The sequence below is a fragment of the Vanellus vanellus genome (genome assembly GCF_965231255.1).
Source record: "Vanellus vanellus genome assembly, chromosome: 6".
Classification (NCBI taxonomy): domain Eukaryota; kingdom Metazoa; phylum Chordata; class Aves; order Charadriiformes; family Charadriidae; genus Vanellus; species Vanellus vanellus.
Genome location: NC_138911.1, coordinates 66,861,511 through 67,005,689, shown reverse-complemented (window position 1 = coordinate 67,005,689; position 144,179 = coordinate 66,861,511). Strand labels below are relative to the sequence as shown.

At 42.2% G+C, this 144,179-nt stretch overlaps 2 protein-coding genes across 2 annotated transcripts; one reads left to right on the top strand and one right to left on the bottom strand.

Annotated features, from left to right (window-relative positions):
• Positions 1 to 791: 791 nt before the first annotated feature.
• On the top strand, positions 792 to 16,513 carry ACTR10 (actin related protein 10). The gene is made up of 13 exons (XM_082485843.1): positions 792 to 908; positions 3,107 to 3,179; positions 3,707 to 3,789; positions 4,800 to 4,908; positions 9,119 to 9,226; positions 9,594 to 9,661; positions 9,969 to 10,048; positions 10,450 to 10,485; positions 11,990 to 12,069; positions 12,161 to 12,234; positions 12,689 to 12,770; positions 14,279 to 14,480; positions 15,669 to 16,513. Exons 1-13 carry the CDS (start codon positions 832 to 834, stop codon positions 15,848 to 15,850), a joined length of 1,254 nt encoding a protein of 417 aa, XP_082341969.1. The 5' UTR covers positions 792 to 831; the 3' UTR covers positions 15,851 to 16,513.
• A 13,896-nt stretch (positions 16,514 to 30,409) lies between these two features.
• Positions 30,410 to 133,164, bottom strand: CCDC88C (coiled-coil domain containing 88C). Its single transcript, XM_082484801.1, has 31 exons — positions 133,020 to 133,164; positions 132,809 to 132,909; positions 124,396 to 124,504; positions 90,986 to 91,055; positions 80,527 to 80,585; positions 78,828 to 78,911; positions 77,331 to 77,471; positions 76,233 to 76,417; positions 75,577 to 75,658; positions 74,982 to 75,140; positions 69,076 to 69,222; positions 67,477 to 67,621; positions 64,542 to 64,723; positions 60,888 to 61,025; positions 58,367 to 59,437; positions 55,821 to 55,948; positions 54,791 to 54,932; positions 53,973 to 54,161; positions 53,433 to 53,594; positions 52,131 to 52,408; positions 46,166 to 46,309; positions 44,469 to 44,655; positions 44,084 to 44,229; positions 42,568 to 42,657; positions 41,512 to 41,753; positions 37,427 to 37,609; positions 36,965 to 37,033; positions 36,104 to 36,172; positions 35,037 to 35,338; positions 33,938 to 34,153; positions 30,410 to 32,716 (listed from the first exon to the last, which is right to left on the bottom strand). The coding sequence occupies exons 1-31, from the start codon at positions 133,077 to 133,079 to the stop codon at positions 31,703 to 31,705; spliced, it is 6,294 nt and encodes a 2,097-aa protein (XP_082340927.1). The 5' UTR covers positions 133,080 to 133,164; the 3' UTR covers positions 30,410 to 31,702.
• Between the last annotated feature and the right edge of the window lie 11,015 nt (positions 133,165 to 144,179).

The window sequence follows — 144,179 nt, the reverse complement described above, 5'->3', positions numbered from 1 at the left end:
CAGTTCCCATCCATTGCTGAATCCAGTCTGGGATATTCCCAGTGCCAGACAGTGATGTGAGCGTGATCCTGGGAACTTGATACTGGTTTTGTGTATATCTCATTATTTTTTATTATTTTATTAATATTGTCATTAAAGTGGTTTACTCATCTTTTAAACTTTTAAGTTTCTTTCTCTCTCTCCCTCCTCTCTCTGAAGAGAGATGCTCTCCAGAGGTCAGACAGCCCCTGTCGTTCGTTTCCATGCCCAGTCCAGCCCAAACCACAACATGGAGGACTTAAAGAGAGGGTTTGGCGCAGGGTCGGACAAGCGATGCCTGAGCCCCTCGGAAACCAGCCGTGCGGTACCAATGAACGCCATCCCTACAGCACGGCCCCTTCAGTGTGGCTCTACCCTTGACCAGCTCTCGGCGCCGAGTCTCCGCTGCCATTTCGCTCGGGCAGGGGAAGCCCCAGCGCCTGGTCTACTCGCAGGCGCCGGGCCACCCTCACACCCAGCCCCGCCACCCCCCGCCCCGCCTTCGCCTCAGGGGTCTCACCCCGCCCTTCTCCCTCATAGAGGCCCTGCCTGCCGCCGGGGTGCAGCTGAGGGAAAGCCGCGCCGCCCCGCGCACGCCGCCACCTCCGAGGCTCTCCCGACTCCTTCGAACCGGTGCAGAGCGGGCAGCGAGGCGTGGGGAGGGCGGCAAAGCGCGGCGGAAGCGGCGGAGTTTCGGACAGGCGCCGCGGGCAGCCCGCCGCGCCAGCGAGGAGGAAGGCCCCGCCGCGCCGGGTGGAAGGAAGGAAGGAAGGCCCCGCCGCTGCGCCGGCACTGAGGCGAAGGGAGGCCGCGATGCCGCTCTACGAAGGCCTGGGCAGCGGCGGGGAGAAGACCGCTGTGGTGATAGACCTGGGCGAGGCCTTCACCAAGTGAGTGGCGCTGCGCTCCCCGCCCCGCCTGCCCCCTTTCTGTCGCGACAGGCTTCTCCGTGGAGTCAGTGTCGTGGCTGCGGTGCTGGCCTGCCGTCGGGATAAATAGTTGTCGGGGTGGGGTGGGGGCGTGTTCCCCCCTCACTCCTTTTCTGTGGTGATCTGCACTGTACGAAGCCGACGATAACAGCCTTATTTTTTTAATCTCGTGCTTTGGGTAAAAGAATGGCGTAACTCGGGGTATTTAGTAATTTATGTCGTGGGCCAAAAATGTAGCAGTGCCTTAAGCCCGCCCCGTGTCAAAACACCCCCTTGTGTTGGAAGCCCCCAACGCCCCCCGTGTTCACGTCCCAAGTATGTGCAGCCCCCGCAGAAAAGGGGCTGTTCAAGCGCTCCGGCCCCGCGTCGGGGTTAAAATACTCTGGAAATGCTCCCTGAGCTTCAGTGGCCCGTTAGGGGAGGCAGCTTGCACAACAACAACAAAAAAGTAATCGCAGGAAAAGTACGTCTTCGGATGTATTCTGCTCTTTTTAGGCTAAGCCCACATCTGTGGTTGTGTCCCATGTGGATGCATTTACCTGTGTGAAGCCCTGAGGATGTCTCCGCTTGGCTAAAGAGGCGGGAGTTGTTCGTTTTGTATTTATATTTCCATGAAACTTGGGTTTGTATTACGTTGTACTTTTTTTTTTTTTTTTCAACTGATTGTGTAATTGCAGACCAGCAGGCAGGCTTTGTTACCTGGAAATTGCTACGGTGTAGTTATGGAGAGGATTTGACAAAGCCTTCACAGATGGAAACAAGTGATTCCATGAGTAGCTTCTTGTGGATTCATGTTGTGTTGCTGATCTCAAGCTTTTCCAAAGTTTGGGGCACTTGTGAGGTTTTATCCTATGGGCATTGTTTGTCTAATAAAATGCTCTCATGCAAAAGCATTTTCCCTGAATAGTGTGTTTTTAGAGTCTGTTAGAAACAGACCCTATGGTCTGCCGTAATTCTTGTAGAAGACATGGCAACTTAATTACACAAGAGACATCTGTCCATTTCCAAATAAGGCTGAAATTAACTAAAAGTTCAAAAGTTGTCAGGATGACAGGCAAGGACAATTTCATATATACACTGGGACTGCACAAATCTTTGGGAGACCAAAGAAAAAAAATAAATTCTGAACAGTGTCTGTTTTAAGATTTTTTGCTAAAATGGTCTGAAGAAGCACGTTGACAGTTGTCAAATACCAAAATGAAGTATTAATTCACGTTTTGCATTAAAAGTGCTCAAAGTCCAGTAGCTTTGTAGTTTTCTACTAGTGTTTTCTACCATAGTTTTCTTCTGATGCTTGTACTTAATGAGGGTGGCAGTGGTGAAAGAAACATCAATCAGCAAGTTTCTTAAAATCAAATCTTGAATTTCTTTTGTTTTTAAGTTGCCTTCTTCAGTCTATTGTTCTTGTGCCTTTTAAAGAGCAATCACTTTATGAAAACCCAATGGTTTTCCAAAAAGTTTGTTTGGGGTTTGCTACAATTTTTATTATGTTGCATCGAAGTTGGATGCAGAACTCTCATGTTTTGTCAGGAGCCCTGGAGTAGTAACCAGTCATCTTGAGGTAGTAATGCCTTAAATCACCCAGGACACTTGTGAAGGGAATGCATTTCAAAGTATTAAACAAGCTGGAAATAGGAAAACAGTGTCGATGGAATGGTGCTGGTCAGTAGTGAAATAGGCCACAGGACCTCCATGATTGTGGTCATTAACTCTTGTTTCTTCTAAATAAACGTCACAGAAAATGAGGATTTAAAGATGACACAATAACTTAATCTTGCCTGTGTTTAGTGAGAGCTTCAGTGAAAACTGGGACCATATGGAGGACACAGGAAGGTATTTGGAAATGTAATAGATAGTAAGGAAAGTTGCAGGTGTATGACTAAACAGAAAACTCTTCTCGGTGGAAAGCAGGAGGCATGTCGGAGTCAAGCATAACAGGGCTTACAAAAGTGAAAAAAAATTGTTTAATGCAGCTGAGAGGGAGTCAATAAAAAGATATAAAATCTTTCTCATCAAAAGTGGCTGGACAGAAAAGCTGTATGCAAAATACCTCTTTGCAGTCACAGAAATATCCCTAATTAATTACGCTTTGATGATTCCTAGGCCCAGTATGTTAAATAGTGACTCCAAATGATAAAGTTTTCAACATTGTCTTTTAGGTGTGGTTTTGCAGGAGAAACAGGACCAAGATGCATTATTCCTAGTGAAATAAAGAAACCCGATGTCTCAAAGGTAAACTGTTGTACCTGAACTGTTTTACCTTTAGTGTTTGGTATGTTATGGTATAGAAAGGATTTGCAGATACTTCGTGAGCTATTTTTCACTACCTTATAACTGCTGCTATTAAAAGACTGTAACTAGATACAAGTAAGTGTGATACCAATGCTGATGTTAATTGGTACTTGTCACCCATGCAGCTTATGTTTGGGACATTTATTGAGAAATTTCTATGCCTGGCTATGCTTGTTTTTGGTTTTTTTTTTTTTCTTTCTAGTAGAGGATGGCAGCTTTGGAGAACTAATGTTGAGATAAGTTACCAGTACAAAAAATTAGCATTCATAAACTCTAGAATTTAGTTATTGGGTGAGTTTGAGATGCATTATTAAGGACATAGAGCAAATCAGGCAAGAGTGAGTATTTCTTTATATATGTCTGATTATATGTTCAGATATACTATCATATATATATCGTATATGTATTTCTGTATATATAATCACTGCCTAGTATTTAAGCTGACTGTGGATATTTTTACCTTACAGCCGGTCAAAGTTGTTCAGTATAATATTAATACAGAAGAGCTATATTCGTATCTGAAGGAATTTATCCATATGCTGTATTTCAGGTAAGAGATATTTGGACATTAGTTATTCAAGCCTTCCGCAGCTCTTTTCCAAGTACATTGGGAGGTGTGAGGAGTGTGACTGGAGGCTGCTGTCTAGTTGAGTAAGAAAACAGAAACAAGATTTTGTAGGTGGCTGGCTGTGTTCTTGCAGGAGAAATTCAGTGGTCCTGAGATTCAGGTTATATTACGAAGAGTTAGTGTCCTGCAGCATCGGTTGCACTCTAGAAATAAAAAATATTTGATAAGTTGGCTTTTAACTGCAGAACTAATAAGGGTCTTGATAGGGGAAAGTCATTACAATAAGGAGTTGTATTGATTTTGGTAGGGCTGAAGCTCATCTTCTGTCAGTGCAGAACTCCCTCCACATGATGGTGGTTTGAAAGGAGGAATCTTAACCTGTAGAATATTTTTGCCTCAGTAATACATCTTTTTATTTTATTTTTAGTGCCATTAGTGAATGTTGGACTTAGACTTTTCTCTTTACTTCCAATACTTATTTTTACACAGTAAAAATCATTACTTGACACAGGGAAACAAGTACTTAATTTCTGTGCTTCAGATCTTCTGGTGTGGGTTTATTTTTTCCACTGTCCTTGATCATTGCTTTGTAATTGCAATCAGGACAATTCCATCCTCTTCCACTGAAATCAGGACATTTTTATCATCATTCTTCCTCTTTTTTTGTGGATATGCTGTATGACACTGGACAAGCCATTAATGGCTATTATGCATGCCTATTTTTGCATTTCTTTCTATTGATTTAGGAATGTGTAACAGATACTCAGAACTACAGCCTGCTGGCAGATAGCTCTATAATTTGTTTTCCGTAACTCATTTTCCTAACTTTCTCTTAGGAACGTGTTGGTTTCTTTAAAATTTGGGAAAAAGACTTTGGGATCTGCTGTAGAAAATGCTATCTAAGTGCAATCTTTTTAGGATTTTTGAGGAGAATGGAATAGGAAAATAAGGTAGGTCTCATAACGTTGTTTTACACGTCTTGCCTTTCTTAGACATCTGCTGGTGAATCCCAGAGATCGCCGTGTTGTAATCATAGAATCTGTCTTGTGCCCTTCCCACTTCAGGGACACACTCACAAGAGTCCTTTTCAAGCATTTTGAGGTACGTGTTTTACATAACTACTGTAGGTGCTCAGCATAGCACTTGCTGGTAGAAATTTTACTTACAATCACTACCGGATGTGGACAAAGAAATGAAGATAATGCCAGAAGAATGAGAAAGGCAAAAAGAAGATGAGAGCAAGCTGATGGTTGTCTGGGGAAGTAGAGCTTGGAGCTCGGACTAAATGCCATTTTTGTTCCATTCTGACTCTTCACGAGGCCACAAAACAAGAGCTATTAACAAGGATCTGAAGGGTTTTTCTGGCTTCTATGAAAATACAGCTCACATCGCACTGTTTCAGACAGATCCAATAATCCCCATTGAACACTGCCTGAAGCCAGAATTTATATTTAGACACTTGTTAGTGCTCTGTCAGCAAATCTCATGACTTTTACCAGAGTCAATATCTTTGCTTAGCACGTGATCTAACCTCTGGCTGTACTCATTTAGAGACAAGCTTACCTGAAACTTACTATCTTCTCAGCTTAATAAGTCTTTTTGAAGAAAAGTCTAAACCTAATTGTTGCTTAGTTCTAATGGAAAATGTTTTGGAAGGTGAATCCATACTTTAATTCAGATGGAACAAAGATTAAGGTTCTTCTATAAAATGCAGTGAGACTAGTTTGTCTGCAGTACTTCTTAATTGTGCTTCCACAACACAGTTTACCAACTGATCTTAAACTTCCACGTTCTTTCCTACTGTTGATAAAATTTTCTGATGAGTTGAAATTGCCAAGATATTTGAGTGACTTCGGTTTTTTTTCCTAATCCCCTTACAGAAGAAAAAGTATGTCTCAGATAAAGCATTCCTATGTAAAATTAGTTGTCGAAACTAATTCAACTAAGTCGACTAATTTCGACTAAGTTGTCGAAAGTTAGTTAGCCGATGAAGTATTCTACAAGCAGCTGGCAGAGGTCTCACAATCATCTGCCCTTGTTCTTGTGGGGGACTTCAACTTCCCAGACGTCTGCTGGAAATACAATGCAGCAGAGAGGGAACAGTCATGGAGGTTCCTGGAGTGTGTGGAAGACAACTTCCTAACACAGCTGGTGAAGGAACCAACTAGGGGAAGTGCCCTACTGGACCTACTGTTTGTTAACAGAGAAGATCTTGTGGAGGATGTAAAGGTTGGAGGTCGCCTTGGGCAGAGTGATCACGAAATGATAGAATTTTCAATTCTTGATCACGTAAGGCGGGGAGCCAGCAGAACTGCCACCTTGGATTTCCGAAGGGCAGACTTTAGCCTGTTTAGGAGCATGGTCGAGAGTGTCCCTTGGGAGGCAGTTTTGAAGAGCAAAGGTGCCCAGGAAGGCTGGGCATACTTCAAGCAGGTGCTCTTAAAAGCTCAGGAGAAGGCCATCCCCTTGTCTCGAAAAACGAGCAGACGGGGAAGACGACCAGCCTGGCTAAATAGAGAACTTTGGCTGGACCTCAGAAAAAAAAGGAAAGTTTACATTCTCTGGAAAAGGGGGTTGGCAACTTATGAGGATTATCAAGATATAACAAAGCTATGTAGGGGGAAAATGAGAAGGGCCAAAGCTCAATCAGAATTCAGCTTGGCCACTGCAGTTAAAGACAATAAGAAAAGGTTCTTTGAATATATCAATAGAAAAAGGAAGACTAGGGAAAATGTAGGCCCACTGGTGAATGAGACAGGTGCCCTAGTGGTGGAGGACGCAGAGAAGGCAGAGTTACTGAATGCCTTCTTTTCTTCGGTCTTCACTGCTAAAGCTGTCCCTCATGAATCCCACACTCTGAAGGCAAAGGGGGAGGTCTGGAGAGTGGAAGATTTTCCCTCAGTTGAGGAGGACTGGGTCAGAGACCACTTGGCCAAGCTGGACATTCACAAGTCCATGGGCCCTGATGGCATGCATCCGCGAGTGCTGAGAGAGCTGGCGGATGTTATTGCTAGACCACTCTCCATCGTCTTTGAACGGTCATGGAGAACAGGAGAGGTGCCTGAGGACTGGAGGAAGGCCGACATCACTCCAATCTTCAAAAAAGGCAAGAAGGAGGACCCAGGGAACTACAGACCGGTTAGTCTAACCTCTGTCCCTGGGAAGGTATTGGAGCGACTCATTCTGGATGTCATCTCCAAACACGTTGAGGAACAGGAAGTTATTGGAAGTGGTCAACATGGATTTACCAAGGGTAAATCGTGCTTGACCAATCTGATAGCTTTCTATGATGTTATAACTGGTTGGCTGGATGAGGGGAAAGTCGTGGATGTCATCTACCTTGACTTTAGCAAGGCTTTTGACACTGTCTCCCATGACATCCTCATTAGGAAGCTGAGGAAGTATGGGCTAGATGAGGTGACAGTGAGGTGGATTGAGAGTTGGCTGCGGGACAGAACTCAGAGGGTTGTGATCAGCGGCACAGAGTCTAGTTGGAGGCCTGTAACCGGTGGTGTCCCCCAGGGGTCAATACTTGGTCCTATTTTGTTTAATATATTCATTAATGACCTGGATGAGGGGACAGAGTGTATCCTCAGCAAGTTTGCTGATGATACCAAACTGGGTGGGGTGGCTGACACCCCAGAGGGCTGTGCTGCCATACAGCGTGACCTGGACAGGCTGGAGAGCTGGGCAGAGAAGAACCTAATGAGGTTCAACAAAACCAAGTGCAAGGTCCTGCACCTGGGGAGGAAGAATGCTAGGCACCAGTACAGGTTAGGGGCTGACCTGCTGGGAAGTAGCTTGGAGGAGAAGGATCTGGGGGTTGTGGTAGACAGTAAATTATCCATGGCCCAGCAATGTGCCCTTGTCGCCAAAAAGGCCAATGGAATCCTGGGCTGCATAGGGAAGAGGGTGGCCAGTAGGTCGAGGGAGGTCATTCTCCCCCTCTACTCGGCACTGGTGAGGCCACAACTGGAATACTGTGTCCAGTTTTGGGCTCCCCAGTTCAAGAGGGACAGGGAACTGCTGGAGCGAGTCCAGCGAAGGGCAACTAAGATGATTAAGGGCTTGGAGCATCTCCCTTATGAGGAAAGGCTGAGAGAGCTGGGACTCTTTAGCCTGGAGAAGAGAAGGCTGAGGGGAGATCTTATTATGGCGTACAAGTATCTAAAGGGTGGGTTGAAGGAGGATAGAGCCAGGCTCTTTTCATTGGTTCCAAGTGACAGGACGAGGGGCAATGGGCACAAGTTAGAACACAGGAAGTTCCGTTCAAATACACGGAAACACTTCTTTACGGTGAGGGTGACAGAGCACTGGCACAGGCTGCCCAGGGAGGGGGTGGAGTCCCCTTCCCTGGAGATTTTCAAGACCCGCCTGGATGCAGTCCTGAGTAATGTGCTCTGGGCAATCCTGCTTTGGCAGGAGAGTTGGACTAGATGATCTCTAGAGGTCCCTTCCAACTCTGATAATTCTGTGATTCTGTGATTCTGTGAAAATGACTTGTGACTTGGAAAGTTGTATTTTGATGGAGAGATTTTGTAAATTGTTAAGAAGCCAGCTGGTACGGATCTGAGGTTAATTCTCTCTGGCTAGTGTTTCCATTTGGTGCAAAGAATAAGCGTGGCATATTAATACAAGGCCACTATTAAAACTTGCATCTCTGGGCTAAGTATCAGTGGTGTTGCCCTTAAATGCAGGATTTATTGAAATTGCTCATTTAATTCACACTTCAAGGTGTTCCATTAAAGGAGCTGTCACTGTCTAGGAAGCTTGCTTTACAAAATGCTGGGAGAAGGAATTAATTCGCGTGTAACTTTGACTTGAGTTTCCACATTGCTTTGGGGAGAGTCTTTTAAATAGCCTCTGCTGCGAGGTTGTATGCAACAGTGTGTTGTCATAAGGCACGCTTTTATGGGTTATCTGGCACCTTTGTTCACACCTTCAAGTCTTTATACAACATTTCAAGTAGCTGTGCTTTAGTTTCTTTAATTACAGTAGCAACGACAATAAGGAACCTGATCTATGACTTAAGATGGGTTCTGTAGTTAACACCTGCTTTTCTTACAAGCCCATTACAAGATTCATTATTAGAGAAGTCACTGGTATGTACAACAAATATGATGAATGTAGAATTTAGAGTCCTGTTGAATTTTTATTCATTACTACACTATCCTAAAAAATAACTTAAAAATGGATACCACAAAATAAAATTGTTTGGGTTTTGCTTTTAATATGACATTTAGGGAAAGCATCAGTGCTTTTTGTTTGTTTTTTCCCTCTTCTGTCAATTGTCCTCTTGGTTTCCATGTAGGTACCTTCTGTTTTGTTTGCTCCAAGCCATCTAATGTCTCTGCTGACACTTGGGATCAATTCTGCCATGGTGCTAGACTGTGGATATGCAGAAAGCTTGGTGCTGCCTGTATCCTTTAATAATACGCAAACAAAAGTTTCAGCAATAAGGCTGTTGTGACAAGATGATATTTTTAAAGACTTCAAGAATGCTAAAAAGTAATAGGAACAGATCAGCCAGTCTGGCTTTTGACTATAAGGTATCATGACTTGGGGAATCTCTTCACAGCTGACATGTTAAATCTGTGTTCCCTCGAAACTTGGGAAGGGTGGTTCATAACTTCAGCCTTTATATACTAGAAATTAGTTTTGGAGAAAAGCAATTAAAAAGTGATTCCAATAGTTAACGCAAGAGAATGTTGGGAGGGAAAAGCATTTAGTTCCAGCAGACTGAAAATGCATAACAAAAAAAGGAGAATTTCCTGATCTTCGTGTAGATATATGAGGGAATTCCAATCCTGAGCTGCTGGGGTTCTCTTCCTTTGGGAGGAAAGGCCATCCACAAGTAAGTTCACAGTTACTCATTCCAAGTTACTGATGATTTATTTGTGAACATTCATCTTTGACTAATGACCAAAGATTCCTATTGAACATGACTTAACTCATAACTGTTGCTGTGAAAGCATCTGAGTTTTAAAGTTACCACTGTTTGGCGTTGTTTGATATAGTAAAAGCTGTGGAAATCAGACCTGCTTCACTTGATATTTAGAAGAATATAACTGAAGAGAATAAATACTGTCCCTTAAGCATAATATAGAGAATCAGCCCGAGTTAATAGCTATGTTTAACTAACTTCATGTGTGATATTTTAGGGAGCTGGAATACCAGTTATTGGAGCAGTGCACAGTTGATACAGGATTAGCCAAAGGACAAAGCCTTCCATCTGTGATGGGTAAGGACTGTTTGATGTAGCATATGTCCTGTGAACTTGCACTGGGGAAAGTGGATTAATACTAACAGTGAATAAAATGAATTTAGTGTTTACTACATCTTACGTGATCTACTTCCACGGTTTCTTTCTCAGCATTAAACAAGTATATTATTTTTATGGTAAGCCACTCATAACAGTAGGTTTGAATGAAGGCCAATATAAAATTTCTGTAGTAATTTTTCAGTTTGTTTTGAGAGAAGACAAACTTGTTTTTTATGTTCTTAATATTCTTTCTTCCTCAGAAATCTCCAAAAGCTGCTGTAAAAGTGAAACTTTTATGTACTAAATGTAATTCAAACGTAGTTTCTTTCTTAAATTCTCTTTCTACTTAAAAAGCTTTTGTTCTATTTTTTTTATTTCAGGCTCAGTTCCAGAAGACATAGTAGAGGATATAAAAGGTAAAATTTTACACTTCATGCAACTCTAGTTTATTAAATTGTGCAGTAGGGTATGTTAATAACAAATTTGCAATACTTTATGAATTTATTTTATTGTTTCTGTTTATCATATCTCTTACCTACTGGAAGAACTTCCAGTGTTCCTGCTCTTTGAAAGCCAAAACAAAACCATGTTGAATTCCTCTCTCACGTTTAGCCTTTGTGTCTTCAAGACGTAGCACATAGATACATTTGATAGACTAGCACAGAAAGGGTATTACACTATTGTATATATACAATACAATGATCAGCAGGTCTGGTTAACTTCATGTTGTGTTTTTTAACTACGTTTTGTTTGCTGCATATGAATGTGTATGGTGTGTACTCTATATGGGACTTAACAGGTTTTAAACATTAGATCTGCTATCATAGATATATTTTGATTGCAAATGCAGCATTTAAGCAGTCTGAATATCATGACATGAGAATATTTTAGGTTAATTTTGTTTATAAATTAACTAGGATGGCTCAGATTGCCCTAAAGTCAATTTTACAAAAAAAAAAAAAAAACAAAACTATGTATAAAAGACATTTTGGTGTATTAATCAGGTAGGCAAGATGAGTCAAGGACTACATTTACACTAGAAGAAAAAAAAAGAGTCTATCTTTAAGGCAGGACTTGAATGAATTCCTATGTAATGTTTCATATGCAACAGATACAAAAATATATATAGTTGTAGAAAACGGAAACTAGTATATATCTTGGGCCAAATTAGGAAGAAGCCCATCAGCAAAACAACTTAAATGCAGCTGGTGCTATGTCAAATGGAAGTTGCTTTTCTAATTCCTGGACTTGAACACAATTTCCTGATCAGTTCTGGTTTTTATGCAGTCTTTTGGAACTGGATATAAGATGCTAGGGTTGAAATTATGATTGAAGGGTTGTTTCTTTGTGACAGCCACTTATGAATAAGATACTCATTTGTGCCAGATATAAATAAGTATATAATATACTGACAACTGAGATGCAAATGAAATTGTGCTCTGTCAGTGTTGCCCGGAGGAAAAAAACCAAACCGCTGGACTTCTTAGAGTGCTGAAGAGTTGCACTAGGAAAAATATTGCATGGTTACAGCTTGTTTGAAAAATGAGCAGCGTCTTATTTGAAGCCATGGTGCAAGACCCACAGTGGTGTGTTTGACAGCAGAATATAACCCCTGGGACCTTGTGCAACCGAAGACACGATTAGTAATGTCCGTCTGTCTTTAAATCTTGTATAGCTTGTCTGAGAGAAATCTTGCCTATCCTAGCATAGTTTCAGTGTCGGCTTCATTTAAACTCATGGTCTAGATAGCATCTGAAATCTGTTGAAGTGTAGAGACTATATTTTTGCATTTATTTGATAATGTCTTGGACCAGCAAGGCCCTAAAGTGTGTGTTTAAATTAATCAAAATTATTGTCTGTATTGGTGATGAAAGGATCAAACAGAGTCTCTTTTCTGCCCCTTGCTTTTCTTTTATGAAGTCCGCACTTGTTTTGTGAGTGATCTCCAACGTGGACTGAAAATCCAAGCAGCCAAGTTCAACATTGATGGCAGTGCTGAGGTGGGTGGAGAATGAAGCTTATCCTAGTCTTTTGAAGTGGATGTAGCCTTTCTGGCCTCTAAAATAATGCACGTATGTTTTTTATTTCTAGCGTCCTTCACCGCCTCCAGACGTGGACTATCCTTTAGATGGAGAAAAGATTCTCCATGTAGTTGGCCCCATCAGGTGAGAAATACAAGAGCAGAGTATTTATCTTTAGGAGGATGTATTTTCAACTCTAAAAGCACATACATTTTTGTAAAATTGAATTGTAATGAAACACTTGCATATCCTTTTAATGTCTCAAATTAAGGCTTTGTGCTGGGCACAGTGCAAACCCATAAGAGGTGTCAGCTTCCCCAGAGAGCTCACAGTTCACAGTGTGAGCGAACAGATTGGAGGGATGGGGGAAAACAGAAATGGGGTATTAAAGCAGGATGGTGGGACAGGTTTAGTGAAGTGAACAGGGCATTGTCTTCTCCCCATTGGCACTGCCTGGTGCATGGACTGTGTGACAGAAGTAGTGATGATGTGTTGTCAGCAGAATGCCCGTAGTTATTTCCAGCCCTGCTGTTCGTGAGTGTTAGCTCATAGTGTAGTATTGTTTCTCATTAACGCTCTTTTCCTGTCTTTTCAACAGAGACTCTGTTGTTGAAATACTGTTTGAACAGGATAACGAAGAGACATCTGTTGCCACTTTGATCTTGGATTCACTCATTCAGGTATCTGTATAATATAAACAATTTATTGAATGTCGTCAGCCTTAGAGGACCCACTGTTATAAATTACTCTTTCTAGAGTGTATAAATTACTCTTACTAGAGTAACACCCTCTGACTACAGGTTGCGATTGGTTTTAAAAGCTTAGCACAGCGTGACTGCTAGGGTTCTGCCACATGGTGAATGTCTGTGGGGTAGCAAGTCACTGTCATCCACTCTGTGATAGTCATCTTACTCTTTTGCAGTGTGTCTAGGAGAGTTTTCTAAGAATCATAGTGCTCACCTCTCAGCAAAAGTAGTAAACTAGCTTGCGTTTATTTGGGGGTGAGGCTCTACATATGCAATGACAAAGGAGTAGCTAATACTTGGTGTTAAAGAAATTACACTGCTTAAACTGAAATGGCAGGTATTCTGTTTCTTCCTTTTTCAAGGTGTTTTGCCCAGAGTTAGACTTTATGCATCCTGCAGACTGCTGGTTTATCTAAGATAAATAAAATTAATTTGGACATCTCTGTTACAGGTGGTACATTAGATATATTATGGAAAATTTTCTTGGCATGTACACATGCTTCATTTCTTATTATATTTAGGAAAAAAATGCATTAGAAACCACTATAAATGGAAATTTTCATTATATGGTGGTGTATGAATGTTAATTAAAGTGGACTGCCTGTAGTTATTGATGCCATTTAAATTAGTTTGCTGAGACATAATTTATTGGAGAGCCATAGGCTTGGATAACATGACAAACATTTCAATTAGAATTCCTTAGGAAAACATATTGTTTAACAAGGTCTGTGCCTGGACCCTTCACCGCTGTACCTCTCGGCATTTCCCTTGCATCACTTTGGCCAGAGGAAAGACAAACGTTAAATTTACAAGTGTTAAATAGCATCCAGTTACTTCCACTCGACGAGAGGACCACAGAAGTCTGGATTTTTTTTCAAAGGCTTAGCACAGATCTGTTTGTGAGGGGCAAAACTGGCAAAGCTTGGTTTTCTCATGTATTTGTGTCTTCTACTTGTCTGATGCCTGAGGCAAGAAACCTTTTCTGCCACTAAGACTTTGCATCACCTTTCTGCTGCATGGAGCTAAAAAGAGTCAATCTTGTATGTAACTTTTCCCTCTCTGAGAGCACTGGTCGAGGCTTCACCTCTGTCTGGCACATCTTCTCCCAGAACTCACGGGAATTACTGTCACTGATACCTCTGTCGTCTTGGCCTGTCTCAGCTTAAGGGCTTTATGGGGAGACTCACAGCACGCTCATGTAAGCCTCCGCCGGGCAGTCCCTTAAGCCTGGTTTTCTTGGGAAGTCTGGGGAAAAAATTATGTTGGTTATGTTTCAGCTAAGTACAAGAAAACAGCAATGAAGTGCATGGAAAGACTGACTGAATTTCTAACAGACATGCAACTGTTCATGACAGAATGTTTCAGACAGTTCACGCAACTTCAGTTAAAGTTTTTTGTTGTGGGTTTTTTTTTTTTTTAATTATTATTCCTGTTTGCATTAGTGTCCCATAGACACCAGGAAGCAGTTGTCAGAGAACTTGGTAGTTATTGGTGGCACCGCTATGTTGCCAGGATTCCTTCACAGACTCATGGCTGAAATCAGATACCTGGTAGAGAAACCGAAATACAAAGAAGCGCTTGCTACTAAAACCTTCAGAATTCATACTCCACCTGCCAAACCCAACTGTGTGGCCTGGCTGGGAGGTAAGAATGAAAACAGCTGTTAAGCAAAGGTACGAAGTGAAAACCCAAATCTTTCAAGTAGGATTTGTAATGAATAAATAGCAGTAAAACTTAGGTGAACTATTGAAATCAAGCTGCATTGGAGCTCTGTGGGATTGTTATGCCCTCCTGCAAGAAGTCTTGCAGAGTAAAGCTCCCTCGGGGACATTAGGAGGGCAGAACGGCTCTGCAGGTTATGGGAGCTTTTAACAGGTGGTGTGCAATTTGCATCAGCGGTGGGGAAGGAGTTGTTGACTCAAGTGCAGTACAGGGCTACCGCCATATGGTGGCACCAGTAAAGTGATTAAGCAGCGCGAGGTCCTGCTGCGTGTGGGAAGATCTACCTATTGAAAAAAAAACAAGTTTAATTACTGACTGAGGAGCTGTGAGCTATGGAGAGGCCGGAGACTGCAAACTCCCTGTGCTGTTCCCAAGTGCCGATAACAAATACAGCAGCTCTGCTATGGATTTTGGCTGCTGTTGTGGGAAAAAGAAGGGCTTTCCACTGCGAGCAATTCTTTTAAGGTTCTGAGGTTGATAAGAATTCATGCTTTTCTAAATTTTTGGTTAATAAGCTGAGCCCATCTGGTATGAATGAGGAACTAATTTTAACTGTAAAGGTAGATTTTATTTCCATATGCTTTGAAATTTAAACGTTTATCAAATTTTGGTTTTAAAACATTTTGACTCCTAGTGTTAGCAAACAAGTATGATTTCTATGCACTAAGTTCTCTGATATTTTTCTTCACTGGCAGTGTTATTCAGCTGCTGTGGTCTGAATCTTCTCACAGCTCGCATAAACTTCTAACGGGTATTGCGTGACACCCTTTTTGGGGAGAGGAAGCTCCTTTGAACACAAGGTGGTTTGCTTAAAGGGCTTAAAATCAAAACTTCTGGGAAACTTTGTCACAAGAAGCAGGTCAGCTAGGCCAGTTTTTCTGTCAGCAGAGACTAGATTCTTTGCTTCCAGTTGCTTTCAAGGGACATAAATGGAACCAATTTGGGACTATCTGCGCTACTGAAAAGGAAAGCGGCTAGATCCTTTCATTCCTTTAATTTTTGGGACAGAGCTGAAAAAGAATAGTGGAGATTCTTGATGGGAAGAAGTAGAAAAAGAAATTCTGTACGTCAAATTGATGCAGCTTTTTTTATTTCCTCCCAATAATGTAGGAGCCATTTTTGGAGCACTTCAGGACATACTTGGGAGCCGGTCTGTGTCCAAAGAATATTATAGCCAGACAGGCCGTATACCTGACTGGTGCTGTCTTAATAATCCTCCACTGGAAATGATGTTTGATGTTGGAAAAGCACCCCCGCCATTGATGAAGAGGGCTTTTTCTACTGAGAAGTGAGCACCTAAATGCTACATAAGGATTCTCCTCATCTGTTTCAAGTAGATATATATGCATTGGCGCTTTTTTTGTATGAAGTAATTTGTGTGTAACACTATTAAATATGAATGATGTGGATGTTTGGGGGGAGTATGGTGGTAGGTACTAACACTATTTAAAATTACATCCACTTATAGTTTTAAAACTTAACTCTGGCAACTACTATGCTATTTTGTCCTCTTCTGAAGAAATTCTGTACTGTCATGAGTTGTAGCCTACTGAGTTGTTTGTTATTTATCTGTACAGTAAATGATATTGTTGAGAGAATTTCTTTTAAGATAATTTGATTTTAAGTACACTTAGAAGAATGAAGGGCAGTCTACTATGGGAAACATCTATGGAAGCTTTTCTGCCAAATTCTGTATTAAAATATTCCACCCTTGAATCACATGTGAGGAAATGGTTTGGGGCTGTTTAGCAAAGGTGCTGCAGCAGTAGTCCTGTTTTGAGAGTTTTAGCAGAGAGCTCTTCTGCCTGTAATTCTCAGATAGTGCTGACCTAACAACTGTCCCAGTATCTTTCCTCCAAGAAAGAATTCAACCATTAAGAGTTATAAACAAACACAAGGAAGTCTTGAGTCTCTTATTGAAATGTCAGCCCCAGAAGTCACTTCTTTGCCTTCCTTCCCACCATCAGAAATATTAAACTTCATTGTCCTGCAGTAATATGTATTAAATTAAAATGCTATACAAAGTTCATTGCTTAAGAGAAAAAAAAGTACACTTGGATATTACTGCTATCTTTAGGAACTGTTGGCTAATTAATAGGCTCTTAGCAATGCTGTAACTTTACATATTGAAGGAGAAGGAGCACTCCTGTGGGAAACAAACACATACGCTTCCCTTCTGCTGCTGATTTGGGTTTGTCATGGTTCTCACTGTCCTTCCATCATAATGCAGTGAATGAGCTTTGCATGCGGAGCCTTGGCTCCTGGCGGGCACTCCAGACAATGCCACTGCATCTCAGCAGCATCATGTCTTGGGAGAGGCATTTACCCAGTGTGAAATGCTGTTAAACTTGCTGCCAATGTGCTGAACTTGACTCACTGACTAAATGGTGACCCTGCTGGTACCTACTGATTACTGAGGTTCAGATCCTACTCTAAGGAGTAATTGTTTAGTTCAAATTCAGGGATACACATATATATAAAATTATTTGAAAGGGGTAGTGGGTCTTATGCCAAAACCATGTTTTTTGCAGCAGATTTTCCTGTGCAGACAGCTAACTATCTGCTGTGGTTCCTGAAGCATGTTTCTTGAAGCATATGCTCACTGGCCCAGACAAACAGCTCCGGTGCAGGCATGTCTGCAGCACAGCCCCTGAAAGATCATAGGGATCTCATCTCTTCATCCTGCAGGGCTGAAGGCACGGAAGGCAGCGGCCTACCAGAACACAGTGAATAGAGGCAAGTCTGTGCTAGGGGCAGCAAGCGAACCCCCTCCTTGCCTGCTTCCCCTCCCCAGGTGCCTTTGTACAACAGGTATGAGGCCCTGAGCATGGTGGACCAGCCTAAGGACAATGAGGCTGACGGTCCAAATACACCAGAGGAGTTGCTGGGACCAGAAAGGCCTACTCACCGTATTAAAACTACCTCTACAAGGAAGAAAAGGAGGGTTATAGTTGTGGGTGACAGCTCTGAGGGGGACAGAGGGTCCGATATGTAGGGCAGATGCCCGCTCTTAGGGAAGTCTGCTGCCTCCCTGGGGCACAGGTCAGGGACATCACAAAGACACTCCCTGGCCTGGTGCGGTCCTCGGACTACTACCCGCTGCTTCTGTTCCACATAGCGGGTAATGAAAGTGCATGTCGGAGTGCAAAGATGATTAAAAGAGATATCAGAGCCTTGGACAGCTAGTAGGGGAATCTGGAGCACAGGTTATTTTTTCTTCCCTACTTCCAGTTGGGGGCAACGACATTGAAAGAAACAGACGAGCTCAGTCTCTTAATACTTGACTCTCTGGCTGGTGTCACCACCACAATTTTGGTTTATTTGACAATGGAATGGCCTATGCAGCACCAGGCCTGCTGGCCGCAGATGGGGGTTGTCTCACTCAGAGGGGGAGAAGGGTCTTTGCTCAAGAATTAGCAGGGCTCATTAACAGGGCTTTAAACTAGATTCAATGGGGGAAGGGAATGTTATCAGGCTTGCCTGTGACAAGCCAAAGGACGATGCACCAAGGACGGAGGAACGGGATGCTAGTGAGGGCCTGCAGCCGTTTGCTCCAAGATGTGCTGACTACGCTGCTGCACACTTAAAGTCCTATGTAGATGAGCCAGGAGCTCCTGGGGTAACAGGAGCCAACGGAGAGGCACCGTTAATACATGGCAAAGGAATGCCGCCTGGAGAGCAGCGCAAAGGAATTACAACTGCTCCAGCCAAGTCAGCCTCAACGAGGACAGGGCTGAAGTGGCTCTATGCAAATGCATGGAGCATGGGGAACAAACAGGAGGAGCAGGAGACATGTGCATGCCTCCAAGGCTACAATCTCATTGGCATCATAGAAACATGGTGGGATGGCTCCTATGACTGGAAAGTTGGCATGGAAGGTTACAGGCTCTTCAGGAGAGACAGGCAAGGGAAATGAGGAGGCGGTGTTGCCCTATACATCAAAAACCAGCTGGAGTGCGTGGAGCTTGGCCTAGGGACAGATAAAGAGCTGACTGAGAGCCCATGGGTCAGAATTAAAGGGAAATCAGGAGCAGGGGACATGACAGTGGGGGTCTGCTGCAGACCACCTGACCAAGAAGACTGAGCAGGTGAGGCCCTCTTTAGACAGATAGGGGCGGCAGTGCGTTCACAGACCCTGGTCCTTATGGGCGTCTTCAAACACCCCAACATCTGTTGGATGGGTAACATAGCCAGGCATAGGCAATCCAGGAGGTTCTTGGATTTTATTGATGACAACTTCCTTCTCCAAGTGGTAAAGGAGCCAACAAGGAGAGGAGCTATACTGGACCTTGTCCTTGCCAACAAGGAGGGGCTGGTAGGCAGTGTAACGCTCAAGGGTAGCCTGGGCTGTAGTGACCATAAAATGGTTAAGTTCGAGATCCTCGAGGCAGCGAGGAAGGTGTGGAACCAGCTGCCAACCCTGGACTTCAGGAGAGCTGACTTTGGCCTCTTGAAGAATCTGCTTGGTATGGTGCCATGGGATGAAGTGCTGGAGGGAAGAAGGGCCCAAGAAAGTTGGTTAACATTCAAGGATCACCTCTTCTAAGTGCAGGCAAGGTAGCCAACGTCCACTGCTCTGTCCTCATCTACACAGCCAGTCATGCCATTGTAGAATGGTTCCCCCTTGGTGAATCCATGTTTACCATTCCCAATAACCTCCTTTTCCTCCACATGCCTACAGATGACATCCAGAATGAGCTGTTCCATCACCTTGTCAGGGATGGAGGTGAGGCCGACGGGACTGTAGTCTCCAGGCTCCTCTTTCTTGCCCTTTTTCAAGACCGGTGGGACATTGGCTTTCCTCCAGTCCTCAGGCACCTCTCCTCTTCTCCTTGACCTTTCAAAGATAGTGGAGAGCGGCTTCGCAATGACATCTGCCACCTCCCTCAGCGCTTGTGGGTGCATCCCATCAGGGCCATGGATTTGTGGGTGTCGAGTGTGCCTAAATGATCTCTGACCCAATCCTCCTTGGCCAAGGGCAAGTATTCCTATGTCCAGACTCTCCCTCTTACCTCCAGGGTCTGGGATTCACGAGGGCCGGCCTCAACAGTAAAGACTGACGCCAAGGCAGCATTCAGGAACACCTCTTCTGCAAAATGCTGCCTGACTCTGTGGCAGCTGAGCTGTCAGCACCCTGTGCCCATGTTGCCCAACAAAGTGATGCACAGACAATGAGACACAGCGTCTGTGTGTTAAACCAGTGGTTTATAGACACCTTTATACACGGTAAAATTCCCCGAGGGAACGGAGTCAGGAGGAGGGAGGGTGGGAGCTGTCCTGGGGGTAACGGGAGTCTCTGCTGCTGGTCCCGGTGGCCTCTGCCTGGTCGGTGCTCATGAAAGTGTAGGAGTCACCTTGCCTGGATGGCAGCACCATTAGATGGCAGATCTTGGACTGAGGTAACATGGCCCAGGCTCCTTTTACCACTACCTGCAACCAGTGGGCGGTTTTGATGATGTCAAGGTAGGGGCCGGTGCAGAGGGTATGTAGGAGGCTGGGACACTGTTTATTCCTCAGCTCCTCCTGGGGGTGGTGGAGGAAGCACAGCATGTCCTCCTCCAGCGGCTCCCTCATGCAGGTGCACTGCAGCTCAACACGGAGGCTGGAGTTCCTCGCCGGCATGTCCTCGGTGGCCGTGCCCAGCTCCACGTGGAAGGTGTGCCCACAGGGGGGCTTCAGGGGAACGAGCAGGCAGTAGATGACATCCTCCTCACCGGGACTCCAACATCCTAAGGTGCCGCTCACCCCAATGACTGGCTTCAGTTGCGGCATGAAACTATCCCTGGACAGCTCTCCACAGATGTGGAGAAGTTCATCCATCAGCTCCTCCACCATGCTGAAGGATTCGGAGAGGTCCAGGAGGCGGTGGGCCGAAACAGTGTGCGCATGCTGGGCAACCCGGGGTTTTTCTCCTTCCTGCCTCTTGCTCTCCTTGCTGCTGCTGGCTGGCCAGCGTCTCCTTTTCCTGAGCCACCAGCAGAGCGCGAAGAGCAGCAGCAGGAGTGCAGCGACTGCCCAGACCTGCCAGCGCTGCAAGGCAGCAAAGAGCGGGGCTCCCCAGGCAGAGTCGCTCTGCTCCACCTCCTGCAGCAGACAACTCATGATAGCTCAGGTACTCCACATACTGCCGCATGCGCCGGCACGTGGCCTTGTGCAGCTCACCACCGACGAGCTGTGCATTCTGCACAATGGTTTGTATAAGCATGCAGATGACCTCTATCACAGCCATGGTCTGCAAGAGGAGGGAGAGAAGGGGGTCAGTGCTGGCAGCGGGGGCAGCGGGGCCGCGAGCCGCAGGGATCTGGGGGCAGGTAGGAGAGGGGCCGAGGCAGCGGGGAGGCAGCAAGGCCTGCGCCCAGGCCCGGTGGCGGCGACGCACCGTGCCCGGCCCAAGGCGCTGCCGCGAGCGGCGGGGCCCTCGATGCCCAGTGAGAACCCACCCCCCGGGGCCGCGCCTTTCTGCCCCGGCCTCCCCAAGTCCACATCTCATACGGCTAAAACCCTCTTGGTTTAACGACCATCCCCGGGCACTGCCACAGCAACGGCGGGAGATTCAAACCTGGTGTAACGCCTCAACTGCCGCAGCGCACCCTCCCACTACCCCGGCACGCGGCGGGTTGGCAGGGGCGGCGGCAGCGGTTTCCTGAGGCAGCCTGGAGAGACCCGCAGCTCTCGCGAGAGGCGCTGAGGAGGCGCGCGCGACGTTGCCGGAGCAACGGCGGGAGATTTAAACACGGGGTAACGGAAACTAGCTGTCCGTCTCTGAGGGAAGCTCCTCTGGAGCCGGCCCGGCCCGGCCGAGCTCAGCGCTCAGGGGATTTTCTTGAGGTAAGGCCACGCCGGGGCAGCGGGGAGACCCGGCGGGAGGCGCTGAGGAGGGCTTGGCCTCGCCAGAGCAATGGTGGCCAACTCCACGGCTATGTAAGCAGCGCCGGGGAGGGTGTGGACCAGAGCGGGTAAACGAGCTGTGGGGCGGCAGTTTGCAGAGGGAGGGGGCCTCTTTGAAGGAAGGGCATTCCACGGGCCAAGTGGGAGACTTGAAGGATACATAACGCGGGAACTGGGCACCATCCTGTGACCTTCTGCGCAGGTCAAGGGCACTCATCCCACCCGACTCTCGAGGCAGAATAGCGGGCACTTGTCAGAGCAAAGGCTGCAGCTCTGGCTGGGCGCTTCGCACCGTCTACTCCAGCGGTGGCTGGTGCCTCCACCAAGACGGAGCTGCTGAAGGGAGAGGCTGCAGGAGGTGCCTTGATCTTTCTCCTGGGGCAGGGATAGGTGGCAGACCTGGCTGCCAAAGGTGTCCCCGGGTGGAGGACCTCCTACAGCAGGTGGCTGAACGGCAGGAGGCAGTGAGCAAGCTGCATAGCATCAGGGAGGCTGAGAAGGAGATTGATAGCTGGTTCCAAGCGCAGTCTTCAGTTGGACCCTCATGCAAATTGGAGGACCCACAGCCAAACAAGCAAAAACTCCGCCTGTGATTCTATGACATCCGCAGTACATCTGGCTGCTTTCATAATTGGCAAAATAGCTATAGACTTGGAGAAAAATCCCTCAAATCTAAAGACCCAAACCAAAAAGCTCCCAAACCAGAAAGAAATAAAACTCCCTAACTAGGCTAACCAACCTTTGAAAATAAACCGTGGAGAACTAATTCAGATATTACAAAACAGTATCCAAGTTTTCATTTGAATCCCAAATGGTCAAAAAGTAGAACCAAGTGCAAAAGGAGAATTGGCCATCAGAAGAGTTTGTTATGTGAGAATCACAGCTTTGACTCCTTCCCTCTGTTTTTTCACTCGTCTCTAACTAGATTTGATCACCTGATAGCAATAGAGCATGCTGGGATGGCTGCTGACGGCAATTATTACAATGCCAGGAAAGTTAACATTAAACACCTAGTGAAGGAGTTGATTTCAAAGTCATTTAACGACAAAAAAGCAAGCCCAGATGTGTGTATTAACTGTACATCAGTGTGCATACATATGCTTCTCTAAGTGTAGTTTTTGACACTGACTGTATTCTGTGTTTTGTGTGAAAGGCAGCATAGAAAGCAAAAGACTACTGAATGGAAACATTAAATATTAAAATACTACATTTATTTTTATGATTGTTACATCTGTGTTAAACCAGCAGTCTGGATAGAATCTTAGTTTATGTTACCTTTTAACAGTACATTCTCTTGAGCGGGGATTGCGTACTTTCAGCTATTATAATAGTGCCTTCTCTAAGACAATATACTTATACAATAATAATCTTCACAGGATTGCATTGTTTTTCTGCCAAAAGTACATTAGCTTTGACTAATATGTCTAATAAGATTGCTGTTGTCAACACGATGCTCCTCTCTTGTTGATAGTCTTTTTTTTCCTGAAAACTGACTCCTATCCAGTTTTGAAAGAATATGCCATAGATCAAGGATTTCCAGATACATAGAAAGTGTTGTACAACATCCTTGTACAATCAAATGTTTCATGCTACACTGTGTGGCCCAAAATGGAGTTAGGAGATACATAATCTCTATAAATATTAGAAACAAGTGTCACAAAACTAGAAATAAGTGTCCATGCCAGGCTGATTTCAGTCACATCAGAATACATCTGCTCATCTGGCTTTTTTTTTCTTCTTGTAGTGCTGTGGAATCATTCCTAAATATTACCAAAAGCACTGGAATTTTGACTTATCAATAGTGATGCTTTTCAAATGTTTCCACAAAATTTAGAGAGCTTCTGTAGGGATAATGCATAGTCTGATTTCACTGTATTGGAATAATTTAAAAGCTGTATAATGGAAGAGTTCACTGGTATGTTTTGTATTATTTTAAAACTTGTAATACATTTTACTTAAACTTAATTAAAATTTTTGTCCTATTCCTAAACAATAACTTTCAACATTGGAAAAAGTAGCACTGTAGGTGGCACTCTATTTGCAATCTCATTAGAGAAGCCAAAGATTGACTGAATAAGGATAGAAAAAGCTCTTTCATAAAGCTCTGAGGCATTTTGCTAAACATCTTTATCTATCTGCTACGGTTAATTTCAATTATTTTGTCCCTGATTTTAGACTGTTGATACAAGGACTTGGTCTCTCCAGCTACTTATGTAACATAACATCCTGATTCCCTTAATAAAAATACCTTAATCTCTTAAAATATCTCCCAGAGCAGCTCAAAGTATTCTAATGATTTGGAGGAGTTTGGCATGTTATGCACAGTGGGAATTTGAATCTGTTCAGCAGAATTTAGTTTGTTTTAAACATTCTCTGAATATTCAAGTATACTATGAAATGTCAATGTTTAAAACTACCATGAGCTTGTGAGTAAGAGAAGAAGCAGCTAGCCAGATTCACTGTGTCCTGTTGCCGTGAATTTTCTCTAAACAGGTGTCTGCATAGAAAATAATTTTAACAAGTCATAGGTGTCAGAAAACAAAGAAGGTATATCTGCTTTGCTCTGCCATGCAACTTGAGTACATGGATATTCTACACGGGAGAACTAGTTGAGTATGTATAGAAAAACAAAGTAATTTTTTCTTACATTGTCTGTTACCTAGTTAATATTTTCTTTATTTTGCTTATCAGACTAACTTTTTCTGTCTGTGCTTTAATTCGATTACAATTTCTTGGGATGGCTGTTGGCTTTTTCAATGTATTTCTGCAAAGCCTAGCTTAATAAGGCACAAATCTGAGCTGTGGCCTTTGCCTCTTGTCTGAGGCATATCTTGTCTGATAATAATGTATTGCTACTAATTATGATAAATTTTTCTGGTGGGTTTATCTGTCACTTTTTATTTCATGGTTAGTAGGAATTTGGAGGCATATGTTTACTTCCAAAATAAAATGCAAATATTGTACAGCACCCACTACGGTGGAATACTCAGATAACTTTATAGACTAGAAAAGGATACTAAAAAATAAAGTTTTCAGCCTTACAGAAGCCTTTACATAGTGTGCCCAGTGGCAAGAAGTACTGTGTTAGTAGGTGGAGAGAAAACATTTATTGCGTGCTGATTAATTGCTGTCAAGTTTTGCATTTAAAACAAGATCTGCAATTAAAAAAATTCTGATCTAGGAGTCTGACCACAGAGAAATCATGAACAATGGCTACAGTCGTATGGGTACTGATATTATAAAAAGTCGTGGAGTAAGCAGCAATGTTCAGGAGTATACAAAATAAGACTACATGTAATACTGAGGTTAGGACTCGCTTTCCACAAAAGTTTAAAATAAAGGATTAAGAGATGTTACCAAAACCATATGCTATTTTTTTTCAGCTGTCATACAATTGACATAGCTGTATCCTATTTATGTAGGAGCTAATGAAAATCTTTCTGAAGTACTGCATGAAAAAATGTGGTCACACTTTTCTTGTCAGTCTTCTGTGCTAAAAATCATTTGCATGGAGTTTCCTGCATTTTTCATGAATGTAATTTCAGAAAACAAGTAATCAGTGAAAACTTTCATGGAAGATCTGACAGAACTCTTCTTCCTCTGCCTGGAAAGCACTCTGGCCTTTAGAAGAAGGAGATTCATCTTGTTTATATTCAGATGTCTGTATTTGAGATGTGTGCCTTGGGGTGAGATGAGCTGAATGTTTGAAGTGTCTGCTTCTCTCTACTGACTTTAAAAGAAGTCTAGCTGACTAGCTCAGGTGAAGATGTCTGCGTTTTGTCAGGTGAATCTCACTCTGGAAACCTACAGTAAAATGTAGTCCTCTGCTGATGTGTAGAGCAAGAAGAAAACATGGTACAGGAAAAATTTTGGTGTGGTGGTCTTTTCCTCCCAGTGTAACGCTAATGGGATCCACCCACAGCAGCAGATCTACGAACTGCATAACCGTCCTGGTGACAGGACTTCCACCAAGACAAGAAAAAGCAAAGCAAGGCTGATACAAAACAAACAAACCAAATCCTGAGAAACAGATTAGTATCTTTCAGTTGAAGAAACTGTTGATGATCTTCAAAGGGCAGGAGTTCATTTTAGCCTTTTTAAAGTATATTAAGAGCAAAATTTTGGATTTTGAATATAAGAAAAATCAAAATGCTGTGTGGATTCTTACAAAACAGTAGTAACTACCATAATTTTATATGATGATAGACACACCATGACTATGTCATTACCTTTTTGAAAAGTACTACCAACAAACAGATTTTAGAAAGCACCATTAAATGCAAATACCAGAATAAATGTGAACAAATTATTAAAGCAGATAAGAAAAAAGATTAGCTCTTTCATGGCAAATCCTTTTATGTCAGTTGTGTCACTCAGTTATGCTCCCCTTGACTATTTAGACTTAAGGAGTTAAATAAAAAATTGCTACTGAGAAATAATTTCCTATTTCATATAAAGAAGAAATTTGCTACAGACTTATGTGAGGTATTTATGCAATTACTGAAACTATTCAATTTATCAATTTTCAGGGATTGAAGTGTAAATTATAAATACTATAATTTATCTTCTGTAACACATGCATTTGAATCCAGTCACATTTCAAATTTAAATACGTTACATTGCAGTGAGGAGTTGGAGCTCTTCACTGTTCCAGTTCACGGACATTAAGCAGGATTTTGCTCTAAAATTTTCAAACTTGAGAAGATGCCTTTTAGATCGACAGGTGAAAGAGAAATGTTGATTTCCTTTTAAATAGATTGCTTTTTTTATGCGTTGTTAACAGACTAAAGGTACTATCCATCTTTCATGTAAGCTGCTAGTTTGTGTGTTATCCTCATGTCCAGATCTCTGAACAATATCTAATATGCTTCTACTTGACCAACAAAAATCAAGGCCTGGCACCTTGAATATAAGACACTTAAACAAAACAACCCCAAAACCTAGCTCCTTTTTATTTTATAACTTACTAGAAAAAATGACAACAGTAATAGTGTACGGGGTTGGGCTCTTTGCACACTGTGGCACAATGAAAGCGAATTGTGTGAAACAGACTGCCAGTGCAGCAAGTCCTACTTCTGCTGAAGTCCTTATGTGTATTTTGGCTTATCTTTCTGCAATAATTGCTACATTTATTTTTTTTTTTAATTAAACCTTGTAACAAGCCAAAGTTTTATGCTTGCTTTACTATAGAATCATAGGCTAACTTCTTAGGTTTATTTTGGCTTCATTTTCTATCTTTCACTACTTGTGCTAAGGTACTTATGATAATGCATTATATAGAACACTCATTTAAGGCCTTCCATAAGCGAAGTTTACTACTTTAATTCTGTCTGCGATTTACGAGCACTTGATAATTTTGATTTCTTTTGCTTGCACCAGTACAGCACGTATGGCACATATATACACTTAATAGGTTAGCACATGATAGGTGATGCTTTCAGCTCTTTTATTCACGTCTTTTGTTTTTAGACACTTCTGGTGAAAAAGAAGAAATCATCTTGTATGGAGCTATGAGCTGGGTTCATACTCATTTGGTATGCTGGGTTCATACTAATTTTTTTTTTTCCTCATTTATTGGTGTTGGAGATATGGAGAAAATGAATTAAGAACAGGCAAAGTAAAAGATGCTGTGGAGAAGCACATACAAAATGGAGATGTTGCAGCTTGTGATGTTGAGGCTGATTTTACTCTTGTAGCTGGTAAGGGATTTTTGGGGGATGGGAGAGTTGCTGATGTTTGAGAATAGAACTGACAAGAAAACATCTGTCTTTACAACTAATTTGTATTGGCCCTTTCTTTGTATGTCCAAGTCATCATTAGCAAACAAGTCTGTCTCTGTATTCTGTCCATTTTCTGAATAGTTAAGCAACTACAGTTCCAGCAGGAACTGAAAATTGAGGATGTTCCATGAAGAAAGTGCATTTACTTGGAAATAGTTGGGCAAATGGTGAATCTTCTTGAAAAATCATACCTTAAATAAAACAACAGCAAGACTATAGAAGTGATCTATGCAGGAATTAAAATGTAATTAAAATTTTCAGTATAATTGCTTAGCTTCTGTGGTTGTGACCCTGTCAGGGTCATCAGTTATATTGCTCTTACATGAAGAGGTAAGTCCTTTCAACAGCCACTTGAGGACAGATGTACACTCTTAACGTACAACACAAGTTAAGTGCCATAGCTAAAATTCTCTTCTACTGTGATGTCTTAACCAGCATGAAATAAAACTCACAGCGAAAGAGACGTGTTCAGTAAGGACCAATTTATGAACTGAATGGTCTATATTGTACTTAGGCTCAGGTTTCTCAGTTTCTAACACTCTTGATACTAAACCAGCAATTCTGGGTGAGAAATCAGAATGTGGTGATAATTACATCTACTTCTTACAGCTATATTTATATAGTTTCTATGGTGGCTGTTTTGGCAATTCTGATTTTTACTTTGAAAGCAACTGTGACGCTCAGACCCTGCAAAGAGAAGTGAGGTGGAGGTTTGGACATTAAGTGTGGAAAACTACACACACTGAAACAACCTCCACCCTTCTTGAAAATTTTGCTATTCTTCATCTTCTTCATCTCTGGAAGAGGTATCGGGTGGCAGAGAACTCACAGTAAGTTTCAAATCTAATGGTCTCCAATACAGTCTTGACAAACAAGCTGTCAAACAAGACTGTGGACTGATTTGATAACAGCTGTCCTGGTTTGAGGTAAAACAGGACCAATTTTGTTCAGTAACTTTGCTTCTTTTACACTGCAAATACTTGCAGTGGTTTATATTTCCTGCCTCAAGGCTTGGCCATCACTTGTCACAAAGAGCAAAATGGAGCAATACAAATGAGCTAAAGAAGGATGTGGGGAAGACAGATGATGAGAAGACAGTGACTACTATGGAGGGATGCGATTTCTTGTTTTGAAGAAATTGTTGTGACTGGAAGAACACCATGCACTTTTGCAAAACTTGCTGTAGCTTCTCCCAGTCACCTTAAATTCCTTCCAGTACTCTTAAATCTTTTTTTTTTTTTTTTTTTTTTTTCCACTTTCCAGCTGATGCCATTCTCTCTAAGTTCTTATGGCAACTTCTAGTACCAGCTCTGAAGGCAGACCTTCAAGGCCCAGTCTATTTCTCAAGTCTAACAATTGTCCATAAGGATAATTTCATTTGTTATTTTTAGTAACTGAACTACTTCACCCTGCACTGTTAGGGCAGGTTAATTCTGCCTGGTACTGGCAATTTGTAAAACCATTCCCAAGTTTTCCACCTTGCCTTGAACATCTCCAGTGCTGCCAGGATCTGATATTCCACAACTCTGACAGGCAGAGAAGCAATTGTTAAGATAAAATTGTTTGGTGAAGCTTACCACAAATGATTATTTTTTTCCCCCTTTTGTCTAAAAATGCAAAACTACAATTTGAATTATCTCAGCACATCTGGGTTCACATTTAACAACAAAAAATAAATGTGTTAATCTCCACATCCATTTAACATCCAGTTTGTAGCCATTTCACATGAACTAATGATTTCTGAAGAACTTCTTCCATGTTCTGTCTTAAAGTCACTTACCTTTGGCTGATCTTCTAATATGACCCCAAACATCTAGATGGTCAGAAATGATTTCCAATCATGTGGTGTTCCTTAATGCATCATTTTTCTAAAGCTAAGTACTAGCCATTTTTACAACACACTTACACTTGGAGCTTCACTTGTTACAGAAAAAAGTAAATGCTATATTTTAATTCTTCATCTGGAGATTCTATGTTCTGACCTCAATTAACTGAAATCAGAAAAGGTCTGTTCCCTTCACAATCAGCTTCCAAGTTTGAGGAATAGCTGAAGAATATTGAATAGGAAAAAGGTTTCCATGACAAGGACCTGGGCTTCAGCTTTTCCCTCTGACCTTGTATCTTCCCTGATGGTGGCTCTTACCTGGGAGCCATCACATCTACCAGAATTTAAAATAATTAATGAGTTGAGCAGACTGCAAAATGACTGCACCAGCCTGTGGTGGGACAGGTGCCTATACCAAAATTTTACTTAATGTTCTCAGGAAGGCCCAAGTGCCACAGCATTGTGTGCTTAAACAGTTGTACCATGTTATAACATCTGTATTTAAAATTATCCCATACTTGAAAGGTACTATGTAAGTCTTAAGTACATTTTTATTCCAACTCACTAGAACTGAGAAAGTAAATAACTCAGAAAATGATAACTAAGGTGTCAGTGACTGCGCAGGTATTTATAGCAAAAGCCGATCTACAGGAACTGATAACTCGCAGATCAATTCCTCAGCAGTCCAGCCTGCTTGGCAATCGAGCACATGCCTCCAAAAAGGAGCTGAAACAAAGGAGAAACACCAGTCTTAAGTAATCTGGCCAAGAATCAGTGTTGTGAGGGAATTTCTGGAAGAAGAATTTCAGTTTACCAAAAACATTCAGTATGTTCTAAAATTGCTGTATACCACACAATTTTAAAGTTGTTGCAAAACTATGGTTTGCAATTAAAATAGCAGAACATTGGTTTTACCATTCTCTTCATGTTCAAAGATGAATAATTTCTCACTTTTGTAAGGAATCCTGAGAGAAAAGCACAAAACAGCTTGTATAAATTGCAAGCTTGGTCAAACTGACAGCGTGCTTGGCACTGTCTGAAGTGGTCAGAGTAGCAGAAAAATCTAATAGTTTGATTCTGCAGTGACCTGGAAGTCACTTAATTTGCATGATCAATCCTTCTAAAGTCTTCATTAAGAAGGTTACAATCAAACTGAAAGATTTCTGATATGTCTTTTGTGGCAATGTTATAAAAACAAATGTAACTCTGCCACACAGAGATGCAAATCAATACTGAGGCTTACACAAAGCTATTGCAGACAGATCTCCATCCAGCACCATGAATCATGGTTGGTTGTGTTTTGTTTGTTTTTTTTTTTTTTTCCCCAAGGAAAAAAAAGTACAACATCCATCTATTTTGTCTTGATCTTTATTATAAACAATTTTGTAGTTTCCAGAATGGGACTACGAGATAACAAAAACATCCTCAGCTGAATCAGTTTCAGCTTTTACTAGATTAAATCAGAACCAGCAAAACAAGTACTATTTTTTTTTAAGGATTTAGTCTATTGCAAGAAAAGCAGCTTTACAAACATGAAATAGAATTAAAGATATGCATTTGATCATACATATACATAAGCAGCTGATCACACTCTGGACAGAAACATACAAGGAACTTCTTTACACATAAATAGATTTTTAAAAGTATATTTCTTTCACATGTATACAAAATTATTTTGCTTTCTATACTGAGCAAAGCTCTTGCAGACATAAACAAGGATTTCTAAGAGACAAAATCCCACATATTGCTTAGGATGTGGGCTGTCACACACACAAGGATGTAATAATACAATTTACACAGCATTCCTATACAATACTTGAGCTTCTTATATACATACAAGACACTTTTGTACATGAGATGCCACCTTTCCAATTGAAATGGCATCTCCCCTGAAAGGCTGCGTTAGTTCCAGTGTTTGTATAAAAGATAAAACAAGCTTCAAAAGGCAGCACCACTTGGCTTGCAGAGTCAAGGACTTGCTGAGCTGTAACTACAGTGAAGGCAGTGGGGTAATTACGCCGGCCTCTCTGTGTTACACAGACCCAGCAGGGAAGATTCAGATGTGACCCTTGAAGTCTACATGTTACCTCTATAAAATGTGGCTGTGGCAAGAAGAAATTATTTTTAACAGATCCATGGCTAAAGCCACACACTTGCTCTTCAGCTTTCTCTTTGAACTACTTAAGCCAAGTGTCTGGTTCTGTCTTTGGGGGAGAAGTTTGGCTTTTATATGACCTTTTCAGTATGATCAAGTTATTTATCAATGGTAGGGCTGGGTTCAGCACACACATGTGACTTGTTAATTCTTCTTTAATGCAGGTAGGAGTGGGGCAGAATGCAGCAATGACAGAGGACCCTGCTGAGCTTCTCCTGGAGTGGGGAATGCTCAGCACCTTTAAGAACCAGGTGCCAAGCCTGCTGTGAGATTAGCTCAGGCTTCCACTTTATTTTAGGCACAACAGTGTCAAAAGAAGGGCTGGGGTTTTGCTTCTTGTTTCTCTTAATCGTACTTTGTCCAACTAAGAAACAGTACCCGGAGAATACTCAGAGCAGCATGCAGGTGATGACTTTTAAGACCTGGCACAGTGTCTCGACAAATGCTCCCCGGACTCCAGCAATGCCAAACACATACTACTAGGTGCGTCCATGGGTTACACACACCCGTACTCATACCAAACCGTCTGCTGATCCCCCTGGGGATCCGGAGGCCCCGGAGTGCTGTTGGAGCTGCCTCCTCTCATGGGCTCCTCTATAGTCCCAGCGCTGCCTTCTGGCAGTTTACCCTGGCACTTGGTAAGTAGGGCATCACCCTGGCCTTGCCCATGGGAAATATTTCCCTCGGTGCTGCTGGAAACAGCTCTGGCAGGGGCCACTGTGGCCACCTCCCCAGAACGAGGGGCTGGCTTGGGTTTGACTTTAGAGGGAGCATGTGATGCGGGTGAGTAGTGCTGCCCAGGGTTCACACGCTCCTGTTGTGACACGTTCAGATTGCTGCTGGATGCAGTGGGTGAGGCAGAGAACTGATGGAAGGAGAGCGGCCTCTCATCCTTTGGTGGGGCCAGGGAAAGGCGCCTCGCGTCAAGCTGCCGACAGCGGGAATCGACACCTTGCGTTGAACCTGGCACCTTTGCAGACTGTGGCCTCTCTCTTAAGGTTGCCTGGGAGCTCACGGGCACAGAAACCCTAGCAGTCTGACTGACAGCATCCTTGCCCCCACACAAGTCTGCTGCTGACCTCTGAGGGCTCTCCTGCCTGTATGTCTCCGGGCCGGTGGCTCTGAGGAGGTCTGCAGAGGCTAAGCTAAATGCCCTGCTCAGTGATGTACTCCTCCTGCTCGTGCTTCCAGGCTGCTGAGGCTGTGCCATCTGCCGTGTCCCATTGGTGGGCTGCTGCTGTGGTGTGTGAGGAAGCTTAAGGGACCCCTGGGAGTGTGCCACAGGCTCAGGTTCGACTTGTCTGAGGTTTGACTTCATGTAATTGCCAGGCTTAGCTGTTTTTCCTTCTTCGTTGGCAATGGTCATCTTTACAGTTGGAGCAACAAGACCAGTGGGCATCTTAGCAGCGTCCTTTCTGGATGGCTGAATCGGCAGGTTCCCAGTAGCTGAAGGCTCATTTGCTTTTCTAAAATAATCGCTGAGCAAGTCGTCTCTGTTACTGGAGGTGTCCTGATGTGAGAAAATATGCACAGACCACATTAATGACAACACTTTTTGTGTAAAGAATCATGCAGAGCTTTGTGTTCAGATTATCTTCCTTCCCACTTAATTCAACCCAACACAACCATAGATTTTCTATTTAAAGAGGGGGACAGAAGATACAAATGTCTACGACAGATATAAATCCAAATCAAGGAGTATCATACTCATCATAATTAGATCACGACAGCCTTGTTTGCCAGATTAATTGTCATAAATTTTAAAACTTTCATTTCACTTGCAACCTGGGCAGCAGCTCTTTTGCTTTCTTTCACATCAGCCACTGTCACTGTAACATCAATATCCTATTAATGACATTAGCCATTGGTATCAGCAGATGTCAATGATGGTCTGTCATCTTCCAGAATGCAGTTCATCTAGATAACACTCTACTGTATCTTCAGGGATGTAACAGGAGAGAATACCTTGGGGAGATGTGCCTAGCATTACAGGAGAGTTTCATTGCTCTCCATTCCCCTTACCTCTCCCAGTCAATATACTACGTATGTTAAAAGCTGTGTGTACAATATAATGAAACATACAAAACATCATTACAAATACGATTGCTTGCCCACAATTAACTTTCAAATTTCAAGTCAGACAATTAACCTGGCAGTAAAAGAAAATATACAATGACCATACCATGGGGATGGTCCATGCAAACAAAAATGGTGACGTTTGATCAGCTGCCATTGGACTATTAGTACGAAGCATGCTTGGAATAGTTAAGGGACATGCTGTCTTCACAAAAAACTTGCTGTAACAAGCTCATGAAATGTATTTCTTTATGCTTCTTTAGGAAGTATGTTAAAGCTTGATATATTCATTTCACTAGCGTTCCAAACATTTCTTCCAGTCACAAAACTCGTTTGCTAGGGGTGAACACTATCAATGGTAATAGTGCAGCAGGAAGATTTCTACACTCAACTAAATGGTAAAGTGTTAGGATTATTTTTAACTTCACTTTAAACTGCTGTTACGCACATTAACATTACAGAATGACTAGTCCTCCCAAACCACGCATGTTTATGAACAAGCACGGGAAATACTTTACGAGCAATTCATGCAAGTGATCTGGCAGCCTTTAAAATAACAGCTAAGAGTTACAGTATGCTTCTATAGGTATTAATATGCTAGCAAAAGCTGTGGTAAGTTGGGAGCTGTTGCCTTCATAGCAAGAACAACATATACCCTGGGGATATATAGTGAAGTAGATCTCCTATTGCCCCTGCCTGTTCTGTGTCTCACGCTGTCGGGACATGAATGACTGAGGACTGATTCGAGTGACTGCGAAGGTTCCTGATGGAGGGGAGGACATGGGGAGTAACAAGAGGGATACAGTGCATCAGCTTCTAACAGAAATTGGTGCAATGAAATCATTTCGCTTTCATTTAAACTGCGCCGACGCTGAAAAGGAACAAGGATGACAGAAAGAATGAAAATAGATATGCAGTCAGGTAGTTACACACACACAAAAAAAAAGAAAAATCAAATTTTAAACATCTGTAAAAGCTAACAATTGTATTTAGGATAATGAAAACAGGAACATCTGTTCACTTACACTATCAATGAATTGTTCTTAAGATATTAACATGCTCAATATTGCACCGCCTCACTACTGTACAGTGTGTCTGAGCAGTAAAAGACAATAATTTCATTTCTGACAAAGCACTTCAGCACGCAACATATATTTGCAGTTATTGAACCAACAGCATGGTGCCAGTCAGCACACACACATGCAGCATAGTGAAAGCATCAAGAACTTCCTTCAGCAAGAAAAATATTCTCTCTCAAATGCACTGATCGTATTTTCAGATTAAGAGATGGTTTTAACAACTGTGTATTTTGCACTTCAATTGAAAGCTACTGTTAGGTTTTATTTCTAATTCCAGAAAAATTACGCAGCTGAAAATTACACAGAAAACTGATCAGTTCACATAAAAATACCTGAAGCTGAGAACTGATGATATAATATGAAACCTTGACCACAAGTGTTTGATACTAAAAAGCCCCAGCAATCCAATACACAGTACATAGTGAATTATCTGCCTGACTTGCCATAGCTGATACACCAAAATAAATTGGCAGAGTGCTGTGCGAAAGTCAATCTTGCCTTAGTTGTTGGAACTGTTTCATTAATTTTGCAAGATTCAATAGTCCTCTGCAAGTTCCACGTGTATGAACAAGGATCTTCTTTTCTTTCCCTGTTTCCCTATGCCCTTGCCCCCCTGAATCAGCTTTGAGGATTTTTTTGACATCTGAGATGCGCTATCCAGCTCTATTTACTTACACTTGGTGGAGACAGCCTGTTGCTCTCTTCCAAGAACTCTTCCAAAGTTACCATCTCACTGCCAGGTGAGGCAGACCGTTGCCTGCCTGTGTAAGACTGGGATGGAGTACTCTTCTGAGGTATATCATAAGAGATCAAGCCATTCCTGTGGGAGGAGGACTCATGCCTCCTGCTAGGGCTTACGCCGGCAGAAGCAGAGTGAAATGGATAGGTGTCTCGGAGCAAGGCTGGTGCCTCTCTGCTTGGCACCATATCTTCACTGCTGAGGCTCTCAGTTCTACCATGGATATGATCTAAGGAACCTGAGGAGAAGCGTAAATATTACTAAAGACATTGTTCTTCCCTCATTTCAGTAGATTTTCCACTGAGGTAGAAACTTTATCATCTAGGGCTGTTTCCACACAGACTAGGTGGCATTTTTTGCCTTACTTTCTTCTCCTACAGAACTCAAGGCAGTCAGAACTTTGAAAAATCAGGACTAGTAAACGTCTTACGGTACATACTTTAAGCCCCTGTGTTAAACAAGCACAACTACTTGTCAAAAGAATAGGAATAACACAGACAGTAAGGAGGCCTCCCTATCACCTCTGTGCCACTAGAAGATTGCCCAGTCTTGGCTGCGTGTGATCTGAGAGCCAGAACCTGCCAGTGGGAAAGCAGATTTTTCCACAGTGTTAGGACTCCTGGCATCCTTCAAGGATGCACAATTTCAGCGAAAGCAAATCTCCAGAGCACACAGATTCCATACACAAGCTGTGTACAGAGTAAGAACAGCAGAGACCTGTTGTTGTAAAAGGAGTCTGAGAGTGGCCTGATACTTCCCACAATGTGATGCCAGTCAGACTGAAGGCTGCCTGCCTTAAAAGCCACCCCTTGCCAGAATCAGTCTTAGAAAAATACTTTTTCCAGCAGTTTTGATTTCCAAGACAGCCATATCCAGACTGCATAACCATTACAATTTCAAAACAAAAGTTTTCAAAATTAATTGGAAGGGAAATGGCATTTTTGCACATAGTTTCACAGAATTTCATCTCCTGTTTGTCAGAACTCAGCTGTAAAAGGTTTACCTTTCAAATTGAGAGGTGAACTACTGCTGGAAGCGTTTCTACTGCTCTCTAAACTGTTTGGCCTGGACACTGAAAAACACAAAACAAGCATTGAACAAAGAGATCTTAAGTTCCTCCAATTCTCTAAAAGACTTGGTTACAGTCTGCCTTCTGAAAATAGGGCCTGTGCCACTAAGTTACTTTGAAAATATCAACAATGTAATATACACAGGATGCCAAAGTCTGGACAGAGTAGAAACCATTTTCATTTTTCAGGTCAAGTTGTTCAGGATCCATCTTGTTTTTCTCACTTATTTTTTGCACAAAGAAGTACGTTCTGTGTCTTGCTTTTACAGCAACTATGAACAAAGTAATGTAAATACTGAAGAATTTCAACAATAAGTTGCTGTCTCTTTCTCAGTTTGGTTCTTTGAAAGGAGCTGGTAATGAGCCTGCAAATTAATCCACAAATCTCTACGCAGGTAGTGCTGCTGCTGCACCAGTGTTCCCACCGTGCATCCAGACTCCCCACCCTGAATCTTTTTTATTGCCGATTCACTCCCTTAATGAAGGAATTTAACAATGTCCAGAAAAATAAGCAACAAATCTGTAGGAAGTGCATTAAAGGGTCTGTTGCTGGGGTAAGGCAACTCGTCTCAACATCAGCATTGTTTTTGAAAATTTATTTTGGGAAAATGTGCATTAAAGGCCTCTCAATAGAAAAATAGAAGTACTTAGACCCACATTACCAAAATGGTGTCGTGTTACTACATCTCATTCTAGCATGTTAATTCGACTAATGCTCCAGGACAGTTCACGTGGATGCAATGAAATAAGTCTTAATGCAGATGTTTGGAGCATTCGTATACAGTACAAGCTTACCGTGCTGTCTAGTGCTTGCAAACTCCACCTCAGAGGACTGTTCACATAGGTTATCCTCTGAATTGTAGCCTGAAAAGAACACAAAACTTAAAAGGGAATATTAAACACAGGAAGGTTAATCCTTCAGGTCAGTCTCCGATGCATTCTAGCAGTGTAAAAGACTGAGGTGATCAAGAGGGTTTTATAGAGCCAACATTGGAAGCCATCTACTAACCACTGCTGTGAACCACTGGGCTGGGAACCACCGGAGAATTGACATCCACATGCTGTCTGTCCAGTTGATGACATTACAAGAGTAAAGAAACCCTGTATCTGATCAATTAAACCAGACAAAGTAAGAGTGAAACTACTAGTGCTCTGGTTTTGTACTTGAATGCCACCAGAAGCCATGTTTCACCCAAGCAGGAACTATGAAGTAGCCTGACTTGTACTAACAGCTGGTATACGGAATGCAGCGCGCACCTTTTGGTCTGCCCTGGAGCCTGGCGATGGGGGTGGAAGTGTGCAGATGAATAGCCGAGGTCGAGTAAGTCCTGAGACCCAGCTCCGTACAGCAGTGTTTTGTCGCAGAGTCTGCTGAGATTTCAACATTATCATTGCTGCCTCCGTGATGGGAATTCCTCTTTTGCTTTAAGTCCATTAGCACTGAGTGGGAGAGAGCTAAATAAATACAAGTCAATGAAAAATAGCATTAGGAGATTTGTATTTATCTGCCCGTACAAACATGACAAGCAGGCACAAAGAAACTGCACAACAGAGGCGCTAGTTTTGCAAGCTTTTCCATAAACATTTCAGTATTGGATAGGAAATCTCTGCTACCAGTTTGTCAATCATGTGCTCTCTGTAACGTGTGGACTGACAAGGGCTGCTTAGTGCCAGTGGGAGGGGTAGTATTATACGTGCAACAATTATCATGAAAGGAGGAAGAAAAGGAGCAAAGACATGAATGCAGAAAAGATAAGTGAGGTGTGAAATTCCCATAACATTATTCCTTGCAGGTACATTTTATAAGCACTTGCTTCAGTGATAAAATAAAATAAGGAAAGACTGACAGAAGTCACGCTTTTATTCAAAAAGAAATCATGCTGATTTGGAAATCATGTAGCATGATCTGCACACTAAGCTAATTGCTTTCAGGTTTAGATCTTTGCTGTGGTAAGAGCTCAGTTTCTACAAGGCTAAAACTCTGCTGCTCTCATGATGCTCTGGTGCAATGACTTTTAAGTGGAACTTGTGGGAGCTTGGCATAAGAACAACAAAAACTACCTGCTAGAATATTGTTTAGATTCAAAAGGCTGAAGCCATCTTTCCTAGTGATGGGGTAGGTTAATTCATTTCTTGTAATGTGAATGTAACGCTTTAAGGCATACATAAAATAGAAAAAAAATTAAAGAATTTAGTATAGGAAACACCCTTAATGAGATGCAAGATTATAGTTTTCTATATATTTCTATGGAGTACTTGCTTAACTAATAGTAACTAAATGCTGAAAACACAGCAGAGTGAACAAACAACTTGCAGAGACAACGGACAGACAGTTCAAAGCACAGAACAGCAGCAAGGCTGTATTAGAGAAATGGACCGAGTTACTGTCTTCTTAGATGACTCCTGGAAGCTGACTTCAGAAAAAATGTTTTCCCCCCCAAATCTGCGTGCAGTCCATAGCACAGGGCTGGCACTTTCTCTCAGAATTGAAGTTTATGGCATGCCTGTAGTGGCAATTACTGGCTAAAGCTTGCCATGCAAATCTGTATTTCTAATTGACTTTGTAGATGCACTTAACACCTTCCATAGATGCCAGAATTATTAATTGGAGACAAACATTCTCTACAAATCCCAAAATAGGCAGCAACAGACTTGTCCTTGGTTATGCCACAGAGGGACCATTTCTCAGAGTGAGAGGGGAGGTGAGATCTTCCGGCCTCTCTGCTGAGCTCCCTGGAGCGTATTGCCCGTGCTGCATACGTTTCTCTAACGCAGACTGCGGACTGGACCCACACATTCATCTCAGAAGCCACCAGGTTGTGACTATCAGACAATAAGAATTCTGGGCAATGGATCCATGTTAAGATCCCTAATCTTAAGAGAACAAATATACTTTCTTCTTCTTCAAAAAATCTGTCAAAACCGAAGCAGCAGAAACTGAAACTTTAGCTCAATTCAAGATGAATTTTCATAGCTGGAAGTGTGAAACCTTGCTAAACAGCAGGTTTGAATGCAAACGTCAAGACACTTTGCAGAGAATAATTTTCCCAGTAGCTTCCACTCTATATTCAAAGCTAGACTATTTAAAAGCACAGATGTTAAAAAAACCTCTCATTTTTAGCATTTAGCAGCACAGAATATTCGAAAAATCTCCAGGATTTGAGACTCCTTTACATTAGATTTGTATTTTAGTAGGACTACAACATTGTAGAAAGCAGAGCAACAGCAAATCAGTTCAACACTTTAACTGGACACAATGCAAGTATGTGATTGCAAGAAAATATGGAAGCGCATAGCAACTTCACTTACTTATAACATGCACCACAGCCAGTATACATACGCAAACTGTATGCCATGAGGTCCCCTAAAAATGTGCTGCATTGAAGAAATGATCCACAGTGTGCAATAGTGATTCGTCTTCTACAGGAAAACTTAAGTCCATGTTCACTAATCTGTGCTTGTATTTAGAGTATTGTAAAGACAATGCTGAGTGTTTCTATCAAGGTGTGTGTTCTTTTAAGGCATGTGTGTTGTTGGGTTTTTTTTTGGTTTAAAATATATGTCAGAAATAAATGAGGATAAATGCTAAAGAGAAGGTGTTAGAAATCTCCCAATTCCGGGAAAGAAAGAGGTTCATTAGGAGAGGATGGGATGTCGGAAGAAGACCAGAACCGGAGCCGATTAGAGAGAGACTGATGATTCGATGGAGACTTAGGAGACTTTTCTTTATCCTTGATTTTGCTTCTCAAAAAGGCAATCTTTTTGCGCTGCGCAGCTAAATTGTTATCACCCAGGTATCCCAAAAAGAAGAAGAAAAAAAAAGTAAAAAAACCCTTGTAAATAAAACTTAAAGTGTCTTAAAATAGATTAAAGACTACACAACCAGTAAAAACGAAAAAGGCTAAACAAAGAGTTAACACATGTATTTGGAGGACTGACTAATGCATAGTTAATCATAGTTAATCTGACTCAGATTAATGCATTGATTAACACATATACATAAAATATAAGCAAGACCATTAAGAAATTACTGTTAGATCACCCCAAACATTTTTACTTAATAAAGTCAAATAGGTGTGCATGGTACTTGGTGATAATATACTCAAATTTCCTAGATGTCTTCTAGGCTTTAATACTGATGCACATCATCTCAACATAAGCATGTTTCGTATAACATCAAAAAGAATGAAGCCCCAGAGATTTTCTGTTATCTCTGGTACTCCACAAGGGCCTTGTTCTGTGGAAACCCAAGCCCAAATTCCCAGGTTGAACTTTGGATGCATGTTAAACACTTAACATCTCCCGGAATCACACAGATGATCTGAGATACGCATTTTTATTTTACATGAATCAACGACCTCGAAGCATTAGAATGGAGAAAAGGAAACATAAAACCCAATGAAAACAAAGACTTCGTCGAGACAGACCCTTGCAGTAGTTTATAACCGCAGTTCTACCCTCCTCAGCTACTGCCATTCTGCTTCCCACAGTCCCCAGTGGGAAGACAGGAATTATTATTTAAAGACTAATTTCAAAACTGCTTCTTGGGAAGTATTCCTGGAGGACAACGCTCTATATATAGAAGCTAGGAGAAGTGATCTCAATACAATAAGTAAAGCTTGGGATATATTACCTTTAATAAAGATCACGGAGTATTTATTTTTATGAGCTTTCTTTTAAATTTCCCATAATTAAGAACACCTGATTTACTGTGTGAACTAACTAAACAGAAAAAGAAATCATTCCATTTTCCTTACGTTTGCCTTAGAGTTTTCAAAACAATCATTTAATCCATTTACATTAAGTAATTTTTAGTTTGATTCAAAGTCAAAACACAGTATCATCCTCCAAAATAATTAGATTACAATAAATTAGCATTTTCTATGTTATTTCTTCTCCATGTGCGCCATCTCCTGGCACTGGCTGTAAGACCATCTATTACCGTTGTGAAGAATGGTTGCTTATGAACCATATTATATGGTCTAAGTTTAAACTGCTTTGTTGTAAAACCCCAGTATATGAAGTATTTCCACCAACTTATTAAGTAACATGCAATACATTCAGGCAAACCAAGAAAATATATACAAAACCTGAAGGGAGAAGTAGGAGATAAAAGGAACAAACTAAACTAAAACTAAAACAAAACATAAAACCCCATACCTTTCAGTTTACTCAGCTTTTTAGTTTAGGGGTTTTTTGCTTACTAAAACTTTTAGTTTACTAAAAAAAGTGATATAAACCATAATGTGATAGAGTATCAATATATCATATATATTAGACCTTTTCAAAATCTTTTCAAAAGATACTGTTCAGCTCACAAATTGAGGCTGAGTATTGCTTACCTTTATTTGAAGAACCCCCAGGGTTCTCTCTTTCTTCCATAGAGTTTAATCCTTGAGAGGTATTATCCTGAGTCTCTTGTTGATGTTTAAGTTTTTGGGAAGCAGATGGAGAATTTACCATCTCTGGGGATTCAGAATGCCATGGAGGGCTTTCTGCTGCTGGTTTCAACCGCTCCCTTGTAGTGTCCTTCTTTGGCTTGATTAGTTTGACTAAGGCTCTGGCTCCAATCCAGTGGTTTTTCCTGATAAAGCAGGTTTTGTGAATGGAATTCATAAAACACGACAAGAAATACTCCCTGAATAAGTTTACAGCTGTGCTAAAGCCATCAAAGCCATCCTGCATTCTTACTTGTTTACTGTCACGAGTTGGTTAGAAAGATGCTGCATGAATTTCACAGATCTTGAGATCCATTTCTCTCCAAAAGTCAAAATTATTTTACAGAAATATTTCTGCAGCATCAAAAATGTGAGAAAGACAACCGTTCCCTCTGCTAGAAATCTAAACTACGCATATGGACGCACACAAGACATTTTAACAGTGTGAAAAGCTCTACTACAGGAACAGACTGAGAAGGAAAGAAATGAAAACGGCTTTAAAGATGAATCTCTCTTTGCTAAGGCTATCAGAACTATGTGTGGTGGAATTAGCTTGGCTCTTTGTTGCTCTTAATATAATTTTTTAAGTCGTTTCTCTCTGATGGACTGCTTATCCTCCTTGAAAGAACAGCTCTGGAAACTTCTACTGCTGCTTAGTCACCATATTGGGGGTCCCTATACCCCGCTAGGGACAAGATGGTATACATCAGGGCAAAGCAGCTCTCTGATTAATACTGTTTCAGATTCCAGTATTGAAACAGAGGGCCCCACATGAGGTATTGTGCTCTACATTAACACAACCTGCTGCTTCAGGGAATGGGTTGTGGAGTGAAAGTGAGGAGGGAACTGGAGATGACACTGTCCTTATTTCAGATGAAACTTCTATTATTTCCAGTTCTGGAGAGCCCTTTCTTGCCCTCAAAAATCTGTACAATAGAACTGAACCCATATGGGACTTACTTTTTTGGAGTAGGATCATAAAATTTGTACTGATCCATTATCTTCTCTTCAAGTTTTTCCTTGTGTCTCCTTAAGGCATTCAGTTTATCACTGTGAGGGGGAAAAGCACATTCTGAACCATCTGTACGAAATTAAATGTAATCAAAAAACTGAAGACCAAAAGCCACCAAGAGAGGAAAAAGACTGAAATATCTTCTTATCGCATAATCTTCAGAATCCTACCGAGCTCATTCATTGTCTGTTTAGAAAGGAAAAATGCAAAAGCCCACCAAACTTGCTGATGGGTGATTTTTGTGCAATAAGCATGAAAAGTGAAGGAACAACAGTAGACTGGTGCTAGATTACTCACTAACAACTCAGGCAGAGTTTGTTTGACAGGTGTTAAGATTAACCTTGTTTTGGTTTTTGAAAATTTTGTTTGCTGATTGTTCAGTCTCATTCACAGATCACTGACAATTACTCAAGGGTCAAGATCCTTACATAGTTTGAACTTCTTGTCTACACTATAACTGGGTATTTTGTTTTGCTTACTCTGTTGTAACTAGAGAAATAAATAACGTTCGATCTTTTAAAGACTACTTCGGTCTCCTGCAAGCAGTGTCAAAGCACTTTCAGCACTGCCATGTAATGTTACTGGTTTTTTACTCATTATTTTATTAACCTGCACAGTGCAAATCTTTTTTCATCCAAGTAGTAATAGGTCTAATGTACCTCCATCACAGAACTGTCAGACACCTGGATAAACATGCTTTGAGTACATTTGAACTGTATTCAGCCAATTTTAACAAACAATTTCTAACATTTCAACCATACAATCCAGTACTGAAATAAAACTCAGTAACTCCCACATCATCATGAGGTGCTTAGAGCAGAATTCGTGGGATTAGAACATTTTTCTTCCTTCTTTCATACCTATAAGAGAAATTCACTGTGGTGAACAGGATTCTTTGTAAATGTACAATATGTTTAAACAGGGTATCTCACTTAAGCATGTCACCCTGTGTATGGGGGACACAGCAATGTATGTTGACACTTGCATCCTTAAAAACAACATCAAAGGAAGTATTTCTCATAAGGCAAATGACAAAAACTAGAGGAGTATGAATATTTGCTATTCTTCAGGAATCTAAATATAAAATGACTTTCATAAGATTAAATTTTTATTGCAACTCAGCTGTTTTCCAAGCTCTTCAGAAACCTTTGAGAAGTACCACTGGGTTTAGCATTCCATCTTTTATAACTAAGTTTTCCACATGGGTTCATCTATATTATTTGAAAAGAGCTGTGCTTGTCCATGTGTCTCCTGAACATCCCTTTGTGGTAAGGCAATGCGAAGAAATTTTGAAGCTTCTTCCCATTACACGTATCTCCTAAACATTCCCTTTTCTAGCCAGATATCAAGTAGACCTATCATTCCCCTACCTGTCCTTCTACTCCCGATAGATGATTTGTATTCTATGTTTGTCTAGATGATTTTTTTTTTTAGGTTTCACAATTAAAACCTCTAGTTTCTTACATGTACTGTTTCTGTTCTTCATGATACTGCTCCTTGTTCTCCATGTTCTGCTCCAGTAACATCTGATTCTGCTGGCTCAGCATCTGAATCTGACTCAGGAGATGATGGTTTTCTTCTTCCAGATTTCCCTTTAGACGGGACAGCAGCTATTAAACAAGACAGGTTAATCTCTCCTCTGCATCTGGCTTCCCTCCAAGTGCACCACAATCAAACTAACACAACAGCACAGCAACCTACGATACAAACTGATAAACTTCAAAGTATATGGAGGTGTTATTATGATCACATAGCTTGACCTTCTATATATAGCATGCCAAAAGCTTCACACAATGAATGTTAGCACTCTAACAGGAGCCCAGCAGTATTCCTACCTATAGCTACTCACCTCACAGTGGTTATCCAGCTTGGTCAGTGAAATATCCATGGACTGGTGCTGTTCTTTCAGCTCATCGTAGCGAGCCTGCCAACGATTCAGCTCCAGCTGAGAGTTGTTCAAGGAAGTTTTCAGCTCTTTAGTGTGTGAATGCAGCCCTTCATACTCTGCCTTTAGTTGGTTGTGCAAGAAATTCACCCTAAACACGAAGAAGCCAGCAGGCTTATGAAGTACACCTCATAGAAAGTACCTCACATTCAAAGACCCCACCATTAGTGTGCAACTGTCACTAAATCAAACATTAAGTTCCAAAGACTAACTCATAAAGACATTTTTATTCTAAGCATATAACAAAATTCTATTAAGGAAGTAGTAATACCATTATAAAATATTTCAGATCTACAAAAGAACTGAAAGGAAAATAGATGAAACATAAAACTGTTATTTCCTCAATGTGTAAGAAACACACCGCAAACTTCTGAGGCACAGAGTATTTAAGAGCGTTTGGATATAAAGGCAGCTCTATTTGGCACAAATGAAGAACAGAGTTTTTTTTTTCCTGATGCATGAAATATAAGCATTGAAGTGTCCTGAACTGTGAGACATTGCAATGTTGTAAGATGATCCTGTGGCATTCTTTTATAGCTTTTGGTAAATCTAAAAGTGTCTACAAATCATGAAGGCATAAAATTAAATAAACAGATACATAAAAAAGATTAAGTTCTGTATCTGCTGTCAGATCAGCTAAGCCTTGCTCTCTGTCAGCATCGCAATCAACATTTTGGAATATCTTCCTTTGTCCCTGGAGAAACTGAGTTGAAAACTGCAAGCTTGAGGAAACCTCCTTTGCGGAGCTCTGCAGTGTTCTAAAGTACACTACAATTGGGACAGCACATGAAATTTTCATGACCGAACTTAACACGTGATTTTTAAACATTCAATCTGACATTGCTTTAACTTGATATTACCTTGGCCCCTTATTTGTACCAAACTCTTTTCTCAAAACGCCTTTGTAATATGAACAGTGGCACTGAACTGGTTATAATGGAGAGAGCCCCAGTAGGGATACAGGTTGGAGGGAGGCTACATTTTACTGCTGTGTTGTGAAGTTTGGATGCTGGCTCACAAAAGGGGTTTTGACATGAGTTAACAGGTACCCAGTGATCTTATGAATCACTAAGCCCACTTTCAATAACACGAATCAGGTCTCTTTTGAGTTAATAACAAATGGCAGCTTTCCCTGAGCAGCAGAAAATAAACAGCAATGGTAACTCCTAGAACTAAATCATATCGTGTAAAGAACATAATACAGTTCTCCTTAAGTGAAAAAAAAATGGGTAGGAACCACTTTACATAACTAGATATTATTGGGGGGTTTGGGAATTTGTAGTTCTACTTAAAGACAAGTGCTTGGAAACAACTCATTACAGAAACACTTGTGAAACGTGGAAGCTTATTTTGAATTAGAAAAAGCCCCGGGATCAGACCATGTTTGAAGCACCAAAAACCAGTATTTGACACTGTCCATAAAGCGGATAATCTTTAATGACTTAGACAGAACGATCAAATTACAAGACAGAAATTGAGAAAAATTATCAGGCACATTAATGAAGGTATTCCGGAGCTACAGTTAAAACAGCAAAACAACTTGTGTTTTGCATAAATGACTTTTTAATGATATATACAAGAATACAGCAAGGGAACCATACCTGTCCAGTTCTTCCCTCAGCTTCTGGTTTTCCCCAGTGGTTATTGCATTTGATCTCCTCTCTTGTTGCAGAACCTCTCTCTCAGTTTTTAAAACTATTTCCAACTCTTCCAAATCTGCCTTGTGTTTCATTAAACTGTTGTATCTGCAAAAAAGAGTAGGGGTATGTTCTCATCTTTCATTTAATCATTTTTCCTCCTCTAGTTTAAGAACCTTAATAGGTAAAACTACAATGACCAGAAAGGATTTTTTTTTGCCTGCCTGCTTAGTTTCATACACATTTGTGTGGTTAAACTTGTACCAAGGCTGAAGAATTCCACACTACGCGTGGAAATTCAGCTTAGTCTACAAGTCAACAGGGAGGCTTTCAGAAAAAAAAAATAATGCATTTTTTAAGCAAAATGGAATGCAATTGCTAGAATCTTATTTCAATTCCAGATTCTGACCATTTGGTAAAAAGCATGTGAGTCTCCAGGGAGAGTGGAAACTGCACCATTAAACTGGAACCCCATTCACAAAAAATTGTTAGTGGCAGGTTTCAAAAACCTGACTAAAAAGCAGAAAGCAGCAGCCAAAAAGCAACAGGAAAGCAGTGGAATGAGCAACAGTTTATTAGATAACAACCTAATGTATATTAGTTTACATACATAGGTAATAATCTCCTGCATATCCCAGGCAGCCGCTGAGGCTAATATCAGTGAGCTGACAGCAGAACACCTTTAAGCAGGGACTGAGCCACCTGCTGGAGTGACTCTACTTGTTCTCTAGTGATAAAACCCAAGAGGAACACCGGTGTTCATGTCCAGGATTCCACTGTTACTCGGTTTATACAATTTGTGCATAAATCATTCAAGGCTGGGGGGGCAGATGCCATCAACTATGTCTTTAATTTCGATAAATAACAGAGGTGTGGAACAACTTCCCTGATACTTGGCACAGACATTGATGAGGCAGGCTCAGCCTCCCTGGGATGCTACACCGCCTACATTTGGAAAACACTGTGAAGAATGAGGTGGCTTCAGACCACTTTGCAGAACAGCGAGCTGTTCTCAGAAGATTTTTTTTTTTTCCTCTGGTGGCCTCTGTCAGGGTCTGTGCCCATACACACGCAGCAGCCGAAGCCACTGGAGACGCTGCTGCAGTGAATGCCAGAAGTCATCAGCGCATTTTTCTGTGACTGTGATAAAAGGGTATTACCCCAAAATATCCCCGGGCAGATAGATAAACCTGTGCCAGTCATGGAGAAACATCCTTCTGAGCAATTTTGAAACAGCAACTAGGTGGAAGATGCAGCATTGTTTAAAAAACCTGGAGAGAACAAACATCATCTATCTGCGGCTTTCATCCCAGCAGAGATGAATGCAGAGCACAGTTACTCTGCAGTCACAAAAACTTAAAAACATAAACAAAAGCAGCAGACAGCACCAAATACACAGACTCGTGCCAACTTGGTTTTCTTTCAGGCTACCATTCCCTTCATCCCAGGGTCAAATTACAGCCTGTCCCAAATTCCAGCCCATTGAAGGGCCACACAGAAAAGTACCTGTCTCCCAGACATAAGCTGCCTTTTGCTATTCATTACCAGTAACAGCAGTGGAGTTTAATTAACCGTATTTATTTGTTTTCTTCCTCCATTCAGCTCCAGGACATTTCAAATTCAATGTCTGTACAACAAATGGAAGAACCTGAAAGCAGAAGAAGGTTTCACATCCAGCTCCAAGAAGGATTTAAGACAGACTGAGTGCCAATCCAGAGTTGGAGAAGACAAACCCCACAGTCAGTCCCTTGGCAGAGATTACCATGGCTGCCTCTGCAGAAACTGTGTCATGAATCCTTTTGCCATTTCTGTATGATAGGGCTACTCTGTTCATTTTTATCCAAGCCCTCTATTTTTTAAAGAGGGCTACTTAGGGGGAAGCAGTATACTGGTCCAGCCTTACCAGCTTGGCCCAGTTCCACATGCTGCCTGTAAGCGTGAGAACTCCACAGCCGCTCCCCTAGACATTAGGTAGAAGGTAAGAAAGAAGAGACTGTGTACAAAAATGAAAGTAATTCTGCATCTCTGGAGCCCTAATGAAATCCCCAGCCAAATTTTTCTTGCAGTCCAGATTCAGCACGGAGTCTACCATTTGAGCAGGATTTGTGCAACCTGACAAGCTCTACCACTGGGGGCAAGGTTACCCATCCTGTAGGCTATTCAACACTCATGTTCACACCACCTCTTTAAGTATCAGGCATTTGGAAAGAGGAGGCTTTTTAAAAAATATTTTATCATACATGCAAATAAAATCCATTTTGGCTCTGAGGCAATCCATTCCTGGGACTGAACAATCATATTCCTCTCTACCCCTTTTGGCTTTCACTCTTTCGGCTGCTTTGTTAAGAGAAATACTGTGGGTAGGTATTTGTGACTGAGAGACTTTAAAAATGCTCAGCTATGATAAAAAGCATGTGGCAAAAGGAACCCATAAAAATAATCACCAGCCATGACTGGAAACACAATAATACAAGTTCCTGCAATATGTAACCCTCTGACCTGGGTTACAGCTGGGATAGAGTTAACTTTCTTACTAGTGCTGTTTTGGATTTAGGATGAGAATAATGTTGATAACACACTAATGATTTTAGTTGCTGCTAAGCAGTCAAGGCCTTTTCTGCTCCTCACACCGCCCCGCCAGCGAGCGGGCTGGGGATGCACAAGAAGTTGGGAGGGGACATAGCCGGGACAGCTGACCCCAACTGAAAAGGGATATTCCATACCATGTGACGTCATGTCAGCATATAAAGCCTGGGGAAGAAGGAGGAAGGGGGGGACGTTCAAAGTTGTGGCATTTTGTCTTTCCAAGTAACAGTTACGCATGATGGAGCCCTGCTTTCCTGGAGCTGGCTGAACACCTGCCTGCCCATGGGAAGCAATGACTTAATTCCTTGTTTTGCTTTGCTTGCATGCACAGCTTTTGCTTTGCTTATTTTTAATAAGTCTCTACCAAAGTCTTTATCTCAATACATGAGTTTTCCTCATTTTTCCGATTGTTCTCCTTATCCCACCGCGGGGGAGAAGTGAGCAAGCAGCTGCGTGGTCCTAGTTGCTGGCTGAGGTTAAACCACGACACCCTCCCACAGCAGGGATTCTGTTTTTCCAGTGAGATGAGTTCTTCCAGTGTCTCTGCAGGATTAGACTTTTCCAGAGTAAGCCACAAAGAAATGCTCAAGGATCTGCTAATCAATTGTAGCTAGTAAGTTATTACCCCCCCTTGGTAATGTACAATATGTAAAGCATTTTAAAAAATGCAGCAAGAGTCCGGCCTTTCTATGTTCACTGAGACAGTCAGCCAAACACCGCAAAGCCAAGAAACTGCTATTAATGGTAAACGGTCCTAACATACTACACTCTCCTTTTCTTGCTAAGTCAAACCCACATGCCTGTGGTTTGCTGGGCTATGACAGGCCATTTCACTGCAGTTACACACAACCCACTATTAAATCCCCACGGCAGTGCTAATACTGTGCAGATGGAGCCGAGGGAGGTTTAATAAAGTTTGCTCAGGTGCAAAAAATACTCTGTGGTTAGAACACATCATACTGAACTACGCAAACCTTGGGGACCTTGGCTATACACTGTTAGGAGATCACAGAATCACAGAATCATCAGAGTTGGAAGGGACCTCTAGAGATCATCTAGTCCAACTCCCCTGCTAAAGCAGGATTGCCCAGAGCACATTACTCAGGACTGCATCCAGGCGGGTCTTGAAAATCTCCAGAGAAGGGGACTCCACCCCCTCCCTGGGCAGCCTGTGCCAGTGCTCTGTCACCCTCACTGTAAAGAAGTGTTTCCGTGTATTTGAACGGAACTTCCTGTGTTCTAACTTGTGCCCATTGCCCCTCGTCCTGTCACTTGGAACCAATGAAAAGAGCCTGGCTCCATCCTCCTTCACCCCACCCTTTAGATACTTGTACGCCATAATAAGGTCTCCCCTCAGCCTTCTCTTCTCCAGGCTAAAGAGTCCCAGCTCTCTCAGCCTTTCCTCATAAGGGAGATGCTCCAAGCCCTTAATCATCTTAGTTGCCCTTTGCTGGACTCGCTCCAGCACTTCCCTGTCCCTCTTGAACTGGGGAGCAGCTAACTAAAGTTGCTGTGGATTTTTCTAGATGATCTGCAGTCATAGGTTTGTGCAGGAGCGCGATCCTGCCTTAAGCAACAAAAGTGTGATTATAGTGCTGTCACCAACTGAGAAAAAAACAATTACCTGGAGTTGGGACAAGCAAAACCCATCTCTTAGACACTGCAGAAGCAAACTGCTTGGCTACACTGAGCTGCTCTGGGAAAATTTAGCAGTTGGTGCATTCTAGCTGAAGTTGAAAGTGAGATATTCCGTCTTAGCAGTTAAATGCCTCAGAGTGGCAGAAGAAAACAGTTTTCTTACAGCTGTTTTTCTAACTGCCGCCCCTCTGCTCCCTCAGCCAGCTGAACAGCACATAGCACCTGACGGAGGGAAAACAAAACACACACAAAAATAGTGGCTTGTCTCTTTTTTCTGACAGGCAAATGGAGACACAGGCTGTCCTTTGACAAATCACCTTGATAAGTATCTTTTGAGACTGATCTGCTGAGGAGGACGCTGTGCTCTTAACACTGCCAAAATCAACCTGCTTTGAGTATAGAAAAGGCCACCATCTGCTCCCCTGCAACATCTCGGACTAGCAGTCACATCTCGGTAACAGACAGTCCAAATGGTTAATGTTTACAATGGTGATCTGAGCACTTATCACTAGAGATAACGTATTTTTTAGAAAACTACTTTTTCCTTAGACTAGAACTGTTTAATAATTGGTACTCATCAAGAAAAGAAAGGACCCAGCAAACTGCCTCAACACACTGCGCAAAGTGATAATCTCAAGCAAAGCCTGAATCAATGAGAACCATTAATCAGTCTGAGAGAGATGTGGTAAGCAGGAGCAGTGGCTGTGTAATCACTTACAGCTCATTTAGTTGACATCGAGGCAGCTGTCCTGTCACACAGCTCTGGTGCATATTTTAATCACAATAGGTTTATTTCTGTATTTTACCAAAATCTACTGCACATTGTATTGCCGGCTCCTCAGTCTTTGGGAAAGTCTAGCAGCAGTTTGTAGTCCACCCTCAAAGATCACCACTGAGTTGCTCTAAACCCAACTCATGGTCTTGCACAGAAACTGAACCTAAATACAGGTATTTTGAGGACAATCACTGAATCGTGTAAGAAAAGTTTTGAGAGGTAGGCAGAGCGGCATTTATGTAGTAGTCCATTATATAGATTGTTCGATCCACACACAATTGCCAGAAAATGACAGTGACTAGAGACTAAACAATAAACAGATAACTTTGATTTCACAATTAACCTGAAGAGCCTGAAGCAAAAGCCTTAGATAGTGTTGTATTATTTCTTTTCTTCTAGTTCTCACAGTCTCATATCTAGCTCAATACGGCTTCCTTCAGAGAGCCTCCTTTGTCATGAGGTTGATGCCACACACTATTTTCAATGATTTAAATTTCTCAAGATGCGTAGTACTCACACACAGGTAATTACCTAGGTGACTTGCAAACCTTACTGAAAAGGTTTGCAAGAAGATACCCCACACAGCAGAACTGGGAGAATCTTTTTAAGGCTGCGTGTTATTGTAGCACAGATACTTAAATGCAGTAAAGACATTTAAGCTACTTCTGACAAAGCATCCCCAAGACCCAAGCCCGTGTTCGCTAAATATGACCAGAGTCACCTGTGGTTTGTCACCTTTAGAGGTCTAAAATCTACAACTTTGCAAATATTCTTATCTAATCTCCGAATGATAGGAAGAACGAGAAGACACTTTTTCAGGGCAACAACTTACTCAGTAGTTTCCGTTTGTAATTGGAGACCAGGATTTAAGGCTAAGATCGTAACATGGGCACATTGCGGCTACACTACACCCCTGAGCAGTGAACGTACCTCTCACCCAGACCTTTGTGCTCCAGATCCAGGTTTTTGTGCATCGTTTTCAGGCAGCTGTGCTGGTTTATTAGCATTTCATATTCTGTGGACTGCCGTTCATGCAGTGAAGCAAGGTGTTCGTGGTCCTGAAGCAGTGACTCATACTCAGCTTTCAGCTGCTCCTTCTGTTTCAGTAGGTTTTCATTCTCATTCTCCTTGGCTGTCTGCTGATTTTGGAGTAAAGCATTCTGGGCCATCAGTGAAGCACTCTGGGAGCTGAGGGTTGAATTTTCTACCTAATTTTCTCAAATAAAAAGCAAGCATTACTTATTTACACCTACTGGTACCTACAACAAACATGTAGTAGCAGCTTGTATCTGTACAGAGTTAATCAAGAATGCATCCACTGCTTTGGAGACTTAAGACATTTATGGAAATTTGGCATCATTTTGGTATTGCTGGTAATATGCACCATATAACGCCATGCTATCAGTGGTCTGAAAAGGATCAGCATAGCTCCAAACTGAAACAACACCGCTTTACTAGCAGAAGTTCTTGAGCCTGAAGACCAAGATGAGATGGAATACTCACAACTTGGCTGCATCTCTGACAATCATGTACAAAGGCAAAGTTACCCCATGTTTGTGTACAAGTAATGAAAACTTAAGTTCAACCAAACTCAACAAAATTAACTGTACCACTCTGTGATGGGGGCAGCACTCCTAAAAAGTCTGATTTCAGTAGATAGGTGGTGCATTGATTTTATATGTTGCTTATATACTTCAATTGCAGGTGAGAAATAAGTAAAGAGAACAAAAAAAATTATCTGTGAACATGCGAGAGGAAAAGCTTGAAAAGGGAAATTCAAACCAAAAAAGTAGAGCTAACCCAATGTTGTCCTTTAAAACTGTTCTCTTTCTCAAGCTAAGTTTATTTTTCAAAATTAAAGTAACATATTTAAGAGTATCTATTTTCCATCGGCAACTTTGACATTTTGTCCGAAAGTGTGAAAATTGTTACTGGAACCCATTCAACAATCCCTCTTGGGAGCTGACTTGTTGTGCCCTCTTCCCATTTCTCCCAAGGATTTCTTCTTCATCTAAATAACTACCTTAACGAAGACAGCTACCAGACATTAGCTACAGAGCCAATTCCCCCCATAGCTTGGGGAAATTCAGACCTCAAACTAAGCTCCACCTTATGGGCCTCATCTTCACATCACCCTACCAATACAAACTTTTTTCTTATTAGCCGTCACCTTCTCCACACTACTATAATCAAATCCAATCTGCTGGCACAGAGGTGTAAGGCTGTCCTGACCTGGAGTTTGGCAGTCTGTGTCTGCAGGGCAGTATTGTGCTCCTGAAGGAAGACATTCTGCTTCTGTAGTGTCAGGATCTGATTGTTGAAGGAGACATTCTGTGTTTCCAAATGCTTCAGCTGTTCTTTAAGCAGCTGCTTCTCAGTATGCAGTGCTGCATTCTGAAAGAGAGATGGCATTGAAGGGGCGATATGAAGAAATGAAACAGCTGTCCTGATCATTTGGAGTCCTATCAAAAATGAGAACCAATTGGTGATGATCGTTCTGCAACAAATGTGCCAAAGCAAACTTTTCCCAGCATTAAATGAAGGTAGGACAGATGTTATACACAGGATTAATCCCTGCAGTGATGTTATACAAGACTTATATAGCATTAAACTCCCATGCAGTCCAAAGAGATACCTGAGGAATTTGGCAGACTTATGTGCTCCAGTAAACCCACTAGATGCCTGTAAGCTCAAAAATCCAGTTCCCAGCAACCTACTCATGACTGCAAAGGAAGTCTGAGGGATAACAGGAAATAGAAAGAGAGGGCTTACATTCCTTTCCAGTTCAATTGCCCTGTCCTTCAGTTTCAGCAGCTCCATGGTAGCTTCTCGGTGTCCTGTTTCCAATTTCTCATTCATTTGGTGGTTGGGAATGAGTTTCTCTGCAGAATACCTCAGTGACTTCTGAGTATACTGCCCATCTTGTTGAGACTGCTTAAGTGCATCAAAGTCCTTCTTTACCTGCAGAGCCAACAAGCAACAACCTTCAACACCAATTTAACAGTGGGATTTTGCATGAATAATGCTGGGATATGCAGTTCTCCTCTTGCACTGTAGGAACTTCAAGGGATTGAATAACCATTACCCTCACTTCACAGATGGGGAAGCGGAGACACAGACAGGTGGAGGAATCCATGTCTCTGGGGTTCCAATAAGGTGCCCTTTTTGACTCAAGCTCACTGTCACCTAACGAACAGGCTGTTCTTAGGTGACATGTTTCAACTGCAGTCTTCCCCAGCCTATGCTTTCATACAACAAGGTAGAACACCACCACCATGGCAATGAAAAAAACATGGGAAAACAGACATTGCAATAGTGGTTATGTAAAAAAACTCCTGCCGTGCCTCCAGCTCAACAATTTTTCTGTAATTGGTGCCACTTTATAGAAAGGGACAAGAGAAAGCAGTCCAGTCAAAAAAGATTTTGGGAAAGTGCATGTACACGGGAGGGGGGAAAGTAGAGATAACTTGTTTTTGCTGAGTAAAAAAAACCAAACAAACAAACAAAACGAACAAAAAAAAAACCCAACCAACCACATGTGAATATGCAGAACTACATCATCAACGATTAAAATACAGTTAACCTCTTACCATATTTAGATCACTCTGTAACTGCTGGTTCAAGTTCAGAGAGTCTTTCACTTGAGCTTCCAGCATTGCAATCTTTTCCTCTTTCACAGCTAGTGTTGTTTTTAGTGCCGATTCAGTTTTGCTCTCCAGAATCTTGTATTTGCTGAAAGACAGGAGAATAGCTTTCCAATGTCTGCCACTAGGATATGAGCACCATCTATCTATAGGTGACTTCACCTTCACCCATTCCAAATCTCACCACATGTCACATTACACATTTGCTTCTTCAGGAAAATTATTTCCTCTACTGCTGCAGATAGCCACTGATATATTGTAGCTGGGAAACCTGCTTTTGGAAAATCCCATCAATTTTAATAGAGGTAATTCCAGCATGTTTCTACAGAAATATCTGCAAGCTACATAACTTAAAATATTTTTTTCCAATTTTCCACTAATTGCACTATAGAAATGTCTTCTCATGGCTCTTTTGTACATTCTTGACAAGGAGAAAAATCTGCAGTAGATGCTAAAGACTCCTACAAGATAGGTATGTTTCTCTAATTAGATCTCACCAAGAGGCCCATATACACAGGGATTGTGGGGTTTTCTTGTTCGTTACTATAGGACTTGCAAAAGAATTCCTTGCAATCAGGAATTTCTTAGGCAACATTTATGTTATGGATCACCAATTACAGGGAGTAATGACAGACACTGTCTAATAGACACTATTCTTACTTGTAAATAGAACGTGAAGAGGAATACAGGCTGAAATAGCTACCCAGCTACTCTACTGGGGACATAGAGGGGGACTGTAGTAACACTGGCTAGCACGGAGAAAGACAATGGCATTTCTTCCTTCCATCCAAGAAAAAGTTTTTCAAAACTTGCAGTATACTGTGAAGCTTGCTACAGAAAAATGCACTTTATGTCGAAAATTGCTAAGGGTAATTGGAGCAAGACAGATGAGAACAAAAAAGAAAGGCAAAGGGCTTGAGTTAGGCAGAGGAAAAGCCTGCAGAGTCAAAAGACTAAGAGAGCTCAGTTTCCTTACGTGTCATCATTGCCATTGTCATCCTGTAGCAGCAGCTCTTTGTTCAATCCTATCTTCTCCAGTTCCTGGCTGAGTTTGTCCAGCTCACTAGACAACTGTTGACTCTTCAGCTTCTCCAGGACCAAATCCTGTAAGAGCACTAATGTGATTAGTTGCTGTGCAAAGGGTGGTGATAATTATCCAGCACTATAGATTTTTTTTTAAAAAGTACCGAAAAAGTAATTGAATAAAATTCTAGTGCCAAGAAGGTCAGCTAAAATTCTTCATCAATGACAGCTGAGTGCAGAATTAAACTGATTGCTTTTATTTATAGTTTATTTGGAATAAATCTGAAGAATGCTTCTTTTGGCCTTTGTCTCGCTCACTGTACTGAATTACTTCTGCCAACATTGGCATCCCGCCCGCCTGCCAAAAGAGAGGATGTGTGCCGGCCAGGAGACATCCTGCCCCTGTGCCACAGAAGGGATGTGTGCAGGTCAGGGGACACCAGCAGAGGGAGTTCCCAGCTCTCAGCTAGGAGAGAGAGCCCTGCTGAAGTCCCAGCCAACACTGGCACGCACACGGAGGAGAGACAAGACTTCAGTATGAAAGTTTCCCGAGATAGCATGGTTAAGATGTTATTACCAAGGGACTTGGTAATAGTGCATTTTCACTACTGACTCTAAGTTTCTGACATAAGGAAAATTACTGTAATTACACTGTCATGTAAGAGACAGGACAGCTCTGGGGACTAGAGAGCTTGGTCACTTATTCTGGTATCTACTGGCCTGTTCTGGTTTCATTTAGGTTTCTTTGGAAGAAACTTAAGCAGAACCAGACAAGGAAGTCATATGAAGAGGAGATGTGATGCAGTTGTTACAGAAGGTATACTGGAACAATGCTTTGCTGTTACGCCAGTAAAGTGGTCTGTGTGGAAATGGCCTGAGGAGACATAATACCAGCCTGCATGTTTAAAAAGGACATATCATTTTTGGTGCATAGCCAAGTTCAAAGATTCCTACGGTTCAAAATTCTCTGAAATGCAAATGTACCATAGAGAAATACATTGCTCATGTCTCTGCTCAAAAGTTTTCTTAAATAAGGCATGAAGAAAGAACAATGAAGTTACTGAAGCACTTCGAGTAAGAAAAAAATTATCCTGGATATCAAACAGAAGCACGAATAAAATTTAAAAAAATGATTGTTAAATATAAACTGTAGGTATTCAACAGTCCCCTGATAGCACAAATTTAGCCACATATTCATTCACATGGCAAGGGAAAAACAGGTAAGGTTAAGGCCAGTGCCAGTCCATGGTCTGTAAACAGGTGCCTTTCAACATCCATAAACTCCTGCTGTAAAATCTATAGAAAGTAACTAATGAAAAGAAGATACGCTCCTGTATGGGTCTGCACCACTGGAAATTTGCTGAAGTCTAGAAGGGAAAGATTAAAAAGGAGCCTTCTCAGAAATTCTATTATTTTCTTTATTTTTACAGAATCATAGAATAGTTTGGGTTGGAAGGGACCTTTAAAGGTCATCTAGTCCAACCAATTTTTAAGGAAAGTTGTACAGAAAAACAACTTGGGACTGTTTCAAATGTTTCCAGTAAACTTTTTTTCCTCCTCAAAATTACACTAATGCTTCAAAAACTAAAATAAAACTAAATCTTCAAGTAAGTAATTGCTTACTGCATTAGTCTTACTAAACTTATTTATTTCACCCAGCTACCGCAGCATTGACCGTTTTCCTCTGAATGCTCTTTCACGGGAAATCCTGTTTCCGTCAGGACAACAGCAGCTGGGGCAGGCAATGAGAGCATGTTGGAATAACCTGAATCTGCTCATAGGCCCCTTACAAGAGTGCCAGTTCTGGCACACACATCATTAGTTTGCGAATGTCCTAGGGCTAATTGTGTGTTTTTAAAAGATCACGACTAGGAAAAGCACGATTACTGCATTCTGCAGTGGAGAGGGGTGCTGGAAGAGATCGCTGAGGCTTAACAACAGAGCTGCTTAGCACACTCGCATTCTGCAGGGAAGCTTCTGGGGGAAAAACATTGTAGGTAGTTGTAAAGCAAAAACTTGGTGCAGCTGTTATTGAAAGGGTTAGGGTGGTCATCTGGGACTGTTCTTGTCTTAGCTAATTCTGTTTTAGAACAGGGATGTTAATGTGTCCTCAACAAGTGCTCTAATTGCTAGGCTTAAGAGTCAATCTCCCCTGCTGGAGCTCTCATGTTAGCAAACAATTTTGTGGTCACAGGGTTCGAGAAAGTATCAAAGTCTTTGGCTTCCAACTACCACAGGGGAGCTCTGTTAAAACCCTATTCTGTAGGATAAAAGGATGTCATTTGGAGACATTGTGTTTGTGGACACAAAGCAGTACATTGCAGTTTTTGGCAGGTTCCACTTTCCAAGGCAATACTGTCTAGTGATGGCTGTTAAGGCTGCGAAGATCTATTGGCTCGTGTATTAAATAGTCATGGGACAGTTGTCTCCCTTTGGTACTTCACAGAGCTGAAATAAAAAATAGCATCGTATTGAAACCAGTAGTATTATTTCACTTACCTCTCTCAACGTAGCTAGTGTTCTTTTATCAATTGTAACTTGCTTTATGAGATCTTTATTGTCCTTTTCAAATTCTTTCAGCTTATTAGATGAATCTCTGAATCGAGCAATTTCCTTTTCTAGTGTCTTGTTTTCTTTCTCAGCAACTGCCAACTTTACTGTACTATCATCCAAAATAGCATCTTTCAGCTCCACTTGCTGCCAAAGCCGTTTTGTTTCTTTCTCTAGCATTTTTTTGTCTTTCTCAAGCTGAGACATTTCTTGTTCTAAAGCTTTGTTCTCCTTTTCTAACCTCTCTAGCCGTTTGGCAGAAATCTTTAGCTCCTCAAGGTTTCTCTGGAGGACCTGATTTTCACTCTCCATTCCCTGTACTTCTTTTTCTAACTCCTGGATCTTTTTGCTGCTGTTCTCCACAATTTGCTGAAGTCTCTGGTTTTCAGAGTTGACACTCTGGTAGCTTAGCTCCAGCCTCTCTGATTTCTTGCTCATTGCTTTTAACATTTCCACGTTCTTTCTTAAGTCCTCTTTTTCCCTCTCCAAATCTTTATTTTCTGCCTCTATTTGTGCCATTTTCGTGCTGGTAAATCTCATGGTTTCCACCACTCTCCTAAGCTCCAGATTTTCTTCATCCAACTGCTTGTTGTCCCTTTCCAGGTCCCCAAGCCGGATGGAAATATTCTGCAATGTGTCCAGGGATTTTCTTAGCTTCCTATTTTCCACTTCCAGATCCCCATTCTCCTGCTCAAGAACTTCCACTTTTTCTGTCACTATTTTCATTGCTGCTGCCTTCTTTGTGAGCTGTTCGTTCTCTCTCTCCAGCCGATGGAGCTCCTTTTCCATTTCTTCCACTCTTTCTACTTTTTCTTTAACCTGGTCAAAATCCTTTTGCAATTGTTTCTTCTCAAATTCCAGCTTGCTCAGTTTGCTACTGGTCTCAGTAACTGTTTCATGAAGGATCTTGTTCTCTTTTTCAATATCTTTTACTCTTGCCTCGCTGCTCACTTGAGATCTTTGTCTCAGGGATAAGACCACTTGATTAAGGTGATCATTTTCTTGTTTAAGGTCCTTTATCTACATAAACAATAAAAGAAGTGATCCAAATGTTACTCATTTACCTTACAAAATGCAGTATAAATTAGTCCTGAAGCAGACAAATGATTGTTAACAAAACCACATCCATTTAATCCAAGACAAATTTCTCAACAGTTTTCCCTGACTAAAACCAATAACCCAACCCAAAGCAACGAAAAAAATTGTTACCTCTGGTAACTTGTGATTCTAACAAAAAAAGTGCTATATTCCTGCTACCAGCTAAGAAGGTCGAGGCAGAAGAAGAAAGCAGACAGGGAACAGAGTCAGAGAACACCTTGGAGAAGATGCTTCATTAGGAATCATTCCTAATAAAGGGTATCTTTCTGTCTAGGTTTACATTCATCTTTGAAATCTGAAGACACAAATTATCTCTGATAAGGCGTCAGAAACACCAAAACTTTTGAAAATTTATAGCAGTTACGGATCTCATTAAGAACATGCTTTCTGTAAGAACAGTACACTTACCCCACTCATCAAATTTCAGCTGAAACACTTGTGATTTAGACTGCAATTTGCACTTGATTCTTATCTAGACGACATCGACAGAAATCAAAAAGGGCTTAGACCTGGAAGAATCTGCCCTTTTCTGTTGAGGATACTTCTGGTTTTACCTCCTGTCCTACCTCTGAAGCATTCATTAATTCATACCACAAAGAGTCTGTACATGTTCTAACTGAAATGTAGGGCTTTGGTGGTAAAGTGCACTTTCCCAGGTAGAAGTCTGGGTACGAATCCTTCAAGATGAAAAGCACTATACAAATAAGACATTTTCTTATTTAATCTTCACCCCACAAAACTTGGAGTAAATTTTAATACAGGTTGAAAATAGAGAGACCAATCTCCAATGATCTGTGTCTGTATTTTCTTCACCAGTCAAATTAATACAGATGATACCTTGCATGAACCTATAATAGGATAATTTCAAGGCATTGCACATGAACTGCAGCACAATGGTAAAAGTTGAAGCGCATTTAAAATATCAATCCAGAAGACACAAATGCTTTCTCAGCATCTTTTTAAAATAGAGTAAAAAAGGTTGGGTGGCAAAAGAAAAAAACAACCGAACCAATCAGGACATAGACCTGGCAGAAGACCAATCTTCTGCAATAAAATAGGGTTTTATTTGCATACCCTAAAACCAGTTGGTAACCCATTTAGTAAGATCCAGGGCTTTTTTCCCCCCATAGAAGGAAGGTCTGTTCTTATGACAGCCTCAAGTTCCCCCTATGGTAACAGAGGCAGTAGGTACCAAAACATGCTGGGCTTTTTTGCTTGAAGCAGCCTTTTACCTACATTTGAACAAGTTCAACCTGCACTTAATAGCTTTCAAATTGCCCTATCTCCCTGAAAGAACCAGGTGCTCTAAATGGCATCACTAAATTACCACTACCAAGCATACGCTTTTATATTACATTTGTGAATTTTGCACCTGTCTGTCTTTGTCAGCTTTTAGAGTCTCCATGACGACTTGTAGCTGCTCTTTATCCTTTATCAGCTCCTCGCTCAAGGTCTCCAGGTCTTGATTACTTTGCTTCTCTTTTTCAATTTGATTTTGCAACTTCTCAATCTGCGCAGAGAGAACACACCAAAACACATCAGCCACAGCTTGACCCAAGGACCGTTTGCACTTTAAGTTATTTTGAACACCGGAATGACATGGGGACTACGGCTGAAAGATGTAACCCTTCCCTTCTGCGGCTTGTCAGTCTCAGAGGAGGAAAGGGGCTGTTTTGTTTTTCTCACAGTGCCAAGAGTCTCCCTCATGCCTATTAAGATCAGAGCACATACAGTGCAGCTGTAAGAAATGCTTCACCTGCCTGCCCGAATGGCCCTGTTGTGCTCCTGTCATCGGTGATTAAGCTTCTGGTGCTCACCTTTCTGGGGGACTTGGCTCCTCCTAGCCTCTAGCCTCCTAGCCTCTCCGTCAGCCTCAATCTACCACTGAATGCAGAGAAAGTTATTAAGACAATTCAGTGAGCAACTGAATTAAAAAATAAAACAGAATCAGGAACAGAGGAAAAGCACTGGAGTTTCCAAGTTTACCGTCCCTCTCCCCATGCTCTGTCGGCCCTCTTTTCCCCAGCAGGTGACAATACTGGATTTGAAACATCTGTGAATAAGGTCCTAGTCCTGCAATGAATGATGTCTTCTTACTCCCTTCCTTTTGAAAGCTGTACTCATAATGCACTAAGCACTGAAAAGCAGTAGCTCTTCAGTATTCAGAAGCAAGAGGTTCAGGGAGTTGGGCTCCCCAAGTCAGGAAGCATTCCTTTTTATGCTTGTAAAGTACTGTGAGCACCTACAGCTCCGCACAAGTACCAGCTCATTTTTTCGTGTTGGTATTATGAACTTTGCCAACAGTGAAAATGTCAATGAAAAAGGTATTAACAATAATTCTTACAAGTGGGAAATAGCTGGAGGCTGGGTTCTGCCTATGTCAACACGCGCCTCATTACAGGAAGTGTTTAAACAAGCAGGGGCTGCCCAGATTGGAGATAAGAAGGGCTTAACAGTTAGAAATGTAACCATGTTAAGGTTCATTGGGCTCAAAGGAGCTGTTCAGAGAAAGCTGAAACAAACTCAGTAACTCAGCAATAGCTGGTCTTCATTAGCACCTCCCAGAAAACGGGAGGCAAGTAAGAAACTACTGTTTACAGCTTGTTTCAGTCCAAGTCAAGAATGCAGAGAACACAGATAGGTGCTTGGACTGCTACTACTTGACTGTGCCTGAAAGGAGGGTTTTCTATTATTAGCTCCTCTGAAAACCTTGCAAGAAAGGAAAAAAAGACTCATGTGACTTTTCCTTCATATAATCTCCTCTTGTACTACCTGAATAACCCTGTTCTGGCTACACGGTCCTTCCAAGCACTGGATCAGTAGATAGCCAAGCATACTCAAACAACAATTTTTGAAAGTCTCAGGCAGTAGATGAAATCTGACTCCAGTTAAACGACTTTAGGGAGGCAAGATTTTACTATGGGTATCTCGGAAAAGTTACAAAAAAACCCACAGGCACAACACATTTGAGAAAAACACTTCTTTATCTCTTGTCCTGTGACTTTATATGTGCTTGTCTTTAAGAACCATTTCTCTCTCCTCTGCCTACTGTAGTAAACACTCTGCAATGAATCAGAGAGACTTCCCCTATTATCCCCCTTTCCCCTAGCACACCCCCCTGCGGACATGATTACCCTCTAATTACGGGGATACACGTGTGAGAGAAACACAAAAACACATTAGAGAAAGAGAAGATTAAAAAAAAAAAAAACCAAACATCTCAAATCAAGATTATTTTACATATCATGTATTGGGTCGCTGTACACTGAGAGACAACTGTATGTCTTGTACAGACTACAGAATACTGTCTACTACCTTCTTTTTCCCAAATCTCCCTGAATAGGAAGTGAAGTCCATCAACAACTGGACTGGCTGTGGTATTCAGTCAACAGCTCCCATCATATTCTGTTTCTCTGGTGAAGAGTTCAATGCATTTCAATTGCTCTTAATAGTAGTAATTTTACCTGCCATTTTTTTCCTTATTGGTCTGATAGACATAGTGCCCCGCTTTCACCACACAGGCACTCCCCACTACTGTTTTTTGCCTTATTTAACTACCAGACCTGTAGGTGACCCCACCATGTCAATGCCTTCATCATCATCAAAAACATCAGACTAATTCTGGAATCACAACTGTTAGCACCAATTCAGTGCCATAACGAGAGACGCCCACAGGAATCTGCCTGGGGGCGAAGCCAAAAGCTGACCACAGTTGTTCACGTGACTTAAATTGCTGTACACCACAGGTATCTGCTGAGTGCTTTATATGCCTTGATCTCAAATTTTAAGCATGTAAATTAGAGCTGGAGTGAATTACTCATACACAACAGGTCATAAAAGGGAGAGTGGAAGGAGGAGTACAGTGAACTGAATTTTTACAGTTTTCCTTGTTCACAGAGAAAGCCAAGAAGCAGAACTGGTCTCTCAACTTGGCAAAAGAGTCTCTCCCAGAAGATGGAATGATCCAGTGATGGATACTTGTTCTCTTGGCAAAGAAACTGGCACTCTGCTCGTTACAGTCTGGTAATCCATGACCAGCATTTCATATCCAGATTCTTTCTCCCCTTGTCGTTTAAAGCATTCAGTTAGCACGCAGGCAGACTAGAGAGGACTGAAATTTTTCTATCAATGTCTCACACACACAGAGGTTACAGCAGTAATGGGAAAAGAAGAAATGAGCTTATATTCTGGATAATATAGTGAAGGTAGGAACGTGGAAAGAACTGACGTGGAATTTTTTTTATACCCAGACTAGCAAGCATCCTCCTTCCCCACTGGCACTTGGCTCAATTAATCAGAGTTCAGGATGCAAGTTACCAGCCAGACAAAAATAAAGCTAGTGGCTGGAGGTGAACTGAGCACTGTGTTTCACAAGGACAAGCACTGAGCTGGCATTTGAGCTAAATGTAATCGCAGTTAATAATAGAGTGTAACACACACATATATAAAAATAAATTTAAGACGTGATGACCTGTGTGTTTGTTACAAAGATTAAAAGAACACAGATCTTTGCAGAGAGGGAGGCACTAGAGAACTTCTAATAGCCAAAAGGACAAAATAAAGAGCTGATCCAGGACTATGGGGAGCAAAAAACTTTTTAAAAAATATACTGACCTGAATTCACCTGTGTGATTTGTTCAACTTACGGGGAAACAATATTAAAACTTTCAAACAAACATAATAGTTCAATGTGGCCATGGCTTCCTTGCCTCGTAGTGACTGCCATAAGACCACAAAAAGCGACAAGATCAACAGACGCACAAACAAGCACTGAAAGACAGCTTTTATGAAACAGTAACAGTCATTTTTGCTTACAGTGACACATTAAGTAGGCAGTGAAATAGAAGGCAATAGAATACACCAATGTTAGAATGCAATTAAATATATGGGCCCAAAAATGTGCCCGGTCTCCTGGGGAATGTGGGTGAATTCCCTGCAATTCCTCATCGTTCAGGAATGCCATACAGACCTGTGTGCATAGTGTTTAAAAACTGAAGACCTTTGTTTGTTCCTGTGAACAAATTACCTTTTTGCTAAGCTGTTGATTTTCCTTTTCCAGTTCCACAAACTTTAGGCTGCTCTCTCTGGAGGTCAAGGAGGCATCTCTCAGCTCTTGGATTGTGTTCTGCAGGCTCTGATTATCCTTCTCTAGCTTCAGTATGCGACTCGAAGCACATTCATTCAACTCAAACACAAAGGACTTTCTGGCTGTTGAAACACGAGAATCAGAAAGTGGCACTAACCAATTCACAAGCATCTCCCTTCCTAGGTCCTTAAGATTCACTTGTATGAAGATAATTGCAGTCAGATCCTTATCATTTCAGCTTAACTGCTAAGTAAACACTTTGTTAAAAACAGAACCCATTTTCACCGATAACAATTAAGACCTTTAATAAATGGGGAACAAATATCTGAACAGATAACCATCTTAAAAGTTACTTTCCTAACCCTTCTTAAAGATGGTTTAGTCATGTTAGTAGCACATTTAATGTTAGTAGCAAAATACACTTTGATACCCTGTCATACTTCCGTCAGAGGAAATAAATTGAGGCAGAATGAAAACCACTGCAAACTGTTTGCTAAAACAGCAAGATGGTGCACTTCTAAAAGCTAGTGAAAACTTAGGTATTCAGTCATACTTAGCAGTGGAAAAAATTCTTACAGAAGTGAGTTCCAATGCTTATCTTCACAGCTACGTCATCAAGAATATGCTGAATCAGGGAGGATATTTTACTACCAGGTGCCCAGGCACGGGACATCCGTCAGAACGTTCATCATAGAGAATGTCTGAAGTTGAAATCTCAGAACTAACAAAATTTATGCAAGTTTTAGAACAGAGATGTTATTTTACCCTGAATGTTTGTAGATCAAAAGTCTTACTACCTCTCAGCCTTAACTCCCAACACCAAAACCTCATTGTTCTGTTCGTTTCTCTGCTCAGCACCTGATTAATCATAAAAGCAACCCTCTGTTTCACATGGAATAATTGCTACCCTTCACCTCAAAAATGCATTTCGTATGAAATTGACTTTAATATTGTCTTTAAGTCTCAGAAAATTATTCACTCCTGCTAAATAATCAGCACTATTACATACAGCACACTGACTACTTCAGAACTGGCAAGTTTTTGAGAATGGTAAAATCCCATTTGTCCCTTTTATGGAGCATCCCCTGGAGAGTTTTGGTCAAATGAAGACTCAAGTAGTAAACATTAACTCAATAATCCAGTTGAGTTCTGTCCTGAAGCAAAGCCATGTAAACGACTTTTCCCCATGCTTATTTTTTAAATGATTTTCAATAAAATATTCCAAACGAGCAGGTAAAATCATCTGCTATCTGCCACCCTTGCAGACTCAACTTGAAATCCAGGAGCAGGAGTTTTTCCAAAAGAGCTTTGCAGACTGACTTTATTTGTACAGACAAGCTGCGTTCAGAACAGCAACATGCATTGAAATGGAACTTCTTAAAGAGAATTATTGTAAATGCAGGAGAGCACTTCCATGAAACAATTTAAAGTTTCAAAGTTCAATGTTCTTAGTTTTTTAAAAATCAGACTTCCTTCACTAATTTTTTTTCCTACTGAATACAAAAGATTACTGATGTTCTCAGTTCCTCTTACTCTCTTTTTCTTTGGTTAATCAGAGAGGTTCTGGAGCTGCAGTGCTGAAACGCTAAGCATCAGTGCAAGCAAAGGAATCTCATCTATTTTTCATTTTTTTTAAACAACTCTGTTGAGCAAATTTTGAAATTTATGCTTGACAGAAATTAATAAATAAGAGATAATAAAATAAACCCAGCATTCTTCCTTCTATTACATCACTAATGAAACCAAATTGGAAAGGGGCAAAACTTAGTATTTGAAACAAGCCAGAAAATTAGATAGTTTTACATTTTCCTGAAATACTCTTCATCAAAATTTGTAGCTTTTGAGAGAATTGTGTTTCTTCCTCACTGACTAATATAATAAGCAATATCCTTGATTACACAAAAGGAGGAATAGAATGCCATTCATTTCTCAGGCTAAGGTAAACCTGCTTTGCAAGATTATTAATTAAAAGCAACAATTAATTAGCCACTAATCTTAGCAAAGAACTCAGATCCTAGGCAGCAGGTAGATCTGAGAATTGGCATCAGGCACACATTCAGTTATTTCACAAAACAAAGCTATTCTTCTAGACAGCTTTACTGAAAACTGAACATCTGCTTACTCTAATTTATTTCTTTGTCTTCAAGTCAAACTGTTTCTGGTACCCAAAGCCAAACTCGCAAGTCTTCGCAGAATCAGGTGAGCAATCAATGAAAGCTGCACACTGAACTGCACGAAATAGCTTATATATTTCCCAAGTTCCATTTGGCATTGTTATTTAGGCTGGCATTACAGACAGAATGAATGTAAGACAAACCAATGCTAAAACCTGACTAGTGAAGGAAGCATTAGTTATGTTTGTGATAGTTATGGAAATCGAATCAACCGTTCAAAAAAAAATAATCGGTCAGTTATTTTAACTGCACACATTTTTCAGTATCTAGTAAAAATAAATGACTTCAGCATACGCTACTTCCTGGGACTTAAAGACCAGCTAATTGTCTGTGCTAATTGTACTAAAGAATACTAAAGATCACAGTTAGAAATTACCAGTGTTTGGTGTGACTTTTCTGCTGCGTGGCTTACAAAGCTTTCTTTTTTTTTTTTTTTTAAATTTTTATCATTTTACTTAAAAGTCACTCTCTCAGTAATGAACAAAATAAAAGGAAAACATTTTAATGCTTTCAAAAGAAAGTGAAAGAAACCAGAATGAATACATTTTCAAAGTTCTGAAAAACTAAGTTCAAAGTCAAGCGGCTGAATGAGGGAAGTTCTCTAAGCTAGGACTCAACTTCTGTTCCCACCTCAGTCAACCAACCTGTCTACGCTGTAAGAAACCACCAACACAACAGCAGCTACCCCAGCTGGTACTCACTATCTGCAAGATCCGTGCTTTTAGACAGTTGTTCTAGTTCCCAGCCTAGGTGTGCAGACTCGTTCATGCTCTGTTTCTGTGCAATCTCCAAGACCATGTTCTCCTCCAGCAGCTCTTCAATTCTCTTCTTGTCCGTGTCTCGGTCCTGTGCAAGACACACGTGAATGAAAATGCATATTCATCTTATCCATAAGATTGTTCTGTCAGTTGAACTGCTACAAGCACAACACATGGTGAGGGTAGAAGAATCTCCTCAAACACTGTGTGCTTTTATACTGAAATACATATCCAGCACGAAATGTTTGCTGTGGGCTGCCATACGCGCGACAGAATGCAGCGCAGAGACACCCAGCTGGCCCTGTTTAGAGTCAGCTCGGGTCCGTGATACACTTGGAAGGAGGGTGACTGGAGTGAGAACATACTGGGTGATGACAGGGCCAGTACAAGCCAGGGCTAGTAAGGCAAGCTGGATTCAAGCTGTCTCCAGACCGAAGCTCTTCAAAACCACGTAGCATCAATGCACTCAGACACTGGTGACTGTGCAGATATAACTTTGAACTCTACTGAGCTTCTACAACTCATCACGTCACATTTGGATCCGGTCATATGGATCAGCAAGTACCATCTGCCACATAATTTGGGTTTTAAAATATCCAGAAAACATATCTGGAGAATGAATCTACTGTTGTTTCCTGTGACTATTTTGGCCATTTGCATTTGTGGGAGCTGAAGTGGTGCCTCAGAAGGTTCCAAATTTTCAGAAAGCATTACCCAAAAATTGATCAAGTCACCCAGAAAAGCATCATTCAAAATCACCAGCCACTTTGGAAAAGCTAGAGTGTGACATGACCCTTATAATGCCCTAAATCAGTCATTAAACATAACTCCACACAGCACCCTCAATATCTTTGTTTCCAACAGACCCTGTTGGAAACCCTATACAGTTAAACCTCTATAACAGTTTAACCCACAAGAATTCAAAACACAGTGAGATAAGAGGAGGACCGTTAAGTAAATACAAGACATGAAAGAGTATTTATTATTTCTAGTGGGACTATAAAATCCAATGTTGCTTTTTGTTTGTAGATAATAAACTGCCACTTCTTATGTTTCCTTGTCTATGAAGCAATAAGCCATGTCTCTGATTTACACAAAAACAAATTTGGGAATTTTGTGGGTTTTACAGTGGTAATGGATTCCTAAAGTCACTGTAATGGCTGGAGGTTTTGATTCTAACAAGAAAGATCATTTACTACAGTAGATTTCATTTGCTATATCTAAGAGATTTCTACTTAACTGACAGATTTTAACATCTCCATTATCAATATGGATGAAAGCAATCTGTATTTTAAAACTGTGATATACCTTCTCAGATAAAATTAAATTCATCAGTCTCACACAAAGTAGCATTGGCCATATTTACACTGTTAACATTATAATATTTGAAGAATTCATGTACACAAAGTTCAAATTAAAGACCTCTTTAAAAGTGCCGTTGAAATATTTGCCTGTCTCCACTGGTTTCTGTGACATGAATCTGCAATCTAGCACAAAAACAGAAGTTCAAGACATCAGCATAATGAAAAAGAGAGGGCATACCAGCTCTACATCATGAAGTTTGGATTTCAACTGCAAATTTTCTTTCTCTAATTCATGCAGTTTATCACCACGAGCTCTTGCCATCGTTAGCTGTTCTTCTAGCATGGCCTTTGTTTCAATTAATATGATGTTGTCCTCTCTTAACTCCTACAGACAGGAAGTAACAATGTTAATCTCTTTACATAAACTGACTTTTCAAAGACCGGGTGACTTTAATAAACCGATACAGCAAAACACAAGAAAGAAATTCGACATGTTTCTCTGTTTTCATAAAAAAGTTTTTACCTGATATTTTAATAGGAGATGATACTATGTTTAATTATATGTGAGTCATTAATGCAAGTAAACCTAATATTTCTTATTGTTTTTTCCTGAATTTTAGAAGTTTAATGGAGTTCCTTTTGCTTTATATGAGACTAGATCAAGGCGTGCACCAAAGAGACTCAAGACACAGAAGAGCAACTGTTCAATTCCAATTCCACTGCTGTAATACCATTTCCTGTGTAGTCCACAGCTTCAGAATAGATTATTTACGGGAGGTTATAGCGTATTCAAAACACATTGGGGAGTGCTATCCAGTTGTTTCATACTTATCACTTAACACACTCTGCCCCAACAAACACATCAGCATTAACTGTACAAGCCACGTTGCTTATCCATTACAGCTTTTGGATCTGTTTTTACTGAGTAAAAATTTAACTTATTCTTCTGCTGCAGCCACAGATTAGAAACAATTATACTGCACTTCCAAATGTTCTTTGCAAAGCAATAAATGAACCTCTGTGCATTCAAGTATCTTATCTCCAGAAACATGAAAAGTCCAAAGCATAAAATCTGGCCGTGTATTCTTGGTCATGTTTTAAACACATTTACTAAATTCTCTAGAGAAATTTCCTTTTGTCTTTCTTTGCTTTCCGTCCTCCTCGCCCGCCCCCGCCCCCCCCCCCCCCCTTCCCCTGCTCCAATGAAATATGCAAAACCAGAAAACGCGCACACAGACAGGATGAAATGCTTATGGCTTGACAAGTTTATTCCTGGATAACTGTCTTCAAAATGTGAAGTCTCTGCTGACATCAGTGTTGCTGTCTGCTCTCTCAGACCACAAACATCCAAACCAAGGAGATTCCTGAAAGATCACCAGGCATGAGCAAATCACTTTCACTGCTTAATCAGCAACTGACTTCTCATTTGGGTAGTAAAATCAGCCTTAAGGAGCCTTATGTGGCTCGGTTATTTAAAAAAATGGAAAAATGGAAAGTAGCTGTAAAGCACAAGTTAAGAGTGTCTGACGACAGCCTCTCCCCTTGCCTTTTGACACTAGAGGTGGCCAAGATTTAACAGCGTAATCTTAGTTGTTTGCTGCATCTTGACTCTATGTGGCATAACATGGAAAGTCTACCTTATGCAGTACCATAGTGCCCTTGATCTCTCAGCGGGTCAGCTACCAACTTGCAAAATATGAGAGGAAAAACTTCCCTACTGTAATAGCATTAAAAGGACAAGTATGTTAATGCTTGCGAAGTGGTTCAACTACCGCAATTAAAATGTCTGAGTATGCAAGTAACTAAATAATAATACTGAAACACTAATGTTATAGAATCAGCATTTTGGGCCAAGCCTGATCTAACAGGGTGACTTCAGGGTGGGCAAACTAAAAAGGCTGACACTAAACAGATGACAGACCAGAGGAAGTACACGACACAAAATGTGCCGGGTGTCATGTAAGCTGCCGGAATACCTGTAATGAAACAGCAACGTGACAAGAGTTTACTTTGCTAGATTATCACACTCAATCTGGACCACAGCCCAAAGAAGTAAGGTGGTGTCTGACCTCAAAACCATGGCCTCAGAACTATCCCCAAAACTGCCTACCAAGCAGGAACCAGTTATTTTAGTGTCTCATGAAGAGTCAAGCTACGTGCCAAGTATATACACATATCCAGGCTCTGGTACAAACCACACATCACTGGGAACTGCAATATATGGAAGACTGAAGCACTTTCCATCGAGCGCCCAGGAGGGCTGGACATGTCAGTTCAAAGCAGTTCTGATGAAATCTTCAATTAATGACCTGGTGGAAATGCCTGCTACGGCGAGGTCAACACTGCTCACTGCTGTAGTCGTGATCTGAGGTTGTCTTAATATTGAAAAGCTCATATAATTTAAATAATTACTCCATGGGAGCTTTGTAGACTTACATCACAAGGCCTGGAAGGTAAAACTGTCCTAACTGAAACATGTCAGCACTAACATCTCTCCGAAGTCTCTGGGATAACGTAGTTGAGCTAATAATGTGTCTGGCTACAAATCGCCCTGGTTAGACAATCAGCAGGTGGTGGTGCTTTCACTGGAATTAAAGTTTGGGGTTTTTTTAATTAACAAACCCATCAACATTATTTTGTAACTAAGTTTATTTTTAAATCAACAGCTAAAATATAGTTGGTTGTGGATGTATTTTTTTTTAAATATACTGAATTTACTAGGCAAGGGATTAAAGAAACCTTTGTTTTATATCACTTAAATTGTGATGGTTTAATATCCAAGATACATAATTCTGCTTTTGAAATTTCTAAAACAAATTACATATTGTGGTTTGATCCTGTATCACTGTGCCTTGAAATAGCTTTAAGGATATGCATTGTGTATTCATATGGTTACAATTAACTCTGAGGGTAAGTGGTTGCACAATCAGGGTGTGTTGCTACCGGAAAACATTTTCAGAATCTAAAGTAGCAATCAGATTGTTTAAATCTGAAACTAGAGAATTTGCACATGCATCCAGACCTAGTTATTAAACAGCATTCAAACCCCTCCCTTCTGGCAGTTCAGAAGCTGCCCCTACCAAGCCTTGACACAGTTAACGTCTTGCGACAATCAAACATTGCCTTGGACAGCTATATGAAAACATACAAGAGATGCTTTTGCTTTTTTTAACTTTCACAGAAATCCTTCCTGCCATCCCACGTGGAAACGTGACTGCAGTGAGAAGGAGGAAGAACGGGCAAGGCAGACTTCCTGGCCTCAGAAAATAATCTGATCTCCTGGAGCAGCACGAGGTTCAACGGAGAGGTATGCTGGAGGGCAGCCTTGCATTGGAGAGATGCACCTCCTTGGAGGAAGCCCTGCATTAAGCCTGCTCCTCCACATTCACAGTTACGATCTCATTAACCCACCCCAGCAAGAAGGTCTCCAGAGCATTTTTATCTCCGTGTTCCTTGAACGATGGTCAAATTAAAATGTCATTCCCGAACAACTTTGTCAAGACATACAGAGAAGGAAAACAACACACATGCCTAAATGTGTTATGTTCACATCAGAAAGACTTGCTCCTTTTGCACTCCTTCTGCAATAGCTCCTGAAATCTCTTCCTGCCGCCACCGCTGATTTGTATCGCGTGCTTTCAGAAACTACTTGTAAGCTTGCTCACAATTCAGAAAGCTTGTCATGGTATCATACACAGAGCACATTCCATATTTTTTGTTCAAACTACCAAATGTGTATGTGAATTACAATAAGGAAAAGATTTTTAAGTGCTCATATAATAGTTTTCTGCATTGATGCACAAAGGTAAACCCACTTTTTTTTCTTACTTACCGATTTGGCACTGCTCATTAACAACCCTGTCAGCACCCTATGAGCCTTAAGGTATCACGTTACCATAGAAAAGTGGCTTATGCTGTACTTTACACACCTACATTTTCATTGCTGTGCCTCTGTGGGATTTGTTCAGGTCTTAAGACTCAGAGCTCAGGAAGCCATCCGCCACCAGTAAATGCCATGAGATGAATCAGCACTGTACCGCCTCGTGGTAAAAATCTCTACCATGTTACACCCCTGCACAAATCTTACAACTTGGAAACAGTTTTTGAGGGAGTGAGAGGAATTTCAGCAGACACTGAACTGACTCCAGGAGGGGTGGAGGACTTGAGACAAATTCGACAGAAAACTGAGGGGCCATGGAAAGCCAGATACTGGCTACTATGCACAGCCTTTGTGCTACTCCATGACTGTAAAAAAAGACAGAATAGCGCCCTGTGGAATCCTCTGAATGTATCAGCATGAAACCAGTGGAGTTTGCCTGACGCTGCCACTGCTCAACACCGGCAGTCCATGGCTGTGCCAAGACTTGATCAGTGATGGGAGAGGGAGTGGTGAGAATGTGAAACTCTCTGGGTATCCTAGACCACAGGGCAGCCTGCAGACAGCTGTGCGATCCTGAGGCATATTAGAAGAGCTCAGCCCCTACAGCAGCAACAACTTTTGCTAGAGGCCACACTGCGGCCCGGAAATAGAAATGTGCCATATTGATGGGAAATATTCTTTGTCCCGCTACTGTATTTCAGGGAGGTATCCTTGGAGAGCCAGCACTCATCTCTGATGTTCCGTACTTTCACCAAAAACTTGACAGAGTGGAAGAGGGAGTGACGAAACTTGGAACAAATTTGAAACTGAAGTGGAGGTCTCTTTACTGAAGGACGTGTTAAGCAAGATTAGCATGCAGACAGCAGAGCAGGAAACTGCTGGCTCTAGGACAAGCAAGGAGGCTGAGAGCTCAAGAACAGAAATAGCTACTCCCTCGATCTCAAATGAAGATGAGGCTAAAAAAACTCTCCTAGCTCCGGCTAAATTATCTGAGCAGCAGTTAGAAGCTAAACGCAGCCAAAAGGGAAATGCCAGGATGCCACGCTGATAGCTAGTGTGCCAGGTTAGTGCACGGCTGATTTGCCAGCTTGAGGGAGGAAAACAGAGAGAGACAGAACTTCATACTTCCTAATGTAAACTGGGAATGACTGAGAGGGAAGACAGGCTTTTGTAGTCTATTACATTCAATAACCATCCATTTTAGTGAACCTATTCATAAGAAGCAGCAGCTAGCTGGCCCCTTAGGTTAGAGAGGAAAAAAAACGCTTAAAAGTAGAGTTTATAGAGCAGAAATAAGGTCTGTGTTCTCAGCCAGAGGCCTGGCAAATGTGAGTTTCAACATCACTCTTCTACCTCAGACCTGGGATTTTATCTAATTATAGTGACGTTGCAAACTGCTGAACCTCCGTGTGTTCAGCAAGTCTGGATATTTATTTGACTTCAGCTGAAGTGTTACGTATGTGGATTACTGAGAGTTTAGGTGAGAATGGCTCAAAGAACTGCAAGGAGAGAAAATAAGAGCAGTCTGACCTAAACTTAAGGTCAGCCACGCTGTGAGCAATGAGTTTGTCTAGATGGTCTCCAAGGTCCTTTCCAACCTAAGTTAATTAATAATTCCAGGATGGGCATAGCTGCAGGTGACTGAGTTGAGTAACTGGCATTACTATTGGAACAAAGCTATACATTCCTCACTGTCGTACTCTACTCAGGGCACTAGGGAAGATCCAAATTTTCTCTCCTTTCTACTGCAAGGAACAGTTGCAAAAAAGGGTGGTTAGAATTTGTTACGTTTAAAAACACCCAGTCATTTTAACAACAGTTGCATCTGCTACAAAACCCTAAGGAAAAACACCCAGACGTTCATTTAGCTAATTTATACATGACATTTAAAACATTGGTCAAAGGAACAACTCTGGAACACAGGCATTTTACCTAAGAGTAAATTTTCAAGGCTAGACTAAAGGTCTGGATTCTCTAGAAGAAGCATCCAGAAAAAGTCTGTCCTGGTTAGCCATATAATGCTGAACTAAGAAGAGTTTATTAAAACTAATGGGTATTTATTTTTTGTGTGCACCAAGTCCTTCTTGCCACTGAAAGAAGTTTTAATGTTGCTAAGTCAGTAACTATGACGTATGTTATGAAATTTCCACTTGCTCTGATGTTTTGCTAGTCAGCTCAATGACAAATGACACACGAACCAGCAACACAACAAAAGCCACATGTTAAGGATCACTCAGCAAATCTTTTGCCCAATTTTCACTTGCCTCCATGCGAGCTTTGTAAAAATCCACATCATGAAGTTTCTCTTTGCACCGAACAAGTTCCATCTCAAGTCTCTCCACACGGTTTGCCCTCTCCCTCAGAGAGTCGAGCTCATCTCTGTATGCTCGGGCAGAGCGAGCATCTGAGGCCAGGTGGATATTCTGTGGAAGTGAGGAATAAGCAGGGAGAAAAATTTTAGTTAATACTTCAAAGTATGTCCTTTAAACTTTATTTTTATTTACTTGTTTATTTTAAGCATAAGCAAATAGCATTCCGCTGGTTCAGGAGTACTAGGCAGTAAATTCTCTACAAGACAGAGAGGTTCTTCAGCCTGTTGGGACTCTGACATTTCTAATGCCTGATGCTGCATAAGCTTCAGGCATTACGAGGCTATTTGCAAGCTGAACAGTTGAAACTGCTCTCACCAGTTAAGTGGAAAATGTAGCATTGCTATGCTGTAGCTATTATCATCAAACAGCTTGCTGGAGTAACCCGATTTCTTCATTAAAAAATAGGCATAGTAGTATTTTTAGCCTCACATAGAAAGAGGCTTTTTTTAATAGGAAAGACTGTCACAATAAAATGAGCCCATCTTACCTCTTGTTTTATTTTTTGCAGCTCTAGGGTGAGCTGCTCAACTTCATGTTTAGAATCTACAAGCTGCTCAGACTTCTCTTCCCTGAAAAGGATTAGAAAAATCTTAGTAAGGAATTTTTTTTTTCCCCTAAACCAATATTGATTCTATGGACACTGCAGGGAATCTGGAAAGGAAGATAGAAATCTCCTGGCATATTCTGAACACAGAGCCTCTTTGTCATGACAGCTTCATAAAAGCAAAAGGATTTTTCTCATGATACCATATACATATCAAGGGTCTGAGTTTGCAGCTCTATTTTTATACTCCGTACCTCTGTTTTTGATGCTACTGCTGTCATAGCAAGCTTCACTGGCCTCTGGACTTCCCACTAATAATTAAAAAAGTGCAGCTAGCAGTTGGCATTTTGAAAAGGGGAAGAGAGATGAGACACAAAAAGAAAAATGGAAGTAGCCATCACTCTGTGTTTAAAGACCAGTTAAGAAATATGGAACGCCTATACTAGCTTCCTACTGCTATGAATAAAAAAATTGAAAGATGTGATTCTGAGAGCTCCCATGGAGGACAGTGTACTGAAGCCAACAGGCACCTGCATTTTCAGGATGCACAGGATTTAATATACAAGTTTCTCTAGAAACACAAATCGCTGGCGACTCACAGCTCCTGACGGATTCTTCTCAATTTTGCCTTCGTGTCTGCCAGCTCAACTGCAAGGTGCTGCTTGTCTTCATTAGAGAGAGGGTTGGCTGGGTTTGGTGAAGAATCTGGACTTGGTGCTTTCAGAGGACTTGGTGGTTGCTGAGACTGCAGATAATCTCTCTCTTGAGTAAGATCTACAATGACCTGGAAATACAGAGAATTATGTAGTGTCAAGACATATACAGTATAATTATACATTGCTTTCCAAGTATCTAAAAATTATTTATAAATGTAGAAAATTATTAGCCTGGTATTATACAGCATTCAAGTGATAGCCAGGAGGGAAGGTTACACAGAGGAGGAAAGGAATCTCCACTATGCTCAGACCACTAAAACATTCCCCTTCCAATGCTCAAAATGAGCAGTCTGTTTTGCTTGGAAAATTCATAAAAACCTCTAACAACTAACAGTTTTAACTAACACACTCACAGTCAAAAGCATGACAGAAAATTAAAAGGTTGAAGAAGGGGAGAAGCCTCCACCAGAGATCTGAAGGGAAAAGAACTGATCAGTCAGCAACAGATCAGGCCATCTTGTTGAGGCCCCATCCCTGGAGGTGTTCAAGGCCAAGCTGGATGTGGGCTTGGGCAACCTGGTCTAGTGGGAGGTGTCCCTGCCTATGGCAGGGGGGTTGGAACTCGATGATCTTCAAGGTCCTTTCCAACCTAAACCATTCTACGATTCTATGATCTTCACATAGAAAAAAACTAGAGAAGACACTGGAAGCCATGATGGAGACAGGCGAGCAGTCACTCAAAGATGAATGAGCAGACAGGCTGAGACAAAAATCTCAAGACAAAGTCACAACTTCAAATATTTTAGTCTCTCCACTTCATGGAGAGACCACTACACTCCTCTTCAGCAATCACGTCACCAGACTTTAATGTTTACAAAAGAATCAATGGAAAAGTCAAATCTTTCTACAGGTTTTCAGAGGTGTAGTAGAAAGGAGCAGAAGAAATAGAAACCCAGTGCACAAACAAGACACAAGAGAAGGAATGGAGCCTCCATCTGCTGCTTCACATGAGCTCTATATGGGAGAGATAAGTCATCGTACTTCGGTGCATTCATCTCTCTCATCAATCAGCCTCTTGAGGTGGAAAACCATATTCCTGGAGAGAGACTCTAGTTCTTCTGGGGCCATATCTGGGAGCTCCAGCCACTGCAAGTCGAAGACATTCTCCTGGTTGTGAGTCACCTAGTAACAGGAACAACAAAAAAATGTCTTTCCACTAATATGTTTGCTGTATATTCTGCATCTCTCAAGTTCTTCTACTGATCAATTAAAAAACATACCACATTTCACCAAAAAACAGGTTGTAAATAACAAACACAACTACCTTAACTGTAGCACTACCCAGAACTTTCTGGTATTTAGACTTTTTTATAATTTTTAAAATGTGATCAGATACAGAGTGTGATCAATAGCACGTATGCTTGTATATTAGAAGTATGCAACTGTCTTACTGCAAGGTGGTCACCCTTGCAGTAAGGACCCTGAGGTGGTCACCACAGGGATTTGAAGGGACTGATCCCACATTGAACAGTCAGGCTCACTGTGAAGAGGCCCTGCTTTCAATGAATTTGCAATTTGCAGCAGATATAGCTGGGAGGAGCTGTCTTTAGCAGAAATGTCTCTGGTTGCTGCTAGCAGTGTACCTTTCAACTGCTATCTTACCCAAACTGATTTCCTCTGAATCATTTAGCAGAAATGTCAGGCAAATCTCTCAAGGTCAGTTAAAGTCTGTTCCTGCTTTTGTCATAACCATGTGCTTAGTTCATCACGTTTTTCTTCTTTTTTTAAAGCAGAACTTTTTTTTTTAAGTGTTAAGAAAAAAGTTCCCATCTTAGACTTTCACTATTTGTTCCTCAAATCTAATTGTACTGGGCTTTCTACACCTGCAGCACTGACACCCAGTGCCCGCTCCTGGCAAGGGGAACTCCCAGTGGGGGCTGCTTCCACACGGCTCTCCTTTGGTTATCCAAAGCAAGCTGGCTCCTAACGCCTACCTGTATTCCTTCCTTCTGCAAAAACCTTAGAAGTCCAAGAATACTTATCCCTGGATCAAACTTCTCTTTAAAAACAGAGTTTATATCCAATTTCAGCTGCAGAGTACACTTTTCAAGACCATTTGAGCTCAGAGGCCACAGTCCGAAGCAAGTCACTTGGGGAGCCTGTGTCTCACCTCCCACCAGACTTGGGGATTAAGTGCCTGCACCGCTGCTGCAAGTGGCACTGCAGCTCCTAAACCATACATGCTTTTTGGAAATATTGCACATGTATCCCTAAAACAATTCCTTCTGCATGGCCTATAACTGGCAAGCAAGGCATTTGTCGCTGCATCTCTTTAGAAGGCTCCTGAGCTAAGTAATGTTCCCAGCACGTATCATTTTCATCTTATAATCTGATTGCAGCAACATATTCAATCTTTTTTTTTGTGAAGTTCATGAATCCATTATGAAATTCCAAGCATTAATATTTCATAGCAAAAAAACTCTGTTAAGTCAAGGAAGGGAGAGATAAAAAGTCAAAACCGACAATACTGAGTCCCACCTCCTGAATGTGTGACACAATGGCAGCTTGGGTTTCAATATCCAGTTGTTTTATTCTTTCAATAAACTCTTCTTTTCTTTCACACTGTTAAAAGAAAACACATCCTGAAACACTGCTACATATCCTAAAACTTACTGCACCATTTTTCATGTAAATAAATAAAAAAAATCCTCACGTTGGTAATGACAAAATGTTCAAGGTCTACCCTTTGTTGCACTAGAAGGTATAACACTTCATTGCCCCATATGGAGCATGAAACAAATTATGCATTAAATTATTTAAACTTTTTACAGTCAGTACAATTAAGGCTGAGTTAAATGGCTGGTTTGGCTCTTTAAAAACAAGTTCAACACGCAGTAAGATCAAGAGGTGGGACAACAGCCAGAGGAAATCATCACAGCTTCATTAACAGAGCTGCACAAACGCAAACCTACATTTACATTGCATCATTTAACCTCTCTGCTTTGCTGTTTGCATTTTGCTTGGGTTTGGCAATGAAGAGATGCATCACTTCAGATGTTATTCACATCAATGCAAAATGTTGCTTGTTGGACAAAGTCAACATGTGCTTCAGATTAAAAATGGGGTTGGGAAACATTCTGGATAAAAATGAGTGACATTTCAGACAAACAGATTTTAGTAAATCTTTTACTTAGGGCTTTAAAAGAGGCAGACATCTGCTATCTGTGTATCTGTGATTGTACACTAACAACATTATTGCCTTCTTGTAATAACTCTGCATTATGGAGAAGTTAAGCATTACTTAACAGGTTTTTTAAAACTCATTTACAGTGTCCTTTTGGAGCCTGGTTCTGAGTCTCAACCACTCCTTTCCCTGGGAAGAACCTCAGACCCGTCCACGGGGACTGAGGATGCACAGCAGCTTGCCAAATCAGACCTTTATTCTTTGTGCCACAGTGCAACACTGAGATAGCTCAGAGCAGCCGTACGTAGACAGCTTTACCCTGACATAATTGACTTGACATAGCTGAGCAGGGTAAGTGTCCTAAGACATGACAAAAACACTAGACAGACCTACAAACGGTCAATTATAAGCAAAGGCTAGCCTGCAACGTGGCTATTGTTTACCGACGCAGAGGTTTGGTGAGCAGAACACTGATTTCTTTATCTGGTAACTGTCATGCATTTCTGGGGAGTTTCCCATATACATTGCCTGTCTATTTATTTTAGCAAGTGCTGCATAAAAATCCCTACATGAATATACAAAGTATCTATTCATTTCAGATTTTCGACACGTAACATGCAATCAAAAGATTATGCAAATAAAATCAGGATTCATTAAACAAATATTTAGACTGTTAGCTTATCTATTTGTTTGGCATTCATGTCTACTGTTCCACTCCATATTTTAAAATAGTATGAAAATAAACCAACAACAATCTTTGAACGATGTTCAAAGCTTATGTCTTCCCACTTTGTTATCAACTACTTAGTTGTGTATCCTGTGGCTGATTAAGCACTGGCAACAAATTGAGGCTGCCGCTATCACAAAGCGTGCTTCCTTCCCCCTGCATTTCTTTCATTCACCTATTGTATCTTCTCACAATTTCAGCTCACAAGACGTCTTGAGCTGGAGATTTGTTCATACAGCACTGATCTTTGGGTGGATTTTCTCAGTCCAGAAAAAAAAAACAGATTCAAAAAAATGTTATTTTTCAAGCCTTTAATGAATGTTCACCTGCACAGCACATCCCAGAACCAACAACAGCAGCTTCTTAATTTCATCCATACTTTTACCTAGAGAGGAAAAAAGGGAATCAGTACATATGTACAACAAATTAAGTATTTGCTAGTGATCCTCTCTAAAATATCCACGTGAAAAGAGAAATAAGACCTTTGAACAAGTGCCTGAACAACATACACTGCCCGTTATAATGTTACCACACTTTGCCTGTAACAACACAGTTCTTACAGATTAGTTTAAAATCTCAAATCCAGCAAGACTTTTTTTTCCTCAGTGTGGTATCCTCACCTACATTTTCTTATAAATGAAGGGGGGAACAAAACCCTTTAAATAATTCAAGGCATATGCTCAATACTTGTCCCTTTGTTTTGTGATTAAGAAGGGTGCTAAAAAGCCCACCAAACCACCACCACTTCTTCCCCCCCTCAAAAAAGAAAACCCAAAACAAAAACACCCTGAGCAGAAGCAAAGGAGGGTTACTCTCAAAGGAAGAACTTGTCCTAAGTTCCCTGGCTGTAAAACAGCTGCCACTCAGACTTCCCAAAGCTGAATGCCATTCTGCGCATAAAAATTCTCTCCGAGAGATGTTTTAGCGAATAAATTCTGCCTCTGTTCTGCATCAAAGCCCGCTCACACTTTGAAGCGCAAACCCCATGTGCTAAAGAGGGATAAAAAAAACGAGCGATGTAGAAGGGAGACTACGCAGCCAGCCATATGCTCGGGGAGCTGTGGCGGGGAGGGGGCACAGGCAGGTTGTTACTGCAGGGAATCCTGCCGTGACCAACAGCCCCGCCGGCCGCCTTCGAAGGTTAAGAGAGGAAAAAGCCGCACAAGGGGAACCCGTGCGGCCGGGAGCCAACCCCAGATCTTCTTTCAACAAAATTAACGTGGGGATGGTTGGGTGGTAAAGAAAATTACATATATCAAAAATAGATAAAGGCGGATGGAAAGCAAAGAGCTTCAAGGAGGAAATAAAAAGATCGTTATGGAGTTAGGTTCAGGAAAAGCCTGTCCTCATCCACACTGGGGGAAGAGAAAAAGAGAGAAGCAGGTCACGTATAGTTTTCTCTCATCCCTATACACCTGCTTCCTGACACAGAATGTGTTAACTGTGGGATTAACACTTTCATTTTATAGCCTGCTTTACTTGGGTGTTCAATGGCTCCTATCAATACACAGACAGAAAACAATTTCTGAGCACAATTGTGTTCCTCCACCAACACCATGCCCTTGTAAGGCTGCGCTGGCAGAAAGTTAAGAGGCATGTGCAGGACCCACGGCTGGGGAACTGGAGTTAAAATGACTCATCAATTAAGCTGCCGCAGCCCTGCAGACGCACCAAGGCACACTGACCTAAATTACCACGGGGCTTATTTCCACTCTGAGACCCTTGCAAGCCACCACGTGCAGGCAGCATAGGAAACAATTTGTTTTCTGATTTCCTGATTTTAGAACCATAGGATCGTTTAGGCTAGAAAACACCTTCAAGATCATCAAGTCCAACTGTTAACCTAGCACTGCCAAGTCCACCACTAAACCATGTTCCTCAGCACCACATCTACACGTCTTTTAAATACCTCCAGAGATGGTGATTCCACCACTGCCCTGGGCAGCTTGTTCCAATGCTTGATAACCCTTTCTGTGAAGAAATTTTTCCTAATATCCAATCTAAACTTCCCCTGGTGCAACTTGAGGCCATTTCCTCTTGGCCTATGGCCTGTTACTTGGGAGAAGAGACTGACCCCCACCTCGCTACAACCTCCTTTCAGGTAGTTGGAGAGAGCAACAGACATCTGGCAAGTTGAAGTCCTCCACAAGAACAAGGGCTAGCAATTGTGAGACTTCTCCTAGCTGCTTATAGAATATTTTGTCTACCTCTTCACCCCTGGTTAGGTGGTCTGTAAGGCACTCCCACCATGATATCTGCCTTGTTGGCCTTGCCCCTGATTCTTACCTATAAGCACTCAACCCTCTCATCACCATCATTAAGCTCTAGACAATCAAAACACTCACATACAGGGCTACCCCACCACCCCTCCTTCCTCACCTGTCCCTCCTGAAGAGCCTGTAGCCATCGACAGCCATACTCCAGTCATGGGATTCGTCCCACCAAGTTTCACTAATGGCAACTGTATCATAGCTTTCCTGCTGCGCAATGGCTTCCAACTCCTCCTGTTTGTTGCCCATGCTGTGTGCATTGGTGCAGAGGCACTTCAGCTGGGCTGTTGGCTGTATCACCTTCTTAGAGGAACACCCCTTAATTCCTTTGAGGTATTTCACTGGTGTTTCCCTCTTGGCTCCTATGACCTCAGGAGCCCCTGGCTCACGTCTGTAAGACTCCAAGTGCGCTGCAGTGTAGCCAGCACATCCCAGAGCAACAGGCTGAGGGCCCTCGCTAGCACCCTGTCCCTCCAACCTTTGTGTGTCATCCCACAGCTTGTCACGGACAAGCCTGATATTATCTCCCTCCCCTTTCAAGCCCAGTTTAAAGCTCTGTCCATGAGCCCCACTAGCTTGTGATCAACGACACTCTTGCCCCTTTCAGAAAGATGAATCCCATCTGATGCCAGCAGGCCTGGTGCCATGTAGCCCATCCCATTATCAAAAAAACCCCAAAATTGTCTCAGTGACACCAGCCATGGAGCCACGTATTAATAGACTGGGCCCACCTGTTTCTTCCAATGTCACTGCCCACAACTGGAAGGAGAGAGGACAAAACAACCTGTGCTCCAGATCCCCTTACCGACCACCCCAAGGCTCTGAAGTCTCTTTTGATCCCCCTTGGACAACACATTGTGCCTTTATTGCCACCCACACAGAAGAGCAGTAATGGGTAATAGTCCGAGGGCCGTACCAGGCTAGGAAGTTTCCTAGTGATGTCCTTAACCCTGGACCCCAGGGAGGCAGCAGACTTCCCTAAGAGGAGGGTCTGTCCGGCATATTGGACCCTCTGTTCCCCTCAGAAGGGAATCGCCTACAACTATAACCTGTTTTTTTCTTCCTTGTGGAGGTGGTCATGAGATGGAGGGTAGGCCTTTCTGACCTTGGCAACACTTCTGGTGAAGATGGCCCATCACCCACATCATCCACTGACTGGCCTTGCACACCCAGAGCCTCATACCTGTTGTGCAGAGGCACCTGGGGAGGCGAGGTGGGCAAGGAGGGGGTTCGCCTGCTGCCCCGAGAGAAGACTTGCCTCCACTCACTCCTCTCTTTTAGGCTACTGCCTTCAGCCTGGCAGGGGGAGGATACAGGATGCCCTTGATCTCTGCAGTCTGAGACCTGGATGGCTGCATCTTTTCATGGGAGTGCTGTCTGGGTCACTACATCCATTCTGCCGAGTGCAGAGGACATGGCTTTCTACCGGGTGCATACCATAGCTAAGCTCCACAAGATCATTAAGATTTTGCAAGCAGGAATTCTTCTCTTCTGCAGAGACAGACATATTTCAAATGTGCTAGTTCACACTTCACCCTGTAAATACAATATTGTTTATTTCCCTAAAGAATATTTAAAAACTGTTTTTGAAAGATGTACAATCATTCTTACTCTTCTCCCCGTATCTAGCAGCATACATGGCTCGCTCTTTTCTGAAAAAATACAACTTATTATAGAAATAATATTTCAGTCTGTGAAAGTCTGATTGTTCTGTGTGATTCTGAATAACACAACCTTAAATGTAGACAGCGTCACCAAAAAAAAAACCACCTCAGAAACAACAAAAAAAATCTGTTACTTGATGAACAGTTCCTTTGAGGGCACTGCTAGCCCAAGGAGGTACTTAATTTGGTCAGAAGACATTTTTTCATGAAACTGAGTTCTCATTAGAGTTTCAGCATTGGGTTTCATTCTGCATCAGCTTCAGAGCAGATCCAGACCAGGGATTAAATGCAGAGCATGCCTGTGGGACATGAGAGCAAATTGCTAAATTATGGAAAGAAACAGCAAGTGACTTGAGTATGTGTCTCTCATTCTCCCAAACTTACTCAGGGCAGAACACCTTCACCATGAGAGACAGAAGGAGTAGCCACCAGGCTGCTTGCTCTGGATCACACAGACAAGTGCTCTAACCCTTACGTGCTTTGGGCACCTGCATCTGTTGACCATAAATTCCAATCTGTGCAAAGCCATCCTCTTTGTGAGCCTAGTGGCTTGAAATCACTCATTTTAGAAAACATCAGGTTTACTTTCCAACAGTGAAAGCATCTATACCATCCTAAAGATATGTGAGCTACTTGAGCCATTCAAACCACACTCTACCTCTCTGCACCAAAGGCAGGAAGCTTTGCTCTTCTCTCCATGAGATAACAGATGGGCATTAGGGATGCTGCATGACCCTGTGAGGCAAAAGACCTTCAGCTATTACTGCAGAGTAACTCAGCATGGTCAACCCTGTTCTCCCACCAGGGACTGACCTTGCCTGGAAACTCCATTCTGCGTCCTTGTCCCCACTTGGACCCCCCATCAGGAACTGAATCCGAGGCAGACAGAGCAAGCCCCTTTGGCAGGGAAGGCCAAGCCAGAGTTTTTATAAAGGAGTGAGAAATTAAAAGACCCGAGGTACTCATAAGATTATTAGTTTGCTATTGTCTTAAGAATAACATTCGGCAGTCTGCTCTCTCCACTGGCAGCTTTCAAAAAAAACTTCACTGTCAGGATTTTTCCAATATTTCTTTTTTAATAAATTATTTTATGGTTGCAGACATGCTATGTACATGTAATGAAAATGAGATTGTACTACCCTTTTAACACTTTTAAGATTGAAAGGTCCAATCTACTCTGCCAGCCACCCAAGTGTTTCAGAAGGTCATGTGTGGCTGTTTTAAAGAGTTCAACTCCTCTGGCTTTCATTCAGAAGTTGTTTTCCATAGGGTGGAAACAGTTTGTTGGCATTAAGGAACCCTGAGATCACTCATATTCAAGCTAGATTTGAGTAACATTTTAAAGCCTGGTAGGATGACATTAGTTACAGGAGATATTTAGAAGAAATAGGATACGAGTATGAAAAAAACCCTCTACCAATCTGAAATGCTTTAGAGACAGTTTGCAATTAAACCTCAGAATAAGCCAGGAAGGGATTTATCACCCCTCTCCCCTTTCACCTCACCTACAGGAGAGCTGAGATACCACACACTCAAGTGGAGTGCCCAAGGTTACTACGTGAATCGGAAACACATCAAGGATTATTACACAGCGCAGCGGCTAAGTTCTACACTCAGGACAGTGCATGTATCCTGTAACGCGCGTTGAACAAAAGCAGATCTTTATCCCCAGTTCAGTCATACCTCCTGAACAGTGAATGATTCTGCGGTCTTTTCCAAAAGGCTTGATTTGTGCTAATTTAATAAGGTGGTAAAGTTCCTTGTGCAACTGCATAGGGAGGAATGTGCAGGCGTCCCCATGCTGGCTCATTGGGATGACACAGCTCCTTCCTAGACAGCTGGGAAGAAAGTCTGCTGGGTCCACCCAGGTTTAATAGCTGACCTTGGCAAGACAGTGTCCTCCTACAACCTAGGATGCAAATGCTTATGTCTGGGGCAGCTCCTGGCAGACAGGTACCCACAAGCTGAAACGAATGGACAGGATTCAAACTAGCACTTAGGCAGAAAGGTGCCAATTAAAAAAAAAAAAACAAAACAAAACACACCTCTTTTCTTTTACACTTTTTTGAAAATTCCAGGGCAGCTGCCCTCAGGCCACACGTTTGTGCCTGTAAGGGAGCCAGCCACCTGGGGGATTTGCAGAAAGACCATCTGCTCCCAACCGTGAGAGAGGGCCAGCGGGTTTTCTGGAAAATAAAGGGAGGGGAAGCCCGAGCACCACCTGTGCATCCTGGGAGCCTCCCTGCACCGGAGCCAGGAGACCCCTCTGCTCTCACAGGGGAAAGAGGATGACAAACAGATGGCAGGACTCGGGGAGAAGGCAGGCGGAGGGATTAGGGGACACAACAACAAACAAACAAAACAAAAAAAAAAAAAAAAAAGGAGGATCAAGGTACAGAGGGAATACAGCCGGTGGGGCGGGGTGGGGGGGGTAGGAAAGATGGCAGAGGAAAATGGAAATGAGAGCACCCAAGCACGTGAAATCTTGAGCTTGTGATGCTTCTTTCTGCACATTTCTACTTAGTGATTCCTCCAGCGGAGGAGAGGGAGCACCAGCGCACGCAGTGCTACATGCGGTGGCCAGTGGATATGAGAAGGTGGGAAGGGGTGAAACACACAAGTGCCATTTTTTCTAATGATGGCAACATCCTGAGTGAGAAAAGCCTGGATGCTAAATTTACACTATTGAGGCAGCATTTTGTTATTAACTTTATATTTTATGAGCCTTTGTGCCTCTGGAGGATTGTGAAACAAAATGAGGAAGGAAACCAGACATGAAAAAACACGCCAGTGAGAGTAGACATCTTTTACAATTTTAATGAACAACAGTTTCTACAGACACTTATTAGCAAGGACTTTGGGCACTTTCATTCACAAACTTAACATGTAATTTGAAAAAGGGGATCTAAATAGCAAAGTTTTTTGAAGAGACAGAAATGAGCCTACTTCAGGCAAATAAAACCTCATTTCCATTCTTGGTCTGAAGAAAGTTAAAAATAATCCCCCTCCCCCTGTATTTAACTATGACTGTTTCAAAGGATTAATTGCCATCAGTTTCCAAGAACACTCGCTACCTGTGTTAAACTAAGCATGTCTAGAAAGTAAGAAATTAAACAACACCTCTAAATAGAGGTTCAGGACCAATACTGTATACTGATATTCCTTGTGTGGGCACATGAATGAGTGGCCATTTATAAGGCATGCTAAAGCCAGAGGGAACTATAAAAGGTGATTACAGTGATGTGTATAGATGATAAATACGCTGATGATTCTCATATTGAGCACAGGGGGATTTGTGGTGCAGTAATGAATTGAAAAAGCTGTTCAGCAAGAAAAAACATGGAGGAAAATAAAAACAAAGAGGAAATGTAATGGTAGTAGCTGTCTACAGTGCAGTGAAGAGAATAAATCCTGTAACGTCAGCTGCATCACTCTGCAAGTCAGATTCCTGGGAAAACTTTCTAAATCCTTTAATTTAACTTTCAAGTTTCTTTTCAGCTCCCTATATTCTAGAAAACAGTCAAAGCCTTCATCTTGTTACAAATATTTTTGCAACTTTTATGCCCATGGCCAAATGAACCGAAATAGGCAAAATCGCCATGGAATGAAATGATTTAGAGGACATGAAAGCAAGGAAAGTTCCTAAACCCAGCAGACATGAGCCATCTCCTATGCAAAAGCCCAGCTGCTACTGCATTTTTAGTGGTGGCAGCAGCTCTGTTTTTCAATTTCACATTCAAAGCAGAGCTGCAGAAGCCCTCAATAGTCCCAACTGTTGAGTGCCAAATGGGAGCTAAACAGCAAGAACAGCATTCTCAGCTTTAGAGCAGTTCGGTTTATAATTTAATACATGTAACACCACTGTTGGGTGCATTTTTGAAGGAAAAAGTAAAAATTGCAGATAGCACTGGTGAACAGACAGCTCCGAAAAACGTGCACAGCAAAACATCAGGTGGGCTTGTTACAAGGAATAAGTCACTGCAGTTGTTACACAGCGAATCACATTAAATGATCTAACAGCTCTCTGGTCTTGGACCTGTGAAGTCAATACAGTCATTAGGAGCCTTCCCAGCTCAAAGGGTACAAAGCAACACTGTATTTGTTCCAGGAACGTGACCACGGGATCAATTTTTCTTCCTCTGGTCAAGAGCGACCTTTCATTCAGATAACTTACCTACAGAATGGGGAAGGCAAAACTGGGATTTCATCACTGCCTCTCAGATCCACCCCAGCCCTGCAGACCGCCTGCACCTCTGTCTCCAGCTCCTAGTGCTCCCCACACTGCCCAGCACTGTCTCTGCAGACGCCCCCTCCAGGACTCTTCTTTCCTATCCGTCCTGGACTGGATCACTGACACAGAGAGAGAGGTTTCTTCTCTAGCATTCCTGCCACTTTTAAACACTTCCTCAAACAACCGTCTCCATCATCTCTTCTCCCCATAGTGCTGTCACCCCCAGCACCCTCACTTCTCTGTCAGCTTTCCCTGGGCCTTGTCTGTATTCATGCCAGAAGAACTGCTTCCAATGCTGATGACTGCTTTGTCCTCACCATCTCTATTCAGTCTGCAGCCCTCCTTTAGCTCTCTCACTGACTCTCATTTAACTTGTTCTTCCCCTCCCAAGTGCCCCTGCCTTCCTCTCAGTCCTCACTGCAAGACACCCAGTAACAAAGACATCAACCTGACAGTCACCTGGTCATCGCTCACCCTTATTGCCCACCACAGCCTGTTCCTTTTTGGTTTGGTTTTACTAACTTCTCAGCCTTCTCCTCCCTGTTCCTGAGCTTCCTGTCAGCCCTCAGCCAGGTTCCTCTTCCTGAAGGAAGTTCTAGTTCTCCATGTCTCAAACCTTTTCTTCAGCACATCTTACCAGTGGTCATCTACCTAAGGGTAGGATTTCAAGAGAAGCTCATCTTAATCTTATCTGTCAGACACTTTCTTTCTTGAGCACATTCTTTGGAGCAAGTACATCTCAAGTCTGTCTTTGTTGACCACCCTCCTGTGTCATGTCTAACTTGGGACTGGTTCTGAAAACCATTATATAACATGGCTAAACAAGAACTTCATATTTTTTATACACACGTGCCCCATCGATTTTAGACATCCAGAAGTTACATTTTTGCATTCTTTATCCTCTCTTCCCATGTTCTGAATAATGCCAATGATATGCCAGTAATGGATAAAATAAATTTTAAAAGACCACATAAAAAAAACCAACAAACAATACCAAACCACCACATTTTAAAGGATGTCAGAAAGTAAAGTAAAACTGTTTGTAATTAAAAGAGCTGGAAGATGGGAACACACGGATGACCAGTATCTTTCCTACAAGAGACATACCAGGTACTTTCTTCAAAGAAAGAGAGATCTAAAGTGCCAACAAAAACCAGCAGGTCAATGATGGGAAATTATAGCTAAAAACAGAACAGCTTTCAAGTGTACAGCTTTCAAGTGTGCAGCTTCCCCAGGAACCAACGCTGTGGTTACTGCATTATGAGTCTCCTGCCAGCTGTCGCTCAGGAATGGCCATGATGAGAAAGCAGCCAGCCTTTTCCATTGACACTTAGCCAGCAGAGACACTGCCTTGTTGGCCCAGACATCTCTATTCACTTGCACTCCCGATGCTGGCAGCCCACGCTCTGCCCATTGCCCATATGACTGAGAAAAGCAACTGCGCTTGTATTTCTATTTTCTCCTTTACCCATAACAGTAGCCCGTACAGGAGAATTAAGACTGGCATTGCAGACTTTAATCTGCTTGTTGAAGAAGCCTTACCCTCAGCTTGATTTTATTGCCAAAGTGCCAAGACTATGAATTTCAGTGATCCAACATCTGTAAGTTAATACTCTTTTCTGATATAAACCCTTTTTTCTACATACACACACTACTGCTGCAAAGAGCAGCAAAATAAAATCTTCTGCCAAACTTTCTGCCATTTCTTTGTCCTGGAGATGCTGATTAGCATGTCATTCCCCATCACTGCTGACAGGGTTTATACAGTTTTCCTTGTTTGGTAAAAAAAAAAAAATACGTTGTCCTTTGCACTGGCACAGGGCTAAGGCAGAGAGAGAACAGGCTTGCAAAAAGAAAAAAGTAAAAACCACAGCAACAAAACCTTTCATTTCAGAAATGTGTTTCTAAAGAGAAGTCAACTTTGTTTTCAGGCTAAACAGCTTTCAGTTTGTCTCACCAAAGCCACTGGACTCTGGACCATGAGCTCATTGGCTTCCAGGTCACTTTTGATGCAACACCTCACGTGACAGATGTCCTTGCCTAGACAACATGGCCAGCAGATGGTTTTCTCCTTGTCCGTTCTCTTCCTCACTTTTCCCAGTTTGTCATTTATACATTTTTCTCTCCATCCTCATGCATTTATCTTCCTACACTTCATTTGCAAAAGTTCCTTCACACTTTAGAGCAATTCTGCAAGAAATGTGTATACACATTGCCACAACTAAATTGATTATATAGGCACATAGGACAGAAAACCTGGAGGACAAACAATTCTCCCATGGCAGAATCCATCCTGGGTCACTTGCAGCAAGGAGTGAAGACTTTCAAGGAAACAGTTGCTGCTCTGGCAAGAGCTAATTCACTGCCACATGTGTATGCGTATGACATGCAGACACACATATATCAGATATTGTATTTGAATGTAGAGGTACATAAATATAAGTATTACATATTAGATACATCAAAATGTGAGACTTTGAGATACTCAAATATTTGCAGTTTGGCTACAACTACATATAGTTTGTTTAAAAGCATGTTTGTTATTTAAGAACATTTTAATAATGCAAATTTTACTTAGCATTTCAGAGGAGGGGGATGAAGAACCCAACAAACTACTCACCAGAAAGAGGATCTTTGCCAATCATCAAAACATTTGGTAAATTCATTACAATCAGCTGCTGGAGGACCTCCTAAACAAAAGGGAACAACAGGCAAAGTTCAGTGTGAAGGAATTCCAATCAATTACACCACAAAGAATACAGAGCTCCATCGAGTACAAAGCTTTAAACGTACCGGCAGGTCAGAGGTCACAAGAGGAAGCCCCACTTGAGAGAGAAATCACTATTTGAAGATGGCATCAGGTTGCACAGCAAACATACGCTAATCGCCTCTTTTAACAATGGCTAATATGGAACTTAAAGGGTCCCATGGCACTAATCAGGATAAATGCGTGGCCATGCCAGGCACACCCATCAGTCATGCCTTTACCCCAGGCATGGCCTGTATTCATTTGATGTTCAACATACAGCTGCTGTCATGTTTCGGGGCGTACAAACGCAGTGGGTTCAAAGGTACCTAAGCCATTCTGTGAAGTTTGAGCAATTCAAACAATTGGTCAAATTATTTTGTGGGTCTGAGATTTTAATGATGGGCTGGGGAAGTGGGTATGGGGAAAAGCTATGGAACAGACAACTTGCAGTGCTGATAGCAACTGCATTTAAATGTCTAGATTTGCTTGCATTGTTTTTAATGGGGAGCAAAACAGATTTAAGTATGTCATGAACCTTGTTTAATGGTCATTTTATTTGGGGGTGGGGGGGGTGGGGAATATGAGGGATAGGAAGCGCATTGCTTGGTCAGGTTCAATATTTAAATGTCAGCTGCCTGAAGCTACTCTGAAATGACAGGATGAGCTTAAGGGACAGGAAAGGCTACAAGCCCTGGGGCAAGCAAAATGCTCAAAGATGGACAAATCAACACATTCCAAAGGGGACTCTGCATGGAAATGCCTTCAGGCATGCACCCCAGTAACATAGAGAGCACAGGAGTACAGCTGTTGGCTTCATCCTGCAGTTAGCAGCACTCGCTTGCAATGATCCAAATAAAACATTTTGCAGGCAAGTATTTATTTCACATAGAAAGTCTGGGAGGAAAATGGTTGTGCGATTAAAGCACTGTGCCGGTATTCAGGAAACAAAGGTTTGCACATACAACTCTAGCAAATGTTTGGCAGGCGCTTTTTCCCTGCTTGTCTCCATTTCCCAGGCTACCTTCAGGCCACTGGGAGGGCAGAGGCATTGGTACTGGCAGAGCGCTGGGAGCCAGGGGAAGAACTGCTGCAGCCCCAAAACACGTTTCCTGAAACAATCACCCATTCACCCAAACACTTCCCCTCCAAGTTACCCCATTGTTATTTTTCTCCTTTCAAAGTTACCATAGGAGGAAAATTAAGCCTGACTGAAAGAGGAAATACTTCGGTGAGCCTGCAGCATTTGATAAGTAATCAGAGTGGATATTCTTAAAAAAAAAAAAAAAAAGGTTTGGACATAACACATTTTTTTTTTTTTTTTCCTTTCTTACTTCTGATCCATACCGAAGGCATACTCCTCAGCAGTTTCTCTTTTGGATAAAGTAGAACTACCTCAGTGTCACAGCTGGTGGGGGTTTTGGTGCTGCTAAGAAAGAAGGCTCCGCAGACCTTTATGCAATGTGAAGTTTGGCTAACGCGGACCAAGCATTTGCCGAGTCATTAGCCAAATGCATTTTATAATTTGTGCATTTGAGCCACGTTAAACAAAAGTTTGTTCGCACTTGTTACCAAAACAGGTGCAAAATCTATTAGATTTAACAGCACATGTCTGGACTGCAATATCTGCTATGACTAAACAGCATGGTGTTGAGGCTGTTAAACAAACAAACAAAAATATCAAAATTTGCATATAGAGAAGTATTGAGCTTTAAGCAGCAATTTCCATGGCAAAAAAAGAGAAAGAATTGTGCTTCCAGTCACCCGGCGTGTGGAGCGGCACTGAGGCAGGAATGCATAAGGAATTTGCGTTGTCTTTGTGTAATCATCAGATCGCTAGCTATTTAACTGGCAGACACAAAAGACATTACAGCTAACCTTTATGCTGTTAACACTCCCATGAGCTCTTTCCGTAAAATTATTTGAGTATACCGTCCAACATAACCATGACTGAACGCCCTCGTAGCTGTTTGAACTTAACATTTTCTGGCAAGAATCTGACAGTCACCAAATACAAGCAGAAACGGCCCCGAGCCTGTGAAGAGTGATTTCTCTAATTCTGATTGAAAGATTCAAATTGTTGCAAGAGGTGACACTCTGACCTAGTGATCTGTTTAAATAATTTGTTTTAAAAATAAACATCTTTATTGTTCTAAACGCCTTCACCTTCAGATTAGTGCTTGTGATGATAATACCTAGCCCTTGCGCACTGCCGCTCACTGTACATGTCAACACTTTAAAGGAAGGTCAATGTCATTGCTCTGCTTTTTCAAGATAAGGAAAGTGAGTCACAGAAACAAAGTTACTTCAGTTTAATAAACTATCGTCTGTTAACAGGGATGTACCAATGAACTATCCATTCACACAGCTACAAGCGTGAGATAAAATGTGTTAACTGAAAGCTCTCACGCTGACGCTGATGAATTTAACTGGGGTTTTGAGTGGGGTGAAAACACAGAAAGTTAGTAAGGCTCAGCTGACCCTCAGGGAGTGACTCAGTAGCTGGGATAATGTGACCGTGTCTCAGGCCCGTTGCTTAAAATCCCACATCTGGAATCACAACCAAAGACCCACCCAAGAGCAAATCAGGAACTCTTCAACTTCTATCCACTCGTCGATATTTTCTTGTTTTCCTTATCCAAAGCAGCAGTAACACAAGCTGACCAGTAAAATCCTGTGCTGGGCCTCTCTGCTCCCCTCACGTCTCACCACCCCACTCCAAAGCCCCCCATGAAGTCAAACTTGGCCTTCGGGCAGGGAGCTGTGGTGTTAGACCCTCTCAGCTGGCATCGAGCAAAGGCCTCCGTGGACCTGATCACCTCCCAGGGCACAGCTCCACTGGACACGGGGTTAACCTGGACATGCTGCTGAAGCCCAGCCAGCAAAAGAAACAGCAGAAAAAAAGGCAACATTTCCCCACAAGGGCAGCAAGTTACTGTACTATATAAAAGAATCCTGTTATGCTTGAAATCAAACATAGCAGCGAGACACTGCAGTGGAGGCAGAGATGGCGTGTGTCCTTCTGCCATAAAAAAAACAACACACCACCATACTCCAAAGAGCAACTGTACAAGCAAAAAAAAAATAATAAATCTAATTCCTCCTGTGAGAAACCTTTTAATCATTTTTACAGCACCACTAAAGCTTTGTTAAAACAGCAAAGGTTACAGCAACAACATATGGCAACAATTTCCCTGATGACGAGAACAATTAGGGTCTGAGCTGCTAGCTTTACACCTAGACCACTAACCAACTTGGAGGCCAGCTACTGCGAGTCAGAAACTACCTCCCTCAGGCTACCATTTATTTGCCCTTTTTTTTTTTTTTTAAATTGTTGCTAATGTGATTTCCATGAAAAAATAATGTTGGTATCAAAGTCTTATTTAAGGAATCCAATTCAAAACAAATCCCTGTCAGGCCTTAGTTCAGTGTCTGTAGGTGCCCGAAATGCTCCTCTGCCAAAGATCGGGATATTTTACCCTTGAAGACAAAATTTCAGCTCTTTTGACAGCAGTGATGGTTGCAAGAAAGGATGCTTCTAGATAGCAGGTCAACACCACTATCACAAAATATAAACCATCAGTGGCCAAGTCTTGCACCACTTCAGCCAGACCCCCAAACAGAGTACATAGAGCCCACAAAGGTTTATGGGCACAGTTACGTGACCCCATATGGAGAAGGAGGCTTTCTAAGGGGCAGTCAAACTGGGTGCGTAACCCTCGCTCGCCGCCTCTTCTGTGCTCGCCTGCAGAGGTGCAGAGCCTGGAGCAGGCCGAGACAACAGGTCTGAGCAACAAAAGGGGTACAGCCCGAGTCAGAGGGAAGTTTGGCTGACGGCAGCTAGGCACTCCAGGACTGGTACCTCAAGGATTCAAAACCATTATTAAGCAGCCTTAAAGCATCTAAGCCTTTGCTGTCTTACTTACTTCACATTTGGGAACTCTTTGCAATCACTTTGCTAAGAAAGGAGCTTAAAAAAAAAAAAAAAAAAGCCAGAATTCCCCCACATTGATTCTAGCAGTCAAGGGCTTCAGGAAAAATCAAGACATGTATGAGATTCAGGATAAAATTCTAAGCACCGAGTTAAGCACTTAGGCTTATTAAGAGCATGAACAAACACATTCATTCTCTCCACCTAAAAGTTTCCAATTCATTTCTGGAGCACCGAGGCACATTTTACCTACTCTTTTTATCCTTCTAAGATCACACACACCGGATGTTTGCTCTCTGCCGCAGATCATCCCAAGAGGTGCAGTGGCAGCTCTCGCTCTCAAGTCACCATGGTCACATATTAACGTTTTATTTACCTGTAACGGGGTAACTGGGCCCCTTGTAATTTTGTAGGAACAAAGTCTCCTTGGTCCACACTACACTTCAATACACATTTGCTTCTTAAAAATACATGTGCAACAGCATGGAATAAAATGGTCTTAAGGTATTATTCTTGTCTGTATTTTTAAGTGCCAACGTAATCATGTCAACAGCTGCGGCAAACAATGCATTGCTAGGAAAGGAGTGGGTAAAATTGTCCTTTCCACGGCTGAGAGACCAGGCAAATACAAGCTCTACGCAAAAACTTTTCCCTGCACTGCAGTACAGCACAGCATTAACGGAGAGTAAGTACTAGCTTCTCATGCAGAATTAAATTAACCTCTGCCTGAATCCTAAACAAGAAGCGAGTACTAAATAAATTATGTAGGAACAGCGGCAGTCTACCGGCCATTGTAATTCAATGCTCAAGCCAAGCAATTCCATTTAAGTATATTGCTTGGCTATAAAATGCTAATTGCCCAGCTGACTGGAAGCCAAATGGTACTCTCCTACTTAAAATGCCCACGAGGAAAAACCATCACCAGCTTTAGTTATCCCAGCAAGAGCAAACACTACCTCGCCAGGGAATCTGGCTTACGTTTCAGCCGCAACTCAGGCTGGCGGAGCAGGGAAGTTCAGCAGAGCCCAACCTGTGCAGCACCACCAATGTCCTTCTCCCTCAACCTCAGCGTAGATCTGATCTCACCAACATCCTTGGAGTGGGAAACATTGGGTGAAGGAGACGCTACATGCTTAGATAAGGTCTCAGCAGGAGTCAGTGGCCACCTGCAGCAGCTCAGAGCCCCCCAGCAGCAGGATGGAGAGGCAGCTTTGCCCCTGCGCAGCTTAATGTCCCTTTGGATGCTGCCACAGCCAGGCCGAGAGCTGCGTTTCCCAGGCAAGGCGCACTCCAAGTCCAAGGGACAACTGAACTCAAGCTCTTCTGGAATCAGAACTCTAAGGAAGAGTGAACACTCAGGCTAATGAACAAGTTTTAACATTAAAACATATTTTAAACAGAAAATTGAGACATGAAGTTTGTTTTTTAAATATTTTTTTTCCAGAGTTTCCAGTTTTGCTTTAATATAATAATGAAGACAAGTTATTCTGCAGCCTGCAAAGAGGTTATGTTTTAAAAGAAAAAAATGTCTTCCAATATACAGAAACTATTTTCAAAGTTTTTCTTTATTTCGCTATAATTATCTGAGGAATGGCGTCAGGCAAAAAATTTATAGGAAGAGTCTGTAAACTGTATACAACAGGGTCCCACAAAAGATTAGACAAGATGAAACAAGCAGTTGCAGGGGAATGACAAGGAAGCGAAACACAAACAGGTCTTTTATTGAGATGTTTTCCATGTACATCTTACCATGCAAGCATGCCTGATGACACTATGCCTGTGACTCAGTACTCACTGTTTCCCTGCCAACACATTATATACATGACAAAATTTGATTAAGAACTTTGCTCATCTCTGCAACAATTGTATTCGTTATGTGACAGACTAGAGGATTAGCTGTCTTTGAAGAATTTTTTTTTTTTTTTCCCTGAAAACCAGCAAATTACAAAGCACGCTTCTAAAGACCCTTCAAGTGGAAACCCAAAAGCCGCTAAAATAACTGTTGCTTCCTCTGCTGAAAATAATCAGTTCTGACAATCGTAGACTGGAATCTCAGCGGGAGGGGATGTGAAGGAATCATACCTAGCCTTAGCCATGCTCAGCCTGTGTGGGGTGCAGATAACCCAGCAAATGACAGAAATATACTCAATGTAGCAGTATACCATACAAGAGCAGGTTTTATTAAAAAAAAAAACAAACAAAAAAACCCAACAAAACAAAAACAAACAAACCACAACAAGAAAACCCACACATATGCAATTTGGATGGCACACAAGACAGTATCACATAAAAAAAAAAACTAGAAACGACCCAGGCACAATCATCCACCTAATTCATTGTTATGGCTCAGGTTTTGTTATTTGTATTAGAGAAGCGCAGAGGTCCCAGCCAGAAGCAAAACCTCATCCGCTGCAAGCTGTACAAATGCCTAGTGGGACATCCCTGGAACGGATAGCTTTGTCATATATAGGCAAGGCATTGGTAGGCTGATGAAAAAATAATAACTAGCAATGGAGGAAGGAAATGAAAATAAGATTCCATGGTTATAATGTGATCCATTGTGCACACTCTCACTGCTTTATGAACTGGTTAAATGAACTGCTCCAGGCTGGCACAGAAATAAATCACTCCAGACATCAGAGGGCAAGGCCAGCAAGGCAAGACCTGATAAAAAATTTGCTTTAAGATCAATTCAAATTGTTTACATCATATAACAAAAATTATAGGTATATTTTAATAAGGGTATTTTAATAAAAAAGTAAAAAGTATTTTAGGACACAGTTTTACTTCTAGCCCACTGGAATAAATAATGGAGAAGCTGCCACCCACATGCACATCAGTTGCAGAGGAAATAATTTTTCTTTTTAATCAAATTAAATAAAAAAAAAAATGTACACTTACTCCTAAAAAATTAAATGAAATGTTCAATGGCTACAAAGCAGCAGATTTCCTACCCTAGTTTCACTGATTCCAAGATGAATCACTTATGTCAATATACCATACAGCTTCGTGGTTGTGCCTAGTGGCAATATTGATTTGACCCAGAGAGGAGAAAATCCAATTGTGGAGTACTGTGTTCTCCTGCTTTCATTGCCAGCAGCACCTTTGACTAATTTACCTACTTTGCTGAAAATAAAAAGCCTATTGATTTACCCTCAACTTCTCTCTTCAAATCATGTGCACATGTTTATAATAGTATCCAGACAAATTACTCTTGACTTCTATTTTATTTCACCTTAGATTTGTCCTGGGGTGGTTTACGCAGTAACAGGGAATATGAAATGTGTTGTGTTAAATGCCCGTCACTTGACATTACAAATATAACCAGCTAAAATGCAATCCATCTGTTCAACACACTTCCAGCTAATCTACGGTGGTCTCTAAGGACCATAGTAATTTAGCCTAACACACATTAAAAAGAGACACCACAGGCCATCAGGACAGACTTCTAAATTCCCCAAAACTCAGCACCAACTCACTTGTTTGAAAAGGAAGTCAGTTTTCCCATACACAGTTTGAGCATATTTTGCTGGGATAATAAAGCCAAAAGTTTTCACATCAAACTCTAAAACCGAGCAACTAGATTTCAGCTTTTAACACCGAAGCCCAATACCAAAGTACATTAGCCATGCAGCGCTCCGAGGTACAAACTCTGCTCCATGCCCTTGTCCACTGGAGTGAAAAAATTTACAATATTAAAACACAGCTTCCCTTCAAGAAACAAACACCACCAACTAAACAAAAGTACTTCTAGGAACATTACGTATGTATTTTCTACCATTTTTCTTATTACAAGTACTTCTAAAACTTGTTTTTTATACTTATATGGTCAGACACAGCGAACACATAGCTGGGCACATGATACTAGTTCACATAAAATACAATGAATTAATTAATACAATTTCTATACTGCCATGAAGCACAAAAATAACTAGGCTGAGGCAAGCATATGGTGAGTTGTGAGGCTTACTTAGAGTTTCAGATCTAGAGATCCGCATTGCAACTTCAACACTGCAATATGAGTCCCAGGCTCTGAAAATGCACAAAGAACTCCAAAGCAGCAGCCGACCACTGAAGTGACAACAGTAATGCCATGCCCGAAACAGCAGAACCCGCAAGTACAGGAATACAAAGTTAGAGACAGGAAGATGTAGGAATACCAGTTACACATCATAGCAAAATTGCTTTCCTTAAAGATGAATAATGAGGAGAAGCTACATAGTGTAAATGTACACGCATTTTGCACTTTTGCCAGTATCACTGAGTAATTTATTAGTATAAATGTTGCTTGAAAGAGAATCGTGCATCTTGGGGAAAACTCTGTAAAATAAACTGTTAATCCCAGAGGGGCAGAGGCATGTGTGACAAGAACCATTTTGAGGTTCTCTAGTACAAATATTGAAAAGTCAAATCAAAACCATCAAAGTTTAAATAAGAAACTAGAAAAAAATAATAAAGCAGGGAGAGGTCACACATAAGAATGGGACCCTTTCAGGACTTCTAATGAGTTCTTTGTTGTGAATAATATTTTAGTAGCAAACAAAAGGCCTAACATATGTGATTGAGTTTAATGTGAACATATGAGTCAAATTTCATCATCAGTGACTAAGGGTAATAGAAGTAAAACAAACACCCAGGTTGGCTGTTACTAACCTGATACTCTTCTGTCCTGTTTGAAGCAGGAACTCGCTAATTGTAGTTGTCAATCTACCCCTCAGACCCCAAAAGAAACAAGCTGCTATACCCTGCCACTCTTATGAATGCTGGGTAACACGCCGCTGTCTCAGTAGCCCTCTTGATTGCCATGGGGTCAGCTCAGAAAAAAGCATTTCTCGCTGTTAGCAAAGGTGCCGTGCCTCGCCTTCACTACATCCAAATACCCTCAGAGCTGCTCAAATATAAGGCAGTAAAATGCTTAGAAACAAGCACAAACGTGCTCGGTCCTTCCAGGATAATACTCCCTGAGCAAACAAGATTTGATTCACATTACGTTGGTAAACCATTTTGAGAAACCTGAATGGATGGTACCAGAGAAATGCAGAAAACGACACCTAGAAACTGAGGAGCAGTAAATACACAGACAGCAGTCAGGCACTGATGACCATGGGATAAAACACATGGGTTATTGGTTAACGTCGCTTGCTTTGAAATGCATAAAAATGTTTTAGTCTGTAACTCAAGAAAAAAATGGTAATCCCAAGCCAATTTTTTCTCCCAGTGAAGAAAAGAGTTGTGACAGTGCTTGAGGAATAGCAGCAAGAGAACTGAGCAACTGCTCTCTTAGCACTCATCAGACTCTCTCCCTCAACCCCCATAACACATATAGAAATGTGAAGAAAAAAAAAAAAAATCAATTAAGCTTAATTGAAACTGAATAATTTCCAAAAATATTTTTAGCCATGAGTTTCCAACAGGCTTAAACCTTCTTGTCCTTGGGCAGCTTATGGGCAACTTAGTATTGAACATGACTCCATGCTTCAGAAAGCATGCAACTAGTCACCATGCCATCCGTTTATTATTTAACTTCACCAGAGGACAGCAGCACGGGCAAGAGAGAGGTCCTTGCGGCATTTGCAGACAACCGTGGAAAAGTCCATGTTGGGGTTTACAGAAGAGGGAAGCTTTCAGCTGGTCTGAAGGCAAAACAGAGGGTAGAGGGACAAGCTATGGCACCCTGCAAGGATGCCTGACCAGACAGTAGGATGCCATGGGACAAATGAGGTGGTTGGGGAAGTACAGGGAGGGAAAGGTTTCATTCATAATGTCTGTAGGTTAAAACAAAACCGAAGGAGCTCATACATGCTACTCATCTGCTTTCTCATTCATCTCCTACAACAACCTGAGCTTCTCATCACTGAGAGCTCTCTCTTGCAGGCAAACTTCTGTTACCAACCAGTTACCAGGGGCACTAAAAACTCAAATACCAGTAATGTATAGAGAGAGTCCTTGCAGTTCTGGCACGCCCCTGTCAAATACTCCTAGAAAACTTTAATGGGTATCATTACAGGTTAATGTTATGAGCCTTCCAATTATTTTGAAGCAGAACTGATATCCAACACAGTTACCTCAATGTTGCACTGGATTACTAGCATCATCTAATTTACCCTGTATCAACAAGTTCAACACACACCCAGACAGTCCCTAGCCAGATCTGCCACTGTAGCAACAGTCGGCAGATTTTTCCTTAAGGTGGGTAAAGGGAGGAGCTTCAACTGAGACTAGATGGTTCTTCCAGGCACAAAGGTACAGTGGGGTTTCTCTTTCTAGCCAGCAGATCGCCCCAGGCAGGTAACACGTAGGATTTCGAAGGCCTTCAATGCTTCTTGCACTATACAAGTGGGGAAGCTGCAGTAAATTTTGTGTGGCTTTCCTAAAGTAACCCAAGAAGCCCTGTGAAAGAAAACACTCCCAGCATTTACTGTGTCAATCACCAGTTTTACCATTAGCACTGTGCTGCAGTTGTAGTAGGGAAAGGAAGAAAAAAAAAAAAAAAAAAAAAAAAATGAGGCCACGCAAACTAGCAGCGTTAACAACTAATAGTGAATAAAATGGGAGAGGAAATGGGGGCCATGCCCTCAAAATAGCCTCTGGGCCTCTGATCTTTCTGGATTTTCTATGCTCATTTAACAGCAAACAACCTTTCCACCTGCAGAGTTACTGCATCCCCCTTGGAGGAGGGAACAGTTACCAACAGGGAGGAGACACAGAGTCATTTGCAGTTGACACTTGGCTATTCACAGAGTCTACTGCCAATAATTTGCACTGGCATAGCAGAGTCACCACTCTGCGTAACCCACAGGCAATGACCGGGTCAGGCTGCCAGGAACAGCCTCCCTGGTTTTCCCAACTTGTTGCCTTTTGGACATCACATAGTAACAGAAATACTATGCTCTAGACAAAATGCATATACATATATGTATCTATACCGAATCATAGAATCACAGAATGGTTTGGGTTGGAAAGGATCTTAAGGATCATCTGGTTCCACCCCCCCTGCCATGGGCAGGGACACCTCCCACTAGACCAGGTTGCTCAAAGCCCGATCCAACCTGGCCTTGGACACCTCCAGGGATGGGGCAGCCACAACTTCTTCAGGCAACCTGTGCCAGTGTCTCACCCCCCTCACAGTAATGAATTTCTTCCTAATATCCAATCTAATCTCCCCTCTTCCAGTTTCGTTACCCCTCATCCTATCACTACACTCTGTGATAAAGAGTCCTTCCCCATCTTTCCTGTAGACCCCTTTAAGTACTGGAAGGCTGCTACAAGGTCTCCCCGGAGCCTTCTCTTCTCCAGGCTGAAGAACTCCAACTCTCTCAGCCTGTCCCCACAGGATAAGTGCTCCAGCCCTCTGATCATCATCATACATATATACACACACACACATATATATTTCTGCTGTGTCTCCCCATTATTACTCTGGAATTACTACACCTGCTCAAACCTGGGCAAGCAAAATCCTTCTGGAAACACCATTAGATTTGCTATACATAAGACTGCCCCATGTTCAAACATTCAGAGTCCCACGGCTCAGCAGCAAGGGTATGAGGAGTTTTACCCCACACCACACAGCAACAAGCTTCTTAAACACACAACACTGAAAAGTCTGCAAAAGTGATGAAGAAAGAGTGTGACACTTTGTGTACTTGACAAAATTTAAGGTTAGTCTTTCAGGGTCAGGAAAATTCTGTTATTCAAGTTATTTTGAGTCTGAGAAATTACACAAAAAAATTAGTTGCTCCAACACTTCCTTTAAAAAGAAAGTAAAAACTCAAACATTTTGAGCTAGCATGGAAAACCACAACACAAGGTGCTGTGGTACGTTAAGATTTTAAATCTGCAATCATTAAATCCTCCTCTACACACTTACAAAACCCTTCCACATTCCATTCCACACGTGTGCAAGAGAGAAAGCCATTAAAAATTAACAGTGAAAACCCACCGAGCCACAATAAGTCCACAATTCAAGTAGCAGTTAATATCACAGGATAACAAAGACCTCTCACTGTTGCAACTGCACAGCAGGAGAAATATTTCATATTCAAGAAGAGAGTTATGACCAAAAAAAAAAAAAAATATAAAGACAGGAAAAAGTCACTTCCAACAGCTGCCGCAATTTCACCTATACACAGAACAGGAAATAGGCAATGTCCCTCTGTGGTAGCTGCTAGGAAAACTTTACTTATCAATGGTAATCCAGGCTATGCATTCACACATGTATGCATGCTTGCACATGCAAACACTCTCTCAAGATGAATTTTCAGTCTTGCCAGTCCTTAACAGTGCTCCTTTAAGTATCTGAAACGACTGATTAACCCTGCTTAATACAATCTGTGTAATCTACTGTGAATCTTGCAGATAACTCATAACTGTTAACATTAATTAACTCAGCAGAGCTTTACCCTTCTTGCTCCCCCACCAGCCTCATACCCCAGACCTCAATTTAAGAGTTCTCCTTCACAACAGCCCTAGCAGACAGCTTAAGCAGAGCTAAGCAGCAATGGCGAGCTTCTAATGTCAAAAACCCAGTTAAATAATTGATATGCATTTTTAAAGACGACTTTCTCTCCCCATTTTATGCTTTTCTTCATCAGTACTCACCAGCAGTCAAGGCACACTTAATGCATACAACACCCTGGGACTACCCATGATATCATAAGAAAAAATGCAGTTGCATCCTAGAAGACCCTTTCTTCATGCCATCTGTCACAGAAACAGAGGAAAGCTGTGTCCCTATGTTATTATTAACATTCAGGAAAGATTAACTTCTAATACTCCCGCTATGCCAGTTCTAAGGCTTCTGACCACTGGATTTTCTATGTCAACAAGATACAATTTCCTCTTAAGCTGTGATGTTAAGTGTATTCCTGAGAGCGAATCTCATCTCTTGTGCTCATACAAAAGCCTCACCTCTAACTGAAAGAAAAAGTGACTTTCAAGACCTTATCCTTACTGAGGAAAAGCTTTAAAATGGTCACAAATGTTTCAAATGCAGCAAGAGCCCCCAAACACAAGGAGCTGCTCCAGCTATAGGCAGAATAAAGCAAAACTACGCACACTACCAAAACCCTTTTACATTACTAGTGTAATTTTTCAACTATACTTAATCTTCGCTGTCCTTTAGTGGCACATGAAGGTGGCAATTGTTTCTGGGCAACTTCCAAGCTGCCTCACATTAGGGTCCTATCCCTTACCTACATCAGCAGAGCTCAGGTTTACTATTTAAGCAACATAATCGAGGGAAACTTAATATCACGTATCGAGTGACTTGTGTTCCCTATCAACCAGATCAAACAACAGCGGTGCCCCCGCGATGGGCTGGCCTCTCAGCTAGCTGAAAGCAGAGGAGGGGAGGGTAAATCCCCAGAAATATTCCTCCAGGCAAAAGCAATTCAAGCCTCAGGCTGCAGAGAGCAGCAACGCCTCCTCTGGTTCAGCTCCTTTGGGCTGCGTGGCTCTGTAAAAATAGAGATTATTAGAATTTTAAAAGACACAGGTTACACAAAAGTTTATATTGTTCTTGCAACTCCTGAGCAGCAGATCGAAGCCTAGCAGCGTTCAAAGCATGCTGAACCTCCTTGGTGGTCTGGAAAAAGTCTGACTCCTAGAAGCAGCCTCAGAGGAAATTTTAAGGGGCACTACAATCAGAGAAAGGTAGCAAAAGCAATGTTTGATCAGCAGAGAGTGTTTACACCCTTCATCTCAGTAAAGCACAAAACCTTGGCAAGGAGACCAAGCTGTAAAACAAGGAAAGGAGCAATCCTAGGTCTGCTGCAAACCCCAAAATGTTGACAATGTTAAATGCTGGAGTAAGGACTCTATTCTTCTGGTTTACATGCAGCTTTTTTCATAACTTATTAAAAATGGCTCTGCATCATTGTTTAAACATACTTTGGTGGAGGCATTGAGTTACTTCGACAAACCTGTTTTTTGCTGAGAGCATCATGAACTGGTTGAGTGATGAATGGCTGATCAGAAACTGGAGCTCTATGGGAATTAGCGCAGTTGCTTGCTGAAAGAAATGCCGCAGTATGAAGAGCACAATTTGTGCTCTTCAAACCCACAGTAATAGTTTGCATATTGAAGCTGGGCTTCTGAGCTAATGGTATTACTTCTCCATGCTCAGAAAAACACACAGGTCCCACTAGTTTTAAAGGGAGAAACAGATGCTTAGTACCTAGAGGAAATAATCAGAGAAAATCCAGCAGGGGGATTGGAACTAGATGATCTTTAAGGTCCCTGCCAACTCTACCACTCTATGATTCCGCGAGTTATAATACAGTTCCTGAACGTAAATCTCAATGCTCTGGCACCTCAGTAGCACTACCCAAATTCACCATTCCTCTAAGTCTCAGCATTACCCAATGTTTGTATCTCCACAACATTAAGACACACTGTAAACACAGGATGCTAAAATCAGGCATTAAAGTTTGGATCTACAAGCTCAGTAATTTCTACCGACAGTGTAAATATGCAGAAGATCTGCTAGGTCTCCAAAATTTACCAGTGAACATTAACACATCGTAGTAAACAAACAGAATTTCCCCTGAGCTAAGCTGCAGCTACCGATGTCACTTTCTAAGTGGCAATACAGAAACGGGCACAACCGAAACCGAAAATAGAGAGCATTTGCTGCATTTCAGATTAGTAGATACACGATTCCTTGTGAATTTTGACTGAAAGTCATTCTCACGAGGTAGAGGCAACAGCCTCTTTGAAACTGGCTCAGCACAATGCAGGCAGGAACTAAACAAACTTCTTTAAACAGCTCTGCCAACACCATTCAGCTCCAAGCTGCAAAACTCCTGCTGTTTCAAACTCAGGGCCTCCTGTGAGCAGACTGCTGATTACACCAGGTTGTATGGCAGGTTTTTGATACATGCGCAGGGCAGAAGAATGAGAACGAAACCTGCCCGCTGGTCGTGTTAAATTAAAGATTTGACACCACACTGAAAGAAAAAAATAATAAAATAAAGGACACACGGCCATCTGTTCATTCCCTTGCCCCCCAGAAAAACACATTGTAGTGCGCTATACACACTCTGCTCAGTGCATACAACTCATGCAAGTGTTACTGAACATGCTGCTGTTATGAAAGACGAACAGGAGGCAGCACAATACAAACATCATATCTCCAAAACAGCAGAGATACGCACAGTGAAGAAAAAAAAAAAAAAAAAACAACCCAGAGTGCTGAAATGCGACACTGCAGCACATTTAATCAGTCTCTTCAGGCCCAGTCACACTTGTACACCAGAGAAGAGCCGGAGCAGTCAAGGAAAGGGAACGAAAGCGACTCAACAGGCATTTTTCATCCTGATTTTTATGAAGCAGGGGGCAGAGGAGTCCAAGTTTTACAAGTTTCTGTTAAATTCTGACAGGGGAGACCTTTGGGTGTCACTCCCAGCATGGGAAGAACAAAGGCCACCGTAGCAGGCAGGGGCCAGGTCAGCATACACCTCACTCCACACGTGCCCGCTGCCAGGTGCCAACCACGGGGAAAGCAGGGTTGGTGGGGGACACAGGACCTGCAGAAAGCTCTCCCCTGTTCCCAAAAATAGTTTTGTTTATTGCTTTGAGCAGAAAGGCCTTTTCTGCCTAATCAAGTGCAGCCCCCTTGTAGCATCACAGCTGTGAATCTCCTAATTGCATCTTTGGTATGCAGAAGGTATGAAATCTTCATGAAAAGATGACATGAAAGGCTTCACTGGTTGGTCGTAAACATGGACATTAGAGTCTTTCCTCAGGGAATGGCCAGTACAGAAATCAGATGTTCAGAATATATTTCTGCCCATATGGTTCAAAGTGATGAATAATGCACTTTGGGAAAGAAGGATGACAAAAATAATACCATACTGCAGTGAAGCACCATATTAAACAAATAACAGGTGGTGACTAAAAATGCATTTTTAATGAGCACCTCTTTATGAATGCACACAATGCAAAGTGCTTTGTAACACACCACTCCTCATTACGGATTAAAAAAATATCTCAGTTATATAGAGCTAGATGTATAAGCTCTTTACTTGCTCTTTGGACATCTCAAGGAATTTTTTATTTGTTTTTTTCAAGATTTAATAGCCAAATAACAAATTTTAAATTCTGAACTCTTTAATACTCACATATACTTTAAATAACACTAACTTTTTTCACTAGTTAAATCTGTAATTAAATGTTAAAACATATACTTTGATGCGTGTTTTTAATGCATCTGCCTCATCGAATATGCTGTCCTTCACCTGTATACAATTAACTGAGGAAGAGGGCAGTCCAGTGGTTAATGCACAAGACAGTGTTTGAATTCCTAGGTCCAGACAGGCATGAAACAGAGACCCACACCAGTTCTTCAAAGTGAGTTACGATGTTTCCCAAGCTCTTCCCGAAGCAGTCTGCATAAAATCCAGCAGCCAAGAATTGAGACACTACTCCATAGCAGGAGGTGCTCCTATGCCACAGGGATATTAAAACATCATAAGGATTATTTCACCAGGTTTACTTATCCAACTGAGAGAAAGTTAGAGACATTATTATAGACAACAGTTACCTAAGATATTTAGAACACAAAACTCATTTAAATGGACTGTTTCTGCAATGGAAGAAGTCTCATAATGGAATGTCAGGCAATTAATACAGCCAGAAAATGAGACTTTGCACTATTAGAGCTACAGCATAATGAAGTATGTTCAGCTAAACCTGTACCCTGCTCTGTCTCAGCAGAAGAGACGTATTATCTCAAGGATTGCGGCAACAGTTTACGCAGTTACTCAAGTCTGAATCTTCTTGCATGAAGGTCAGTGTTACAGAACATGAAAATAAATGTATTCCTCCTCTCTCAAGTGCAGCTGTCTTGCTAATCTCCAAGATGACATATTCCTCATATATCAGTCACCAGTTTAAAGCCCTGATTCATACAGAGAGACTTAGGAGCGCACAGCAGGTTATTACTTCAGCAGGTTGCTTATTTCTACGAAGCGTAATACTCCTTGTAATTCTTAACTGCTTTCCCCCTCTAGGGCATACAGCGTATGTCTTGGGAACTGGAACAGGCTTGCTCTGAATATCAAAGGAAAATTAATGACTTGTCATTAAAAAAGGTGAGAGGTAGTAGTTAAACTCTACTCATTCCTAGTCGGTTCCTTAGAAGGCCAATGATCTTTAAAAATCATATTTTTCTCTGTTTAATAATTGTTTAGATGATATGCTAAAAACAAACAAACGTGTTGCCCCTGCAAACAGAAATTATTTTAGGCTGCTGTGTATTTAATATTGTAATACATTAGTCAGCCCAGTTGTTCTGTTAAGCACAAACTTCGATGGCTTCCCAAGTGCTAGGAAACCAGTTCACTCCATTCATAATTTGTTTGATATAGCAGCAGTGTGTGACAGGGATGTGGAAGGGTCCATATCACATGAAATGGATGATGATTAAACAAACTGGGAGTGTTTAAACTGACACAAAAACCTCCCTCTCTCCCCGTAAGCGTAGCAAGCAGATCTCAGTTAATGTTAAGAGCCAAAATCTGCCTTTTTATGAACACACAACTTCCCTGAGGCCTTGAGATTTGCATTACAGAGTACAAAAATCTTTCACATCCTTTCCTAATTTAAGACTAGCAGGAGAAGCTGAGAATACCCTTCTAGTAAACTTTTCAGAGCACCCAGCAAAAAGCACTACACTGTAACTCCAGCATAGCATTTGAACACTTCCTTGCACATACAGAATAATTAAGTGACATCTTATGTTAGCCAGCTAGAATCCAAGGGGACACATTAAGATACGCTAGCATAATAAGCCTAAGAGTTTACGTGACAAGGAGCTGCCTTGTTGAAGCAGCTGACCGTGACTGCAGTTCCAAACTGCCATACCTGGGGAAAAAAAAATAGCTTCTGTCACTGTGGATGGCCCTATTAACTGCAGAAATTCAAGCCATTAAGTGCAAGAGGAAAGTCTATTTAATAGGAGCTTCCTTCATATTGCAAAACAGCAAGAATGCCAGGAGACGTAGCGAACACTCCTCCGCAAAGCTCTCTTGAGGAAGCATGGGTGTAAGCATTTATAGAACCATAGAATGGTTTGGGTTGGAAGGGACCTTAGAGATCATCCAGTTCCAACCCCCCTGCCATGGGCAGGGACACCTCCCACCAGCCCAGGTTGCTCAAAGCCCCATCTAACCTGGCCTTGGACACCTCCAGGTGTGGGGCAGCCACAGCTTCTTCAGGCAACCTGTGCCAGTGTCTCACCACCCTCACAGTAAAGAACTCCTTCCTAATATCTCATCTAAATCTCCCCTCTTTCAGTTTAAAACCATTACCCCTCCCCCTATCACTACATACCCTGATCAAGAGTCCCTCCCCATCTTTCCTGTAGGCCCCTTTAGGTACTGGAATGGGCTGTAAAGTCTCCCCAGAGCCTTCTCTTCTCCAGGCTGAACCACCCCAACTCTCTAAGACTGTCTGAGGGACTTCCTATTCACAAGGGAACACATTCAAACTGAGTTTACTGTATCTGATGAGGCAGTCATGGCTCATGAAGGCAAAATCCGTGTTACCTCACATCATATGCCCTCCACAGCATGACCTGACTTGGAAACCCTTCATGCCCAGCAGTCACAGCAGATCCAACTGATGGAGAGAACCAGTTCTTAGAGCCTGGCATCCAGCCAACAGAAGGCTTCCACTGAAAGTTTCAGAAATTTGGAAAGCTGTACGTTTCAGTTCATATGGATTCATGCTCTAGGTAAGTTAAAGTCACCATCAATATCAACAAATCTACCTGTCAATAAAGCAGAAATTTCCAAGTTGTTGGTGCAGTGACTGCCGTGAACCCGGTAAAAAAGATCATGTCTCTGATTTTCGCCATCTTCCAAGTAAATCTATCAGCAATCTGGAGTGTAGGTGTTCTAGGGTCAGGACATTCACAGTCTTCTCCTCTGACAACTGTTCCATTTAATTTATTTACTATTCTTAACCTATTTTGTAAGACACACAGATGTGCTTTGATATCACTCTTTTCCTTGTTTTGTAAAACTAGCTTTTTTCTTCTGCTTTTCTTACAAGTGCCCCAAACAAAACATTTCAGGCCAAGTTAAACATTTCACCTGGTGGGCTGTGAAGGTAGGAAGGGGGAAGGAGGATTTAAAAATAAATAAATAAATAAAATCATGGTCCTAGTTGAAAGTGGAATAAGACAACAGTTAAAATTATCACAATGAAAAGGAGCTTAAAAATCCATACTACTTATTCATATCTATTTTTTGTTACTGTAGAATCAAACCGATGTTAAAATATTAAACAAGTTACATTAAATACCTTGGAAACATCTCACATCTGAACTGACCAGTACAAAAAACTTAATGGTATTTTTTTGCATTTTCAGCTCTACTCTACACTCAAGTGCACTTCATTATAACTCTCAGACTAACTTGACAGTACAACAAATCTCCATGGTGAGAAAGGAGTTCCAGGCATCTCCAGACTTGTACACTTGTCCATTTTGTAACTTGCTGGTACTATATTAGGCAGGAGCCATTCCTTACCATCCCAGAAAAAAAAAAAAAAAAAAAAAGAAAACACAATGGCTGTGCGTACCCCAGCGAGAGAAAACTGTGGCAGTCAACCACTCCCCATCATTGGCACCAGTAGACAGAAGATAAACAGGGAAGCAACTGTAACGTCACAGCATATACCCCCACAGTGCATTTACTCCTGCTTAAAGGAAAAAAAAAAACAAAAACGACTCAATGAAACATACAGTTCAAAAAAAGAAGTACTCTGATGCAAATTTTTGATGCAGGGAGTTTGGGTTTTTTTGCCCTGTTGGTTTGGGTATTTTTTTAAATATGGCTTTGTTTTGGGAAGAAAAACACAAGGATTGAGTATTTCCCAGCTTTTTCTCTGCTTACGCAGATGTATCTTTCAGCAACAACTCTCTACCAGTTACACAAGCACAAAAACACAGAGAAGTGCAACACTATATACTCAAAAAAAGACTACAACAAAATAAATCTAGGGCTAACCTGATAACCTTCTTTGGCACGCTGGCCAGAAAGTTGCTTTAGAATCGCAGATTCACCTATGCAAAAGTATCACACACACAAGTGGCAGGTAAGCTATAGACACTGGTTTTGCGGTACTGCAGAGGTACAGTAAAAAACTGTCAGTTAAAAAGCATATTTAAAACAAATGTGCTGAATGCATCTGCTTGTCACCTCCTTTGTGTATTAAATATGGCTGGTGGAAGCGCCAAGACTCCCAGTGTATACTAAAGTTTTAAGTTCGGAATTGTATGCTACATGTGACAGAAAGCACAACAAATCAGGAATTTGTTTGTGTTTTAAGCATCATTCTGCAGCATTTACCCAACTAAAAAACCTGCTCTTTGCTATCAACTTTCTTGACTTACAAAAGACTTTAAGGAATTCAGATTAATGCCGCTTGATGGGAAAGACTTGCATGAGTATCAGTAAGATCAAGGTGGTCTGGTTTGGGTTTCTTTTTTTTTTTTTTAATGCATTTAATACTTAAGATTTTCCCTTTAGAGCCTCAAGAGGTTAAGCCACTAGTTACAAATGCATTTCTACTGGTTTATAAGCAAACTGAAAATAAACTTCAAGTGATCTGTCCTTTATAAACAGGTGACAGAGCACGGGCCTGACTGCCTAGTCTGCATGCTGGAAGAGTAGAGCAGTTCCGTTAAGACTGTTATAAAACTGACTGCTTTTTACTCTGCCACATCAACTCAGCTCTCTCATCCGAGCACATCTCTCTTACTAGCAGGCTGGGCAGAGCGTTCAAAGCCCCCTAAACTAGATGTCCTGCTAAGCTCAAGATTGGGAAAGCAAGTCAGGATGAGTCCTTCTGCAGATATTCAAACGGTTGCCATAAACACTGCAAAATCTCCAAGTACTGATAAAGTGTGATAAATATGTTGACTTTGGTAAAGGCTGCAATATGCTGTGAAGGAGAAGAGCCAAAACAAATCACGATCTGGCAGACAGTTCTGGTTTCACAATATCCAAGTGTATCAAATCAAAACTGCTTAAAGACCCCACCACGCAAGATGCTCAGCATCTCAAGTTTCACCAAGTCAGTCTGAGAAAGTCAGTGCCACTTAAAATCAGGTCCTACATCATATAAAGAAAGTGCAACTGCAAGTTAACTGAGATGCTTTACGAAACAAGAGGCAAAACTGCAGCTGTGTCTTACAGAGACAAGTCTTCAAGCAATAACAAATGATTTTAAGTTTGAATCCCTCAATTGCATAGAATTTGGACCCAGCTATTTATAAAGAGAAAGGGCTAAGTGAAAAAGGGAGATCAAAATCAACTTTCCAATCCACATTTTGGCTCAGGCTGCAAAGGAAATGCAGACTGGAAGAAACGCAGGACAGCTCAACCAAGTTTGAGAATTAAAACAGAGCACTCTGGTTTAGTTTCTTCTGCATGACTGGAAGCTGGGAGCTAGATTAAGTGCCAGAGCGCTGAAGTGTAAGCAAGGCTTCTAATAATGGCAGCTTTTGTGGTCCTCTACTACAGACTCATTCCTTCTGCATGTAAAACTGTAAAGATACATGCACGTGCTGTTCAGATAAGCATTTGCCACAAACCTTGAATACAAAGACAAAGCCTTCAGTACTGACACACAGCTCTTTCATATTCAGGAAAACACAGAACACACAGGGTGGGGGGTTTTGCTTGGTTGGCTTTTTTCCTCTCCTTTTTGCAAGATCAAAATTGAAGACAACATTTATTACATTAAAAGGAAACTCCATGTAGTTAAATTGTAGTTCTGCTTTGGAGTAACTAAGCAGTCTAGAGATTCCAATTAAATCAAACATGTAAGTAGTCAAATTAGAAGTTTGGGGTTTGTTTTTTTTTTTTTTTTTTTTTAAAAAGTGAAGGATGCTTTACTTTTAAGGTAACTACTTCTCAGGACTGATTCTGTTCCTTTGGAACTTGGAGCCTGGCAAATGAACCTTTTAACACACAATAATTCTGCATTTAACATCAAAATGTGAAAAGAAATTCACCTCCTTCCAGTTGCTGGCAGTAAATGCTTATGCCTCCTGTGGGACTCCAGTCACTTAGCTTTACTGTAACACAGCTGCTCCAGAATAAACCAGGCATTAACCTCAGTACTACCCTCCCCTTTTCTTCTAACACACACTGTGTGCCAAACAGGTCTTCCTGCAATACAAATTTGATGCTGCACTCCCTTACAAATACCTTCCCAGTGGATGTATTACAGATGGGATCACCATTAAAAAAAAAAAACAAACAAGCAAACAAAAAAAACAAACCACAAACACAACACAACAAACCCTGGAAAACAACTCTTTGAAGTGCCACAGGGAACTCATCTATCTTCTTTTGCTTCTCAGCCTTACAGCAAACAACTTGGTTGTTTTTGAAATGAGTTCTTTAGCATCAAGTAAATAAAGATGACTTTTTCTAGAGGAAGAACACCTATTATAGTTTAAAATTTTAAAAAAATATTAATAACCCACTAAATCATTTTCACAGGACAGGAAGATATTTAAATGGAATTCATACAATATTTTTCCTTTGTGCAAAGGCCACAAGTCTTTCCTACCACCCCCAAAGGAGCAGATGTCTATCACTTATCTTGATCACCTAACGGGCACTAACAATGTCATTCTAAGTCTAAAAAACAAATTAAATAAACATCTAGAGACTTAATAATGCTAATTATGAAAGAGAACAGACAATGACAGTTCCACAGGGGCCATTTCAGTCTGCTGAGCAGATTTTTATTTAGGCACTTTTACTGGCCATATGAGGACCCAGCAGAATTTAAACACTTAACTCCCCTTCAGCTCCATCTCTTAATCATAATGGGAAACAGGAGAGGCACCAGCTCACACACAGCTTCTATTCAAATAGCCCATCTAAACAGCTATAAAAAAGTCATTCTGCTTCCTTAAAGTACAGTGCACAAACACATTACTTTGCTGCTTTATTTGCTCTTTAGAGTTTGCTTTTTTTAAAAGCCTTCCTTTTAAAAACCAACATATTTGCAAATGGGAGATGGATGCGTGCATCAGCGAGGGACAGCATTTCAATTTCTGTGTATTTGTGAGCTGATGCCTTCCCTAATTTGGGCGTAAAGTCCATACACCATGTAAAGTAAGAAATACATCCTTTCCTGTGGTTGGTCTTCAGCAAAGAAACTACCACACTAAAACATCCTCCTGTCCCCAGGTCCAGAGACCCACTTGGAAGGGTAAATCCCATCATTCTTCACCAGGGTAGGTGACTCCACAACCTCCATGCCCATTTCTCGGCCCAAGAGCATTCACCTTTGCCAAAAGTACTACTGAAGGCCAACATAAGCTCAAGCAGACCTTTACAACGCAAACCACATTTTGTTTTCAGATGTAAACACAACTCCGCATTTGGATACCATGCTCTATCCAAGATCTCCCATGCATTTCTGAAACTGATAATCACTCCTTCAAAATGACAGATAAGCACCACTTTAAAAGACATCTCAAATATCCGTCTCAGATGAAAACCCGCTGTGGAAGAATTGCTTACAGGTCTAATAAGTCATTAAAAAAAAAAGCAAAAAAAAAAGCAGTGTACAAGAAGGTGAGAGTTCGTTGCCGATCTTTGTAACAAAAGCTAATTACAGTGCTGTTGGAGCGGAAAGCTTAGGCCAGCTGAGTTAGAGGCACAAAGAGACACCTTTGCTTATGCCACACCACAGGGTCACAGATGTCACTGGAACTGAGAGGAACAAGCCTTGACACCAAACCTTAAACCAGAGTCAGAGCTTTGTAAGAGTAAGACCATGGACTGGGTCCAGTGTGCCACAATACAGCATTGTGACAATCTCCTCAGAAAACGCCACACTGGATTAAACATTTGTACAATCAGAACATGCAAAATAAGAACATAAATCACTTTCCTTTGCTACCTGCCATTAAAAAGCAGGAATTATTTGCTTTGGGAACTGGTATGCAATTAGGGGGTTTGGTTTGCATTCATATTTTATACATTTGTGGAATTTATCTTCTTGTCTCTTTAAAGACTTTTTAACGAAAAGGACTAAATGACATGGAATTCATTACAGAAACACAAGCAACAAAGCAATCTTTTAACTTTCATTTATCAAAAATAAATCCCAAAGCTATTTTCAGCTACAAGTGGCATGCAGGCTATTTTCTAACTTACCCAAAATTGGTAGGCTCTACAAAACCTAGTTTCTTCCTTTGCAAAATTTTCAGCTGACAAAAAATGGAACATTTGCCTGAAATCCAGGCAGCAGGACTGAACACAGCTGTCTGGTGAGACTGTCTGAACAGTGACTTATGTCTTAAACCTAATATCCAAAAACATATATGTAGTAGAAGACTGAAATATCCTGTGGCTTTATCATCGGTAATCACAGCAATAGTCTAGGAGATTAACATTAGGCCTTGGCTTTCATTAAGAAAAGCCACAAACACTCTCACATTACCCTCTTTTAAGCCATATAAAGGACACAGTAGATGCATTCTGTAATTCAAACATCCCAAGAATTGTTTTCAATTGACATGTCAGAGGTTAAGTAAATACTGCTGTGTGGGAAACAAACAGCTATGCCATACTGTAAAATTTGTACAGGTCACTTCCATTTGCCTCCATATTTTAGGACACTGCTCCTCTCTTTTCTTGGCTCAGCTTGTTCATTTGTCCACACAATGAATTCACACCCCTCTAGCTTTTTAAGCAAAACAAAGACAGGACTACACAGACACATGCCAGCCTATTCTGGCCTTTCCCTTATACTAGCTCCCGGAAATCACAGGCAATATAGTTTAAAAGCCAACCTATTCTCTTCCATCTGTTTGAGGTCACTATTTCATTCTGTATTAAAATGCACGTGGAGCCTCAGGGGAAAAAAAACCAAACAACTAAACTGTCTCCTTCAGCTCAGTCCTCCATTAAACTTCCAGGCATAATTCAATATATCAGCTGAAATGCATCCTAGAATCACAGCCAGTAATCTCAGTCAGGTGTCCGACAGCATGCCACTAGCTAACTGAAACAGTAGCCCTCACCAACCTGGGAACACTTTTCAAACCGACCTCGGCAGAAACTTATTTCAGCTCTGGGGCAGAAATGTTTGTTTTGTGTAGTCCTTCTGGAAAAGGGGAAGGCAATTCTCAATAAAAGCATCAGACAGTCTGGCTGGTAGTGATGAGTCACCTGTCTCTTTCTCACCAAAATACTTAGTAAGAGGACCTATACAAAACGACTGTGATCCTTGTGATTGTTCTTATGCTCATTCCATTTGCAGCAAAGTGGTACCACTATTTTCAGGTGAAAGACTAACGTCACGGTTCAGCATTTTCTAGAATGTGTACGCCAAGCTCAGTCATTCCCTTGCCCTGTACCCACCACAATAACTGACCGTCTTCACAATACTGGTCTTACACGCAACCTTCACGTCTTACAACCGCGCACCTGCAGAACAGAAAACCTAACTCAAAACATTTTTGTCACTGAAGAACCAGGGTGGCCTCGTTAAACTAAATACTGCATAAATACATACAGACAGTCTGTGACTGTAGCAAGTTTAAACTAACTAGAGAAGTCAAATTAAGCAGTGGAAGCAAATATAGAGCTAATCAGGTCCTACTCTAGGTCATGCCTGTGGCAGAGTGGCAGTATCTCCTGGGTCCTAGCCCACTGCCTTACTGAAACACAGAGCATCTCTGCTTATTTGTCATACTCATATTTACTGTACACTTGTGAAAAAAGACTAAGATACAGAGAGCCTCAGCAGCTGCTCACCATTGTTTCTGAACGCAGCTGCAACAGAAGGCCATGAAGACCTGTATGCTACCTTTGGTAGGTGCAACACCACAATTCCCAGTGCAGAAACAACTCAGGAGACTGCATGCATGTAGCCTGCTCAACTGTACGGAAAAGGGAGAGAACACACTCTTAAAAGCATATGAGATCAGCAAAGTATTTGAAGTAGAAAGAGCTTATCTGTTGAAGCTTCTGGCACCTTACTCGAGGAAGCTGACATTCTTGGTTAATAATCTTTGAATTTAAAGCTCAAGATGAGGAAAAGTCCCCCTAAAGCCAAGTGGCTAAATTAAGATTTCTAGGGAACAGTAATCAAAGGAAAGCAGTCACCCAGGCATATACACCAAATGGACATGGCTGGCAAGAAAAAGTTTAATCACCTAATTCAGTAGGTCATTGTGGGTACAAACTCTCTCCCTCAGAACAGAGGAACGTGTTTTGACTTCAAGGTGTGCACTTTTATGTGCATTTCTAGCATTTGGTGTTTACTGTGCCAAGGACTTTATTACTAGCCCACTAGAATCAGCCTGCCTAGTAGGGAAAGATTTCAACTCACAGAAGAGGACATTGCTACTTACAGAGCTTTATTTATAACGAGTACAGTTGTCAGTTCATAACTTGTGCCCAAATCTGGAGCTCCAAGTTTGAATTCCTCTTTGCAATCCAGTCAAGAGCTCTAAACCTGACTAAATTCTCCAACTACAGAAGCAGTTGTTCTTTATTGATCTGGAAGCTACTAGAATTGCAAGACCTTCCCTGACACACCGGGAGAACCAGCTTTTGCCCCAACCTGAAGACATTTTTTTCTCTTTTCCCGAGGTTAGAAACACAGCACTACTGCAGCCCCAGCACCAAACCACCCACAGCAACAGCCAGACTCGCAGGCAGCTAAATCCCTTTAACATATCCGAGAAAAACCCTGCTGCTTGTACTTGTTTTCATAGAACGGTTTAGGTTGGAAAGCACCTTGAAGATCATTGAGTTCCAACCCCCCTGCCACTGACAGGGACACCTCCCACTACACCAGGTTGCCCAAGGCCACGTCCAGCCTGGCCTTGAACACCTCCAGGGATGGGGCCTCAACAACCTCTCTGGGCAACCTGTGCCAGTGCCTTACCACCCTCACAGTGAACAACTTCTTCCTAATTTTTAATCTGAACCTGCCCTCTTCTAGTTTAAAGCCATTCCCACTCGTCCTATCACTACATGCCTGAGTAAAAATCCTTCCCCAGCTCTCCTGTAGGCCCTGTAGGTACTGGAAGGGCGCCATAAAATCTCACCGGAGCCTTCTCTTCTCCAGGCTGAACAGCCCCAACTCTCTCAGCCTCTCCTCATAGGAGAGGTGCTCCAGCCCTTGGATCATCCTCGTGGACATGGACCTGCTGGAGCATGTCCAGAGGAGAGCCTTTTTGTGTTGGGGACTCCAGAGCTGGATGCAGTACTCCAGGTGGGGTCTCACGAGAGTGGAATAGAGGGGCAGGTTACGCAAATATACAGCAGCCAAGTAAAAGGAGAAGGACACAGGTCTGAAGAAACCTGCCTTAAAAGTAAGGCATCCTTGCTCATCATTATCTCTGAGCCCAAATGAGGTGGGAAGGGTAGGATTTGTGGTGATACTAGGTCTCCAAAAATTCAGTGAGTGGTTTCATCTTTACTCCTCCACACACTCACTTTAATGTAAATGCTAAGGGTTATGAGTTTCTTATTGAAGCTGCACAAGCCACACAGTCACAACTGGTTTCAGAGTTGTATGATTTTTCAGTTTGATTTTTATATTTTGTTTTGGGTTTTTTTTTGTTTTTGGGTTTTTTTTTTTGTTTTTTTTTTTTTTTTAATGAAGATATATTTTCAACCTATTTAGAAACATGAAGCAATCTGCTAGGTATTTAGTGGCCACAACTGCAGCAAATACAGGCAAAAAAAATACAGCCATGACCACATTGCAGCATTTCTTCCAACAGTATTTCTCATCCAAGTATTCCAGATGTGGCCATAACACCCACACAGGGACTAGCCAGGGGATGATCACATTCTTTTTTTCTTCTTCTGTCAACCTCAAGTTTTTCACATAAATGGTAGGAATTTTTGCTTGAGAGTGCAGTACATACTGTTGGAGTGATTACTGGCATTTTTGAAGGTTAGGAAACTAGCTCACATCCACACAGATCCTTCCATAAATTTAGGGTTTTTTATAAACTAGTATCAAAGTGATTTTTATTTCCTTAGAAAAACCCTAAACCCAAGGACTGGCACACGAGCAGAGGAAGCACAGCAAAGCTTCCACTGCCAGCCTGCCTTAGGCCTCCTCCAAAACTCTATAGGTCCGAGCATGTTCTCCACGTGTTGCAGACATCGGGGCAGCTGCTCTTACCTGGACACTTCAAATACCAGCACCTACAGGATTTACATATTCTCTACAGCACAGCAAAGGGATAGGCCAACACCCCTGAGATTTTCTAGCTTTCTTCTTCCACCATCAGAAGTGACAGAACCAGTAACAGTTCCTGCACAGTGTGTTGCAGCTTAAGGGTTTTTTTGTTCCCTTTTTTTTGTTGTTGTTGTTTTGTTTGTTTGTTTTTTAAATTGCCAAGAAACACTGCCAGAAACAGGGCTAGTGCCACACCACTATGAAGACAGTTGCCACAGCTGGGATTAATGACCATTTGGAAAAGAAGCACAAGGCCCTGGGGAACTAAGGCTGTAAAAACTCACTTTCAACAAGGGTCAAGTGCTTATTTCAGTGAAGTCAAACATCCTTCAGTCTTGCAATACTCACACCTGAGCTATTTTCAAGCCAATTTAATTGGACCAGTAGATAATCCTTAGTGGAGCTCACAACAGAAGCATTTCAAAGTGAAGGCAGAGCTCAGGAATAGCAAGATAATTTCATCTGTGTTGCACTGGGCTAGCCAGCGTTGGCTTAAGGACCAGCATTCCCAACTATGTTATCAACACAAGTCAGCAGACGACAGCTGGAGGTCCATCTGTTCCATATATACTGGTTAGCTGTAGTATGTGGTAAAGACTTCACCCTTTGAACAGGATGCACAACACCTGCACCAGTGAGAAGCGGATGGGCATCTCTTCTCCAAGACACTCAGTTCTCTATTGACCCCTTTAATCAATGTCCTCACTGCAGTTACAGACAGTAACCTGTAATTCTCTGGGCTAAACTTACAAAGTCCTTACAAAACCATTTTGAATTCCAGTTTAAAGACAGCCGAGTGTCTGAATTCAGTCAGAGCAAGAAGAGACACATAAAACTCACGCTATGAGCAATGAACACACTCTGCCGAGCTCAGCCCTTTTCCAAGACATGGCATCAATTCCAGAAGTTTTATGACCAGCCATTTCTCCAGTGAACCAGTGCCATAAGAGTTATTAAATGCAATTAATGACAGATTCTCTGGAACACTCGTGAAATCCCACAGCAAAATGAGTCATTTGCCTGGTTTCAAAAGAGGGGCTAGTAACAGATCTGCAAAGGTGCAACTGTTCAGAGAGTGGGAAATGCAGAGATGTTGCCTCCTACCACCACAAACAAATACTACATACCCAACTACTAAAAAAAAAAAACAAAACACACCACCAAAACCTGCAGCAACCAATGTTGTCCCCCATTTTAATCCCCTGTTTTAAGAGTTTTGACACAATGCTTTTCCTAGTAGCCATTACCAATCTAGTTTTACGCAGCTCATAGTTGTGGGAAGGCAGCTCTTCAGAAAGTTATGAACAAATTCAGTTAGCAAACTTCTAAATATGAGAGGTTATTTGAAGTGGGAAAAAGCTTCTTCATTGTTATTTATCCCTCCCAAGTTATGCCTGCTGAAGCACAGACAGGAGCTCATCTTCATGGCTCAGATCAAAGCCGAATTCCCACAATAACCTCATTTGTTTATAGTCATTCCCAGCACAGACCCTCAGCCTAAGAGATCAGGAAAGCCCCAACATTGTGGAGAATACCTGGATTCATGCTTCCGTGTTAGACCTGTCCTTGTTTTCTGAAGTAATATTACCTGTACTAATGAGAATTTTGCTTTAACAAAGAGATTAACTATACAAATATGAGAAATCAGATATGAGATACAGAAACACTAGACAATCATATGATCTGAAATGTCAACTAGCTTCTAAGTATCAGAGTTAATTTGAGTAGCCACTTATGTCACCTTCCCCAGATAGATACAGTTTACAGTACCATGAATTCATGTCATACTCCTGACCACTCTTGCCCAGTGCAGAAAGGGGCAAGTATTCTTTCACACCTACCAATGTCCTTAAATAAAGAATGAGGTGGCAGTTTCCTTGTTCTAGGAGTCCTGGTCTACCAAACTCAGTAACTAAGCCATAAACTTGGCTTGGGTCCATTAAGCGAAAGGGAATGTAAAATGTCAAGGCCAACGCTGTATTTTTAGAGCTTTTGTTTCTCTTGAGGAAGCAGCAAATTTGCGTTCCTATTGTTTGTCAGGACCTCTTCCCTCCCACTTCCAGTCTGCAATCAAATTTGATGTACGTTTTAAGTCAGTAAGACACTACCCTCATTTTAACTTAAGCTAATGTATTAACACTACTTCATCAAATAATACTCACAACTTCAACCTACTTAAAAAAAATCTCTAACATTCAGGAGAGAAGAGGCCTAACAATATTTAATATATTCCAAAGCATTCTTTCAGTTGCATGTTGAAAAAAAAAAAATAGTAAAAGCTACTTATATCAGACCCTAAAGCACAAGAAACCCTCCAAGTATCTAACACAGACACTAGTACAGACGTGACATTACACTTGGCATCAATCACACATAGAGCTAAGTTACAGCATAGGCAATTGTCCCACTGTACTCAGCACTGGTGAGGCCACACCTTTAGTACTGTGTTCAATTTTGTGCGCCACAGTATAAGACGGACATAGAGGTACTGGAGAGGGTCCAGAGAAGGGCAACAAAGCTGGTGAAGGGTCTTGAGAATAAGTCTTATGAGGAGCATCTGAGGGATTTGGGTTGTTTAGTCTGAAGGAGGCTGAGGAGAGACCTTATCGCTCTCTACAACTACCTGAAAGGAGGCTGTAGAGAGTAGCACAATGGTCTCTTCTCAAAAGTTACAGCCAATAGGACAAGAGGAAATGGCATCAACTTTAGGTTAGAGATTAGGGGAAACTTCTACACTGAAAGGATTATCAAAGACTGGAACAGGCTGCCCAGGAAAGTGGATGAATCGCCATCCTTGGGTGTATTTAAAAGTCATCTAGATATGGTGCTCAGGGACATGGTTTAGAAGTGGGCCTGGTAGAGTTAGATAACAGTTGGACTTGATGATCTCAAAGGTCTTTTCCAGCCACAATGATTCTATGATAGGTGGCCTTAACTCCTCCCAGACTACAGAGAGTTAAAGGCTGCACACAACCCCTGAAAGGGAATCTCAGATTAGCATGGAGACCTTGGATTTGCCCTGAAGATGTGATTGTGACAAGGACAAGTAAGTTTCTTATATAATGTTATAATCACAAAAAAAACCCACACCATGTGGTTTTATTTTAAACTTTGTTGTAATTAGACATTTTAAGGACAAAATGCAAAGAACGATCAGCTCTCATGACTGCTTTGTTTACATACAGTATATATGGTCTTCAGGCAGCAAGACTCATAGTACTTAATTTCTGGACTAAAACAGGAACAACAGTGTGATGCCTGCTCTACTGCAAGTCTCAACTACTGTTTCTCATTGAAAACTCTGTGCCTTAACCTATTTTAGCTGTTGCTAGTTTTATTGGATTATGATTACACAGCTAAACAGCTAGGTCAACAAGACACCAAGTAACATATCACATGATTCTGAATCACTTTTTTTCCCTGAATCTGATCTCTCTTCAGGTACTTTTTTAAAAGAGGTCAGATTATCAGCTCGATGAAAAAGAATTCACACAAATAAGAAGCTTTAAGAGTTTCAATACCTGAAGAACCAGGCTCTAAGATTGTAAGTCTTGTGGGGGTGGGGAGAGGGAGAAAGACTAGTACTGTCCCTGTCCTTAAACATGGTCCTTTTTCCTTGTAGAATCCATATACATTTATACTGTTCAGTGGGTAACAGAGAAACTAAAGGAAAAAAAACACAAACAACCCTTCAGCCTCTAGTTATGACCAAATGGAATTTCCCCTTAGAAATCACAAGTCTCAGGACTGACATCACATTGCATCAGCATCTCCAGTTCTCAACAATCGAGACACAGGTCAGCTGCCTTCAGAAATATATGATACCCTCCTACATCATCTCAAACCTGAGTTAGGCAATTCATTTTTCTAGTAGGCCGCTGGAACTTGTGCAGATGTGTCATCCACCCCATCTGACTTTTTCTCAAGTCCCTCTCTCTTTTAGGCTTCCCTAAGCAAGTTCAGAAGCAAAGGAGTGGCAATAACGAGGAATAGCAGTAGGCAAGCTCTGGAAGAGAACACCATCAAAGACACTACTGCAGTTAAGCATTACATCTCTTCTGTATTTTGAAGACAAAGCCAATACAGAGTTTCTTCTACACATACAGAAAAGATGAAGTCCAGGATGAGCACACGGACATCAGCTCCTACAGTTTAGTTGTTTTGTCCATTATATGATTGGGACACATTTGCAGAGGAGCATTTCAACAGTCTTTATTGCTTTCAGACTGGTTTATACTGCACAACACTCAAATCTGGCAAAAGATGTGTAAAAGAAAAACAGTACAACAGTTACCCCCTCTCACTAAGGGGTCTAAATATACACAGTGTGTATACAGAAATTCTATTTAGAGCAAACGAATTCACTCCTATGGCTTTCTAGCAACACCCAACATGTATCTAAGTCTGCAAAAGTGCTCAGCTGTCACCACTGTGGTTTTAGAGAAGCACTATTACAGCAGAGGAACACTGACTGTCAGTTCAAGGATGTCACAGAAGTGCACTATTTGTGAGAATTTGCAGTCATTCCTGCACTGAAGTCTCTTACACAAGCAGTTCAGAACAAACAACTACTTTAACACCTAAGAACAGGTACACAGCATGAATTTGTGCTTATCTTGAAGGTGGACTTATTTTTCTTAATTAATAGTATATCAATTTGAGGTTTATATTCTAGCACTAGAGACATTTCTTCATAACGATTTATTTGCCATCAGTCCTTTTAAGAGAGGGCTACTTGTTTTAAACAAGTTTTATACCCCAAAACATTATTCCAGTTTCAGCAAACCCCTCCACATACACACCCCACAACCCCCACCATAAAAGAGCCTTTTTACTACATGTATCTCCAAGTGCACAGCCTGCCAGCACAATTTCTGCTTTTAAAAAAAAAAAGAAGGGGGGGGGCAGGGAAGCAGCCTCTGGCCATAGAGAAGGTAACAGTATTGTCGTTTCATACGGAAAGCATGGCTGAAAGTACTTTTACACAAACACAATTTCCTCTCCATTTCCTGTAGCAAGCTGCTTTTTGAGACACCAGCTCCTGCACTAGCTGGAACATTATAGCAGTCACCACAGATCAATGAGCATAGAGCAGAAATCTCACCTGATAGTAAGTCTTAATGTTTCTGACTAAGATGGTCAGGTTTTGAACCCGAAGATAGGTGTCATTATTTACGTGCTTGTTGACGCGTTGGTTGGTTGGTCGAGGATCTCTATTAAAAGAGGAAAGAGAAAATAAAGTATTACCAGTTTACTCAGTGCTAAGACTTAGCATCTCAAGAATGCGCCATTAGGAAAGCCCTTAAAAATTCACCCATTAAACGTGCTGACATAGTTATACAGGATACATATACATTAATTCATGTTAGAATAAGCTCATTACCTTTGCAACTATGTATAACTTGGAAATCTTCCTGGGTGCCACAAAGTAACCTACTTTAGGTTAACTCACACAGCCATTCAGGGCAGCTTCCCTCCTTATTTATATTTCCCTGAAGCAAAGAGCATATTTAGTTTGTGCACACTAGATCAAAGCAGAGTCTGATAATAAGGGGTTTATCTTATTCAAATAAAGAGAAGCCTAGGAAAGACTATCATGCCTTCCTTGACTTTGGAGTTTTATGACAAGAGGAGGGTGTTAACACTTGATCAATGATCGCTGTGCAAATTGCATAATCCAGCCATATTATACATTTAGCTGAAGGGGAAAAAGGAGCACTGCACTTTTATTATACCCATATCATCTAACTAGGTCTCTCTCATATACCCACTGCGTCACAAAAAACAGCTCTACTAGGCTTCAAGATACAAAAAAAATATAAACATAGCTGGAGACACAAGACAGACATGAAAAAAGTCAGTGGAAAGATTCTAGGGAAAGAAGCCTCATTTTTTTTTTTTATTTTAAAGGAAGTAAATCAAAATTGTAGCTGAAGCAATTGTATTTCTGAAATAAAAAACACAGAAAAAACCTGCAAATAATTTAATATGAATGTGCACCTTCAGATTCTCTGTGTACACCCTAACACCTTGCAAAAAAAAGGAACGTGAAAACCTTTATCTGCCAATAGCATATATCAAAGCCTTGTGTTTCCCCTCTAATAAAGACTCTTATCAGCAAACTCCTACACAATCCAAACACCTGCCTCCCAGAGCTCTGCTTTGGCTGTTAATTAAGCCATTCACAGCTCTTCCAGGGCCAAATATTGAACTTAAGTGTTGACAAGGGAAATAAAAGAGGAACTGATCCAATATTTATTTTTTTAAATATATCTGCCAAAGTTTACATAAGTATGTCAAAGAGCTTTTTCTTTCTTTTTAATTTTTTTTTAATGCACAACCATCCCAAAGCACCTCTCTAGTGAAAGCAGTGCTATGTGTATCCTATGACAGAATACATAGATATTCCAGAGATGAGAGAAAACTGCCTTGGCAGCAGATAACATCACACGTAGTATTTATGTACCGGGTTCAAGCAAACTGAAGTACAGATGACCAAAACTGCCACTGGCATAAAGCAGCAAGACCCCACACAGCCTTTACAGCAGCAAAGGATTTTGTATACTGACTGGCACGGTAATAAATTATGAAAAAAGAGAACAAAGAGAGGCAACTGTAACAAGCTTTTAAAATTAAAGCTGTAACAAGTATTCCATGTTACTGTTGCTCAGACACAGGAGTGCAGAAGCCATACCCATACACGGTTTGACAGTATGGGTCTTCAGCAACACAACAAGTTGAAGAAGTGTAAATGGCACCTGGCCTTAAACTCAGAGAGTACCTTGCCTTCACTATTCTGAGCAGAAGCCGGATCCTGAAGGATGCTTAGCCTTTTTAGGCAAGGTCACGACAACAAACCCAAAAGCTAAAAGGGAAGAAACAGACAGTAAAGAGAAGCTGGCCAAACAGAAGGGTCAGTTTACAGTTCTCGTTTCCACGTGACAGTTTACGTAGGCAGCACGCTGCCTGTATCACTGTCTTTGTATAGTGGAGCAATACTCCACGACCCTTCCCAAAAGTGCACAAAACAAGTCAAAAATCCACAAAAATGCACCCACCGGCCACAGCAAAGGAGAGGCCATTTCTTCAGCAGCTGTAGGCAGTGTAACTGCAGGACATGGATGAGGTTTTCAAAAGCACGTAAAACGGAACAACTCCTCCTTCCAAGACAAGACCTGCTCGTCTTTTGGCACAGTGGAGCTAGTCATCTGTTACAAGAACACAAGCATTGGCAGGACAAGGCCCTCAGAAGAGATTCTGGAGCTTTTATCCTATCATCTTCATTAAGGGTAATTGGTTGCCCCAAGAGCCCTTAATTCCACTGACCTCGGGGTCCTCTTAACCTGGAGCCAAGCTGCAGCACATAGTGTCACTGGGGTAGTCCTGCTTCCTCCTCACAGGCAGGTAAGTTAAAAGCTTTTCTGAAAACGGAACGTAGCTTGAAAAAGTGACTGCTTGAATTTCTGAATATGTCATGTAACCAACTTCACCCAGCACCTCAGCTCACTTCAGAGAGAACCCTCTGCACAAGATGCGGAAGGCCAGCACAGCCTGCGCTTCGAACTACCACAGGGCTTATGGTCTCCACTGGGAAAACTAAGCAATTCCTTCTCAACAAGCAACATACCACATCTTCATTTGTTACCATATTTTTTCTTAATCAGTCAGATAAGCTCAAGCACTGACTACAGTTGTCATAGCTCCATGGCTAAGAACTTGGAGGAGCAGCCTAAAGTTGCTTTTGCAGTCAGTGGGAGGTTCCCAAAAAAAAGACAGACATTCTTTTCCACTTGCCAGGTAAGCCCAGCTTTATCCAGTTGAACTGGCAAAACATCTTTTGACCTAATAAGCACAAAGATGAACACTTATAAGAATCAAAGGTCCAAGGCATGGGTTTACTCAGAATTACATCTGCACTCAGGGAAGGAGTGAGCTGCCAGAAAACGCAGAGCCACACGTGCTTACCGATCTCAATAAGTGAAAGAAAAAGGCTAAAAACCTAGAGAGATCGAGGTACTCAAAACACTAGAACCTGAACAGCCTGATCTACAGCAGGAAAAAGCAGGAAGGGGAAGCAGAGTCCTCAAGGAAAAAGGGCATCTGAGTAAATTTACACCGTAAGAGACATTCTGTGTTAACACACGTTTCTAGCCTAAAGAAGACAGAGCTATTGGTACCATACTCTGCACATTATAGCTTGGCTGGTGAAACCTGTTTATGAAGAATTTTACAGCAAGAAACTCTTTCCAAGGATCATACTGAAAATTAAAGAGATTTTTTGCAACACTAACCAGGTAACCCAAACATTGTCAGGAATTTGTATCTGAAAAATCCCTGAACACAGCCTCAGTGAGACGCTTTTTCAGTCCTTTGATGTTTGATCTTTCCCTTACACACAAATGTAATGAAAACTACAATTCTCTTTTTTGAAAAACCACCTACTCCTCAAGATCAAAAAAGTTATCTAAATAAGAGTGAGGTAGCACGACTGAGGTGTGCCTAAAGGAGGTATTTCGCAAACCAGTAAAAAAACACCCAAGCCAAATATACAGAAGGAAAGCCTCAAACCTCACTATATACCCAAACATTTTAAAGAAGTCCTCCAGTTTGTACACTTTCATGACTTTTAAAGGAGGACAAAGGAAAGGAAGTGTCAGGAGACGGGGTCAAATGACCCGTTCAGCTGGCATGGGGCCTGCAGCACAAGTGCTTGAAGATGCAAACCCTTAAAGCCAACAAGTAATAAAAGTAACAAAAAAAAATATCGTTTTTAAAACTCAGAATTACAATCCCTTTTGAGCAATTTCTGACAAGTAATTTTGATGAGTAAGGGGCCCAAGGGTTATGAGATGCCAGAAGGAGCCGGCTGTGCCCAGCGTGCCCAGAATCCCGCAGCTCTTGGCTCTGTGAGTAACTTGCTAGCTGGAAAGACACGACTCTTGGACCAGGCTAACTCTCCCCTCCTCTAACATGAAGTGGGATGAAGCAGCTGAAAGCTGGAGACATTTCTAAATTGCCTTAAAAATACACCTTTAGATAAGACTTTAAATTAAACAGATGCCTATCTTCAACCTTCTGCTATTTGTGCCATTTGCTACAAACCACAAGAAGCGGGCACTCGCAACGTGGCTGTTCCTGTCACGTGGACTAAATTAAAGACGACAGATTGACAGTACCACAAACCATGACAGCTGCAATTTCACAGAATCACAGAATTTTCAGAGTTGGAAGGGACCTCGAGAGATCATCTAGTCCAACTGCCCTGCTAAAGCAGGATGGCCCAGAGCACATTACTCAGGACTGCATCCAGGAGGGTCTTGAAAATCTCCAGGGAAGGGGACTCCACCACCTCCCTGGGCAGCCTGTGCCGGTGCTCTGTCACCCTCACCGTAAAGAAGTGTTTCCGTGTATTTGAACGGAACTTCCTATGTTCTAACTTGTGCCCATAATTTTCCATTTAAATGGAAAAAAACTCCTATTATCATACATTACCATGTGGTTTTAATGCAAGTGGTTTTATCAGACGCATTCCTAATAAAACATTCAGCAAACACAAACATGTAACAGAAAACCATCAATCAGAAGAATTAGAACAAGCCTATATGAAAACGCTTACGTGCTTGTGTGCCTGTATGTGTAAACCCCCACATCATTTCCCAAATAAAACTTTCTATAAGAGGTTAAACAGGGTAAATATTTGCTTATGCTTGTAGGTATTATGCCACAGCTGCAACTGTATCACCGAAGGCGGCCAATGCAGTGTCACCACGTGCTCGTTTCACACCAGGAAGTGACACACAACCATCAGAAAAAAGTTCTTTAAAATCTGTCCGCAGAGAAGCTCGTTAACCTGATATACATAAATCCACCAGAAACACAGCAGCTCAGGACACAGCAGTTCCACTTTGAAGATTAACAAACGTTTTTGTATGCAGAGTATTCAGCCAGTACTGCAAGTCTGCAAAAATCAACGTGTCCTTCATGCGTGATCAGGTTGGGGCATACACTTGGACAGAACACAGGAAAAGGAAACCACTCATTTACAGCAAAATGACTTGAAAGAAACATTGGTCTTGTTTTAAAATATAAGTGGCAAAATCAGATGCTGCTGTCTGCCTCCTCCCATTAGATTTAGCTGGTTAAGGAGCTGGGCACCACTACTGAGAACTAAGCAATCCCCAACGCTCTTTTTTAAGAGGGTCTTGCTTTGTTAGGGATCACCAGCAAGCCCAGTAGCTGGTCCTCTTCTGACTGCATTGTGGCCTGAATCTGCCCAAGCCCAGGCCGGCTCCCCTTTCTCTGCCCTTGCGATGTGGCTACATTTGGTGTGCCTTAGCAAACTACATTTTATTCAGGGCCAGCGTTCCTGGGAGCAGTTTGTTTCTGACGAGGATGGAGCGAAAGCACAGCCCCGTTTTCACCTCCTGTCACGCAACCCAGAAAAGCGATAGGTGTCACAAATCTCTTTGGTGACACAGCTGCCTTGCTGATAGGAACCCACCACCTAAAAACTGTTGACACCAAAACATCAAGCAGTTGGGATCTTCTCCACCCACTCAAAGCTGCCAGACAGCCTTTTGGGCAAAATCCAACCTATTACAACAGAAACCAGAGGCTGACTGAACTTGCACAGCCCACTCATGCCTCAAACAGCTAAAGCCGTCCTTTCGCTCAGCAATCTCCACTCAACAGGTATATCTGGATTTCTTCACAGATCCACCTGTCTTTTTGGCCATGGATTAAACTTAAAATCTGCTTAGCTGCAGGACAAAAACGTTTAATTTTTAATAATGAAATTTCCAATTTGGCTTTCGAAATCTTGCCCCGAAGAACCCTGTTGATCTGCAGCAAAGCACTGCATCCCACCTGGTGTTTAGATGCAAGCTCACGTGCCTGTTATTTGTGTTCCGGTAAGCAGGCAAGCAGGATATTTCACCTAAAAAACTAAAAGCAAAACAACACACGAATGAGGAGACAGCTACCCACACCGGGAGCCCAGTTCTTTTCACTCTGCTACCCCGTGCCCTCTGCATGTGTGTGCATGCATGCATCTGTGCTTTCAAGGCAATCAACACTATCACAGCATGGCACATCAAATTCTAGCAGATTTATCGAAGGCCTTCATTAATACAATTTTAGCAGGAAAAAAAATCTCAAGCCAACCACCGAAAGTCATCTTCAGGGAGCAGGATTTGAAAAAAGAAAATGATGAGCAAGCATTTTAAAAAACACATTTATTTTTCTATTCTGAAAGCTTTGTGGAGCAGAAACACGCCTTGCAAGGCTTTCCTGATTTACAGGCAAGCAGTAATTGCACTGCAATTTCTAAAGGTGAAGTCAGGAAAAAGTGAAGGTCATAGACAGCACCTCTCCTGAGTGCCTTGCTGGGTTAGGATACATAAATACAACCGTGATTCTTCCCAAGTTAAACAGTTTTGGGCTTTCAATAGAAAGCTCTTGGTTTCAAGCTCCTTAGACACCACCAGAAGCACTGCCAAAGCTGCCTAAAAGGGGGAAAAAAAGCCCTGATTGTATATAACAGCACAGTTTCCTATTGCACATTGCTTCTGCTTCCCCCACTTACACTTTCTGCAACACTGCTGGCAGAGACATTTTTTGGAAAAAACCAAAACTTATTTTCCTGACTGCTTAAGGCAAGTGAACATGCCAGGGCATTTCTCACAAATGCATGATATCTGCCAAAATGCCAAGTAGTGTCACTGCACTCAGTCAGTCTATACACTTACTTTCCTTATTTCTATGAGATCTTATCCTTCACTCCTTGACCCCAGAGCATTGTTAAGTTGCTCCATAGACTTTAACAATTTTATGGCTCCTTAGATGTATTTCAATGGCCAGCTACAAAATGTTTAAGTTTACATACACTGCCTGATAAAGCGCTTCTAAAATACATCACTCATAAGAATGCCACAGTCATTCAAAAGCCACATAACTTCAGCCTATTTAATAACAAAATTCAAGAAGGACTGAGTATTAAATTAATTTTTCTTGTTTGAAATAATAAGATTCTTTCACATATCAGTTAGAGATAGTTTAGTTAGTTAGACCTGCAGCAAATGCAACTGCCGCTATTCCTTGATAGTTTGGTTGGTCATCTCCATGCCAAACACAGTGGTCATAAATCAAAATCCAATTTCCCACATCTTGGAAAAGTACAAGTCTGGATCTGAATGCTCATATTCAAGGCTCTAATTTGCAGAAAGTTCTCTTTTTAAAGTGGAATTACTCCTTGAGAAGTACTGGAAATTATGTCTTCTCTTTACATCAGGTTTCCATCCCAGCTAACACTTCACACCACTAGTTTGTTATCCCCAAGTGGGCTGATTGATCCGGATGCTGTCCCAAATCACGAATCTTCACCAGCTTCACTATCTAAGTTCCACTTCACAATTTCCACCGTTGCTAACATCAAAACAGAAAAGAATTTGATTACCTTTTCAAGGTGGAGCAGCCAGGTACCAGAAGAGAACAAAACTTGCTAACTTGAGTGGGTGGGGCACCGGTTGTCAGACTCTTTTTTTTAAGAGTTACTTTTCAAGAACTTCACTTAAAGATTCTACTATGACCCCTTGGACTTGGCCTAACATTGCAAATCACTGGTCGAGCTTCAACTGATTCCATTCCCTTAAAAGAGTGCAGTGCCAAAATCGAGTGATTTCAAGTCTCCTCCCCTGAAAGTCAAATGCTGCTCCCTACAAAGTCTTTATCAGATGCATTTCAGAATATTTAAAAGCAAATTCAGAGATGATACAAAACAGTCAATCTCTACAGGCAGCAGACCAGCAACAGGAAAGGATGTGGTTAAAAAACGTACAAGGTTTACCAATAATTCACTTCAACGTTAAGGTATTTTCAGTATTTGCTCTTTTAACCTATTTATAAGCTTCCTCAAGACATACCTTTACAGTGCTGGCCGAAAGAAATATCACCGAAGTCGGTGGATTATTATTTTTTTTCCTGAATTATGTATTTAATAGCAAAGTTTACACGAGAACGTAGACATGCTTCAGACGAAGACTTCCCAGCAAAGCTTCATATGATAAAGTACTTTCATTTCCTTATTTGTACTACCACATACCTTCCCCTAAAGCGTATACGAACAACTAAGTAACTGGGGAGAAAGCAAAAAAGCAAAAAACACATCCCCCCCCCCCCCCCCCAAAAAAAAACAACAAACAAACAAAAAAAAACCCAAAACTAGAAAAAAGTTAAAGCAGATTTTATAGAACTGGATGAGTCGGGGGGAGGGGGGGGTGTCCCCCCTTGTTTTTGTTCGTTTCAAACAACACCAACCCGAAGGAGAAGAGGCAGAGCCGCTGCCTCGACCCTACCGCGGTCCCTCCGGCCACCCGCCGCGGAACCGCACCCGCCGGAGCCGCTGCCCCACCGGGCGGCCCCGCCTGAGGCGGCGGCCTCTCCTCAGCCCCGCGCCGGCCGAGGGGACGAGGAGCGACACCACCACCACCACCCCCCCACGACCCCAGGAGCCCACTCACATCTGCAGCATGATTTTGTTCAGGACGACGCCATCCACCAGCTCCATGTAGACGCCGAGGTTGTCCTCCTCCCCGCTCCCCAGGGCGCCGAAAGTTTTCACCTGCCGGGAGCGGGAAGGACAGGGCGGTTGAGGGGATGGCGGCCGCCACACACACACACACACACACACACTCACTACCCTCCCCTCCCCGCTGGCCCCGCCGCGCTCACCCAGGTCACCAAGGGGCTCTGCAGGAAGAGCTCCAGCAGCTCCGAGACGGTCACGTCCATGGCGGCGGCGGCAGGCTGCGGCAGCGGGGCCGGACTCACTCGGGAGACAAAGGCGCGGAGCCCATGGCCCGCCGCCCCGCTGCCCGCCGGGCGCTGCCTACACGGGAAACAATGCGCGCCTCATCGCTCCCCCGCCACGGGGGGAGACGCCGCCACCGCCGCCTCTACTGCCGCCGCGGTCCCTCCTCCCGGCAGCAACAGGCAGGACACAAGCCGTGAGGGGGGGGGGACAGGGCGGGACGGGACACAGCCGCCCGAGGCCGGGAAACTCCGGCGGGGGAGGCCCCTCAGCCCGGCCACCGCCTCAGCCCCACTCCGGCCGCTACCACCGCGCTACCTGCGGCGGGCGCGCGCCCTCGCCCTGGCAATTAGACCCGGGACGGCGGCGGCGCCTTGACGGGCACGACCCGCCGCGAATGAGAAGCGCGGAGAGGGTCGGCGCCGGCCAATGGGCGAGCGCCCCTGGGCGGCCGCGGGGGCGGGACCGACCGAAGGCTGACGAGAGGGGCACCGGCGGCTGTCCGCCCTCCGCGGCCCCCGGGGAGGGGGGGTGGGGGGGTGTAGGGTAGGGGACAGCCGCGCTCTGCTCTGCTCCGCTCCTTTCCCCGTTACAACCGGGGAGAGAGATGCGCGACCCCGGGGAGGTGCGGGACTCCGCGGCGCGGGCAGCGGGCGGTTCGGAGCCGCGTTGCTGGGAGGTGCGGGACGCCGCGCCCTCCCCCGCCGGGGGCAGCGCCGGTGCGGGGCGCTACCGCGCGAGTTTGAAGTTTCCGCTTGAAAAAGCACGAGGCTGCCCGTAGTGTGGGACAGGAACGGCTGTGTTTGTGTTGTTTTGTTGGGTTTGTTTGTTCGGTTTTTTTAAGGGATGCTACAAAACCCTAAGAAGGAGAACTGTGGAGGCAAACGAGAGGCGCAGCCTGCTGCGCGCGCGGCTGAAAATGGAGCGCAACGAGGTGCGGACGGGGCTCCCTCAGCGCCGCTCTCCCGCCGCTGTGCGCACTCGGGTGCCGAGACTGGTGGTGCCCGGGCGATGGGCGCCGTAACCCCGAGGTGACGGGCGGTGTGAGCCCCCCGCGGATCGAGGCGGTGTGTCCCGGGCCGGTCCGCCGGTCCCCTCGGTGAACAACCCGCCGCGCTGCCCGAGCGCAGAGCGCCGAGACTGAGCCGTCCTGCCACCCAGGGTGGCAATTATTCTCCTGCGGGGGCAGAATTTATCCTATCTTTAGCTGGGGGGGGGGATAAATAAATAAATAAATAAATAAATAAATAAATAAATAAATAAAATCCTAGGTAATCTGGCTGCTTAGTGCTTTATCTCAGATTTTGAGGGAATCGAGTCATAAAGTCGTGCCCGGTGGCACACAGCGCGGTGTGGGCTTTGCCAGGGTCGCGTTCCAGAGTTTGCTCTGTTTTTCACGGCTGCGGTCTTTTCTCTCCGGTATTTTGTCGGTCTTCGCATCAGCCGCTTCTTAATGCATTTTGCCTATTTCTTGTTTGACCCCCCCCGAACTCGCAAAACATATTTTGGATCTCACACAGGTCAGGCAAACTGCGTTTGAAATCCTGTTTGTTATTAACCGCTCGCTCTGCCACACAGATTTTGGGGAAGGGAGGAGGGAATACGTCTGTGTGTATTTGCTGTATGGGCTGAGGGAGGGACAGCTGGTGTTTTGCCTGGGGGACCTGAGCGGTTTGTGAGAGTAGCCCAAGCCTCGGGCTGCGGATTTGCATTTGGATGGATCCCATTATTGCATGGGAATGGCCCTAAATTACCCGGTGACTGCGCTATTTAAGGCATGCGATTTATTTTTGATCCTCGAACGCGTAGACCAAGGAATGGTAGATAACTCCTGGTTGCTAGCACGACCTGCCCCAGGAGAACTGCCACTTGTTTACAGGCCGGGAGTACCAGGGGAGTGCAAATAGTTAAATTAATCCTCTATTATGCGAGTCATGTAGTCTAAGCGTTTCTGAACCTAGAAAGAAGGGAGGTTTGCAGGGAAACCCTCTGTTGTAGTTGGAAGGAACGGCTGCGCGTTTGAGAGTAATAGAGAAAAAGAACGACTAATAGTCTTTCAACACCTCAGGGAGACAGACTGCTATAATTTAACTTCTTGAAGCTTTGTGATGTCCCGTTTTGTGAACAGATTTCATTAAATAAAAATGTAAAGCTGTTACTGCAGGACTTACAACAGAGGACGGGTGTGTTAACGAACAGAATAAAAAGAAAACCAACATAATAATATTTGAAAAATATACAGTCCCCTTCAGAGAAGACAGAATTACAAACGCAAGAATACTTTCCTACTTTTCACGGCTTGGATGCGACTCGTCGGTGGGAGGACACCTCTAGGAACCCCTGAAGCGAAGCACCAGTTGCAGGGGCCAATCTCGGTGTTGCCAGTGGTAAGATAACCAAAAGGGAGAACGTGTCATGGAGCACAACTATGAAAACCAAACTTCTGACCCAGGAAATCTTCCTGGGGACGCCGGTGGCTGCCAAATGCTCACACGTTATTCAAGGGTACTGTGTGTGCTACAGAAAATATTTGGCCTCTGTTAATAGCATAGCAGGTGCTGCAGATACAGCCACGCAGGACAGGGTTGGGGATGGGACTGGGGACAGGGATGGTTTTGGGTTGGGGCTCGAGATGGGGATGGGGATAAAGATAGGGACAGGGTTTGGGTTTGGGATGGGGTTGGGACAGGGTTGGGGTTGGAGCTGAGGATAGGGACAAGGTTGGGGATGGGGTTTGGGAAGGGGTCGGGGACGGTGGTGGGGTCGAGATTGGGGACAGGGACGAGGGTGGGGGTGAGGTCGGAGCTGGGGACGGGGAAAGGTTTCGGGAAGGGGACGGTGTTCAAGACGGGGACAGTGTCGGTGCTGGGAGCGGGGACCCGGGCGTCGGCGGGTGGTGTGGGGGTCCCTCTGCCGGCGGCGGCCGGTGGCGCAGGCGGCTCGTCCCGTCCCGTCCCGTCCCGTCCCGTCCCGTCCCGTCCCGTCCCGTCCCGCCGGGGCCGGGCGTGGGAGCGGAGCCGGGGGGCGCCGGGCCGGGGGGCCGCTGCGACCTCAGCTCCGGCGCCGAAAGCCAACCAACGCTGGGAAAGCCCAGTGGTTCTTCTTCTGTAAAACGGCAGCGCGTATGTAGCGCGTCAAATGTCGGCAAACTCCTTCAAGGGGAGTGACGGGGGGGACGGGGGTGCGCGGGGGTCTGCAGAGCGCAGAGCTGAAGACGAAGGGGACCGGGCTCGTCCTGGAGCCCACCGAGCTGCAGCCTCGGGGACACAGGGCAGGACTGAGGCGGTCAGGCTGCCTGCCTCCGGCAAAACCCCTACCCTGGCTATTAGACCCCCAAACTGCCTATATAAGGATTCTTCTCCTCGGTAATTCCGTGTCATACCCGTCAGCCCCAGCCAGGCACGTATTGCTTCCTCTGTGTTCTCTCCGAACTGTGATTTAGCATTTATAGTCTGAGCAGTTTTATTTACCCACCTTGTGTTTCACCAAAGAAACCTCATCTACCTACTAACAGGTCAGGTTCTTATTTCTGGTGGTACCGGAAGCTGCCACCCTCCCACAGCAAACAAAATACTAATAAAAAAAAAAAAGCCTGTGAATATGTCTGAGGAAATAAAATAAATGCCCGTGAATATGCCCAAGAAAGTTCAGAGCCAGACAGGTACACGCAATTGCATTTGGAAATCATGCTTCTTACAGTAAATAAATGATGAATATTTGTAGTACTTAATTTTAATGTGATTTGCTTTCTTTTCATACTGTTTGCACGTGGTCAGGTTTTAACTAAAAATCTAATTATCAAAGAAGCACCAGAACAACGATTTAAAACACATAGAAAGGTACAAGCAACTAAAGCCACCAGGATGTTTAATGCCTCTGTTGTCATCATGTGTGTTTCTAAAGCACTCTCCGCAGCCACAAAGCACCCGACTCTCAGCAACACGGACCACAGAAGGAAATTTCTAAGCTCAAGCATTTCCAAATGTTCCTTTAGGCTGACTGTAAATGGCATGATTCGCCTCCCCCAGACTGTCCCCTAGCAACGAGTACAACCATCAACAAAGCTCCGCCATTCATCTGCTGCTTGAAGTGTAAGTTGCTGAGGGATGGGAATAACAGAATTTACAGGGTTACAATACAAGAGTTAAACTCATGGTAATCAGCAAAGGGCTTTTTCTCCTCCTTCGCTTGAGCAGCTTTCTTGTAAATATGACCCTACCGTTCATCAACCAACGTCTCAGCTACGAAGCAACTTTACTTTAAACAGACTCCAGAGCTGTAAACAACGGGTGCCAGGAAAAAAAAAAAAAAGGTGGCCAGAAGATAGCTTTGCTCCTTCCAAGATCCGATTCTGAAATGCTGTTTTCAATATTTTTCATTTTGTTTGGACAAAGAGGGTAAAGAAACTTCATTAGAGAAATCTGAATGAAAATAAAAAGAAACAAAATTATATGTGCTCCCAAAACACAAACAAAACCCCAGAGAAGTATTTGCTTATGTGCCTTAGATCGATCTGAATGCAGGGGAGAGGCTGGTGATTTACAGATGCTCTGGGGCTGGCATCCGAAAGAAAACATTCAGAGAGAAACTCCCAGAAAAACTAGCATTAACCTTTGATACGGGGCGGGATGTTCATTCAGTACTGAAATTGAAGCCAGCGGAGCAGGGTCCGGACAAGATTAACGTAATACAGAATCTAAAATACAAGGACAGAGAGTTTGGGCAGAATATCTCATAAACGTCTGAGTCCACAGATGATAAATACAGAGTCAAATACACAAGGCAAAGAGTAAAGTTAATACTGATCAAAAGATATGGGGAGCAGATGAAGGAGCAGCTGTGGTTTACAGCTCTTTGCATGAACTTTAAAGCCAGGGCAGAGTACTCGCGTCCCAGGCAAACACAGCAACGATGCGCGTAACCTCCTTGACGTGAACCCTTCAGAGAAGCAATGAGTGCCACAGCAGCAGAGGAAAAAGAAAAGAAAAGCAAAATAAAAGAGAATAAATTCATTTAAGTTAGACTCATAAGGTGCTAGAAACAAAGGCTGATGGTCGTGGTGACCTACAGCAGTGAGCTTGGCTACAGGAGTGTGGGAACTGCATGTCCAGCGAAGCAGGAAAGACACCATTTGAAGCAGTGGCAGAGAGGGGAAGGTGTCTTGTGGGTCTTGAAAAGGCACAATAGGGTCTGGTCTGTTGAGAAGGTGATTACTGAAGAGGCAAGGACCAAAATAATTGTGTAAAGGCTTGGGGATGTTATCCAAAAGCTTGGGTTCTCATCAAGGCACAGAACATAACCGAGGCAGATGACTGCCATGTATGTTCCTCCATTCCTCTCTCCTGGGCAGGAGGTAAAAGAGGAACTACGCCAGCAGTGTTAACTGGGAATCACGAGATGAGTAGAAGAACGAACAGGACTGCTCTAGGGACTGTTATGGCCCCTCTAAAAGGGAAAAAGGGAAGTATAGCAAGAACTAAGATGTATCAAATGGAACACCTTTTGATTCTGTTAAAGATTGAATACTGAGGAATTGAAAATATTTGCAAATCATCAGTATCAATTCCTATCAATCATCACCAGCAAATGTCCTTATAAAAACAGAACGAGATTTTGAAGATCCAGTGCTTCAGGGAATCGTTCATTCTTCAGACTGCTGCTTTGGCATTTTAGTTACACAGGAGCGTGTCAATGTCTATACTGATGACACTGGGGGCTGGGTGAGAATAACAGGCAAGCACAACCAAAGATTTTGTAAGTGGCTTTGTAAAGTACTTAGGCTGGCTGGAGTTGAAGAAAAGTGTAAATTCACGTGCAAGGAAAACCCTCCAAGGAGGAGAAGTTAACAAAGCCTCGGCAGGGAGGCAGATGACCGTAGGGCTGGGGCCACCACCTCAGATGTCTACCAAGAGGAGAGCCGTTTCTTGGAACAGTGAACAACGTGGGGAATGAGGAAATTTGTATCTGTGCTCAAACAGCACCTCGAATTCACGTCTGCGTGCAGGAGTCGGACAGACATGAAAAGAATTTTAAGAATTTGAGGAACCAATGAAATTACAGATTCCAGTTTTGAGGGGTTGTGACAGAAGGCACAAAACAAAGGTTGTCCAGTGATAACCCCAAAGAAGGGGTTAGAGAGAGCTGTTTTGCAAGAATATGGTAAAAATTGGTGACTGGTTGTTCACGTATCATGTGCACTGACTTCATGTGCTGAAACACAGAAGGTGGCTTTGAGTCCAATTGAATCACTTAGAAGTTTAATCTTATCTAATGATGGTCAATGTGAACAGAAACTGACTTTAAATCACATGGACTTGGCTCACTCTCTTAGAAGCGAGATTATTTTTCAGTTGCAGATGCTTGAGAGAATTATTTGCATAACACCACCGGTGTTTCACAGGTGCCGTAGTGACTGTAAACTCACTGTAGAGCATACAGGGACTCCACTTTGGTGACACTACTGTTCAAAAGCCATTCTCTTCCTTGGCTATACACGCCTCCTGCCTGTCCTCATACTCCAACGCAAGACCCGCAGGCAGATTATCAATCAGCATAACTCAGTTCTCCCACTATTTGACAGAGTAGTAGCTGGAGTGTCCAAAAAGTGCACAGAGAAGACGAGACACGTGTTGCAGTGATTGTATTCACTGCACTGTACACCCTGTCGTATCTGATCTACACCAGCCATCTGGCCATACTTTGCTGATATTTTTAACGGGCCTGTAGGATCCTGCAAACTGCCAGACACATTTCCATATCAGCAGCACCCTAAAACAGCCATAGCATATTATTACTGCAGCAAGGGAAGCCTTGATGCTCAGTGGGAAAGGTCGATCAACCAACCAGTTATTAAGAGGTGGGCTACACTGAGATATGGTAGACCACCTTTCAAATGTCTGGATAACGGTTAGAAACCGATGAGACGGTGATGCGAACGCTTTAGCTGTTGACACCACACGTCTAGTTTGCACAGTTTCTCTCATGGCCAGGTATGGCTCCGGAAAAAGACAGGCAAGCTGAAGCGTGCTGTTACATTTGGAGCCGGTGACTGTAAGGACTCCCCAAAAACGTCAGTGAACTACAAATTCAGGTCTTGTGGTGGAGCGAGATGCTTTGCCATTCTGGTGAGCAGTTTTATGCCCTCGGTTATAGTACGCTGAATGTGGCACCTCCTGTCTTGGGTGTCTTTTGGTATTCTGGATTTTAACAGCCGTCGCAGCCATCTATAGCTGGCTGCTTTCAGAGCTCTATGAGAGGCTTCTAATGGCAACCACCTAGCCTTCTTTGGCTAGTTTTTATTCATCACCAGCCACCTGCCGATCCTTTCCGTAAAGAAAAAGGAGTGGATTTTCCACAGTCTATGGAAATTTGTCACTACACTTGCAGTACTCTAAGTAAATAGCCTTCATTCCTAAATAATTGATCCCTTTAAGAGGATCCTTGTAGTTAAGCATGTATTTAATTAATTTTTCCTTAAAATCATGTAATTAACAGCAATCCTGAGTTCAAGTAATATTGCTTCACTGTGAAGGTAAGTTGCAAGATGAATGAGATTTGTAAGAATCCACTGAGGCTTGCGGCACGCTGGAAATGGGAGTAATTCCAGTAATCTCATTAGGGATGATATGATCAAAATAAACAGACATACAAATCTCTAGAATTTCTGCTCTTGTTCTGATGTTTATGATAAGAACCAAGAGATCTTGCAGGCTATTACAAAATTGTCAGCACGTGGCATAGGGGTTAGCATTGTGCACACAAAGGTGATTTGTTTTTCAATGGGGATGCTGTAACGAGCCTGCTGTTCTCAGGTCTAGCGTGCAAAACATGATGCTTTGTTATTCCTGACTTTGACAGTGACAACAGGGAAAGGTCTGTCCTGTGCTTGGACAGCAAAAGAAGATATGGCTGCAAGGATCAAGATGACTCATGTCGTGCAGCCAAAGACTGGCACCTTGCTTCTCCCTTACACTACTGCCCTGCAAGGGGTCTCCCATCCATCTTGACCTCTTTGATTCTGTCTCAAGAGGCCAAAGAGCAGCACAGTTATTAGGTGTCAAAAAAAAAAAAAAAAAAAAAAAAGATACTTGGGTAGAACTTGACCCAAGTTGTGCTCACGGAAAGGGGCTGATGTGTGTCCCCTGTAAAGCCTTCATCAGGCACCTCATCCGGCACCTGGTGTTGCCAGGTTATGAGGTAGGAATGTATTTTTCCCTGGGGTCACCATCGAGCATCCCTACATGAGCAACAGGCTGCCAAAGACAGCTCGCAGCTCCAAACAAACTACACAACTACCAGAGCCATTTCCTTCAGATATTGCATCACACACGATGTAGCCACAGCCACGAATCTCAGCTAAAGAGCTGTCAAGACAGATTTGCATGCAAACATGTTGTGCAAACGTAGCTCTTCCTTGCTACAAAATTAACATGAATTAGATGCCATTCAATCAGGAAAATTAAGCATACTAAATGTGCGGAGTTCAGATCCTAGAGGCTTGAGTCCAGCCACTGGTGTCAGGAACCTCGCTCTACAGGGAGGTGGTCTTCTTTTGAATGTCCAAATACAGAAAGCTCATCTTACTCACCAAACCGAGCAAGAGGGAGGTTTGAAGGTCAGGTTGATGGGTGTCTTGTTTGTAACAGGGAACAGTGAGGACTGTGGTCATTCTCACTCTGCTGTGCAGAACATCTGTATGGCTCTGATGGACAACTTTATCAAAAATAAATCCCTCAACACAACTGGTTGAAGAAAATACATGCATCTCCATAATTGGCTCCAAAGGAACATACGCTCTAAAGACGAAATAGTGCCTATATATTCAGATAAAGATATGGTGAGCTACATAAATACTAAGAAAATTTGAAAGGTGTTTTATAAAGAACACACAGATATGAAAGCTTCTGAAGACAGACAAATGCTTATATTACTCTATTATTAGCTTTGATACTTAGTTCTCCTGCTCATGAAAAACAACCGTCTACATCTTCCCTGTTTCTTATTGCGAGTAATTTAGACCCTGAAGAGGTAGAAGATTTATTTCCATTTTGAGGCTAAACTCAGACATGCAAAGAGCTGTGCTCTGTTGTTGGTTTTAATCAGCAGTTACTTATTCAATAAGAATTGCAGCTTCCAACTCTTCCGGCTGACCTACAAAATCCCAACTGATGGCAGCAGAGGAACTCACTTCTGGTTTGGGGGAATCGTGGATTTCCACGTCTCAACATAAACCACACACAATTGTTCATGTGGAGCCATTTCAGAAAAGTTCTAAGGCAGACAGACACCTTATGCTCCTGGGAAATGCAATAGCGCACGGCCGCTGGCATAGATCTGAATTCCCGGTAAATCAGTAGGTTGTTCAGTCATTTGCCAGTACCATTTTACCTGCCTTTTTTTTTTTTTTTTTTTAATATTACCCACTGGCTTATATATTACTTTTACATTGTTCATAAATACAATTGGCATAGAGAAGACCGCATCTCCCTCCTCACTTTTTTAGATTGCCTTTTTTTCCAGCAGTCTGCAGGGTTTCATTTCAGCTTTGAAGAGTTTCATTAATTAAAATTTGTATTAAAAAAACCCCACAAGTTTTACTTGCTCCAAGGAATGTGATTGCAACTAGAGCAGCATTAAATTGAGATACAAGCTCACCAGAGAGCCAGCCACCTATGAAAATATAGTAAGTTACACCTCCCTTGCATGAGTAACAGACATTAAATTCTGGCTACAGTTGAAGGCAGGCGTTACAAATCCTTCCACAGAAAGTTCTGCTGCATCTGCAGCATGCTCACATGCCCTGCCTCCTTTCTGGACCGAACTAGAAGCTGTCTATACCTTCATTTTTTCTGGACTCCAAAAAGAGAAAGCAGTAGGATCAAGTGAAGAACATGCACATGGACAACCTACTTGAAAAACTCCGATTTTTGGTAATTTCTCTTCTTTGATGTTTGCCCTGTTTTACACGTATGCTGTGGGTGAGCCCAAGCAGTAACCCATGTGGTCTCTTACTTCACAGCTTACCTGGAACGGGTCTCCATATCCTCAAGGCAGGGGAACGGCAGTACTACTCTAGCACAGACAGCATTGCTCCAGGATGACTCTGCAGCTATAATATGGTCGCTAAAGGTACGGCTGACCTTCTGTGGCCACTCTGCAGATGCTAGGAAACATAATTTAGCAAGGCAATGTAACTTGGGCTGCGTTGAGAGGCAGGTAATTCTCTACTGCAGCCACAGTAGCAAAAATGAGAACCGACTTTTATCAGTTATCTAATTAAACCATTTTTGAAATTTGCAGAGATGTAAAAACACAGTCAAAACCGATCTGAACAGTTTCATCCTTGGCATGTTAAAAGGAGTGGGCCTACTTGACACTTAATTCCATGAGAACACGATGCCTCCCCGGGGTGGGCTACGAGAGACAGATGAACAGCCTGATCCTGTTTACCCAGTAGGTACACTACAGACAGGTACAGTTTAGAGGCAACTTACTGTTAGGTACACCAGGTTTCAGATCCTTCTGTCCTCATGACATAGGAGATCTGGTTTTCGGTGACATGCACTGCTACCTGAAAACAACCACCCTCAGTGCACAGGGGAAGTAAATCTGGAAATATTCCAGATTACCTGGAATTACTTAGGTCAGCGTAAGAGTGCGCTTCCGTGGGGGACCAGGTACTCTACGTACTTTTGCCTGGTATCCCCGGTGAAGCTAGGTAGGCTCAAAGCTGGGAAGTGTACACCAGAGCAACCAGCATCAAGTCCTTCAACCACCGAAGGAACATAGGGGCCTGCACAGATGATTCAAGCACGTTGTATCTTGTCTGTACGATACTTAAGGATTTACCCTGTAAACCATACTTAAGAATAGAGTTAAATACAATTAAGATGACCGGGCCATGTTTAATACAACATACACACAGCTCTCTTGAGATCCGGACAAATGGTATTAAAACTAAGAAGAAAAAAAATCATCAGCCCAGAGAAAGATCTAGAATGAAACACTGTTTCAAAACATCATTTTTTATCACCTCTTAACTCATACCCACTTTTGTTTTTGAATATCCATCACTTCTCAAA

Coding starts and splice junctions, on each gene's coding strand:
- ACTR10 (XM_082485843.1), top strand. CDS start 832: ATGCCGCTCTACGAAGGCCTGGGCAGCGGCGGGGAGAAGACCGCTGTG. Junction 10,049..10,449: donor AAGCCTTCCATCTGTGATGG/GTAAGGACTGTT, acceptor TTTTTATTTCAG/GCTCAGTTCCAGAAGACATA. Junction 14,481..15,668: donor CTGTGTGGCCTGGCTGGGAG/GTAAGAATGAAA, acceptor CCAATAATGTAG/GAGCCATTTTTGGAGCACTT.
- CCDC88C (XM_082484801.1), bottom strand. CDS start 133,079: ATGGACGTGACCGTCTCGGAGCTGCTGGAGCTCTTCCTGCAGAGCCCC. Junction 132,910..133,019: donor AGAGCCCCTTGGTGACCTGG/GTGAGCGCGGCG, acceptor CGCTCCCGGCAG/GTGAAAACTTTCGGCGCCCT. Junction 91,056..124,395: donor ACATTAAGACTTACTATCAG/GTGAGATTTCTG, acceptor CCTTTTGTTTAG/GAGGTCCTCCAGCAGCTGAT.